General features: G+C 31.9%; 17 protein-coding genes and 6 non-coding genes across 26 annotated transcripts in view; 13 read left to right on the top strand and 10 right to left on the bottom strand.

Moving 5' to 3' along the window:
- Window positions 1-8670, bottom strand: part of LOC123890955 (topless-related protein 3-like) — a 9218-nt gene extending 548 nt beyond the window's left edge. The window contains exons 1-25 of the mRNA XM_045940712.1: window positions 8334-8670; window positions 8088-8182; window positions 6972-7151; window positions 6750-6863; window positions 6335-6493; window positions 5798-5981; window positions 5570-5699; window positions 5161-5276; window positions 4938-5070; window positions 4736-4845; window positions 4539-4608; window positions 4396-4469; window positions 4231-4326; window positions 4058-4150; window positions 3281-3408; window positions 2947-3181; window positions 2697-2864; window positions 2528-2611; window positions 1773-1925; window positions 1570-1680; window positions 1277-1456; window positions 1063-1191; window positions 875-970; window positions 397-579; window positions 128-303 (exon numbers count right to left, since the gene is read on the bottom strand). Coding sequence (XP_045796668.1) covers window positions 128-303; window positions 397-579; window positions 875-970; window positions 1063-1191; window positions 1277-1456; window positions 1570-1680; window positions 1773-1925; window positions 2528-2611; window positions 2697-2864; window positions 2947-3181; window positions 3281-3408; window positions 4058-4150; window positions 4231-4326; window positions 4396-4469; window positions 4539-4608; window positions 4736-4845; window positions 4938-5070; window positions 5161-5276; window positions 5570-5699; window positions 5798-5981; window positions 6335-6493; window positions 6750-6863; window positions 6972-7151; window positions 8088-8167 — 3182 coding nt within the window. The 5' untranslated portion in view covers window positions 8168-8182; window positions 8334-8670. The remainder of the gene's footprint in view (window positions 1-127; window positions 304-396; window positions 580-874; window positions 971-1062; window positions 1192-1276; window positions 1457-1569; window positions 1681-1772; window positions 1926-2527; window positions 2612-2696; window positions 2865-2946; window positions 3182-3280; window positions 3409-4057; window positions 4151-4230; window positions 4327-4395; window positions 4470-4538; window positions 4609-4735; window positions 4846-4937; window positions 5071-5160; window positions 5277-5569; window positions 5700-5797; window positions 5982-6334; window positions 6494-6749; window positions 6864-6971; window positions 7152-8087; window positions 8183-8333) is intronic.
- Window positions 8671-18346: 9676 nt separating this feature from the next.
- On the bottom strand, window positions 18347-22114 carry LOC123890954 (probable protein phosphatase 2C 34). The gene is made up of 6 exons (XM_045940711.1): window positions 21860-22114; window positions 20607-20917; window positions 19728-20060; window positions 19498-19615; window positions 19183-19406; window positions 18347-18717 (listed from the first exon to the last, which is right to left on the bottom strand). Exons 2-6 carry the CDS (start codon window positions 20847-20849, stop codon window positions 18508-18510), a joined length of 1128 nt encoding a protein of 375 aa, XP_045796667.1. The 5' UTR covers window positions 20850-20917; window positions 21860-22114; the 3' UTR covers window positions 18347-18507.
- A 9455-nt stretch (window positions 22115-31569) lies between these two features.
- Window positions 31570-35244, bottom strand: LOC123890952 (CST complex subunit TEN1). Of its 2 annotated transcripts, XM_045940709.1 has the most exons (5): window positions 35152-35244; window positions 35067-35092; window positions 34470-34610; window positions 32332-32485; window positions 31570-32153 (listed from the first exon to the last, which is right to left on the bottom strand). In XM_045940709.1, the coding sequence occupies exons 3-5, from the start codon at window positions 34571-34573 to the stop codon at window positions 32034-32036; spliced, it is 378 nt and encodes a 125-aa protein (XP_045796665.1). In that variant the 5' UTR covers window positions 34574-34610; window positions 35067-35092; window positions 35152-35244; the 3' UTR covers window positions 31570-32033. The 2 variants fall into 2 exon arrangements, with proteins under 2 accessions (XP_045796665.1, XP_045796666.1); XM_045940710.1 differs by lacking the exons at window positions 35067-35092; window positions 35152-35244 and adding an exon at window positions 33715-34106 and having other exon boundaries at window positions 34470-34598.
- A 7486-nt stretch (window positions 35245-42730) lies between these two features.
- LOC123890951 (F-box protein PP2-B15-like) lies at window positions 42731-45803 on the top strand. Its single transcript, XM_045940708.1, has 4 exons — window positions 42731-43183; window positions 43284-43408; window positions 44612-45166; window positions 45330-45803. Exons 1-3 carry the CDS (start codon window positions 42908-42910, stop codon window positions 45072-45074), a joined length of 864 nt encoding a protein of 287 aa, XP_045796664.1. The 5' UTR covers window positions 42731-42907; the 3' UTR covers window positions 45075-45166; window positions 45330-45803.
- A 580-nt stretch (window positions 45804-46383) lies between these two features.
- On the top strand, window positions 46384-49067 carry LOC123890950 (F-box protein PP2-B15-like). Its single transcript, XM_045940707.1, has 3 exons — window positions 46384-46705; window positions 47989-48107; window positions 48581-49067. Exons 1-3 carry the CDS (start codon window positions 46454-46456, stop codon window positions 48987-48989), a joined length of 780 nt encoding a protein of 259 aa, XP_045796663.1. The 5' UTR covers window positions 46384-46453; the 3' UTR covers window positions 48990-49067.
- Window positions 49068-53096: 4029 nt separating this feature from the next.
- On the top strand, window positions 53097-53191 carry LOC123893353. The gene has a single exon (XR_006803457.1). It is a non-coding gene; the product is annotated as a small nucleolar RNA snoR69Y (small nucleolar RNA).
- Window positions 53192-56961: 3770 nt separating this feature from the next.
- Window positions 56962-60574, top strand: LOC123890949 (F-box/LRR-repeat protein 3). 2 transcript variants are annotated; one of them, XM_045940706.1, is made up of 8 exons: window positions 57010-57202; window positions 57246-57937; window positions 58352-58477; window positions 58619-58723; window positions 58820-59219; window positions 59318-59447; window positions 59547-59841; window positions 59962-60574. In XM_045940706.1, the coding sequence occupies exons 1-8, from the start codon at window positions 57139-57141 to the stop codon at window positions 60205-60207; spliced, it is 2058 nt and encodes a 685-aa protein (XP_045796662.1). In that variant the 5' UTR covers window positions 57010-57138; the 3' UTR covers window positions 60208-60574. The 2 variants fall into 2 exon arrangements, with proteins under 2 accessions (XP_045796661.1, XP_045796662.1); XM_045940705.1 differs by having other exon boundaries at window positions 56962-57937.
- A 906-nt stretch (window positions 60575-61480) lies between these two features.
- On the top strand, window positions 61481-63655 carry LOC123890948 (putative pectinesterase/pectinesterase inhibitor 22). The gene is made up of 2 exons (XM_045940704.1): window positions 61481-62537; window positions 62677-63655. The coding sequence occupies exons 1-2, from the start codon at window positions 61568-61570 to the stop codon at window positions 63345-63347; spliced, it is 1641 nt and encodes a 546-aa protein (XP_045796660.1). The 5' UTR covers window positions 61481-61567; the 3' UTR covers window positions 63348-63655.
- A 728-nt stretch (window positions 63656-64383) lies between these two features.
- On the top strand, window positions 64384-67245 carry LOC123890947 (probable pectinesterase/pectinesterase inhibitor 21). Its single transcript, XM_045940703.1, has 3 exons — window positions 64384-64546; window positions 64727-65783; window positions 65876-67245. Exons 2-3 carry the CDS (start codon window positions 64757-64759, stop codon window positions 66601-66603), a joined length of 1755 nt encoding a protein of 584 aa, XP_045796659.1. The 5' UTR covers window positions 64384-64546; window positions 64727-64756; the 3' UTR covers window positions 66604-67245.
- A 1979-nt stretch (window positions 67246-69224) lies between these two features.
- Window positions 69225-71357, top strand: LOC123890946 (NKAP family protein UM04995). The gene is made up of 6 exons (XM_045940701.1): window positions 69225-69524; window positions 69975-70053; window positions 70129-70191; window positions 70737-70781; window positions 70868-70924; window positions 71009-71357. Exons 1-6 carry the CDS (start codon window positions 69310-69312, stop codon window positions 71099-71101), a joined length of 552 nt encoding a protein of 183 aa, XP_045796657.1. The 5' UTR covers window positions 69225-69309; the 3' UTR covers window positions 71102-71357.
- Window positions 71358-76162: 4805 nt separating this feature from the next.
- On the top strand, window positions 76163-77912 carry LOC123890945 (epoxide hydrolase A-like). The gene is made up of 3 exons (XM_045940700.1): window positions 76163-76883; window positions 77014-77255; window positions 77597-77912. The coding sequence occupies exons 1-3, from the start codon at window positions 76413-76415 to the stop codon at window positions 77841-77843; spliced, it is 960 nt and encodes a 319-aa protein (XP_045796656.1). The 5' UTR covers window positions 76163-76412; the 3' UTR covers window positions 77844-77912.
- Window positions 77913-79071: 1159 nt separating this feature from the next.
- On the top strand, window positions 79072-81292 carry LOC123890944 (epoxide hydrolase A-like). The gene is made up of 3 exons (XM_045940699.1): window positions 79072-79699; window positions 80311-80552; window positions 80849-81292. Exons 1-3 carry the CDS (start codon window positions 79229-79231, stop codon window positions 81093-81095), a joined length of 960 nt encoding a protein of 319 aa, XP_045796655.1. The 5' UTR covers window positions 79072-79228; the 3' UTR covers window positions 81096-81292.
- Window positions 81293-91329: 10037 nt separating this feature from the next.
- LOC123889038 lies at window positions 91330-95971 on the top strand. The gene is made up of 6 exons (XM_045938211.1): window positions 91330-91903; window positions 92469-92713; window positions 92949-93192; window positions 94030-94500; window positions 95061-95305; window positions 95428-95971. The coding sequence occupies exons 1-6, from the start codon at window positions 91433-91435 to the stop codon at window positions 95672-95674; spliced, it is 1923 nt and encodes a 640-aa protein (XP_045794167.1). The 5' UTR covers window positions 91330-91432; the 3' UTR covers window positions 95675-95971.
- A 109-nt stretch (window positions 95972-96080) lies between these two features.
- On the top strand, window positions 96081-102986 carry LOC123889037 (bifunctional epoxide hydrolase 2-like). Its single transcript, XM_045938210.1, has 7 exons — window positions 96081-98258; window positions 98446-98687; window positions 98979-99218; window positions 99328-99359; window positions 100232-100800; window positions 102058-102302; window positions 102653-102986. Exons 1-7 carry the CDS (start codon window positions 97788-97790, stop codon window positions 102897-102899), a joined length of 2046 nt encoding a protein of 681 aa, XP_045794166.1. The 5' UTR covers window positions 96081-97787; the 3' UTR covers window positions 102900-102986.
- Window positions 102987-104993: 2007 nt separating this feature from the next.
- LOC123889036 (epoxide hydrolase A-like) lies at window positions 104994-116107 on the top strand. The gene is given in 7 exon segments (XM_045938209.1): window positions 104994-105671; window positions 112937-113181; window positions 113470-113713; window positions 114652-114837; window positions 114839-114995; window positions 115046-115292; window positions 115399-116107. Coding segments are annotated over 7 exon segments (1797 nt in total). The 5' UTR covers window positions 104994-105200; the 3' UTR covers window positions 115646-116107.
- Window positions 115992-118179, bottom strand: LOC123890942 (60S ribosomal protein L18-like). Its single transcript, XM_045940698.1, has 5 exons — window positions 118098-118179; window positions 117906-117995; window positions 116785-116913; window positions 116490-116672; window positions 115992-116291 (listed from the first exon to the last, which is right to left on the bottom strand). Exons 1-5 carry the CDS (start codon window positions 118098-118100, stop codon window positions 116133-116135), a joined length of 564 nt encoding a protein of 187 aa, XP_045796654.1. The 5' UTR covers window positions 118101-118179; the 3' UTR covers window positions 115992-116132.
- Window positions 117012-117095, bottom strand: LOC123893359. Its single transcript, XR_006803462.1, has one exon. It is a non-coding gene; the product is annotated as a small nucleolar RNA snoR53Y (small nucleolar RNA).
- On the bottom strand, window positions 117297-117392 carry LOC123893352. The gene has a single exon (XR_006803456.1). It is a non-coding gene; the product is annotated as a small nucleolar RNA snoR69Y (small nucleolar RNA).
- Window positions 117480-117575, bottom strand: LOC123893351. Its single transcript, XR_006803455.1, has one exon. It is a non-coding gene; the product is annotated as a small nucleolar RNA snoR69Y (small nucleolar RNA).
- On the bottom strand, window positions 117724-117816 carry LOC123893350. Its single transcript, XR_006803454.1, has one exon. It is a non-coding gene; the product is annotated as a small nucleolar RNA snoR69Y (small nucleolar RNA).
- Window positions 118180-119753: 1574 nt separating the features above from the next.
- LOC123893360 lies at window positions 119754-119825 on the bottom strand. The gene has a single exon (XR_006803463.1). It is a non-coding gene; the product is annotated as a small nucleolar RNA snoR53Y (small nucleolar RNA).
- A 1012-nt stretch (window positions 119826-120837) lies between these two features.
- Window positions 120838-124335, top strand: LOC123890941 (serine/threonine-protein phosphatase PP1). Its single transcript, XM_045940697.1, has 4 exons — window positions 120838-121373; window positions 122223-122782; window positions 123656-123847; window positions 123939-124335. Exons 1-4 carry the CDS (start codon window positions 121184-121186, stop codon window positions 123954-123956), a joined length of 960 nt encoding a protein of 319 aa, XP_045796653.1. The 5' UTR covers window positions 120838-121183; the 3' UTR covers window positions 123957-124335.
- Window positions 124336-128799: 4464 nt separating this feature from the next.
- Window positions 128800-131068, bottom strand: LOC123890940 (dormancy-associated protein homolog 3-like). Of its 2 annotated transcripts, none has more exons than XM_045940696.1 (3): window positions 130624-131068; window positions 130047-130205; window positions 128800-129247 (listed from the first exon to the last, which is right to left on the bottom strand). In XM_045940696.1, the coding sequence occupies exons 1-3, from the start codon at window positions 130736-130738 to the stop codon at window positions 129147-129149; spliced, it is 375 nt and encodes a 124-aa protein (XP_045796652.1). In that variant the 5' UTR covers window positions 130739-131068; the 3' UTR covers window positions 128800-129146. The 2 variants fall into 2 exon arrangements, with proteins under 2 accessions (XP_045796652.1, XP_045796651.1); XM_045940695.1 differs by having other exon boundaries at window positions 130042-130205; window positions 130624-130826.
- Window positions 131069-140765: the final 9697 nt, after the last annotated feature.

Raw genomic sequence — 140765 nt, 5'->3', positions numbered from 1 at the left:
TCGAACAAATGAATTTTTCCAAATCATGCAATGAAATTAAAATTTCACACTGCATCCTTCATTATGTGTTTAATATTCGATACAATAAAACTAAAAATTGGGTCCAGTCCATTACTCTGAAACCTACCCGTTTAAAGTCGCCGGTGTGAAGTATGTCGATGGTGCAATGCGACATCTAAGTTTCAAGCTGTCAGCATCAAAGACCCCGGTGTTGCCATCGCAAAATGTAGCATAAATTAACTGACTGTTGCAAGAATAAGCTGCATATGATATGGGAGCAGGCAGAACATCTTGTGGAACCCACTGCAACAATTAATGTATAAAGATAGATCAATTTAAGGTTTATCAGCAACCAGCAGCCACATCAGTAAATACTAGCTAAAAGTATAATTTTACCTGTCTAATGCGTTCCATCTTAGAGGCATCATATATTGCCAACTGAGTCTCATGGGCAACCAATAACCGGAGTTGGTCTGAATGGAACTGCACTCGTGTTTCACCAACAGGAGCCTTCCCCGCAGGTAGTTGTATAGGAACTGCTTTTCTTTTCTCCCATGAATCAATACTCCACACGCAAAGCTGTCCGGAAATTATTTCGGTTGAGTAAATGGTTTTTGAAATGTACATTGTATGCTTAGAAACTCAAAATGAAAATGGTACTGAACAACACATCAAGTATCGGCACCTTCCAGAAAATATAAGCAAGGCTATTTTGTTATCTTTTATACCACATGAAGCAAAACTGGTGACAGATAACTAACAGAGATCTCCAAAATAAATTATTAATGTTGCGATCTAAATGATATGCATAAGAGGTTTCCCATGTCATTCAATCATTCTCAATCTAACATGAAAGAACAGTTAAAAGACATACATGAGCATCAGCACCAGATGAAACCAGGATGCCAAGATTGGTTGAAAAAGCTAAACCAGAAATTCGCTTTTGGTGACCCTTCAATTTTGTTTTCACCTAGAAGACATGCCACGAAAAGAGGAGATTATTAAAAAATAATAGTTTAAATCTTAAAATGATGGAAGTAAACAATTGAAGATAATAATCACCTCATCTACTCTAACATTATAAATGTGAATAGTTGAATCCTCCATCCCAATGGCTATGATGTTGTTATCCTGAGGGTGGAAAGCCAGATATGTAGAGGCAGGAGGTGGTGGCATGAATGTTGTCATTACCTATAAGGAATTAAACTATAAGTTACCAGTAAACTTAGCAGCTGAATTAAATATGATTATCCCAGTTGTGTCCTTCAACACATACCTTGAATGTCATCATGTTAAATAAAGAAATCTTTCCACCACATGCAGACATAACATACGAGTCATTCTTCGAGAGTGCAATACAAGGAACCGCTTCTTCAAGGTTGACACCCGAGACATCATTGGTCATAAGAAGACCACTGTTGGGTTGCCAGTGGGTTGGAACAACACTGGCGGTCGCCTAAAATAATATACACTTCAGAATTTTGTTATCTATTGAAAGGGGAAGAAGTAATAAAAATAAGCTTTAAAGAAAAAGGACTAGAGAAATATATAAGCAAATATTAACTTTACCTTCCCACTAGGATTCTGATCATTACGAGACCACTTCCACAGCTTCTGAACACCATTTGAACCAAGTGCCAAAAGACCAGCCCCAGAATTTGTATATAAAAGCCGAACGACCTATATATGCTCCAGTGTTATAGAAGTTCACATAACACAGTTTGTAATAGAAAATGGCTTGCTCATTGTCACATAATCAACAGTCAACAAACCTTGCTGGAAGTATCTGTGTTGTCAGGCATGGTAACTAACCGACAGTGGACAGGATCCACAATTTCAGACAGCTGCCATGATTTAGTTCTATCCATTACATCTTCTACTGTCCTAGGTTTCTCCACACTTCTACCCGTAGGATCAACACCATTCTTCATTGAAAATAGCAAAACCAATCAATGTGTTGTAAACAAGTTAACTATGTTATTCAAAGAAGCCAGTAATATGAAAACTATCAAGTATATCCTAGAAGAGAGATGGGGCCAGAAGAGAGTTATTGATTGACCGGTAGTATCATGGGAAAGCAGGATTGTGTTAGAGAGGGGAATTTAGGAGAAGGAAATGAGAGAGGATCATGCATTTTGCTACTGAGTGTCAGGCAGAGAAGTTCTCTGTGAAGTAGCATGTGGCTCTTGTTTGAGAGAGCTCAAATACCTCCTTTTTCTCTTGAATTAAAAAATATTACTTGGTTCCCTATAATCCACAAAGAAATGCAGGCATCAAGTAACATATCCTAAAGATGTTCCTCCATAGTAAAAAAGGGCACAGCATAGTGGAATTAGGCATGCCAGAAGAATAAAAATATCAGGCAAGTTCGATTAGTTTAACTTAATTGTGTACGATCACAGGAGAAAAGGTGAAACATTAAACATATCTCATAGACTTGTAGCACTTAAATATGCCTTTGCAATTGTGAAGTTATAACTGGTATATGATAGTCACGAATACTGAATTTACAGGAAACAGTTCATACAAGAATTTGAGAAGGCCTCGCAGGGGAACTCCTTTCCACTTTACAGCTGACAGGACTAACATTAACAGCAGAAGAGCCAGATACCTAAATAATACACATAATAAACTATTAATTCATGTTTAGATCCAAATATCTAGAACCAAGGAAAAGTAATCAACTATATCACAACCTTGTTTGCAGCAGATTCAATGGGAGTCCTCAATGCTTCAAATGCTGGAGTTTCAGATGTTCTTAGGGATCTAAGACCACCAGCATTAGCGAGAATTTTGAATCCATTATCTGCAGTACTAACAGCAAGAAGATTTCCATCCTTATTGAATCTCAAGTGTGGAAGTCCCTGAATAAATACATACAATCATATGAGAGAAGTCTCGTGAAGTGTAAGTTATGTTCCAGAATACTTAAAACACTCAAGCCACCTGTAGACCACCCTCTGCATCAATGGTTGTTAGAAGATTAATGTTGTCCATGTCCCAAAACTTTATTTGGCCGTCTTCACCAGCAGCCAAAAAGCGATTTTGGGTTGTGTCAAACTGCACTACACCAGCAGATTTCTTTCTGAACCCATTGTATGTTCTCTTAATGGCTCCTTCACTTTCATTCCATTCAACAAGGAATGACTCTCCATCTTTACTCGTCCCACAAGAAAATAATCTAATGAAATAGGGGAGAAAAAAAAAGAAGGCATGTTAATCCAGTTTTTCATTTAATACATCACATTATCTGATAATTATCCTCATTAAAATCTCTTACCTAGTTCCATCAGCACTGTAAAGCATTGTAGTACACCAGTGACCGGGGGCATCATAGTCAACCCTAGAACCCATATTATCATATAACCATGCTTTTATCTTACCATCAATGGCAGTTGAAAATATGAACTGCAAAGTTTCAATAACAAATTATTAATGAAAGAATTGGAATGGTGGAATGAAAAGACGGTGCTAGAAAGATAGGAAAGCAATAAAACCAGAAGTTTCAATCTTTCTTGATTGCTAGGAGCATTTTTTATATGATCTGTTTTTTTCTGTACCAAGATTCTGGATTTTCTTTGCTTCCAAATTCCACCCCCTACCCACAAAACCTAAAATGCTAGATGGTTGTGTACAACAAAATTGCATGTAGGACATGCAGACAAATTGAGACATCATAAAATATGTGGGAGGATGTAGTAGTAATCCTATAAGCAGTTATATGATTGTGCCTGCTCAAGTAGGATTAATAGTGGGTGAGTGTATACTTAAACTATGGAGTGCTGGCTTCAAAGTCACGGATGAGAAACAACTGATCCTAAAGACTTAAATTATGAGCAATTGCCCCCTGCACCTTTCTAGTGACTGCACCGAATTAAAGATATTTTTATACCTTCACAATTTAAGCACAACCCACTGAGCAGATGGCTAAAGTTGTATAAACAATCTACCAATTTATAATCTACGGGAAGCTGCATGATTCCTAACAGAATGTGTGTGTGTGTGTGTGTGTGTGTGTGTGTGTGTGTGTGTGTGTGTGTGTGTGTCTTCTTCATACCTGAATGTTCTCCTTGTGATGAGGACAGATAGAATATACTGGAGCCTCATGCCCTTCAAAGTTAAATAGTCTTCGTCCCGTTAAATCCCACACCTGTTAAGAGTTTCTTCGTCAGAAAAAAATAGACAACTTATTTGCATAATCCAAAATGGCAATTAGCAGATCTTGTGCACCTTTATCAACTTATCGTCACCACAAGTCACAATACAGAGTTGTTTATTTGGATGAGCAAATGCCAAGTCATTCACAGCACCAATGTGGGCATCAATCTGCACCAAGAAATAAATGTTAATCAAACTGCAATTACAACATCAGTTACCTTTACAAGAGTAACTCACCTCCATACGCTGGGCAAGCTCATTTGATCCATTGTAGGCATATATGTGAATCAAATGTTTAGTAAATGCAACACCTGCAACAAAGCAATCAGTTAGATATTGAGTCTGACAGCTTCAAAATATGTTTTAAATACATCACATACCCACAAAACTTCCATCATGGCTCCATGTGACACGGCGGACAGAAATAGGTGTATCTTTGACCATAGCTGCCTGTGAAATTAAATTCTCAATTATAAGATTACAATGGTTTTCAATTCTCAAGAAACAAAGATCACATAGTATTATCGAAAGAAAATATTGCACAGCATGAAAACTCGTTAATAAATGAAATTCAAACCTGAAATGGTAATGAGCATGCTGATATGTCCCATATCTTGAATGGTTTTGAGACCAACCTTTCTCGCAACCCAAGTTCCCAAAGTGAAATCTCACCATTGTTAGAACCAACTGCTCAATGGAAAAATGCAGTCATATAATACTTGTCAGGATTTTATTAGTAATGAAACATTATACATGAACACAAAAATTATAGGAAATACCAAGTAGTAAGGTTTGGTGAGAAGGATGAAAATCCATGCTTGTCACAGAGGATCCTTGATGCAAAGACATAGCTACTGTTCTTGGAAGATCATCCAGCGACCAAGAGGCTTGTCGAGCTGAAGGATAAGAAACCTACAATAATAGAAACGATGAGTCGGACAATTTATTCGCGAAAAGAAATCCAATATAATCATATCCTAAACCGAATATTAATGATATTACCTCCTCCACAGAAGGAGCAGGCCGGAGCCTTTTCATTAGCTGTTCATGATCAGCACTCTGATACTCAACCATGCCAGGAGTTGTTGAAGGTGTTCTTGGACGCTTCAAGATAGACACTGTTAAATAAATGGCAGGAACACAAATCATTACACCCTCTTCCACTGTGAGGTTATTGAATATGTAAAATACTAAGCAAAACTTCAGAACATGCTATCCTGCTCACTTGATCTAAAAAATACAATTTCAACTGCTAGGACACTAGTTACCATAGTTTTGTTCAAATGAAGATAAACAAGTGAAAATTGTAGGATGTGTAGAATAAAATTTTGTGGGACTTAAGATGCGAGTTATTTGGAAGGTAATCACATTTTCTCAAGATAAAAGGACAATAAGTGAACCAAATTTTAACCTTGATTCTGTGGGACAGGTATGGTTGATGCTGTGACAACAGCTGCTTGGACAGATGATGAAACTGAGGCATTGGCCATCCAACCAGCCAAAGCATTAGCATTAGCAGTTGCTGCGGCAGGTGGAAAGGGCTGTAGAAAATATATGGAAACAAAATATTCATTAATCAACATGATAAATTAGAATTATAAGTGTAAGGACCAATTTTTTGAAATGCAAGGTATCATACACCATGAGCTCCCATTCCAAGTGAAGTAGTATAGGCAGCAGGTTTTGCAACAGCAGCAACTGGAAGATTGACAGGTGTTGGTGCTAGAGGACCATTGGAAGGTGAACACGAGTGATCAATAAATAAAGTTTTTATATCTGGGTTTGGCCTTGGGTTTTTGCAAAGCTGGTGTTGCCAGTTCAAACTGTATTAACAAAAGGTGGAGAAGGATTAATAGTAGAAAATGCAAGGCACAACACACTAAAATCCAAAAATCCAAAAATATAAATACATGAAAAATTTGGCCAAACTTTCAAATTCTTATCACTAACCAATTAATTTAATCAACAATCCATTTTATGTAAGGAGCTCATGCAAAACTCAAAGAGATATAATATTTGTATGTATGAAGAAGAGAAAAGCCATGGAAAGAGAAACCAATTAACTGCAAAGCTATTAATTAGAAAACACGGTAAACTCTAATGAATTGTGTGGGTGGGCCGAAAATAGGTTGAAATTTTTAACCTGCACATTTATCTACTATTATAGCAGCTATACCTTTGATTGATTAATGTTCGCAATCTTGACGACTTGAGAGTAGGGAAGATGAGCTTATCGCGGAATAGAGGATTTGCCTCTATGAGCTTTTTTAGCTCTAACAGCATAATCCCTCGAGCAGTTTTGGTGTCACCATACTTGGACAGCTGCTCGTTCTCCCTGACATAATGAACAAGAAAAGCTTTTCAGTCTTAATAAATCTGGTAAGTCTACTGGTCATAAAAGGCACATAACACAATTAGATAAACTTAGTACTTCACAATCTCTACCCTAATATCGTTTTATGAGTCGTGAATGAATGTTCAAGAATATTATTATATTAATTAATGTTTGAATCAGACTAGACTGAATTTGTTTTTCTCATCAACCTAACAGAAGATAAGATACAACAAGGGTTATGTATTCAACATATTACCTGAAATTAGTAAGAGTTAACAGCTGAGTTATTTCTTTGTATAGTTCCTCATTGAAGGTGGAGAATACTTTCAAATCACCCACTAATATCTCAACCGCCTTTGCCTTGTCTTGCCTAAAATTTAAAAACATCAAAGACAAAGCAACATATTAAGTACTTTAATAAACACAGATACAACTAGAAAAATCCAAAAAGGATTAAGAATTGTAAGTAATATTATACCTATCAAGTGCTTCCAGATATTTCTGTTTCCTGATTTCAAAGAATATTTTCATGGAGTATCTATTATCATCAACTTTGGTAAACCCAGCTAAATACTTCTCGACTTCTTCCCATTCACCTGCCTGTACTTTTTCCTCAAAGTATTTCATATTGAAGAAAAACCCAGATTCTTTCTCAAGCCTGCAAGGTAAACAAGCATTATAAAGAAATAAACAAGCAGTAATGATAAAGTACAAAATGGGAAACATTTGGCACAGAAAGAGACAGTTTCCATTAATTTTATGATCTTATATATTACGATTTCTAGCTCTAAGTGATGGAATCGTGAATCTCAGCCTTTCTGGACATAAGAAAATGGCTTGTTACGCTTAAAATATATACACGACAAAAAAGTGCTATTACACGCGCTGCACTCGACAAAAAAGTACTATTTCACGCGCTGCACTCAACAAAAAAGTACAGCTTTCATATTCAACAGCAATTAATTTCTTTCCACATTTTAGCAAACCAAATTGAACAACAGTCAAGTAATAAAGGCAAAATATGTCCGATATACCCTCCTTGTGTACGGAAACCCTGTAATCTGGCAGGATGGTTAAATCTTGATACAGAGTTCAATAATCATTAGACTGTGATTTTGATACGCGGAAGTATTTATCTATTAATGCACGTTTGTATTTTTCCGCAATCTCCGGCTCATCTTGTGCTTGGATTTCGCGCTTCAATATATATTTTGTCATTCAAAAAAGATTACCATAATTCAGTGCCATGCATCTATTCCAATCATGACCCATTTTTCCATATACAAATAAATCAACTTAAAATTAACACAAAAATCTGAAGAAAAAAAAATCATTCCCCTCATGATCATTAATCCAGTTTCCAATACAATTCAAAATCCAGAACAAGCTGAAAACCACAACTACTACACAAATAGATTAGCCAATTGCCAATTACCAACAACCCCTTTCAAATGTTGATCTATATAACAAAAACAATAATAATCAATTAACAATAAAAATCATGATAATTTTTTAAAAAATATAAACTTTGAACACAAAAATTAAAATTTGCACAAGAAAAACACAACAAAAAAAAAAGGCCATGAAGAATTACTTGTGCACCGACTCTTTGAACTTCTCTTCCTCCAGAAATTGGAGTATCAGAAACACCAATTCTCTGCTCAAGGAGGTCATGGCGAGTCCTCAAATCTGAAACACAAAATTAACATAGATCTCTTAACACCGATCTTCAATTTCATACACAAAACCAAAAAAAATAAAAAATTAAGCCAAATGAAAACAGTGCAGAAATTGAATTGAATGAACTATAGATAAATTAGGGATGAAACATGCAACTTACAAAGTCTGAAACTTGAAAATCTTAGAGGATTATTAGTACACAAGCTCTGAATTTTAGAAAATCTAGGGTTTTAAAGACTGCGGATAAGAGAGAGAGAGAGAGAGAGAGAGAGAGAGAGAGAGAGAGAGAGAGAGAGAGAGTCCGTTTCTCGCTATGTTCGATGCATTTTTGTACACAGAGAGAGGGTCTTTCATTTTCTACTGACCTATCAGAGATAAGTAGAATAGGTTATTTGATAAGTGAAGTTGGTTATTAAGATAAGCTATCTGTTTATGAGTGATAAGTGATAAGTTAAACAGCGGAGAGTTTTGCGGATTCGAAACTAGTTATAAAATCTAGTGAATATTCGGAACACACGTCCACTCGAACCGCTATCTTTTCTCTACCGTCGCTTTCCTTTTTCAAACCATGTAATTATTAGTTTTTTTTAATGATAAAAAAAATTCGTTGTTAAAATGTGGGTCTCTGACTCTAATTTAACTAGGGTTTTAGGTTCGATTTTTGACTTCGGCATTTAATAGTGTTGAAATTTTAGGGATAATTTTTTATCTATTTGGATCGAGAGATTAATCTCTGTAATTGCACAAAGAGATATTTCGTTTATGCAAAAAAAAAAAAAAAAACTCCATTTAAAAACTACCTTTTAGGTGATTGTGATTCATTTAATGGATTGTTCTCTTCCGAGAATAGATCATCTCCGGTAATTGAGAGGAGCAATTGAATCTGCGCCTTTCATTTATTTTTTAAAATTAAAATTGCATATATTAAAATAAAGGGTGCGGTTGAGATTAAACTGGAGGGAGTAATGTACTGCAGGAAATATGTTCTCGTTCTCTTCCAACAAATATTTTTTCATAAACAATGGTCAGGGATCAGACTCGTGATTAAATAGTTAGGGGTTTAAGTATTTACCACTTGTGTCACGCTGATAATTAAACACTTTGTATGTTTAGTTTAATTTCGTACTCCATCTGCTCCAAAATATAAACAAAAATTTATCAACAAAAGCAAATATATATTTTTGTGTAAAATTTAATATTAAATACAATAGCTCTTGTTGAGAGTGAAAAATTAATATTTTGAACACTTTCTTCTCTTTTTTTTTTCTTTTTTCTCTCTTTTTTTGAACAAATGAACACTTTCTTTAGGCACTATGTATCACTCAATCTTTAATTAATTGAAATAAGTGTGAATCTCTCACATAAAATGGGGAGGGGTTTGTCTCCGGTCACTTTTTCTATAAGTGAAATCATGATCATCCATGTGTACAATGAACAGTAACTTATATTATAAAACAATTATATTAAGGGTGGATAATAGCACTGCACTCCCTGCGGTGAATTTTGCACGGGAGATAATCTTTTCCCCATAAAATGATAACATTCACATGTGTTTCATTCCGTTAAAAAGCAAGTATTAAAAAGTGTTAAAAAGAGAGGATTATAGGACTCCCTTTTTTTTGGTGAATTATAGGACTCCCCTTTAATCTATAAAAAGATCACAAAAGTTTTAAATTTTGTCTTAAAAAATTGTATTCACTTTTATTTTTATTTATATTTACATTTTATAAACAACTATTTTGAGAACTAAAAATATCAATTAAAAAATATTCAAAATAGAAGTTATTCTTGCAAATCGCAACATTAAGAAGCAATTAAATTATCATTAAAAATTTATTGTTATTATTTTATAGGGGATAAAAAAGCATATTTAAGTTATGTAAAAAAAACATATTTCCTTCGACCTTTTTTATAAACAAATATTTCAATTTACATACTTATTAAAAAGTTATTTTTTTGTCTTGATTTTACATAAAAGTTCTATTAAAATTATTAAAATAAACTTATTATAATATATTAATTTTTTGCATTGAGACTCTACAATCATCTTAAAAAGTAGAACAATTAATGAGGGTAATTTTGAAAAAATAACATTAAATAAAATTTATTTTGATAACTTTTGCTTATATTTCAAACCAAAATTTTTTGTTAACTTTTGCTTATAAATAAGATCGAATGAACCACCGTCTTTATTTAAGTGATAATTTATGAAGTCTTTATATATACAGACACATAAGTTCTCGCGAGAAATTAGGATTTTTGATATCTACGAGGATGTGAAAAGCACGCGCTTGCTTGCAGCATTGATTATGGGGACCACATTGTACTAGTAGTTTTGTTTGTTTTTTTTTTTTCTAAGTATAGTTATGTGTTGTTGTCCTTGTTAATATGAGCCATCTCTTTCGTGTTAATGTATTTAGCCAGTACTGTAGTACAGTTGTCGTGGTAGAATGCTAAAAAAAGCCATCTCACGAGATTCAAACAACACTTTGTTTACAAACTCAGCAAGTACCACACATGTCACATGTGTACTCAAAATTAAGAACATCTCCAATGATGTAGTACCTATTAGGTACTCATGGTACTTATTATTAGGTACTATCATTGGAGCACAACACATTTTAGTACCTAATAGGTACCACTTCTAATATAAGAACTCTCTCTCTTCTTTTTATGGGACCCACTTTATTTAATATATTAAAAAAAATTAATTTGGCAATATTATTTTAAATTAAATTTCAAATTTTAATGATGTGGAGTTATTGATGGGACCAATTTTAGAACTTTTTAAGAAATGCTCCATTGGAGAGGTTGAGTACCTATTAGGTATTATTATTAAAAAAATAATAAATTGATGATGTGTCTATGTGGGACCATTTAAGTACTCAAAAATGGAATGTTCCATTGTGGATGCTCTAAATATAGCAAGTATCAACTTCTTTAAATCAAACTCGGTTATTATTAAATTGTCGATATTATTAAATTAAATATTTTTAAATTTAACTAATAGTTAGTTAATTTAGTAGTGATTGACATTGAATTTGGTATGAAAAGTCACAGTTTAATTCACACAATTGCGAGCTGGAGGAAGTTGAAACCATTTGATACTAGAACTTATCCTCGAACCAGATTAAGCGATCCAATAAGTTGAATACTCACGGTGAAAAAAAAAATTAAAGATTAAAATCAAAATTTCTATAATTTTTATAAAAAAAGTAAAATTAAAATGGGAATTAATAACATTGACATTGATCATATTTTTTGACTAAAATTGTCTTATGATTTGAATAATATTTTTAAAATTATAAAGTTAAATTTTTATTATGTACCAAAAAAAAAAGTTAAATTTTTATTGCCAAACTAATACCTCTTGAAAATAAAATAAAGTGAAATCTTTGAAAGAATTAAAAATTAAAAAATATTTTTATAAGAACCAAAAGCAAAACTATACTTTTGGTAACAATGTACTCCCTCCGTACCACAATATATGTCGCTTTGACATTTTTACTTATATTAAGAAAGATAATTAATGTTGTATGAAAAATAGAGATTATGAGTTGATTTACAAAATTGTCCTTCATTTATGGTATGGAAAAAATAAATTGAAGAATTGAAAGAAGAGAGAGTAATAAATAATTAAGGGTATAATAGGAAAAATAACATTAAATGCTTCATTGATAATATAAAGCGACATATATTATGGTATAAATCTTTTCATGAAAGTGACATATATTGTGTTACGGATGGAGTACTTAGTAATGAGATGTTACAAAATTAATATATGAGAAATTGATAGATATTGATCTCTTTCGTTGTATTTTTAATGGAATCATGGTTGAACGAGACGGTTTTGCTTTTAATCTTGCGGTGATTTATAAATGTATGTCATAGTTATGTTCACATTGTTGCGTCATTGGACACAATATATCTAGTTGTATATATGGTTGCAAAAACCTTCAGAGACTTTGGATGTTACTGAACGCGGCAAAAATATCATTAACATAAAAAATGAAACATCCAAGGCTACGCTCCAACATGTAGCCAAGAAGAAAGATGTGTCTGGAACTTCTACTATTGACCCGATCCAAATTGACATTACGCAATCAGTTATGTTATGGCACAACATGATGATAAAGATGTTGACAACCATTTAGAAACTGAACCGAAGGCTCTCGCCAATATTCATATTCAGCCTGCGAAGGAACAGACACCACTGAAGGCTCAAAAACCAGTCGCGCGCGACGAACATTGTTATGGTTGTCAACAAGGACAGCTCGATAACATATGTCAAAGCTTCGACTTCCTTTAGTATTGATTTGCATAATTTTGGAGATGAGATTTTGCCGGGGATATGCATATGCAGGAAGTTGTCATTGAGGAGATTGCTAATAATAATGATGAGAACAACTTGGCCAATGAAAACCATGAGTTAGATAATTGTGCAGTTCCGAAAACCCAACTGACCAATTAAGGACGAGGACTTTGATCATGATGTGCAGCATGACATTCAAGTGCTGAAGCAAGTTTGGTCGGATATAAGGCCTGTTTGTTTGAGATTTAAAAATAGATTTTTTTAGTAAAAAATCTGAAACAAACAGGAGGAGCAACAATCGTATACTCCGTTCATGTCCAAAGGGAAAAAAAGAAGAATAAAAGAGTCGCGAGAAGTGCAGGCCAGCAATATGACACATGTTCTTCAAAGGATGCACCAGCCCATATGTCATTATGAAGTTCCTCTTCTGGAACATTTGTGGGTTTGGTAACCCCGATTCTAGAGTAGTTTTGAATAACTTTCGTGGAACTCAATTTCACATTTTTGGGTAAAGTCTAGTCCCCTTGTACATATATATATTTTTTTTATTTTTTTTATTTTGGGCCATAGGTATAGGATAGATTTGTTTAGGGGCGCCAACATAGGCTCCGTTTGGTAAAAAAAAGCTATAAGCTAGCTGATAGCTGAAAAGCTAGCTTATAGCTGATAAGCTAGCTTATAGCTGATAGCTGATGGCTGATAGCTTATAGCTGAAAAGCTAGCTTATTAAAATTGTAGTGTTTGGTAAATTTAGCTGTTATAAATATAAAATGACCAAAAAGCAACTTGAGTACCCAACCTATAAAATTGGGCTACTTGACCCATTCTAATTGTCATAAATATAGTGGTTTAAAGTATCACTTTTATGATTTTTAATTATAGCAATATCACTTTTAATAATTGCAAATTGAACCCATTTTGAAGCATTTGATTTGCACATTATCCCATGAGTCAATGCTTATACTTACGAGAAGGAATTCACACGGTTCCTTTACAACACTGCTTTCAAAACACAAATTGGCATTTGTCAAAAAAAAAATATATATAAAAACACACAAATTGGCATAGTAGTAGTAATTAAGGACACAGGTTTTTTTTACTAAGTTTTGCTTCTCTTTTTCTTCATTTCATTTAACCTTCACCCAAAACCAAAAATAAGGGGTTTGAGTAGTACGTTATAAGTCTGGGTTCGATCTACAACTCATTGTAAACAAAAAAAAAACCAAAAATAAGCAAGGCAAAGTTTATTTCCATGCTTTTATTTATTTTAAAACTTTTTTTATTTTAATAAGAGATTAATGTGTATACACTTGTGGTGTAAAAAATTTAAATTTTACACATGTATTTATAGGTTTTTTTTTTTAAGTTGTTATATATATTTTTTTGTTTGATACTTTATGATTTTTATTGAATTACTATTTTTTATCGTAGTTTATGTTATGATATTTATGCTAGATTCCCTTTTAAATTATTTTCCCCCCTATTTTTATGTTTTGTATTTTTTTTTCTTCTTATTTTTATGTTTTGTATCTTTTTTATTTAATTTTTAGAGGTAAAATTACATTTAAGGCATGAGGTTTGAAAAATGATTAAGTCCCCCGCTTTAAAAAACGATGATGATTAAGTTCACGGGGCTACAAATATTGTGGATCCTCTGACTCTCAGTATTTGTAGATGGTTGTCTCTTGTCCTGTGCCGGTGGGGAATCCGCTCCCGTCTTTGCTTGCGTCTTATGGCCTGTCCTTTAGGCACCTTTTGAAGGAAAGGAGCGTGACAACGTACAAACTTCCCTTTACTCCATATGCATTCTCATCGGTTGCAGTTGCAGGGTTTGGTGGCCAGGATTTAGCCTGGCTTCGCCAAAAAGCATAATCTCTATAAGGCCGGCTCGCGATGCGTCTCTCTCGTAGTAGGGTTCCAAACCTCGCCTCACTCTTGTGACATGTGTTGTTTCCCTTTCTTCACTCCCAGGTAAAGGGTGAGTCTTATGCGTCCGTTTTTTGATCGCGGTCTCACGCACTAATCCCTACAGGTGCCTTAGTAGGCCGACCATCCTACCTAAATCAATCATCATATCGATATTCCTAGACATAGTATTTTGTGTGTGAACTGCCTCATTAAAAACCTTACTAGGAAAATCCAGTGGAATAAAACCATAGTGAAGGAAAAAAGAGTGCAGAACATATTTATATCTCCCCTTGATAAATACAAATATATCTAAGAAGAAAAATGTCAAATAATCTCCAATATTAGTTGCTCCAAAGCTTTGATGATTGGTGATGATGTGTTGACAATCTTATATCTTCGTTATTAATTATATTCTTCTTCAAATTAGCAGTGTTTGTGATATGATCTTCATGTTGAATTGTAGCAAAAACCCTTTATAAGAAAAATCACAACCCCTTGTATCACGCAATGTATATTAATTCAAATTAATTAAATAATATTTAACTATTTCTAAATATAAAAATTAAATTGATAATTTATTTTAATATATTTTCAGTAGATATAATAATTTTAAATTTTATAATCAAATATATATTGTGCAGACTTGACCGGAGTTTTCTCAATTGTCGGATTGAGGACAGGGGAATTTATTGTAGGACAATCGGAGCTCAAAGCTACTTCAAGCAACGTGGCGCTCAAAAATTTAGATTTTTTTTACAAAAGATGAATTTAATATGAATTTTTAAGTACAAAAAAACTTAAAATTTATAATTAATTCAACCCTTGTTAAAAAATATTAAACTTTTGTGAGAGATTTCTATAATTATACTGAATATTGCCGTAGAAAAAATCTAAATTTTAAATGATACATATGAGTTGATTTAAAAACACAGACAAAAAATTAAAATGAAAAATATTTGAGGATCAAAACTTGTTGAAAAAGATTTTATAATGGACTAAAACTGTGTACAAAATATTTTATATGGATTAAAAATGCAGTAAAAATTAAGTAAGGACTAACTGATAAGTGTCTCATTTTGCAGGAACTAAAAATATATTTAACCTTAATAAAAAAATTATATTCTATTGTATTTTTATTTTTACCTCTATCTTCTACCACATCTTTATCATATCTGACGATCAAAGAGAACTAAGTGACTAAATAAATAAAAAAAAAAAGAAAAATCATGAGACTAAGTGACCAAATACAAAAGAGAACACAAAATAATTATAGTTGTAGAAGTTTGTGTGGTCACTGTTATAAAAATATCACACATTTTTACATTACAAGTAGCCAATATCGACCGTTAATTAAAAATAGAACAGTTCAAAATTTAAAATTCAGTTTTACATTGTAAAACAATCTCAACCATCATTTAAAAATCGGATGACTGAGATACATTACAGCGTATTACATTGATTGCGGCGAATCAAATTGAGTGAGAAAAGACCAATTTTACAAATTTGGATTTCATTAATCTATAAAATAATTTATCAATATGTTTTTTGGTTAAGTAGTCTAGTGGCTAAAAATTCCACTCTTAAGTGGATAAGTGGGATGACCGAAATTCGAACTCCGACTCCCTGCATATATAATTCAATGCCCTACTAACTGAGCTAAGATCACAGAACATAATAATTTATGAATATTTGATGCAACTGTTCATCACAAAATTTTCCCTTAAATTTTCACAAAATAAAGTTGACTAATTCGATAAGCAAAATAAAATGAATTTTGTTATTGAAAAATTATATCAAATGTTTAAAAAAAAAAAGCAACAACAATATATTTAAAATGTAGAAAATATTTATTTGAAAAAAGAAGTGGTGGTGCTCACTGCCTTCCTTTCTATTATCGTTTTGGTCAAAGTGCTAGAAAAAAACAATTCCTACAAATCAAAATTGACTTGGAAATGAAAGACTACAATTAATATATTTGGGGTAAATGTGCAATTATAAAAACCTGGCATCTAATAATAACAATATCAAACAAAGACTCATAAATATTTCTACCTTTGACAACTAGGATGGGTAGAGTAGCCCAATTCTTATGGATGGGTAGTTAAGAATTTGCCATAATTTAATTTCCAAAAAAACAAAAAATATAACTTTTTTATGCAAAAAAAATAATAAAAATTAATGTTTATCAATGTTGTTCCTCTTCGTTCCTCGCTGGTCGTTTTGCCGTCTCCTCTGCACCACATCAACTCATATTTTGCATCGTTCTCCTCCCTCTGCATCACATCAACAATGGCGTTGTTCCAATCAGCCCATAACGTGGGAGGAGACAATGCCAATTAATAGAGTAAATTGCATTTGTGAATTATAATAAATGCAAAATAATCCTGCATAACAACCACTTATCATCGTTTATGAATCAATTTGCACTTAACAACACAATTTAGATTCTTCTCTCCATTGCAGAAGCTACAATTTTTTTTGTCTTGAAAGATCTATCTAAAAATCCAACTGTTACCTGACTACAATTTAATCACAGTCAGAGCTTATAAAGCACCAAATCATTATACAATCAAAAGCAATAGAAATATAGGATTATCACTGATACTAAAATATTGGAGCCAAATGTTTTTTTATTTCAACAACAAAGAGTCCTAGAATTGAGTATTTAGCCTAACTCTTCATTACAAAACCGGTTTGTAAGGTGAGGATTGCCTCTAGGATATAAACACTTATTCAGTCCATCTCGCAACCGATGTGTGACTTCTTAACAAAGTGAAATCAATATTATTAAATAAAAAGGCATAAGGGATGCCTATAACAATCAGAGTTTACAAAGAGAACATAATGCTACTCACCTTATCTAAAATAAAAAATATATGAGAAATTAGGAAATTTGTTAACTCGATAAATTAAGTATGAAATGTTTTTTGTTTTAAAGGATAAATTAAGAACAAGCTTCAATCAAAATCCCATATTTATTATATGAAATATCATGGAAACTTATGCATAAAAAGTACGTGCTTACAAAAAATAAAATGAAATAAGTGATAAATTAATAAAAAAAAATACATAAATAGTTTTTTTTAAAAATATTAAACTGTCTTTTTAAATGACAATTAAATAGAAAATAAATATATATGCAGGGATCGGGGTTCGAACCTCGGTCATATCACGTATCCACCTTATGAATGAAATTTCTAGCCACTAAACTACTTAACTAAAAAAAATAGAAAATAAAAGTTTTCCTATATAAAAAATAGAAAATAAAAGTATCTGGTATATGTATTGTATGGAAAGCTATTATTATTATTAGGACAAAACATTGTACTTGGATAAGTAATGTGTAGCCAAATTATCCAATCTTAATATGCATGTGAACAAAATTGCTCAATCTTAAATACATCAAGTTAAATATTTTAACCTTTTCACCAAAAAATAATAAAAATTTAACCTAAAACGTAATATGAAAAATTATCCTTTTTTTTTAACAAAATAAAAAAATATATATTTTATAACTAAATCATGCATTAGCCTACTAAATTTTTTGTGATTCCCATAATAAACCAAACAAGAAGGGCCTCTCTTTTGAACCCAATGATTTTTTTAACCTTTCGATTTTCAGGGGAAAGTTTCAGATAATTTGGAGTCCAATTAGGAAGTAAGTAAAATTTTGCAAAAAATTATTTCACTCAATAATTAAACTCGAATTTTTCTAAATAATTCATTATTTGGTGGAGTTAATTAATCATTTAAGTTCAATCACTTGATTTGAATCAAATGATACATAAATATCTATATCTATATACTTTAACAAAAGTATGATTCTTAGAAAGTTCAGGTGTTAGCTGATGATTATAGAGATGTTTATTTTTCTCTCGTATAATTTTGTTGTAGTTTCTTTTTTCAGGCTGTGTCCCACAGTATTCCAAAAAATAAAATACAATGTATAATAATGAAATAAAAAGATGATAGAAAAATAAGAGGACATTGCAATTGCTTTTATCATTCTAGCTACCTTAATGGACCAAGCAAAGTTACATCAACCCAATATCATCAAACAGGGCTTTTCTAGCCCATCATTTTAGAAATTTTCTCATCCCACTCGCCTACTCCCTTAGCGCGTAATTGGGCTAACTTGGTCAGAGGAAAGAGAAGAAGAGTGAAAAAAGAGACAAATTGCTGAAATATCATCAATGGCAATGCCCCTCCTCTTGCGTTTCCATGCATGCACTGCACATTCCACCAAACGTTTAGCTGATTTTGCTTTATCTGCTGTTGAAGATATAATATCTACTGCTTCTTGGTTAGAGATCACATCCCAAACCTGCATGACAAACAAAATTCAACAATAAATTTAAGAGTTAAATATATGTTTAATTCTTATAAATTCACAACTTTATAAACTTTAGTCTTTATAAAAAATTCCTGCAAATTTAAAAATTGTTGTTTTAAGTCTCTAAATTTAATCATATGTGACCCAGTAAAATCACGCCACATGGTCTAATAAACTAACGACAAAGACTAAAAGCAACAATTTTTAAATTTGTAGAGACTGAATCCAAACAGAAAAACTTAGAAGACTAAAAAAAAATTTATTATAATGATTTATGTATATGTTGTCCGGTTCAACTATGGTTAGTTGAACTGATCAAACCAATTCAATCATGATCCAAACGTCTCACCAGTTCGATCTTCCGTCCGATTTTTAAAACGTTGATTTTAAATTTAACTAGTAAGATGTTACTATCTCTATTTGGATCAAAATAAATTTATAGGACAGGACACTTACCCCATCAGAAGCAAGCACAACAAACTGATCATTACTGCTTATATTCCTCTGAGTTACCTCAGGCACTGAAATAAGACCATATTGTTTAATACAATAATCTCCAAAAGCCCTTGACATGGCAAGTCCTGGAGACTCAACATCTGGTAACCATACCCTATGCACACCAGGTTCATCTTCTAAACAGAACACACGCCCTTGACACTGAGTTATTCTCTCTGCCTCTTCTGAAAATATGCTATTATAGTATAATCAGAAACCAATATATATTAAGATATAATTAGAGATGAAATAGAAGACAGAAATACGAGTACTAACGAGGTAAATTTGGCTTGAAATCGATCGTTAGCTGAACTGCAACTAAACTTCCATCGTCTGAAGTTGTAGCTAATACTGCACGAGAATCGCCAACATTTGCTATGAAAACTGTTTCACCCTGCAGACAATTTATATAAACACATATTCAGGTCATCTCGTAATCGATGTGAGACTTCTTAACAATTTCTGTGTGTTGCACAGATTCCCAAAAGTTGTTTCTCTCTATTTACCTGTCTAACAATTGAGAGGGCAGTTGTTCCGCTGTAAAAGGAGTCAAACTTTCGACAATGCTCAAGTTCTTGATCGATGGAAGCACAAGTTTTCAAGTAAGAGTGTTTCCAAATATTGAATCTTTGTTGTTTGTTGTCTGCAGCTGCTTTTACTTGATCAATATCTTTTACATTATCATCAAGTGATGAAGATTGTGCAGCAAGTGTTTCTTGCCAATTGCATAGCAAAGATCTTGGCATTGACTCTCTTACTCTTTTGGCCACAAAATGACCCCATGGACCATGTCCATCAAATATCCCACAAAATATCATGTCCTCTTGGCATCCAAATTCCTATAATTATATCATCATTAGGACCACAATGATGCATATGGTTAACCACCATTCTTTAATTTTATATGAAAGTCAACTTTTGATACCTCAAATTATTTTTTTCGTTTCATTTTAGTCATAAATTACAAACGTTAGACACTTTAATTCTTTCTATAAGTTTTCTATTTAAGTCCGCCAAATGTTTCCTTCTTCTTATTGAGCCAGTTGCCTAATCACCAAAATGTAACGCCACGTAGGAAACATTCAACGGACTCAAATAAAAAACCGATAGAAATGACCAAAGTGTCGAACATTTGTAACTTGAAGTGGAAAAAAACTTAAGGGACTAAAGTAAAACCTAAAGGCACCAAAACCGTAATAAGTACATGTTTGGATAGAGATTGAGTTTGGCAGAATCACGACCATGATTTTGACAAAAACTACACTTTAAAACTTCAACAAACTCACCGTGTCACTATGATTTTGTCAAATCGTTGTGATTCCAAACAACCCTTTAAACAATAACAAGAAAAGTTTATGATTGTAGTATTTAATTTTTATGCATACCTCCCACACCATGCAACAATCTTGGTTGGTTCCTTTCTGGCCTCTTTTGGAGAAAACTGAGGCAAAATTGTTTGAACCATCAACATTAACCGTGCCAGAGCTACATAAAATCAAATCATTTTTCTTAGCTTCTTTAGCCATTTCTTCAACAGCTTCTCTCCTTTCACATCTCACAGAATTTCTTCCTTTCTTTAGTGAAAATGATCTTGCTAAACCATTGAACATAGAAGAAAAATGCCCCATCAACACCTCAATTTTGTGATTTACTCTCTCCTTAATGTGTCTATATTATATAGTACTTAATACTTAATCTGTGCATAATGAAAATAGATTAAAGATTAGCACAAACATATATAGAAGAGAAAGAGGAGCAGGTAAGAAATTCTTAAACAGCACATAAGAAAGAATCATATTAATATTTTTATTTATTGGTGACTTTGTTCTGAAATAATTATGACATGTTAAGCAAGTTGAGAATGGCGTGACTTAACATGAAGACAATTTCTGACTCACAAGACTCAGAATCTCAGAATTTAAAATCATAAAATCAAATTTTGAACTTGAAAAAGTTAATGAAAAAACTTTGGAGAATATTCATTCATGTGCTGAATTCCATGAATTCACTGTCTAGACTCTAGAGGAATGAATATTAAAAATTAACATATGGATCAAAGTGAAAAAGTACTATTATGCAATAAAAGGTACTTGTTTAAATCAAGTTGCAAGAAATGAAATTAAAAGATTAATCTTTGTTGATATATATTATGTCCCATTAATTCTTGTCCACACATTTGGCTCAAAAGAACAAAAGGGTGGTCCATATAATACTCTTCTTGAAGAATAATCTTAAGAAAAAATGGATCAAAGGATTCAACTACTCAAACTCAAATTGTTTATTGTTTCTTCTTGGATTCATGTAAAAGAGAAACTTAATATTCTCTTGAACATCTTGAAGAAAAAAAATTGCATAAAAAATCATAATATTGCATCACAATTCACATATGTGAAATATATAATTTTTCTTGCCTTTCAAAAAAAAAAAAAAGTTGCATAATTGACTTAAATTCTACACAAATTAACATAATGATGAAAGAAGAGAAAACAGTTCAATTCCTCACCAATTCATCCAAGTAAGAACAGGACACAAACATGAAACATCTAAAGAAGAAAAAAATTAAATTGGAAAAATTAAATTTTGTTATTTTTGTTATTTGATCAAAAGAAGAAAATTATGGAGTGGATAAGCAAAAGACCTTAGAAAAAGTGAATCTGATGAGAGAGTAACTGTTGTTGAGATTTCTGGAACAGGAATGTGTGTCGACAAGATGAGCTGAGGATTCGAGAAAGAAAAGGTGTAAAAGGATATTTAACACAAAAATCCATTTATGAAGACTTTTGTTTTGTTTTGGTTTCTACTATTTGCTTGATCCTATTTCTCTATGGCCTACGGAGAAGGAAACAAAGACATAATTGTTTCTAATTTTTTTCTTTATTTTTGTATCTTATAATCACTGATCAATAATTATTACAAGCAAACAATATATACCAGCTAAACACAAGACAATTAAATGAGAAGACGCGAGTCTCTTCTAACTTAATTAAAGTATTGATTTGATTTCTGGTTTTGACCTTAAAATTTTTAGAGAGAATTTTTCATCTATTTTGATCTCACGAAATTCAAAAAATTAATCTTTACAATTACGCGCAATGTATATCTGATTTTATAGACACGCCAACTCATTGCAATGTTATTTTGTATGTAATAAAAAAATATAAATATCTTGTATATGTATAACGATCTCTATCAAATCTGTTTGTCATAGTCAAGTTTCTTGGCTCAAAAAGGGTTACGTGGCTTTCTTTTGTTTTTGTTTTTACTATAAGAGGGAATCAACACTGTTACAATTACAATGGTTGATCAACCTAACAAGTTATTATGTGTATATGGTTAAAGTAATATGTTCCCTTATTTTCTTAAAATTTACCCAACTGAATTTGTTACCTGAACAGTCAAACTTAGTTGAATTTGTTTTGTGAAGACAATTAAGTTGTTGTTATTTAGCTTTCTTTTTTGGAATATGGTAGACTTATAATTTCTCATCTCTCAAATCGTAGAGTCTAACACATATTTATCTGCTGTTTGATTTTGTATTAAAGACTCCAAACTTAAATTTAATTTCAATAAAATTCTATCATGATTTTATAGAAGTTACAAAATTAACTTAATACTTTTTTTTACAGTTTCGTTGAATTAAACTTATACTTAAACAAGAAAAAAAAATTAACATTAATTTAAGATGATTTTGAGTAAACATTAAGAACTAATAAGCATGTTGGAATCATTGTGGTGAATTATTTGTCTTAATATAGACATAGATATATGAAAAATCAATATTAAATATTATTTTTACATAAATATCTTCTCTTTTTTTTGTTGGTGAAATCCATAAATATCTTCTGTCTGTCTTCAGGTTTTATTATATACTTTTTCTTTAATCAAATTATGCAATGCATTAAAAAAAAAATGCAGTTCACATGTGTTTGTTGTTTTTCTTACCACAATACATGTATTTAGGGAATTTCAGAGTTGGCCATGTGTTTTTTTCCTCGAGTATATATAGGAAGTTAGGCAATTCGAGTTTTTTTTTAAAAAAATAAAATACCAAACTTCATTAAAAAATATCAAAATCCAAACTGACATTTCTTCATTTAATTATATGGTCCAAATATATGGCCACCCTTTTTATTATAAAAAAATATATGGCTACCCGAATAATAGGAATCTTTCTATTATTTTATTTATCATTTTGTTTAATAAATCTAATTATTAATTATTCTGTACAAATTTGACCATTTTTGTAACATTTATATTATTGGCATTGCTTATCTTATATCTTACAGATTTTCAGACATTATTGTGTCTTTTTTTTTTCTTACACGAGCATTATTGTGTCTATTGGTGAGTCAAAATCTTTTTATAAAATCCGATACAAAAATTAAAATAAAAATGTTCAACAGGAAAATGACCTTACCTCACAAATTATTAAAGGTGTAATTTTGATTAATTAAAGATTTATTAAAGGTGTAATTGTCACTATAAAGATATTTTCAGGACATCAATAAAAGGGTCCATTTTTTTTATAAACAGTTTAAAGTTACTCAAATATGTATGAAAACTCGAATATGGGCACAAATTTATCATGATGCAAGGTACAAAGTTTTTATCCTGTTAGCAATGACTAATCTTTGTCAAATAACATGCATTTGATGTATATAAAATGGATTATTTCCACCCAATCTAAATTTGTCGATATGCAGAAACTGGAAATCGAACTTTTCATCGTCTACTTTTTTTTTTTGACGTATCATCGTCTACTTAAGACTCTTACCTTTTAAATCAATTTGTTGTTAATATGTCGATGATAACTTAATTAAGTTTGCTAAATTTTTTGCACTCGTCATGGAACGCCCTCTTAGATGAGCAACACCGTCCAAAACTTTTATTTACCATTATCTTCTTATTGATCAACAAAAATCAACTTATAAAAAAATATAAAATGTAGTTGGTAAGGGAATAAAATAAATTTATGTCTACGTTATCAAAAAAATATTTAATGTCTGCTAAACCAAATCATCATTGTTGAATGGAATATATAATTTCAAATTAATACAAGGGAATATAATTAATATTTTATTGAGTTTGAGTCATATTGATGATTGCAAAGGCAACAGAAAAATCTTCAGCAACTTCTATAGTAGCCACCATAACATAAAAATATAGTACTTTCAAAATTTGGTCAAAAGAATAAAAGGGTAGTGTTCATAGATAAATTTTGAGATTTAAAATTATTCAATAAAATCTTTTTGGTCTTGAAATTTGAATAGAGGTTGATACAGTGCTCCTGGCTCTTTTTTTCCCTGTCATCTATCGAAATTAGTTGGAACTTGGATTTGGATTTCCGATTTGAGAGCAAATGGTATCAAGCAATATATTTAAGGAATGGATATACCAACTTTTAGGACTTGCATTAGGTGTATTAGGGGATGCATATTTGTTGTATGAGTTTTTCGCACAGTTTTCACACAATTCTGAATTATGATCGTTGATCGTTATTAGACGGTTCAGATCAACGCAGTTATAAAATTACTTAAATCAATCTTGATCGTAAAGTTTAGAATGGACGGCTGTAATGTAAAACAACGTGAAAACTGTAAAAAACAAACTTGAGGAAATTTGTATTTTTAGGTACAAATTCACGCAGTTTCACACTATAACGAATTTCGACTATCAATATAATATTCAATTACTCTGAATATATAGTATAGATTTTAAAAGTTTCACATATATATTATGAGATCCCAACTGTTTATTTTAGATTGAAATGGTCAAATTCGATTAGCATCAAATTAAAATCCAAACAATTTTCCTCAGGAGCATAACTCATTAGTATGGATATTATATTTTTTTTATACAAGGATGAGATTTAAACCCGGAATCTCTCCTTTATTCACCTCAAGAGAAGAATTTTTAGCCATTAGGTCACATGACAAAAAAAATCCAAACAATTATTGTCATGACTTGCCATTTTATGACACATATTTACTTGGATGAAATAAAAATTATTATTAATTAATAAAGTGTAACTAATAACAATAATAAGTTTTCTTAAAAAAAAATAACAATAATAAGTTGCTAAGGAAAAAAAACTAATGACAATAATACAATCCCTAATAAATATAAACTCTATATCTAAAGGAGTAAAGGTCACAATGTCTAATTTTTAATACTGAGCTGATTCATGAACAAATAAATACTTGGAATCTACTAATCCATCTCAACTATGGTTATGTTTATGTTTCAAAGTTCCATGCATGAACAAAAAAGGCTTAAACCCCGCAAAAAATCCAAAAAGAAAATACTAACCAGTGCTATTAATTAGAAAGAAAAAAAATTATCCTTCACCTCTAAAGGCTCTTATTTCATAATTGATGTAAATATATAAATTTTTATATTAATTCATAAGTTTTCATTAATAAAAATTGTATTTATATAAGTTATTTTTTCATAAACTAACTTGAAAAACTTATAATAGTACATAAAAACTTATTTATTTATATAAGTTTCGCATAAACTCAAAAATAAGTCAATACAAATAGATCATATATAAAATATAGACCATAAATATAAACATCTACGTGTATTTCACAAAAGAAATTTTTTATAATATAAGTTTGTTTCCAAATTATTAATAGATACTTTATTGTTTCTTTTCAAAAATAAAATAAAGTATTCACACAAAAACTACCATCTTTTAAATTTATGCGTAATTACAGTTTTGATCTTCATATTTTCACCATTTTGTATAATCGGTTCTCTTATTTTAAAATTTGATAGCTTTTGTCCCTCCAACACATATTTAATCTAAAATATGGTGATACATGTTTTTAAATTAACTTTATTAAGAATTTTTCTTACGACACATATTTTCTCTTCATCATATTATATATCGTGTCGTTTAAAACATATACATTGTTAATTTATAATTAAAAATTATAATATGAAAACTAAAACTACAATTAAACTTTAAATTTATCATCATGTTTAACCCTAAAAATAGTAATATTAATATGTATAATGTATCTAAATAAATAAAAATGTTACGTACATTCCTTCACATATATATTTTCAATTTTAAAAGAAGAATGAGGGGTGTGGAATGTTGTGTTGTGATTAAGAGGATTGTGAGGAAATAGTATCTATAGAAGTGGTGGGGCAACTATAAAATCTATATCCGCCCACGGATTAGGCACTCATCTTAAAAACAAATCTTGCTGTGTGACCTTTTGCAAAAGGTAAACCAATTAATTAGACAACAAAAGTTAGTAACATTTCCTTACTAAATTATTATTAATTTATTACCATATTGAAAATGAAAACTACCCTTTGCTTCAAATCCAACTCATTTCCTTTGGTGACAAAAGATAGCCAGGAGCTCTGTATCAGCTTCTACTAAAACAATGTGTTTGATTTGACTCTCAATGACTCAATTCATCAATTTTCCATTTTAATTTTAAAATACCATTAACCTATTTGGGGTTGGTCGAGTGGTGTTGGCTTGGGCCCTTGAAGTATGTTCCTCTCAAGGTGCAAGTAGGCGGTGGAATTGGTCCCCTTGGATTAGTCGGTCCTAAGACCGGATACCAAGTTTTCAGAAAAAAAATAATTTAAAATACCATTTGAATTTTAGAATTTTGAGTTGGCTATACTTCAATAATATAAAATTAATTTATAAGTTGAGAATTATGTATATATATTATGACTATGAACTAATTATACACAACTATTTTTTATTTATATGTATATATTTAAGTCATTGTACATTTAATGTAAGATTCTTAATCGTTGATTTTACCTGATTGATAAGGATTCAACTAGATTTTACAAATATTTGAGTTCAAATTCAATTAATGATAATAACTTTTCTACATCTTGATACTTTATTCGGCTCCGCCGCTCTTGTGGTCTTGAAATTCAACCATCTAAATTTTTTTTTTTTGAAAAAAAATGCAATAATCTGAATTTACTCACGTGTGCTCCATCTTGAAGTCACTTTTTCTTTTTGGCTGGACCGCACAGATTAGGGAGGCACCTTTTTTTAGTTAAAAACTTTCCTAACCTAGCTATAATAGTTACTAGACTAGAAATGGAATTACTGTTATTTTCCTCGTGCAATATACCACCAATGTCAAAGTTACTCCATATGGTTTACCTTCTTTTACTTTATATTATTAGGGTTTGTTTTATTTTATAAGGTAAGCAAAAAGACAAACAAGAAATTTCAAGAAGAAACATACTACTAAATTAAAGCAACTTTAACAAACCAACAAGACTGACATTGTGTATGTAGGGCAGGTCCAATATGTGAATCCTAGGCAAAAACAAATCTACAAATTAAGCATGTGATTAGGAATTTTCAAGTATGAATTTGAAATTTGTAGCTAACAATTTAACAAGGAAAGTGACCCTACTCACTCATTTATTGGATTGGACCGAATATGTGGTGGTGCTAGATACGTAAGTTTTTTTAATATTACTTACCTTACCCCCTCATAAAGGGTAAGTGATCAGTAATGGGGCCACACGTGTTAATTTGGAACTGTGGAAAGTACTACAGTGACTCAAGTGGCTGGTTCAGGTCTCATAGATCATGGTCCATAGGGGTGGACAAAACCCGAAAGCCCAGCCCAAACCGCCCAAAACCATTGAAAATAACCGAACCGGGTCGGGTTCATATACAAAACGGGTTCAAAATGTCCAAAACTCGGTTTCTTGTGGATTGGGGTGGTCGGGTTCGGTTTGGTTTTTCCAATCCATGGGTAACCGAACCGACCCATCATTGGTTCTTTTCAAGTTTCAACAGCATATTGTACACTAGAAGGCTAGAAAATAGTTTTTAATGATGATGTCATGTGTCTACTGATAAACATCTCGTGACTTACACCACATCAATACTGCAACTTTATATTTATTACTCTTTTTATTTACTAGCATTTTGAGAATACAAATCAATGCTTTCTATACTAAACACCATTTTTCTTCTTCTCTCTCTATGTCAAATTAAATTCATACAGAGGGTTGGTTCTTTCATTTTTAACCCTTTGTTTTCTACTCTTGAATGTAAAAAATCTTGTCTTTTACTTTTTGCTTTTTTTTTTTTTTTTTTTTTATGAATTCTCTTCCTTCACATATTGAAACTACCTTCTTATACTTGCTTGTTTCTCTTCTATCAGATCTATTTCCACTTCAAACGCCTTAAATCATGCTTAAATTTGTTTATATCCATCTCTTTTGCACTGGATCTGTGTTGTTTCTGTCTTTCTATACTGGTTTTTTTCTTTCCATATTGAAAATAAAATGTTGTTCTATTTGATAATTTTTCAGGATTTTTTTCTTTGCAAGATCTATTTTTTATGTGTTTATGGAATTTTTTTATTACACGATCTATTTTTTGTTTGAAACCGTTTGAATCTATCCGTTCAACCCGCGACCCGCTGGACCCGAACCCGCTTAACCCGAGGTCCAAAATTGGTTCGATATGGGCTGCTCTTCTCCATCCGTGGATTGGGCCGGTTTGAGGTTTTGGGCCCATACCGACCCAAACCGGCCCGTTGTCCACCCCTAATGGTCCATATCAATTCAAGAGACCTATTACTATTTTTAGTTTAGAAAATGCCAACAAGTGTTTAAGCGTTAAGGACACTACTACATACAAAAGTAATTTATAAATGAATTTTTATTGAATAGTTATTTTCACCACCTGTTTAATTTAGTTTGGAATATCATCAAGTAGTTTCAATCTCCTTCCAAAAAATTTAACTTCAATTATCACTGAATCAACCGATAATTATCAACCGACAATTATTAATACATTAAGTTGTGTAAAAAAAAGGTATACAGTAAGTGCATCCAATTACTCAATCCTTTAGATCCTAACGTATCAGTGAATAGTGATGCTATCCACCACTAGGCACTTGCTTTAAATTTATCCCAAAGATAGCACAACAAGGGATTCTAGTTATTTTTGACCGGAGAAATATGGACCATTAATATTTGGTCTCAATTTGATCACACTCACATAGTTGAGAAAAAAGTATAAAAAAAGAAAATTAAATAATATGTATATTTTTGTACCAAAAAAAAAAAATAATATGTATATTTTATTATGTGTGTGTGACTAAATGGTGACCAAGACCATACAAGTATTTCTCTTTTTGAAAGAGCGTTTGTTGACATGAGAAATTCTATGCCCGGGCACAAACTCAAATAAATTTTGTTTAGGCACACAAACAACAAAATTTAAAAATTAAAGAAAAAATTATTAAAGTGATATTCATTGATGTGATCATTTTATTTTTCTTTAAATATTTTTAATTTATGTGAGTGTGCCTAAAATATGCCTATATATTTTGTGCCCATGTAAGAATGTCTCTTGTTGACATATATATGTACTGTGTATGTAGGTATATGACCCCATATCGGGCAGATATATGGTGAATCTGGGTCAACAGTCAACACCCTCCATGTCGGTAGAATCTCTATGCATGACTTACAATATTTATCTAATCTTTTATTTCATTTTTTACAATTATATATATTCTAATTATGCGACTTAGAAATCCCTATAAAAAAACTTTGAATTTAATCGAGATATCAATGGAATATGTGAATCCTATATAACATCAATTTTGTAGTTGAGTGGGGTAAAATCTTGGGTCATAAATCGGTATGGGATGAGTTATCCAAATCCAATCACCCTGCAATTTCAGCTCAATCTCCACCAAAGTTTCTTTCATCGTTTAAGCATGACATGAGTACGTTATCCCATACATGCTCCATACGTAGGAAAAGAAGGGGGCCAAAGCATCATCATTGATTCACTCATTCACACTTTTGGATCTTGCACTAGTATGTTATACTAGGAACTTGCATAGATAAATAGAACATGCGCAATAGATCTACTTTTTCATTATTTTTTATATATATTTGAAATGTACTAATGTAATTAGCAATAAGAATTTAATAGGAGTTATCACCAAAAAAAAAAAAAAGAATTTAATAGGAGTAGTGTGAAAACTAATCAGATTTTCATCATGATGTTAGCAATTTGGGAAAGGGATGCAAAACTCCATACTTCAATATAATGAGAGAGAAACTTCACATATTCACTAAAACTTTAAGATAAAGTAGAATTAATCACTCACACTTGAATTCAACAATCTTCTTATCAAGTGAGTTCTCACCTCCTATAGTTTTATCTAAACACATGGATCTCACTCACACTTCCACACCAAGTCGAATCATATACCACTTGTTGAACCGCGGTTCAATCCGATTTAATCTAATTCTAAGAATCGACGGCACATGAACCAACTAACAAATTGACTGATTTCCAGTTCAATTGGTTTAACTGCCCGCCTAATTCTAAAAATAATGCTTCAACCATTCCAAATCATGTCAATTCAGATAATAAAACCATACAAGAAAACTCTTTCTATGCCTATTTTTCATTTCACTTCAATAGCGTAGCGGGAATATTTGCAACATAAAATAGAACCAACATTCATGTGTGGGTCGGTGCTGCAAGCAACACCGGAAATGCATGTAATGCTGTTTTTTTTTTTCTTCTTAATTACTCAATGGTAGGTTGTTTGTCTCTTGTTATTGATGGCCAGCCACACATTTATTCACGAGTCACTTGTTTAATGGTGGCCATATATTTACTTACCTGCGAATTGCAACTATGTAAAGTGAATGTTTTAATTTCCTTTGTTTGTTGGCTCTTTTCCATAACAAAAATTGTCCTATTTGTAATCATTTAGTTTCAAGTTGATGTGAGACCTCCACTATGTATGTCCATTACCAAAGCCAGAGGATAATGCTCCCTCTCCTCTCCCTTAGCTCAAAATTTACCATGAATTAAAACCCAATAAGAGCCATACAAATGATTCTTGTACCATTAATTAACACTAACTTGTGGAAAGGTAGACTCCACATAGTTTGACCAAGATATTGACTTTAGTTTTATGTTTAGAGGAGTGGTGTAGTATTTATTACTATGCTCGATTAGCACTAATGATATGTACAAATTGTCAAGGGTGTGCTTAATGAAGATCAAAACCAAATCACTATGTGGAATGATATGTGGGACATGAAAAACCAACAAATATTCCATCATTACAATCTAGAAATACATCGTAATATATAATTCATTGCGTTCAACAACAATTATATTTCTACCTCCATATTTCTGAATAAGTGGTGGACCATAATAATGTGATAAACTTTGTATGTTTAGTAGTAGTTGTACTTAACCTTTTCAAGCACTACATTCTACAGCTACCACAAATCACGGGACCTACACCAAGTCAACAATAGGCTGATATTTCTACAAACAAATGGAAATATGTTATGTGGACATCTTAGCATCCAAATGCTATAAAGATGTTGAAATAATGTTGATGCACCACCATACAGAAAGAGACTGCTAATTCTAAAGCATATTAAAATTCAAAATCAGAGTGACCTTAAGTTTGTCATATAGCCTCACATGAAAAATTAAATGACCCCGTGAAGCATGCACAGCTTAATCCAACTCACCTAAAACAGCCACACCCTTAATTTGATGTCATCATGTCCTATTTGCAGCCAAAAGAAAGAATATAAAGAAATGAAATGTCACCATGAAGTTTGTAACTTGTAAAGATTCTGTTTACATGAGAAATACTGTACATTGCAACATCACGCCGTTGTCTAAAGAAGCTTATGCTTTCGGTGTCTCTATGAAAACATTAATGGAGCAACCTTCCATCATTTAATATTATGAGAAAAATATGATGCCTTGTTGTGTACAAAATAACCTTGCAAAGTTAAGTTGCTGAGTTATTCAAATGATTGGCTTGAAACTGTCTCAAAAGCAGCAACGACTGATGATAAAGATTGAGATCAATCCCGTCAACATTTCTACCAACACGTGCCTGCAAAATTGCCTAACAAAAAAACAAAGAACACTGTGCTCAATTATCTTCTCATTCACTGAATCACACCTTACCGCATGCACCAGATGTGGGTGAATAAGTGTTTATAAAGTATATCATTAATCCAAATGTGTTTGCAAGAGAAAATCGGGAAGGCTAAGGCTTTAACCAAACCTTGACAAGCACATACCTTATTATCAGATTGGATAAGGAGTTCACCAATGAATTGATAGACAGAGCCAACTTGAAACTTAAGGTCCTTCAGCTGCTCAATACTAACTCTTAGAATGTCACTACCATCAATAACTGTTGCTAGGCCTGTCTCTAAAGAGTATTCCTGTAACCTGTGGGAGGCATTACACATGTTATTCAATGATACTTCATAATCACCATTGGCAACAGCACCATCAAAATATATACTCCTTTTGTCCCTTATTATAAGACCCTCTAACAAAATTTAATTACAGGTATTAAGAAAAACAGTTGTAGTGATAAATTTGTCAAAAACATGTATTACTTTTCCACATTTACCCTCTAGAGTTATTGATATCATAAGAGAAAAATAATTTACCTTTCCCAATGGTAAATTAACTAGGGGCGTTTTATAAAGAAATTATTAATGCATGTGGAATTTTGAAAAGGGTCATAAATTAAGGGACACGGAATTTAAAAGTGGATCATATAAAAATGGACAGAGGGAGTATAATACAACAATATTGTCCGCCAAATGCAACCATACAGTAGCGTGTCAATTGAATGAAAATAGATAATTAGATATAACATTCAAATATCAGTACAATTTGCATGGACCATTTCAATTACCAGTAAATATCTTCTACGGTTAATTATTCTCCGTCTCCTAGTTTTACCAATTTCAGTTTGGATCCCCATAGTTTCAGTTGAAGATCAGAATAATGTCGTGTGCAATTAATTGTCATATCAGTTAAAGACTAAACTTGACTTAAGTCAACCAGAAAAGTAACTAGGGGTCTTAACTCTTAACTGAATCCATTTGAAATCTACAGGGGCAATAAGAACTGTAATTTTTTTTAATTCATTTGTAATAAGAACTGGAAGGACCAAAATTGAAGTTTGGCGAATCTAGAAAAATCAGAAATGTAGTTAGGCATATCTAATATGTTGGTAAAACACAGGTACTATGTAGCCATGGGGAGGTAGGAGTAGAAGTGTTAGGTTGATACATCATCCACGAATGCGGAGATGAAGTACTCTCACACAATGGTTAGTACAATACATACAACAAACTCAATGACAAACTTAAAGTAAATTACAATAAAGATCTTGTGTTCAGGTTTGATAGCTGAAAACCGATACACAGATGTTAATTAATGAGCTAAATAGAACCATCTACAAGGTCTGGATAATGACAAGAATGCATTTTATTGTACACTGTGGATGTGTTATATAATATTGTTATCTTCTGGTAGAGCACATATTGTTATTCTTAGAATTAAAACATACTAAATGAAAATCAAAGGAGAACTACATTCAATCAAAAAAGAATTTGCAGGAAAATATTGTTATCTTCTGGTAGAGCACATATGTTTCTTACACTGAAACTTCTCTCCAATTCTTTAGTAAGTTTGGAACCTCTAAGATTAAGGGCTTTATAGACCTGAGATATACAAAGTATGCCCACTTCTCTCCTATCTGCATGATGACTGACCCTAAACTGCATTCAAACTGCCATCATCATGCCATAAATGTCAATATTTGTTCCCTCTATACATCCATAACATAACCAAATGGCAATTTCTGCCATTCTCACCCGGTCACACAGCTAAGATGCCATTGATAATCCCTCCATATCCACATAACCCTTATTACTAGAAGTATGATAGACTCATACTTTGTAGGATTTTAAGAGGCTATTACCTTCTATTTGAACTTATATTTATAATTCTCAATTATCTTTGTTTATTCCCGATTTTAGCAGAATTGGTCCTGAAATGAAAAATAATACAAACAATTTGGTAAAATCTGCAGAGTTTTGGAGGCAAAAATGCTCAGAATTGAAGTGCAAAGGTGTGCACAGCAATATGTAGTAGGACCTTCCATAAAAGTCCTTAAAACTCTTGACACATAACCAGACCTGAGGATGGAATTACCTACATCCATCAAGTATTACAAATCACACATTCATTCATTCATTTTCAGCAACTACAACGCAAAGACAGTTACTTTCCACATAATTTCAGATATCTGTCTATCCATGAACATCTATTCTATCTATTTTCACTATGAGGGTGAAACTTGAAGCCAAAAGAAAAGTCATGAATACGTCAGAATTAGAATGCAAGCACTCACGTTCCAATTATTCTGAGTGATTTTCCTTGCTTGAAAAAAGGAGACGATGGGCGCAAATCTTGTAAAGTAACTAATGCACTGGATTTTGCTTCAAATAATGCCATCAGACTTCACTTGCTACTCAAAAAATTCCAATCCTACCTGCAATTTGGGGTAACAAATGAAATTTCACACACAATGCAATGAATGCATGAATTCGTGTTAATGGCAAGTTATGCTACTCAACTCAAACTCTTGTCACAAATGAAAAGTACTTATCCATAGTTTCAACAATTTCCTGGTCAATTAATCAGGGTCTGTTTGGAGTGCGGCTTATTAGAGCTTATCTATTGACTGTTTCAATGAGCTTATGAAAACAGCTTATGACATATCTAAGTTGTTTTCAGCTTATTTCCATAAACCCTGGATAGCTTATGAAAACAACGTATAGACTATATGAAAACAGTTTAACTGTAATTTATTTCTGTTATATAAATAGCTTATCTCTAAGCACTTATACTATAAGTTATTATGTTATATAAGCGATTAATTAGTATTGTTGAACTACGAAGCATGTTAAAAAGAGTGTTTCAGTGTTTATAACAAACAGAAGAAAACCTGAAGAAGGAAAGAAGCCTAGACAGGTGAATTGACGTTGAGGCCAATGTATACGACCGCCGCGAGGGAGTTGTGGCGGTAACAGTGCCGGCAGCGGCGGTGGAGGGAGAGGTCTCTGAGCTGAGGTTTCTCGTTTTGACGTCAGTTTCCGAAAGGTATGGGAAGGTCTTTAACTTGTACGACGACGTTTAGGGTGATACAAAAGGAAACAAAATATGAACCGTCGGATGCATCGACGTCGTTTTGGTATTTTTATTTTAATAATATAATTTTTTTAAACAAAGAAAATAAATAAAGAAAATAATTTTTTAACAAACTTTACTTACCTTCAAACTCTGGGTTACCAGAGCTTTAGAGGGTTAATAAAAATAAAAAATAAAAAAATTTATCACTTGAACTAATTTGTTGTTAATAAAAAAATAAAATTATATAATTTGACATTAATTCCAAACACATATTCATTATTATTTTTTAATTTCCAACATAATGTGTAACTTTTTTTTAGGAAAAAAAAAATCATATTCATTCATTTGAATTGATAGAATACATAATATAACCAGATATTCAACATCACTAAAAACGTAAGGGATGAATCTGCAAACATACTTACGGCATCCGAGTTAATAGCATATAACGGCAAAATGTCTACTATAAATAATATGATAAAATTAAAGTGATAGGAATATCTATGCGTCCGGATCTGCAACGTTGATGTCAAAATCATTGATTAAATTTGTAATTGACTGAAACCGATGTTTCAATATGAATCAAACGAACACCGCAACAATACAGAAAATCAAATAGCGCTGCATAAGACGACATACAACGCAACGCCGCACTCAAGATAAAATCATGAAAAACAAACACAAAAGAAAAACTTAATATATGTGAAAATCACTTTTTTGTGTTAAAAGAAGAAAATAAAAGATGTAGAGGGGGTGATTAAAAGAAAAGAAAATCACCCCTCTCCTATAAACAAAAGAGAAAAGAGCTTAGAAAGAAAGGAGAATTTTTTCTCCAAAGAAAACCTAGAGATGGTTTCTCTCCCGACCCCCCTCATTTCTTTTCTACCCCCTGAATTTCCATTTTTGCCCTTGGGGGGTACTTCGGTTTATACGAACCGAATTTTTTTGTCATGCTAAAAAAATTCGGTTTATATAAACCGAAATATTGTGTTCCAATTTTTTTTCCAGCTTTCCTGCATAAATTCTGCATGAGACCCTCAACTTCCACAATTTATTTGAAATACTAAACGATGTCCGATTTGAGTAAACGAACACTCGTTGGAAAGCTTAGGGTGTCAAGAATACAAATATAATTTTTGTTTTGAGGGTTAACTATCCAATTGGTTCAATTTGACCAAATAATGAGTACTGGTACAGAAACAGAGCATAAACTTTTCACAAACTTGTAGGTAGATTTTCTCATACTATACTTAATGAAATTTAACAATTCCGGTTTCAATCTTGTAGTAAAATTTGTCTTCTTTACACTGGATCAAAAATCATTAGCATACGACTTATATTCAGAGAGATATGATAAATTTACCACAGGTATCTCTACAACATTTTATAGAAACTTTGCTCAAACTTGTAGGTAGATTTTCTCATACTATACTTAATGAAATTTAATAATTCCGGTGTCAATCTTGTAGTAAATTTTGTCTTCTTTACACTGGATTAAAAATCATTAGCATACGACCTATATTCAGAGAGATATGCTAAATTTACCACAGGTAGCTCTACACGAATTTTCACATAAATTTTCCTTCTTTTTGGGGGGTATATGTTATTTCGGTTTATATAAACCGAATTTTTTTTCCATGTTTAAAAACTTCGGTTTATATAAACCGAAGTTTGTTGGCAAAAAATTTTCATACCGCAAGGGGCAAAATGGGATTTTTGGGGGGTAGAAAAGAAATGAGGGGGGTCGGGAGAGAAAACTTCAAACCTAGATACTGTGTAGCTTTTTTAAAAACATGAAGTGGGTAAAGTTTGGCCCATGGAAAATCTCAAATTTAGTGGGATGTAATCATTAGATTTATGGATTGGGTTACTTTTGCCGTCTATGATTTTCTTAAATATTGTTCACTACTTAAGTAGCCGACGACATTTTTTCTTAAAATTTGTCATTTTATAACATCCACTACTTAAGCAGTGAATGAATAAAAATAGGGCGCGTGATAAACATGTAGGGTGACAAAAGTAATTCCCTTTATGGACAATTGTTTGACTCAAAAGACACTCGTGGATAATTGGAAAGTCCTCAATAAATGTTGGTGTTTCCTTCATGGAGAAATTATCCGACCAAATACAATAAAAATTGCTCTTTTAGTCTTCCGTATTGCTCTCCTATCTCTCAAAAGTTTGAAATTACTCTTTAATATTGCCATTCATCAGTTACAATCGAAATACACAAAGTTTTGGAAGATAACTTATGAAATTTACCAACATGGAAAATGTTTTCTTAAAAACATTTATGGATTTCGAAAGTTACAAACCGAACAGGAAGATTTCAGAACGTAACTTCTGAAGCAGTCTGATACCTGAATTTTCCTGACAATTGAAGTGTTATGCATTTTTATGTACAAATGAAGTAAAAAAAAAGTTATATGATATTATACTCAATATATTGTTCCCAACATATTGTGCCTTAAACATTTGAAAAATTCTCTTTAAATCTCTCAATAAATATGCTCTAAGATCCTACAAGGAGAAATTTTTCTTAGTTGAAAGTTTAGATACACCATGCTCTAAGATTATTGTATGAATTAGTATTGCAATAACAAATATATTCTCTTAGGTGGTAATTTTTATATGATAGTTAAATGCGATCTCTCACAATTTTAAAAGGAGAGAAAACACATAATATAAGTTTTAATCAAATAAATTTAAATAGTACGAGATCACATTCCACTTTCACATTAAAAATCATACTTGAAATAATTCTTGTACCAAAAAAAAATTGAAATAATTCATTTCCTGGTACATTAAATCATGATAAAAAGTCAAAATTAATCTGATGCATGCTGCTTATTAGTTATAAGTTGTAATAGAGAAAAAATATTAACAAGTGTCATAACGAAGCATGTTAAGAATCATAATCTCAAGATGATTTTTTTATCGTTTGTTACTAATGAACTTATGATGTAGCACACTTACACACCACACACACCATGTTACTATCGTTTAGCAAGTTTTTTTTTTGGAAAAGGCCAAGAAAACGTGAGCAAGTCAAGATACTTTTCAACGATCACACAAATTATGTTAATGTCTGCACAATCTATCACACAAATTAATTTGTGGTACAACGCCGACAAAATGTTTCTAATTAGTTCAAGAATCATGCTACAAGTGACCTAAGGCCCCTAAGTAAACATGCATAATATAAAAAATTTACATTGAAAATCATAAATTTTTTTTTTTTTACAAACATAAATTTATATCATTTCATTCAAAATTGAAGAAATAATCGCTCTAGCAAGCTTATATATGGGCAACAATATTCGCTTATCGCTTTATAAACTTCACCTCAAAGTTCAGAAGAGAACTAAATTTAGAGACATTGATATGAAGGCGATGAGTAACATCCAGGGGCGGCCTAGGCTCATGTGCGACATGGGCCGTGACACAAGGTCTCTTAAAAATGAGGGCCACAAAAAAAATTTATAGGGTAGTAGTATTAGTAAGTTAGGGGTGTAAAAATTAATTTTTTATGTTAGAAAATGTTGTAAGGGCAGTAAGGCCCAGCCCAACCCATTTTTTTAAGAAAAAAAAAGCAGACAAGAGAAGTCTATCTTCTTGCGTTTTGCGTTCTGTTTTGCGTTCTACTATTTTTTCTCAAAAACTCCATTAATTCACCACCATCAGGCGTGAGGCGTCGACCTGCCACCATCACCGGCGGCATTATCATCGGTTAACCTCCTTCCTTCTATTCTCAAAAACTCCATTAAAGTTGAAACAAAGGTAAAAACTAAATTTTACAATTAAGTTAGGGTTTCTAAAATTTGCAATGTAAAATCACAATTTTTCTATTTTAATTGTGTTTCTCAATTCTCATCATTCTTTTTCTCCCAAAGTTAATTACTGATAGAGATGTTCTTTTGTTTCTATAAAGTGGAGAGGAGATTCCTAGTTTCAACATGATAATGTTTTAATGTTTATTGTCCTATTTGGTTTGATAATGTGTTGTCTTATTTGGATTGTTTTAATTACTAATTACATTCTTTTACGTTCTTTTTTTACAAGAAAGACTTAACGGCTTAACATTGATAGCAATTGAGAATAATCTCTTGGATGACATACAATATGAAGACTCGATTGATGAATTTGCTTCAAAAAATGCAGCAAGAATGAGTCGATTTAAGTAGCGAGAATGTTTTTTTTATAAGCAAAGTAGCTATAATGTATTTTGTTGTTATTGTTATACTATGAATCTTTTTTATGTTAATTACAAAAATAATTATAATTTTATGTTATTTACAATTTAAATCAATGATAATTTTTTTATAAAAAAAAGTTACGTTTTTTTTTATTAAAAGTTAACTTTCATATTTCGTACTGAGTTTCCAAAAATTTGGGGATGCCACTGCACTGGTAATATCCATTATACTTTTAAGTTGAATTCAAAGATAACATATGTAAAACCTCTTTTCCCAACTTCCTTCGTAGCTTGTATAATGACCATTGCTTCATCTTCGATGATTGAATACTTTACTTAAATGGCTGGTACATAATTTTTTTTTTTTGACTAAATAAAAGATATTCATTCATTCAAATTGATAAGAGTACATCGATGCAATACAAATCAAAATCGCTAAAAACAAAAAGGATGAATCTGCGAACAAACTCACAACATCCGTGTTAATAGCATCAAACGGCATATTGCAAAAGCCTACATATTTGACTATATTGAAGTTTCCGGAACATTCATGTCGCCGGATCTGTAGCGTTGATGGTACAAAAGTCATTGATTGGATCTGCACTAGATCAACCTTAATCTTCAAACCTGAAACAAATGAACACCGCACAAAGACGGGACAACAATACTCCGCACTAAGACGGGACAACAATACTCCGCACTAAGACGGGACAACAATACTGAAAATCAAAACAAAGGATAAAATCGCAAAGATGAAAACAAAACTATAAGACTTAAACTATGTGAAAATCACTTATTTGTATTAAAAAGCAAGAAGAAAAAAATGTAAAGGGGTGATTTTAGGCCAAAAATTGACCTAAAACCACCCCTCTATGGATGAGAGAAGAAGAAGAAAATCAAAAAGAGTTTTAGGGCCGGCAACTAAAAGAAATGTACCACTGTGAAATATATCATTCGGCTGGTACATAATTTTTAAACTTTATAAAAGTTAAAGTCAAAATTTCTAATTCTTAAACATGCGTCATAAATTGTGTAAAAAAAAAATGCGTCATAAATGCTCTGTATAGAATTTTCGTTAGTTCAAAATACACAAACAAACAAACAAAACAACATAGAATAAAGATAGCAGCCATCATCATATTCATATCAATATTCCATATCTCTGACTACATATATAATACTATTACCAACACACAATATCCCGTAGTCTCTGTATGTTAAAATAAGTTATAAGTAAGTTGATAGCTGATAAATTAGCTGGTACCAAAAAAGTTAGCTAATTAAAATTAAAGTGTTTGGTAAAATTAATTTTTTAAATGATTGATAAATATAAAAAGACATAAAAGAACATATTTATATGTAGTGGGTAGTTTTTTATTTTATAAAAAATAATAAAATTAAATTAAAAGTTAAAAATAAAAAACACCGTAAAAAGCTATAAGCTATAAGCTCAAATGTTACTTGAAATAACATCTCAAAAAAAGTTATAAGCTCGTGCGAAAAACTTTTTACCAAACACTTTTATTTTTTCAAACAAACTTATAAACTAGTCCAATAAACTATAAGCTAACTTATTGGACTTACCACACACGCACGTAATAAACACAAACAAATACTCCTAATTGCATGTGTTATATAAGATTGGTTGAAAAATTAGTTCATTTTAATTGAATTAAAATATAATAAAAAAACGTCAAGGCACTATTCTGCGGCAAGAAGAGTGCAAGTTGTGTCCGCAAACGCAGTTTGATTCCACTCGCACGAATTGACCACAGCCAATTGAAAAGTCCCATGGTTTACTTTCTGCAAGTTATTAACTAGGAAGGAATCAATGTGTTTATATTCAACGTATATAGATATTCACTTATTCAAGCACACCGTCTTCGGAATTTGATTTCGACTTTTAACTTTAGCAATTTTGCTACTAAGGATATCGTCCTTCCTAAAGCTCAATATATTTTGGCGAGTGTTCTTTTTGGAAAATTGTTCAAGACATAGAAGTTAGTTTTAACATAACCATAAGAGAAAAAATGGTTTTTGGATGTTTGAAAGCGGCACATACTCAAGAGTTTCTTCTCGCTATTCTCATTGATGGGTTAAGCCAACACATGTCTTCGGTTGAGTATCATACCATTCTTAGGTACCGCATCGACGCTTTTGAGGAGCATGCAGCGCATTGTAGGGATTTCTCTGGCTTCAAATACAAGCATGACCTGGTCAAAGATGTGCTTGTTGATATTTTTAGGGAATTTCTGTGAATAAAGAGGCACATGTGAACTATCGTCACTTCGCCTAGCGGATGTTCTGGTGTTTGGATGGGTAAGTGGGAATATCCCCACTTGTAGGACTAGGGGTTGGAGATTTTAGTGTAGGACAGACAACCCTCAAAGCTGCTTCAAGCAAAATGGTCAAACATGAGAAAACATGTTCTGACAATCAACACGTTTTTATATCGTTTGCATTTGACACTTTTGACTTTCTAGCACCAGATGCTATAAACCTTTTAAAAAGAGTTCAAAAAGTTATGTATAGTAATGTTGTGTCGCCTAGGACGATGAATATAGTTTTTCAAAAATTGTGTTTTACTATCCAAAAAGGTTCAGCGGTGCAGCTTGTTGTTCGTCTAACTTTTGTTCATATATATGTAATTATTATAATATATACTTTGGTGATTAATAGATTGATAGCTTATTCAATATTTAGAGTATTAGGAGTATTTAAAATAGTATGTTAAAAGAGATAAATATAAAAATATTTAGTCCTATATATATATATATATATGTTATAATTCCGATACTACTTTTTTTATTTTTGAAGATAATTCCAATACTACTTATATAGTAGTTTTTGTCTTTTTGACAACTACAAATATTTGTGTTTTTTATTTCTGAAAATATTAAAGAGTGTCTTTACTTCGGTTGTTAAAGTTGTACTAATAAATAATGTTAGAAGTTTCACGGTTAATTAGAGATATAAGATAGATAGTCTTTATAGGATGGTGTAAATCTTAACTTTTAAACTAACTTTTATGATTGAGTATATACCTCCCAAATTATAATACGGTATCAGAGCCTATCATAGTTTCATTTGTTGTTTGTAGAGACCTCTAATATTTAGGTCACCCGTTGTTCTTGAATCCACATTTCCACGTTCTAGCTTGTTCGGTCCTAGACGCGAGAAAATGTGTTAGAAGTCTCACACTGGCTAGAGATATGACATGGATAGTCTTTATAAGGATAGTGCAAACCTCGTCTGTTAAACATGCTTTTGCCTCCATATGCCCTTCCCAAGCCACCACATACCATATAATTAAGGATAATTAAAATTCAACCTCTAATTTAATACCACATTTGGAAAACCCTCTTAAATGCTTTTCTTCTCCCCTTCTCTTCTCTTAGCCTTAAAATACAATAGTACCAAACATCATCAAACAGAACAAGAACAAGAAACAACTCAATTTAATGAATCCAACTACATCAATACTTTCCTTACCAGAAGATTGTGTTTCTACAATCTTGTCACATACATCACCACAAGATGTATGTAGATTTTCATTGGTTTCAACCACTTTTGTCACAGTTTCAAACTCTAATTTAGTTTGGAAGACATTTTTGCCCTCTGATTATGAAGACATTGTCTCAAGAGCTGTGAATCAATTCTCTCTCAAATTCATTACTTCATACAAACAACTCTATCGTTTACTTTGTCGGTCACTTCTCATTGACGGTGGTAATAAGGTAATTAACCTTAATTATTACTTTTTTTAGTTTCTTACTATCATTTTATTACTCTGTTTTCTCATCATTTTACTCTGTTCTGTTTCTGTGATGAATATAGAGTTTCATGTTGGAAAAGTATTCGGGGAAGAAATCATATATGTTATCAGCAAGAGAGTTGTCAATAGCGTGGAGTATTGATCCAATGTTCTGGAGTTGGAAATCAGCACCTGAATCTGAATCAAGGTACTGTTACTTGTATTATTAGCCATCTTCAAGTCAACTCAACTTTACCTTCCAATGCCAATTATCTATAACTATATTTAACCAACAGTCAACTTTTTTAAAATGAAATAACTTGAGTCGGATAATTCTGATAGATTCATAAATAATGTTTATTTATTTTTAGAACTAAAAAGTTTAATTTTGATGTACAATGATGTGAGTGTATTTTTTAACGTTATTTCATGCTTAGGTTAGAGATCGAACACATAACATCGGTTAATGAGTGTACTATTTATTTATAGCGACAAACAAATGCAAATTATTTATTAAGGTGGATATATACCGGTACATTCTTTTGTACACATATTATGTGGATATGTATCTGTACATTTGTTGAGTGATTTGTTTACAAATTGTATTTATTAAGTTTTCTATATTAAATATTATTTATGGGCTAATCACAATCATCCACCTCGTTGAGGACTTGTCTCATGTGTATTGAAGTGTTCACCATTATTTTATATGTAATTATTAAAATGACTATGATCAAAGTCGATTAATTTTTTTACTAAAAATAAGTCAAAATATTTTAAATAATATTCTCTCTGGTTCTATGTATAAAAAAAAGTTAACTTTTTAGATTTGTTGTTGAATTAATGTATCTAGACAATAATATAGTCTAAATACATTCATTCTACAATAAATCTAAAAAGTGAAATGTTTCTTATACGATTATGATCAATTATAGCAGTATAAAAAAACTTACATTATCTTTGTGTATATCAATTAAACATGTTTAAAATAATCAAATGCTTGAAAGAAAAAAAAAGTTGAGGTCAAGTGGATGAGCTTCAGCCTTCAGTTATGAACAAATTGGGGGAATTTGAATTCCGACTTAGAAGAACCTTTGGTCAAAGATGTGACTTACCCTTTTACCCTGCGAATTGGAGGCTTACATCAAATTTTCTTAATTTTTTTATGTTACTATATTATAAAAATGTTTTAAATACAAAAAATATTTAATTTTAATTAAGAGAGGTGAAGCAGAGAATATAAAATTAAGTTTTTTAAGTACATCATTTTGTAAAAAATTATATATAAGAGGAACTCTTATGTGAGCACAAACACAAAAAAGTGTGTATTAATTAATATTATATGATATGATGGAAATTAAACAAAAAGAATCAATAATTTATTTATTAAAATAAATTTAATAATTTGCAGATTTTCAGAAGTGATTGAGATGAGGACAGTGAACTGGTTAGAAATAGAAGGCAAAATTACAACACAAATTCTAACACCAAACACAACATATGCAGCTTATCTCGTAATGAAAATCTCTCATCGAGCTTATGGACTTGACAATGCTCCTTCAGAAGTTTCAATTGTGATAGGAAACAAAGTAAAGAGAAGAAAAGCATATTTATGCTATAAAGATGAGAAAAAACGTAATATGGAGACTCTGTTTTATGGGAACAGAAGAAACAGAGTGGTTCAAGAGCAAGAAGATGGAGAGAATATTCAAGTACCGTGTAAGAGAGAAGATGGGTGGATGGAGATTGAGATTGGTGAGTTTTTCAGTGGTGAAGGTGATGAGGAGATTGAAATGAGTGTCATGGAAGTTGGTCATCAGTTGAAAGGAGGACTTGTTCTTGAAGGCATTGAAGTAAGACCCAAAAATACTTAATGTCGAGGGAGTAGGATTTACTGCAGTCAAGAAATGACACGATAAGATGCAGTGTATATAGTTTAGAGGAGAAGAACAAGGATATCTTTTTCGTCATTTTGGTTAAGATCAGGTGTATTTTTATGATTTTATCGGTTTAATATCTGATATGTGGCTTAATGGATCACACGATAATAAATTACTTTTTTTAAGGGAGTTACCATCACATTAGATGGCTACTTGGTGCATCATCCCTTTGCCCTATTTTTTTTAGAGGACGTGGTCAATATAAATTTGATTGTTCTCTTGGGTGCCTCTAAATCACAATGGTTGATTTATGGGCTATTCTTAATGGTTTTAAGTTGGTATGTAATCGGAGTTTTTGTGAAATTGGTATTGTGTCTAATTTAAACGGCCGCTAATAGCTAGTTGATGAGGTAATAGCTTATCAAGGCGATGATCGGTAGCTGATCCGAGAGGATGATCAGCCACACTGAGACTGAGACAAGACCCAGGCTCCTACGGAAGATGACACGTGACTTATTTTTTGTGGCTACCATACTAAACTTCTTTGTCTCTTTTTTATTTTATTTTTTTTACAAAAAAAATATCCTTGAATACAAGTATTCCATTGTACCAAATAAAATCTCATGCGAAATTTATTCCACAACACATTTTATTTTTGTTAATCTATCGTAATTAAAATCTTTTAACCGCAATAGAGATTCAAATGTGTATTTGTACTGCTTAATTATTAATTATTTTAGATCCACTACGAGTTTATGAGACTAGTCTTTGTATCAACAACAAAACATCTACTTTTTATAGCATCAGACTACCTCACAAAGAGCGAATTCACTATACGATTTCAACCATTGTATGAAATACATCGTTTTTTTTTTAATTAACTAATACATTGTGCATTTTAGAAAATAAATAATTTTTTTTTTTGTCTAAACACATCATTCCAAATAAATATTTTGGAAAGTGGAAACACTCCATGCATTTCCGAATCAATGATTTAGAATTATTTATCTGAATAGTAAAAAAGAAAAATGTCTTTATCTCTTATTAAATTAGAGTTTGACATAAGATGTAGACATTCTTGTGCAATTAAAGAATCAATGAATCATGTTCATCCTCTATTCCCTTCTAAAATTGCATATAATTTTGGATGTGCACATGATTTGTCTCAATGTTGACATCCTTATCATATTAAAAATAATATGTCGTCATACTAGCAATATGGACCCGTCACACAAACCATTTGTTTTTAATGTATAAAAGCATAACTTACCAATTGAGTTGCCAATATAGAAATCAAAGCACCTTCAAATATTTTAATATATTCTTTTCAAAATTTCAAAGTTTTCAACATTAGTGCAAAAAACAATTTTAATATGGAACTTCTGCCTGAAGATTGTTTTGCACACATTTTATCATTTACATCACCTATCGATGTGTGTAGAGTTTCTCTAATGTCTTCGGTTGTACAATCTATGGCAGATTCAGATAATGTGTGGGAGAAATTTTTGCCACATGATTATCATGGAATTATTTCTAGGCTAGTGGATCCCTCATTGTTGTGTACGTCAAAGAAAGAACTATTTGTCACGTTATGTAAACCGCAACCAATTGACGATGGTAACAAGGTAATTTTCTCATACATTAATACAATTTTTTTTAAAATGACAACATAGTGTTATCTTGTGTATCGATATAGCGCTATCACATTTTATCTATCAAGTAAACCCTTTTTTTTTGACATAATACTTTTTTAACCACTACTAACAAATATATTCTTTTTTTTTTTTTGAGTAAAACAAATGTATTTTTTCTAGAATATTAAATTTACTAAGAATATTCGTTATGTATAACAATGTGTGTAATTGTTCAAACCACGACAAATTGTGTTAAATTTTCTTATAATTGGAGATAATATATTTTTCTTTTGTCTAATAGTCTGGTGACTAAACCCACACATTTTAATTTTAGAGCAGTGAAAAATTTTAAACTCCGGCACCTTCAAGAATATTCTTAGTAGCTATCAATTTAACTAACTACTCTTATAGAACGAAATATTACATGTTTTAAATAACACACTTTAAATATTTGTTGAAATATATACCAGTCACATTAAATTCATGTAAGACTTACATACTTGTGAATCTCATTTAAGTTTCAACTAATAAAAATGTGTTCATATAAAAAATATGTATTATAAAACAATCTTCTTCTATCTCAAATTTAGTATAAACTTAAACTAGACTTAAATATTCTTAAAAAAAAATTATATTCTTCAAAAAAAATTAGATATGAAAAATTAGATATATTAGTATTATATTATCTTAATTTTACGAGTACCGGAGCATCACCAATATTATTTATATTTTATATAGCATCAGCATCAAACAGAACATGCAATTTAAATGCAATCATTGTTAACTTAATGTTGCTTGTGGATGCTCAGGCGGGGGAGCAAATATGAATTTACTAAATTTATATTAGTATGAATGAAATTACTAATATGAATCCAAATTCTTATTTGCTCTGTTGCTTGTGGATACACAAGCCACCGGTTAAGAATGTTTGTTTGTTTTGTATGTGCTTTTGAAGAAAAAAATTATAAATAAAGCCGATTATTCAAACATAAAAATTAATTTTAGTCATTGTTTTATGTAAATTGATACGTGAATGTAGCTATTTCATAAAACAGTGACCGCAATCGATCAAAATCTGATAATAACGGATTCAACAAAAGTTGAGCTTTTATTACCATGAAAAGATAGAATGCCAGTAAGGTAAGAAACATTTTGCTTTTGCAGCAACTTGCAACTTTTATTATTATTGATGCCTTGTAAAAAAATATAGAATGCTAATAACGCAACATTATGATGGTTGATTTGATTATAACTATACCGTGTGAATGAAACAGATGTTCTCAATTGAGAAAAGAACAGGAAAAATATGTTACTTGTTGAGTGCAAGGGAGCTTTCAATTACATTTGGAAACACCCCTCTCTATTGGTCCTGGAAACATGTTCAAGGCTCAAGGTTTGTTCATTTACTTGTACACAAAATTGAATTAATCAAATTTGTTCATTTACTTGTACACCACGCAATCTTAATACTTTTATATTTTTCTTCATAGAAATCTCATAATATACTTATCTTAGACCAAGTTGGTTAATCTTTGTTGAACTTATAAGGTTGATTTGATTAGAGCCCGTTTAAAATAACTATTTTTGAGTTTATAATAAAATATCTTATGCAAATAAATAAGTTTTTATGTCAATTCATAAATTTTCACTAACGTAAATTGTATCTTCATAAGCTGTTTTTTTTTTCATAAACTAACTTTAACAAGCTTATAAATAATACATAAAAGGTTATGAATTATACCTTGCAAGCTATTTATTTGCATAAAAACTTAATCCCACCCCATTTTAGTCCCTTATTTATTTGCACAAACTACCTTTTATTTTTAGTTACTAATCCCACCCCCTTATTTGGGATTTTGTATGTAGATTTGCAGAAGCTGCTGAACTTAGAACCATTTGCTGGCTAGAAATAAAGGGAAGCATAAACAGTGAAATGCTATCTCCAAAAACAATATATGGAGCATATCTAAAAGTAAAAATTGCTGATCGTGCTTATGGGTTAGACTCATTACCATCAGAGGTGTCTATAGAAGTTGGTAACTATAGATCACAAGAAAAAGTATACATACGTTCACACTGCAAAATAAATGAAAAAGCAACTTGTCACTGCAAATGTGAGCATGATGATGAATGGTTGGAGATTGAGTTAGGGAGTTTCTACACCGAATCAGTTCAAGTTCAAGAGGTTAGAATGTGTCTCAAGGAAGTCAAAGGTGTGCACTTGAAAGGTGGGCTAATTGTTGATGGAATTGAACTACGGCCCAAAATTTTGTAACACTTTTATACGATTATTTTTGAGAAATGATATTTATACAACCAATTTTGAATAACTTTTAAACAACTTTCTCTTTCATACTCTCATTATATTCTTACTCTCTCTACTCTTTTTTTTCTCTTTATTGGTTTTGCCCCAAAAGTAGAAGGAAAAAAAAGTTGTCCCAAAATTTGGTGTACAACAAATATCACTACTCTTATTTTTGGATAGACAACATTTAGAAAGTTAGGACTCTATTATGATTGTTATGAGGTTTTCCGTCTTGGTTTTCATGATTAAAACTTCTTTTATATCTTTTTTTTTTTGAACAAGCACTTGTTTTATATCTCATAACTCATCAATTGAGCTACTTATATAGGACGCTATTTTAAAAAACCAATACTTATAATTAGTTTTTATTAATTTTTGTTGATAGTGAACATCGAGCTTTAGAGATTAGTCAACTTCGTGTGTGTGTATATATATATATATATATATATATATTTTATACCGGTGTAACATTTGAGTAATGTTACACCGCTCAATAACGCTTTAACGAATACAAATTTTACAAAATCTACCGTTGGATTGAAAGCTTATATCGTATAGATCATCTATGTTGAATTGTATAAAAATCTAAAATCGTTTGATATGTTTTTGAGATAGATCAAGATTAACGGTATTCAATAAAAACGCATAAACCATTAATCTTCTTCGGTCTCAATAACATATCAAACGATTTTAGATTTTTGTAAAATTTAACATGGACGATCTATGCGATATAAGCTTTCAATCCAACGGTGGATTTTGTAAAATTTGTATTCGTTAAAGCGTTATTGAGCGGTGTAACATTACTAAAATGCTACACCGGTGTAATTTGATCCATCCTTATATATATATATATATATATATATATATATATATATATATATATATATATATATATATATATGGGGGCTGCTAACTTAGACCCAGTTGGGTCTAAGTTAGCAAGGTGCACCTTTTCAGTTGGACCAAAATACCCATTCTTTTTAATTAATTAACCAAATTACCATCAATGGACGCGGATCCAGTGTCGCGCGCGTACCGCAGTACCATGGTTACAGGCTGTTGATTTCCATCAGACAGCCAAGATCTGATCTCATCAAGACTGTCTGATCAATCAGTCAGTCCAGATCATCCGAATCCATCAGATTCCAGCGCGTGCACCACACTGGATTACACCCTGGAGAGAGAAGAATCTACTTTTAAAAGCAGGACACGTGTCGCTGTCTGATTGGCTGGGCGTGATTTTTTTCCATTTAATACTTTGAACTCAATTATTTCGTTGTAAATTAATTTTTTATTTATTTTTTTTATACCAAAATTCATAATTTTTTTTTCTCTACAAATAGAGACTTGGTTCGTTTGATTTGGACACAGAAAAAAAAACCCAATTTTTCACTACCTTAATCTCATTTTTCACTACCTTACATCAACTCACTGAAACCATTCTACCAGCAAAATTGTTTCAGATTACAACTCTCTGAAACCATTGTACCAGATAAATGGTTTCAGAAGCAAACACAATTAATAAATTACTCACTGAAACCATTCTACCAGTAAAATGGTTTCAGAATACAACTATGTGCAACCATTCTACAAGCTAAATGGTTTCAGAAGCAAATAACTAATAATCAACTTACTGAAACCATTCTACCAGCAAAATGGTTTCAGATTACAACTCTCTGAAACCATTGTACCAGATAAATGGTTTCAGAAGCAAACACAATTAATAAATTACTCATTGAAACCATTCTACCAGTAAAATGGTTTCAGAATATAACTATGTGCAACCATTCTACCAGTAAAATGGTTTCAGAAGCAAACATTAGTTTTTAATTACCGTTTTATCTCATTTAATTAACTAAAAATAGTTTCAGGTCTCCAAAAATTTCATAAAATATACCAAAAGTTCCAGAATATTATCTGCTATTTTCCTGGTATAATGGTTTCAGTGAGTTGGTTGAGTGGTGCGTGTTAAATTACAACACACAAGTAATGTATTTAGTAGACAAAAAATGAGATTAAGGTAGTGAAAAATTGCGTTTTTTTTTTCGGTGTCCAAATCAAACGAACCAAGTCTCTATTTGTAGACAAAAAAAAATTATGAATTTTGGTATAAAAATAAAAAAATAAAAAATTAATTTACAACGAAATAATTGAGTTCAAAGTATTAAATGAACAAAAATCACGCCCAGCCAACCATTGTGTGACACGTGTCCTACTTTTAAAAAGCAAATTTTTCTCTCTCCATGTTGTAATCCAGTGTGGCGCAGGCGCTGGAATCTGATGGATCAGGATGATCTGGGCTGTCTGCTTGATCAGACAGTCTGGATGAGATCAGATCTTGGCTGTCTGATGGAAATCAACGGTCTGTAACCATGGTCCTTCGATACGCGCGCGACACTGGATCTGCGTCTATTAATGGGTATTTTGGTTAATTAATTAAAAAGAATGGGTATTTTGGTCCAATTGAAAAGGTGCACCTTGCTAACTTAGACCTAACTAGGGTTTAAGTTAGAAAACCCCTATATATATATATATATATATATATATATATATATATATATATATTATGGTAACAAAATTAGTTGAAATTACAACGAGAGAGAGAGAGAGAGAGGGAGAGAGAGACCCTGCTTCTTCATATTCAGAGAAATTCTGTTTCTCTCTCCTCCAGCCAGCAAGCGACAGATGGAGAGAGGCTTCTTTAGATTCAGAAGATTTCTCTTTTTCCTTCCTCCAACCATGGGAATTCGGAACCTTAACATAATTTTTTAATCCAAAGATCTTCTACTCTCCCCACGGAGAACTAGGTTAGGGTTTACTGCGTTGAATTGAATTATATATATACTACTCTGTCCCAAAATATAAGGGAAAATTGGTCAAAGAAAGTTGATGTATTTGGTTAAAAATTTGGACTAGATACATTAACTTTAGTTGACCAATTTTCCCTTATATTTTGGGACGGAGGGAGTATGAGATATGAGATGAGATGAGAGTCTCACAACCTCTATTTTTTAGTGGGGCAACTCTTATATGGACACAACTCCAAATCAAATGTATTTAGGCACACATAGATGAGAACAATTTAAAGATAAAATAATGTAGTTACATAATTTAATACGAAGTAATTCTTTTATTTTTAATGTTTTTTTAATTTTTTTTCAATTTATGGACATGCATTTATACGGAAATAATTCAGTTGAAAAGAGATAATTCATTCTATCCTACAAATTTTTTTGACAGAGATTAGTCAACTTCATACATATATTATGATAAACAAACAAAATACGGTGGTGGCCGGTGGGAAGCGCCACCGAAACACCAGTTGATGTGGAGTCATCTGGATATAAGAGAAGTCACATGACATGAACTATATATATAGGCTCTGTTTGGTAAAAAATAGCGGATAGATAATAAGGTAACCTATAGCGGATAACTTATAAGCTAGCTTTTAGCCTATAGCGAATAGGCTAACTGATTGAATTTATAGTGTTTGGTTAAATTAGCGATTAAACTAGCTTATAAGTATCGAATGACATAAAAAATATATGTTTAATTAAGATTTAATTTTTTCAACTAAGATGATAGGGGTAAAATTGGAAGAAAAAATGATAAGCTTTAAGTCATAAGCTCATAAGCTACTTGAAATAGCGTTCGAAAAATAAGCTAGTAAAATAAGCTATAAATTCTTCTTTAAAAATTGTTACCAAACAGAACTTTGTGAAAAAAAAAAAAAAACTTTTATTTAAACAATTTGGGCCAAAAAAGATTTATGGGCCTTTTGTTCAGCTGAAAACCCATATATCCTATGTAACCCTAGCAATACAGTGTTGCTGCCTCTCTTTAAATACTCGTTTGCACACGGCAGCCACCATTAGTATGCTTTTCCATTTGATCAATGGATAACTTTAATCAAGGAAATTACGGTGCCTACAAAGAATTGAGATCGATAGATATGATTTTTTTGTCTTTCTTGATTCACTGTGGTTTTCTTGATTAAATAAATCCATTGGTTCATGATTTTTTTTGCTGTATGTTTAGTTTCTTGTTTAGAATTCTCTGATCTAATTTTATGTTTTTTCTTATTGCTATGATGATAATGTGTATCCCAGCTCATTATGAGACTTTTTTGTAAGGTCTGGGAATTGAATTTTCCACATCTATCTGAGCTTTCATCCACAGACAAATTCACTTTCTTGATTTGTATTTGTTTTTTTTCCCCTTATATTTTAAACTACTTTTCCGTATACTTTCAAAATAAATAAAATAAAACATCACTGTTTTCACAAGATTTGGGCACATTCACCAAATTCACAAAATTAAGAATCCAAAAAAGGTAGAAAGAAAAAAAAAACTAATTAAATAGTACTGTTATTATTATGTTTAATAGGGTGTCTAAATTTTATCCCAGAAAATTAAGAATCTAAAAAAGTAGAAAAAAAACTAATTGAATAGGATTGTACTGTTATTATGTTTATTAGGGTGTCTAGATTTTGTTTTTGTTTTTTGGTGGAGAGGGTGTCTAAATTTTTATCCCAGAATTTTGTGGCAACTAAAGTATTTTCTTGTCTTAAAAAAAAAACTAAAGTATTTTCTTTATATATCTATCTAAATTAATACAAGTTTCGTATTATAAAGAAGACAGTACACTAGACTGCATAGTTTCTGTTCAACTTTCATTCACCAGAAACGTCACTGGACAGGAATGGATTTTGTGAAGTTGAATTTTTGGTGCAGTCATTTTATAACCGTTCGATCACGTTCGATCACGTTCGGACGGTTTAAATAAATACAGTTAATAAATACAATTTTAAATTATAATCGTTCGATCTTGATCGGATGTCTACAAACAGCCTGACTGCATGAATCACTAAAAAAAACGAAGTCATGGAATCTAGGTCCCACCGGACAACTTACTGTGTATTTTTGTGGGAGTTATTCGTGGGAATTCATTTAAAATATTTTTGCTGGTGTCACTTAAAATTAGAGTCACAATTTTATTATGCCCACTATTTATGTAATTTATTTTGGAGAAAGAATCCGTTTGATATTAATTGTTATTATTGTACACCGTGTTCTATTTTCTGTCTATTTTCTGTCTGATCCGTTCAGTTTCTTTAATTTGATAGATTATATTTAATCATTTAACTCCAATTTTTAAGCACTGATTTGGTAATTCTCTGGTCATTATTGTTATAGAACTTAAATGAGGAAATTGTGGTTTGATTTATTTTGATAGAGATATACGGTTTGTTTTCTATTATCTTCTTAACAACACCACCAATGAAAAAACCGTCAAAGAAAAACAAAAACAAAACTCTAATAGAACATATGCAAAGCTTTAATCGAAATCACCGACGTAAATTCTACTAATGGGTAACATTGATTGAATTTTTGTGCAAGAAAAACACTTCCCTCACACATTCAAAATTGATAAATAATGTTGTTTTTTTTTTTTTTTTTGATCGATTATAAATAATGTTGGTTTTAATTCTTAGTTTTTTATATCCAATCGGTGACATTTTCATTAAATAATTCTTATAGAGCTTGAAATTGATCTGAGCATGAATGTGGCAATCAAAGAAATCTGCATCTTAATTAAAATTATATCTTTCTTATTTTAAGCAATAATTGTGTGTTTTATGGAACAAATTTGATTATTAAGTGAATAAACATAAACATTTGAATTAAATAAATTAATGGATGTGATTTTGATGACAATTTCCCAAGTGCATGATGGAGGGCTTGTAATTAGGATAAGACTTTCAGAAATTTGTTAGTACTTAAGGGCCAAATACATGTAAAGAAGCCATATGGCAAAATTTATTTTAAATCTCACTCACTTTAAAAAATTATTGGCCGCCCTATATAAAATATATAGATTACTCCATTTAAATTTTATAATTTCATTTTTAATTATTAATAATTTTCGTAATTATAGAATTAATTAAAGAAAAATTATATAAAAAAATACCCCATATAAGAGTGATAAAAATTAGAAGAAAAAATAATGAAAGATAATACAAAATATATATATATATATATATATATATATATATATATATATATATATATATATATATATATTGGTTTATATATGTTCAAAAAAAAGAAATGAAAGAAAATAAAATACAAAAGTATATATGAAAAAAAATGAAAAAAAAAAAACGAGAGACCAAGAAAATAATTAAAGTTGATGGTGTTACTTGTCTAAAATTAAAGTTATAACTTGTGGAATTTGTAGTTTTTCTAAAAATAATGAAAAAAATTATGTGATTATTTAAAATTCATTTATTTTATAAATAATTATAAATGTGACATGGGTTAAAATTTGTTAGCATTTTGTATTCTAATATATATATTTATTGTCACATGATATACATGATTCTAAAATTTATATTTAATACACGAAGAATGAGGGAGAATGAATTCTTTTGAAAAAAATATTGGTAGGCATGTATATAGCACGTGTTCTTGTTGATGATTGACATGGATGATCCTAATAGTCATCATATTTAATACATGAGAAGTAAGGAACGCCATATTGTGTATGATTTGTCTAATATTCAAAATTGACAAATTTTGTTTAAATTTAATGATACATTAATTGATTTTATTTTTTCTTTAAATAAAATTCTTAACACTTAAATTTCTAAATTAAAATTAATATTCTCAATTTTAGATCACTAAAGTCTCCTTCTCGTATTGGAGGGATATGACGACATCTTAAATTCCTATCAAATTTTCAAAGCATGCTACTTGGTTCGTATGTCTCTAGTGACAAACATGATATTTGGTTGGCTTGCATGCCTCTTTTTCTATTTTGATTGTATCTATGTTTTTTCCACTACTATGTGGTGCCTTATATGGATTGTCGGACTGATGACTTTTAAGAAGAAGGTTGAAGTAACCTCACCGATGAAACCCGAGGAAAATACCATTGGATTTGATCAATGATTCATACCCCAAATTTAGTTAACCCGTTGGTGGGGGCCACTAAAACTCATTCGTAATTACATGCAATAACTCTTAATTCCCGATGTTTTTTCCACTTTCTCTTTCCCAAATCTCTTGATAGCCCAAATTCTTTCTAGATTTGGACCATCTCCAATTCTTTCTTTCATGTTGGTCATGTTGTAGTGTTTTTTTTTTTTTGCTTTTTGTGGTTTATCAACTATTGGATTAAAAAAAGGAGAGATGACGGAACCGAAAAGCATGAGAGGATCTATTTCCTTTTTTTTTCTTTTCAAAAATAAAAAAGAATACATATAGACGTGTAAATACATGATCATTTGTTATATTAATCAAATTCTTCATTGTTTTGATAAAGTCACATTAGAATAGGTATATGCGTCTTAATGCATAATTATTTGTTATATATTAATCAAATTCTTCACTATCATGATAATTATAATAACATAATTTTAACCAAAATAGCATCAATTCACATGTTATATATTGAATGTTTGTGTCACATGTAGATACTCTTAAAGAGTTTAATTGATATGCACCGACGGTGTAAAATAATTTTGCACAATCATCCAATAAACAATCATTATTTTGCCATGTCATATCAAGAAAGTGGGGTGAAGTGGGGTGATGTGGCGGAAAACTTGGTATTGGTTGACAGTGTAAAATTATTTTACACCGTCGGTGCATATCAATTAAATTCTTTGTTAAAAGTAAAGATGGAAACATTTAATCCATCTTAGTTTAGTTGGCAAAACATTTAGTTTAAGCAAAAAAAATAATATTTATTTGTCATTTTCATTTCCTTGTCACATCCCTATACTTAGGAAAAAATAAAATAAAAGGGCATTTAAGGTAATTTAAAAAGGTTAGTTATTACTGTCAAAAAAAAAAAAAGGTTAGTTATTGTTTACTATTTGAAAACAAACAAAAACAGAACGTACTATATATATGAACAAGACAGAACAAAGGGTACAACTAAATAGGATATGACCGTAGTACCCGTACGTACACGATGATAGTGAAAGTGAAACAAACACCACTTTGAATTTCAACATTCATATTTCTAATTTTATATTCTCTTCAATTCATATCATATTGTATTTTTCTTTGACTCAGTTTTCATTCATTTCGCAGAACAAACACAAAAACAATGAACCCAACGAAACCTCGTTGCAATTTCAATTCTCCATCACTGTTTCGTTCTCTCACCAAACATCTTCTTCTTCACCTTCTTCTCTTATTCCTCTTCGTTCCTACCTAAATCAACACAAATACAAAACATTAATATTCTGTTTTTTATTTTTATTTATTTATTTATTGAATTAATGTTGTCTGAATCTGTGTTCTGTCTCTTGACAGAAGATTTACTTATACGAATTCTCGACAGAGTTAACTCAGATCGGAAATCGTTACGGTTAGTATGCAAGGAGTTTCATCGGGTTGAATCAACGACCCGGAAAACAATTCGGATCCTCCGGATTGAGTTTTTGCTCGGTTTACTTCAAAAGTATTGCAACATTGAATCACTTGATCTTTCAGTATGTCCACGGATCGACGATGGAGCAGTATCGGTTTTACTGAGTCATGGATCGGTGAATTGGACTCGACGAATTAAGAGATTAGTACTGAGTCGGGCTACCGGGTTAGGATATGTTGGGTTAGAGATGTTGATTCGGGCTTGTCCGTTATTAGAGGCAGTTGATGTGTCTCATTGTTGCGGTTATGGTGATAGAGAAGCTTCTGCACTATCATGCGCCGTGAGGTTGAGGGAATTGAATATGGATAAGTGTTTAGGGGTTACTGATATTGGTTTGGCAAAAATTGCTGTTGGGTGTAGTAAGTTGGAGAGTTTGAGTTTGAAATGGTGTTTGGAGATTTCTGATCTTGGGATTGATCTTCTTTCTAAGAAGTGTTTGGAGTTGAAATTTCTTGATGTGTCATATCTCAAGGTTTGTTAACTCATATTACCATAATATTTTCAATTGAATTCAGCTCCTCTGAAGTGAACAATTTGTTTTACTTGAACATACATTGATGAATAAATCATTTGATAATATTATATTATATATACAAAGTAATGCATAGTAATGTTGTGTCGCCTAGGTCAATGAATGTAGTTTTTCAAAGTTTAGGTTTTGCTATACAGAAAGGTTTAGCGGCGCAGTTTGTTGTCCGTTTACCTTTTGTTCATGTGTAATTATCTTATATATAATATATATTTAGAATTTTATGATTCTTCAACATAAAATTGTACATATATAACAGATCATGGTTAGTTGGAATATCAACTCTCGATTTTTTCACTTTACGTGTAGAGGAGTCGAATTCATATTTGAAATGATTTTGACATCTTATATCATTAGGTAACAAGTGAATCTTTGCGATCAATAGCTTCTCTGTTAAAGCTTGAGGTTTTCATTATGGTGGGATGCTATTTAGTGGATGATGTGGGATTGCGGTTCCTTGAAAAAGGATGTCCACTACTTAAGGTGATTTTTTATTCTTTAAGATGTAAATAAACTGTGACGACAACAATTACTTCAAAATTAATAAAGTTCGATCAAGGAAGTTTTGCGGAGTTGGTACATGAACACAGATGTCTTAGCAAGTTTCCTTTTAATGTGTTGCAGGCAATTGATGTATCAAGGTGCAACTGTGTTAGCCCGTCTGGCTTATTATCTGTAATTAGTGGACATGAGGGTCTCGAGCAGATGGATGCAAGATACTGCCTCTCGGTGAGTTTGTATCTAAAATGTTGGTGTATATATTTGATTCCATATCCCATTTTACTATGATAAGTATGATACTAATACCTCAGGCATTTTCTGCAGGAGCTTTCAGCACCTCTTATTAATGGTTTGAAGAATTTAAATCACTTGAACATAATTCGAATTAATGGTGTTCGAGTTTCTGACTTTATCCTCCAGATCATTGGCACCAATTGCAAATCTTTAGTGGAACTTGGTTTAAGCAAATGTATTGGGGTGACCAACATGGGAATTATGCAGGTAGTATCTGGCTGTGGCAATTTGAAGACACTTGATTTGACTTGTTGTCGTTCCATCACTGATGTGGCCATCTCTACTATAGCGAACTCTTGTCCAAACCTTGCATGTCTGAAGTTAGAATCTTGTGATATGGTTACTGAGGTTGGTCTGTATCAGCTTGGATTAAGTTGCTTGATGCTCGAAGAGCTTGACCTTACTGATTGCTCTGGCGTGAATGACATAGGTAACTATTGAAGTTTTATCCATATATTGTGTATCAGTATTCTACAACATTGCTGATTGTTCTGATTAATTTATCTCCAATATTCCATCTTTGTGCAGCACTCAAATATATTTCAAGATGCTCAGAACTTGTAAGGTTGAAGTTAGGATTATGCACAAACATATCAGATATAGGATTGGCACACATTGCTTGTAACTGCACAAAGTTGACCGAACTTGACCTCTATCGGTAATTGAACTTTAGTCAATGTGGCTAAATATTTTTTATTCAACAAAATTGTAGACAAAGTGGTAAGCCTGTTTTGTTCATTCTGTTTTCTTATTACAGCTGTGTACGTATAGGAGATGATGGGCTAGCAGCACTCGCAACTGGATGCAACAAGTTGACGATGCTCAACCTATCATATTGCAATAGAATGACAGACACAGGGTTGAAGTGTATCAGCAATCTCGGTGAACTCTCTGATCTTGAGTTGCGTGCAATTCCAAACATCACAAGCATTGGTATAAAAGCAGTTGCAATCAATTGCAAGAGATTGGCTAACTTAGATTTGAAACATTGTGAAAAAATTAATGATTCCGGTTTTTGGGCCCTTGCTTTTTATGCACAAAACCTACTGCAGGTCAGTGGTATCAACTTTACTCAATTACTTCCTCTAAAGCAAATTTCTAATGATTCCATAAATGTTATGTTAGCAAAAGGAGTTCAAGTTCTAACTCAACATAGCTATGATGACGTGCAGATAAATATGAGCTACTGTAATGTATCAGATCATGTGTTGTGCCTGCTTATGAGTAACCTGAAACGCCTACAAGATGCCAAACTGGTGCATCTTACTAATGTCACCGTACAAGGATTGGAGCTTGCCCTTAGATCTTGCTGTGGTCGGATTAAAAAGGTTAAACTGCAGAGTTCTCTCAGGTTTTCGATATCCTCAGAAATACTTGAAACATTTAATGCACGAGGATGCAAGATCAGATGGGATTAGCTACACTATTGGTGAATTCGGAAGTGAGAGTGTGTCACTTAGTTGTCAATTAAGTTAGTCAACACGTTAGTTAAGCTGTTTTAGTTAGTTACACTAATGCCAAGTTAGTTAGATCGATTGTTACTGTTTTTGAGCTTAATATATAGATGAGCGAGCTAACAAGATTAAATTTTAACTTGAAAAAATTGAAGAAGCTTACGCAGCTTAGCTCATTTATGTAGAGCCAAAAACAACAATAAGTAACTCCTACTAAGCATTTGTGCAACTAACTTAATTGAAATATTATACTTGCTTTTCTTTGAAGGAATGCTGCTTCATTGCGCTGATATATTCGATTATAATTTAAATTTTTCCAGCACTTTTTCCCCTTGAGTTCTATTATATCCTTGTAAGATGTACTACTCCGTCCCAAAATATAAGCAAAAGGAGGTCAACAAAAGTGAATGTATCTGGACTAAATTTTAAACCAAATACATCAACTTTCTTTGACCAATTTTTGCTTATATTTTGGGACGGAGGGAGTATACATATACTATTTGGAGACAGTGATCCTTTTTCCGCCTCGAATTCTCTCTTTTTATATGCTTACTGTATTATCCAATATCCATCATATTTTTCATTCTCTTTTTCTTTTCGCTTCATTTTGTATTTTATTCATTAATCAACGAAATTGGCCAAACTTAAATAATGGGAATTTAAAGACAATATACCCAGACAAATTAATTTGATATCCACGTGTAATTGAAGCTGAATTTCACTGCTAAAAAGGAACTAAATTACTTGGCGAAAATATGCTAGGAACGCGAAAGCAACTTGGAACCTGATCCAACTTGAGGTTTCTGTGACTACCAAGCAAAGAATACTAGTAGGGTGGATTTAAGATTCATAGGTCTTCATTTCTCTATTTTGCTTAATGATTAAGGAAAAAACAAAGGTGCAGTCTGATTAGTGGTTAGGACCTTTAGAGGGAAAACGCTGTTTTTTAAGGTAATTTAACAGTTTGACATATGGTTGAGTTTTGATAGAAAAAGCCACAGCCTTAATTATACCTTTGATCAAAATGTCATCTAAAGTAAGAAGCTGTTTGTGCATCACATTGAAGACGAAGTAGGAATCATTGTTGTTGAGCCGTGATGAAACCAACAAGCTCATCTTTGGAATATCATGCTAAGCCTCCAACAAAAGAAAGCATCAGAATAACTTGAAACTTTTGTTCAGAGAAAAAGCATAAAGGAATGTGAATATTTAAACTCAAAAGAAAATCCCTTAACCTGCATGTTTATAAATAATTAAAAGTTCTTTGAAAGACCATAAGTAAATTTTTTTGTCTGTCTTTCTGGTTTTCTGTCACAACCAAAAGATGGCCTTGTTTGTAAATTTCCTTTTCATCATTCTCATCCTTTTACCATCATTTGATAAGGTTCTCTCATTCCCAGATGAAATTCCCTCAGAAATTCAAACTCAAGACATGCAAGCTTTGATTGCACAAGCCTGCATGAATATTGAAAACCAAAACTCATGCCTCGCAAACATTCATAACGAGCTAACAAGAACTGGCCCTCCAAGCCCAACTTCTGTCATTAATGCTGCACTCAGAACCACGATCAATGAAGCCCTAGGTGCTATCAACAACATGACAAAGATCAGTACATTTTCTGTTAATAACCGCGAGCAACTTGCCATAGAAGATTGCAAGGAGCTCGTTGATTTCTCTGTGTCAGAGCTTGCATGGTCATTAGGGGAGATGAGGAGAATTCGAGCTGGCGACAGAACCGCGCAATATGAGGGAAACCTTGAAGCTTGGCTAAGTGCGGCGCTTAGCAACCAAGACACATGCATTGAAGGCTTTGAAGGTACTGATAGACGTCTCGAGAGTTATATTAGTGGAAGCTTAACACAAGTCACTCAGCTTATCAGCAATGTTCTGTCTTTGTACACTCAACTTCATAGCTTACCCTTTCGTCCTCGGAGGAACACTACTACCCTGCACGAAACACGTGCTAATGAAAGCTGGGAGTTTCCTGAATGGATGACCGAGGCTGATCAAGAGCTCCTTAAATCTAAATCACACGGTATGGTTGCAGACGCGGTCGTTGCATTGGATGGGAGTGGTCACTACCGTACAATCAACGAAGCTATTAATGCAGCTCCGAGTCATAGCAATAGGAGACATGTGATCTATGTGAAGAAAGGACTATATAAGGAGAATGTAGATATGAAGAAGAAGATGACCAACATCATGATCGTTGGTGATGGTATTGGCCAAACCATTGTCACAAGCAATCGCAATTTCATGCAAGGATGGACTACTTTTCGAACGGCGACGTTTGGTGAGTAAATTTTATTAATTTATGTTTATTAAAAAAACAGTACCATATATAATCAATGCCTTATACCTCTTGTTAAGGGTGTTAGAGAATGAAATTATATATACAAAATTCCCTGATAATTTGAAATGTTAATATGTAGCTGTATCTGGGAAGGGTTTCATTGCGAGGGACATGACATTCCGGAACACAGCTGGACCAGTAAACCATCAAGCTGTGGCACTCCGTGTGGATTCAGACCAATCTGCATTCTTTAGGTGTAGCATAGAAGGACACCAAGACACGCTTTACGCACACTCGCTAAGGCAATTCTACCGTGAATGCGAAATATATGGTACCATAGACTTCATTTTTGGCAATGGAGCTGCTGTGCTACAAAATTGCAAGATATACACAAGAGTTCCACTTCCATTACAAAAGGTTACAATCACAGCTCAAGGTAGGAAAAGTCCACATCAAAGCACAGGGTTTACAATCCAAGATAGCTATGTTTTGGCTTCACAACCTACATATTTGGGAAGGCCATGGAAGGAATATTCTAGAACAGTTTACATTAACACATACATGAGCGGAATGGTTCAACCTCGAGGGTGGCTCGAGTGGCTCGGAAACTTTGCACTGGACACTTTGTGGTACGGCGAATACAGGAATTATGGACCTGGTGCATCACTTGTAGGCAGGGTTAAATGGCCTGGTTATCATGTCATTAAAGATGCTTCTACTGCCGGGTATTTTACGGTTCAGCGGTTCCTTAATGGCGGTTCATGGTTGCCTAAAACAGGTGTCAAGTTCACTGCAGGCTTGAGCAATTGAGTTTTCAAGCCAATTGATTAATATACTATTTTATATTTATTATTGATCCTACTTATTACTATATGTAAACCATATACTAATAAGTTTACTGCCTCACTTTTTAGATGAATAATTGTACTATTTTCTTAGATTGATTGTAGGTGTTTAGGAATAAATTGTGTTTGTTTTGTGTAGAATGTAATCTAATTAAATTTGTGAGTGCAGATAAAGTGTATGGATAGAGAGGGATTGTCTATTATACTACCCCCTCTTTGTTGTACAATTTACACATTTATTGTCATACATACACTATTATGGTTTTTCCCTCTTGTCTTGGCTCTTCAAAAATAAATTTTGGCTAATGATTGTTTCAGTTAAATTCGAATTCATGTTCTCCTGAACGATTCATCATTAATTAAAATATATTGATATCAAATACGTATCCTTTGGTTTTGTATATTTTTAAAATGAGAGCTGCTATTCGAACAACTTTTTCTCAGACAACATATAGACAACATACACCTCATGAGTTTGTGCACGCGCAGCCCAAGACATGTGAGAAAATGTTAAAAAATGTATAGTTGTTGTATTTTTGTCTAAATTTGTTATTCAAATATCTTTTCTCTTTTAAAATATGTCTAAAGTTTGGAAAATAAAAACCAGGAGAAAAACTGAAATAAAAGCATACTGTGTCAAAATAATGCTCTAAATTAAAAAATATATATAATTTGGTCTTCATTTAGCAATAATTTGTTATTAGTTTTTAAACTAAAACACTAGTTAATCCAGGTCCACATGAGAATAAGCTAATGAATGATACTATTACTAACCAAGAGATAAATTTAGGCAATTGACTTGATTAAGCGTAAAACAAGGTCTTCCAATTAATTAGCTAAACCCAAATTACCAACAACAAAACAAAAACATTGCTAAATATAGGTTGGTTTTTCTGTGTCCCTTCATTTTATAGAAAGAAAAATATTAACCTCTCCACTTTGTTAGCTCTTAACTCTAAGCCTCACATTTTTTAACTGACATAACAAACTTTGAAATCTTTCTAATATAAATAAACAAATTCACATACATTTCATAATATCATTGCATACACAGATAGAATCATAGAATAAACACTCTCTTTGAAGGACTTTGAAGGAGGATAGCACCACCTGAATAAGTCCTTCAATTTATTACTCATCCAACAGCTCCTTTTTTCACAACAAGTAAGTAACTCACATCTCTTCTATTTGTAAAATATAAATTGTATTGATAATAATAATAATGTTGTTTCCATCGAGCGATATAACAAGGTTGTTATATCGTAGATGAAAACAACTAAATTTTAATTATTGTTGTAATAACTAATTTGTAACTAACTTTTACATTTCTGATATACATTGAAGGTGTTGATTGGGAGCTTCTAAATAATAAAAATGGGAGATAATAAGAGAATAGCCATCATTGGCGTTTCTACCTTCTTATTAGTAGCTATGGTTGTTGCCGTTACAGTTAGTATCGGCAACAAAAATGAAACAGTAGACAATTCAAAAGATTCACATGTATCTTCATCAGTAAAAGCTGTTAAAACTCTCTGTGCACCAACAGAATACCAAAAAGAATGCGAGGATAGTCTGACACAAAATGCCGGAAACATAACCGATCCAAGAGAACTCATCAAAATCGCCTTCAACATAACCATCACAAAAATCGGTGAAGGACTTGAAAAAACTCAGCTCCTTCATGAAGTTGAAAATGATCCAAGAACCAAAGATGCACTTGACACATGTAAACAACTGATGCATCTTTCGACCGAAGAATTCAAAAGGTCGTTAGATAGGTTCAGTAACTTTGATCTTAATAGTCTTGACAGAGTCCTGACTAGTTTGAAAGTATGGTTAAGTGGTGCCATTACATACCAAGAAACTTGTTTGGATGCTTTTGAGAATACTACAACCGATGCTGGTCATAAAATGCAAGAGATTTTGCAAACCGCGATGCATATGAGTAGTAACGGTCTTGCCATCATTAACGAACTTTCCAAGACATTCGCAGACATGAAACAACCTGCAGGTCATCGTCGTCTTTTGAAGGAAAATGTTTATGAAGAAGTGGATGCTTTTGGTCATATTGGTAATTTTGAACTTCCTGATTGGGTTGAGGATCGTGCTGGTGTTAGGAAACTACTTAAAATGACTGGAAGAAAACTTTCAGCTCATGTTGTAGTTGCTAAGGATGGAACTGGAAATTTCACCTCAATCAATGAAGCTCTTAAAACTGTTCCCAAGAAAAACTTAAGGCCATATGTTATTTACATCAAGGAGGGTGTTTATAATGAATATGTTGAAGTTGAGAGAAACATGACTCATGTTGTTTTCATCGGTGATGGTGGTAGAAAATCGCGCATTACTGGCAACAAAAACTTTATTGATGGAGTTGGTACCTACAGAACCGCCACCGTTGGTAAGTGTATCTCTTTAATTTAACTATCTTTCTTAATATATACGCGTAATTTCTTTGATCGAATTTTGCTTATACTTTGATTGTGCTTGCAGCTATTCTTGGAGATTTCTTTGTTGGCATTGGTATCGGTTTTGAAAACTCTGCCGGAGCACACAAGCATCAAGCAGTTGCCTTGAGAGTCCAAGCTGACAGATCAATCTTCTACAAATGCAGAATGGATGGTTACCAAGATACACTTTACGCACACACCATGCGTCAATTCTATCGCGATTGTGTTATCACAGGTACCATTGATTTCGTCTTTGGTGATTCCGTTGCTGTTCTCCAAAACTGCACTTTCGTTGTCCGAAAGCCATTGGAAAATCAACAATGCATTGTGACTGCACAAGGTAGGAAGGAAAAAACTCAACCATCAGGATTAATCATCCAAGGAGGTTCAATTGTGTCAGATCCTAAATACTATCCAGTTAGGTTCGACAACAAAGCTTATCTCGCTCGTCCATGGAAGAATTTCTCAAGAACTATCTTCATGGATACATACATTGGTGATTTGATTACACCTGATGGTTATATGCCATGGCAAACACTAGAAGGTATCACAGGAACTGATACATGTTACTATGCTGAATACAATAACCGTGGTCCTGGTTCCGATGTTTCCAAGCGCGTTAAATGGGAAGGTGTTAAGACTATTACTTCACAAGGAGCAGCTGGTTTCCAACCAACAGCATTCTTCCATGGAGATGATTGGATTAGGGTTACAAGAGTTCCTTATTATCCAGGAGGTGCAGGAGCTTCTCATAAAACACCAACTCATTGAAATTAATTTATTTATTCTTTTTCTTTCACAAGAGAGTGAATGTGTGTGAGCGCGCGTGCATGTTGCAATAAGTGCTAAATATTAATGTTTGTATTGCAGTGCAAGTTCTGTCTGTGTTTTGTTTTTCTATTTAATTTAATTACTTATTGGTTTTTGAAAGTGCTATGATGTAATGTCAATTTCAGACAATTCACAAACTGCAGGTGATTTTGATTATATTCTCTTGCAGATTGTTGTATAGATTTGAAATTACATAACTATAAAGTTTCTTCTTTCACGATTTACGCCAATGTTTATGCATATATTAGACAAATGTTTGTCATATATAATTAAGCCTTGTTAGTCAATAATAACTAGGTAGTTGAACTTGAATGCAAAGCAACTTACAAAACACACAATACTTTGTTTTGAGCTAAAATATGGTTAAAATCCAAACAATTAGAGTTAATATATAGAAAATTTGTGACCATAATATTGCAGAATTCACAATATCAATCATGTGGTCTTTTTTCTTTATCAATCAGAATTAGAACTAAAAGGAAAAAAAACATAATAGAGCAAAGAGCAAAATTCTAAGCTGCAAAACTTCTGTAGCATTAGCTAATTATTAATCCAAAGTATACTTTATTTTTATTCGATATTGTATGAGAACTTGTTACATTGAAGGATATTTTGAGAATAATAGTATTAAATAAGATAAAATTATTTAGATTTTGTTTATATTTATGACCATAAAATAAAACCTTTTTTTTATATATATTTGAGACTTGTTGGAGTCTAAGTACCTCTCCCAAGTACCAACCATTATTTGAACTTTAGTTTGTCACGTTGTGAGAGTCTAACATGTATTTTACTCTATGATTTATTTTTGAGTTAAACTGTGTTTAAAATCCAAACAATTAGAGTTAATAGAAGAATTGTGATCATAATTATTGCAATTGCAGAATTCAAAATATTGCAATTGTGACCATAATAGAAAAATTCTAAGGTGCAAAACTTCCACACAACCATTAAAAAAAGGAATTTTGGTTACAATATACATTTTAATTAGTTTTGACATGAGACTATAACTTTGATTTTCCATGTACGAGTTTGTTGGTTACAGGTGGATGTTTTCCCAAATTGTCATCGTCTGCACACTAATCATTAATGCAGAGTCTCTCAAATTATGCAGGGGAAGTATACTGTATACAATATACATAACTTTACAATGGGTGTTTCTTTATTTATTATTGCACTTTATTCTGGTCTATAATTAAGATTGTTTAACATTTAATATTTTTTAATTTTTTTTTTTGGTTACTATAGAGTCGGTGACCAGACCAGTTTGTTATGACATTTATTTATAGGTACAAATTAGTCCATTTGTTATAACGAACTGGGAACTAGTTTGTCATAATATAAAAATGTTATTGACTAATTTAAATTTTATTTTTATCAAAGATTGAACTGTCCCGTAAGAAATTTATGAAAGATTAAAATGAATCTTCATTCTTTAATTATTTAAAAAGCTACGAGAGCTCTTTTGTTTTAACTATGTAGAGTATGTAGAGTACTTGACGAGCTCCACATGAAAAACATCCAAAGAATAATGTCTTGACTTCGATTATTCATTTTCTTGTCGCCCCATCATATTATTTGTGATTGATAAAATTTACTTATTACGAAGCAACATCATTTTGTTGCTTACTTCCACAATATCCGAAGAACCTAACAAAGTCCTAACCATACTTATATACGAGTAACTTGGTGAATGCTAGGGCGAGGAGTTGATAGGTGACTCACTAGTGACGGAGTAAAAAAAAAAAACTTTTTTCAATCATTCAGATCAAATCAATAAATTTTCAACATAGAATTGCATGTGTTCCCACAATTTAACGCAATCTACCACCCGCCTCCTCATTCAAACGAACAACAAACATTCAGACCAACACCACAAACAACCACCGGCGACAAACAACCATCCACCAGCGACGGGCCAACACCACAAACAGTGACCGACGACAAACAATCAACCACCGGCGACGATCCCACACCAGAGAATGCGATTATTTTTCCCAAATCTAGATCCACGCGATTTTTTTCCTCAAATTTAGATCCACACGAAAACCACAAACCACAATCCGGTATGTATACTTTGGATTTGATTGAGCTTAATAATCATTTGTACTTTGTCTGATATGTAAAGATTTGTCCGAAATAATTCCCGAGCCTATCTGCATCATTCTTGTTTTGTTTAATACTTTAATTACTTGGTTTAAAGTTATTTCGTTAATATTAGTGTTTGCTTCTTTGTTTTTCATTGGTACATTAAGGTTGGTCACAAGCTTGTTTTGAAATAATCTGTTTTTGCTTTGATACAAATATATTTGTGCATCAAAACGTATGAATATATGTATCGAAACATTTTAGTAAAAAATAAAATAAATATTTATTATGTAATTAATCTAGAAAAATGAAATTCACTTATAAAATATTACGATGAGAGTATATACGTAGTGAAAAATGATTAGGTTTAAAACTATAATGTAAGAAAATTAAACTTATTTTTTAGTAAATAAATAAAACTTCTTTTAATTCAATAAATAATCAAAAGGCCAGTTAAAAAAGAAAAGAAAGGATTAATCCACGCGCTTGACTTAATATAGAAGAAAGAGATTAGTGTAACAGATTTCCCAATCCGTGGCAAAACCTCGCTCCCAAATCATGGCGGCATCGTCTCTCTCTTCTTCTTCTTCTTCCGATTCTTCCTCTCACCGTCGCCGCCGTCACCACCGCAGTCGTCGAGACCGCGACAAGGACTCCCTTAAGATAAAAAAGAAATCTAAATCTCACTCCCACACAAAACGACGTCGCAAGCATCATCGCTACTCTTCCGATTCCGATTCTTATTCTTCATCCTCTCTCTCTGATCACTCCAGGTTCCAATTCAATTTCTCCTTATATACACAATTTTATTCAATTACAGATACAGATTAAATTCAATTTTCGATCCATGAATTTTTGTGTAAACACGTTCTCCATGATTTTCTTTGTATTTAGGTTACGTTTAAGGAATTATAATTGTAGAATTGAATAGCTGATTGGAACTTATCTTTGAATTTGTTTTTGATTAATTCATAATCGAAAAATTATAGTGTTTGTTTCTTCTTCACAATTCTGATTATATATTATTAGTTTTGGAATTGGAAATATAAAATGTTTAATGTTGATGATATCATTTTTCGATTAGTGATTACTTTTAAGTGTAGCTGAACGTTGACATGTGATATTCGTATTAAAAAGTTATGTTGTTATGCATTAATAATTTAATAGATGGATTAATATGGTTATGTCATAATACAATATTTGTTATTGTTATATTGGTTCAGAAGTGAGAGTTCTTCTGATAGTGAACATGAATCGTCTCATCGATCAAAGAAGCACAAAAAGAGTGACAAACCGAAGAAGGTGATTTGATGGTAACTACAATCTTTACTAGTTATAAACTTTTCAATTTATCTCACATCTTCGTTTTCCTGCTAGAATAAGGAAAAGGAGCGAAGTAGAAGTCATCGCCATAAGCGGCAGAAGCATAGCCTAAAAGAGGTAGGTTACTTTTTTCATACCTTGTTTTCCGCTGTTTTGTTTATAATAAAAAGTTTGGCATTCTTCATGTTTAAAGTTTCAACTCTGGTAGTAACTGAAATATCATCATCTTGTTTGTGAACTTGTTTGATATCATCACCTTGTTCGTAAACTTGAACCAACACACTCAGTGCTTATTGCTGGAACTTTTTCTTCATGGATATTCATCCATAATAAGATTCATCAACTTAAGACACCTGACACCTCTATAACATCATCTTCTATCCCTTGAATGGTCTTATGTTATTGTTCCTTTTCTCGTACTAAAATTGCATAATACAGAAAAGAAAAGAAAGAAAAAAAATCGCTGCAAATTTGCTGACTCCCACCTTTCAAATTCATGTATGTATGTTTAGTAGATTCCAGTCTGAGATGCTTATGATACTTCCTTCTTATTTTATGTTTTGGCTCTTTGAAATTGGAGCTGGATCTGTGACATGTCTGGGCGCTTGATTGGATGTTGTTTTTTGGTCGGGTTTTTTCCTGGTAATGGGAGTTTTATATAGAAGCAGAATGGTGAGAAGAGCAGCAGCCCTGTGCAGCTTTCCAAGGTATTTTTTTAATGATGTCTCAGAAACTCAATGCAAATACTTGCTTATATGGTTCTTCGTTTTGATTGTTTTTTGTACTCGGTCAGTTTTTAGGGCGCAACAAAGATGACGGTGTCCGTCGCAGTGCTGTATCTGGAAAGAAGGTATTAGTCGACTGTTATCTTTTTATTGGATCCTGTTTATTGCAGCCGCAATATTGAAAACTCATTCTTTTTGTTTCATTGTAGATTCTTCTCAAACTTGATAAAACAAAAGAAGACAAGGAGGCCGAGAGCAAGAGAAATGAACTGCTAAACTTTTTAAATGCTAGTTTTGATTAGCATTGATAAGGTATGGTTTTGTTAGAGGGTACAACAAAGTAAAGAACCAATTTTACTTTCTCGGGGTGCTTAATTATTTTGCTATTGTCAGAACCAAGCAATCTACCATTTAGTGGGGGTGGGGTGCAGTAAAACTGTGCTTACAACTGAAAAACTGCGATTGAGTTTGTTCAATGTATGGTTCATGAGCTTTGTAGAATGACAACCTTTTGACCCACAGGTCCATTGAAATCCAATCATTGTGTTATTGTGCCAATTTTTTTTAGTTTTCACTTCTATTGTTATTTTGGGCTGATGTGACTGAGTTGTCGGATTTGAATATGAATTACATATACATAAGGGTTTGATTGGTTGTTCTTTATTGTTTGCACATCATTTCTTTGTACCAAGACTAGGAGCCTTGTTGGAATGGAGCAACCTCTCCTTTCAGTACGTTTGCTTAGGCTAAAAATATTTTTCAGAGATAGTTGTAATACTACAAAATGATTAGGTTTTTCGGTGCGGGTTTGGGAGAGAGATAATGAATATGAGCTATGCTTTTAAAGCGTTGGCAAATTTTAACGAAAGTATAGAGGGTTTTGATCCTCATGGGCACATGACGCTTTGTTTCTATTGACTGTTGACTTATAATTTCTTTCGAAGATTAAAAAAGACCGATAAAGTCCACAAATTCTAGTTGGACTGATAAAATATGTTGAAATTGATGATCGGATGTTGTGACCGGGGTTTAAACTCTGGCTTCTCCATTTATATGTGAAATTTTAATATTTATTGTCATTTTGTTTATCTACCAAAGTGACTTGATACAAATAGTTTGAAACAACACAACAACAATACAGTTGGAACACTCCTCAGTCACATAGTGAACTAATTCTTATATGATTTATTGTCATTTTGTTTATCTACCAAAGTGACTTGATACAAATAGTTTGAAACAACACAACAACAATACAGTTGGAACACTCCTCAGTCACATAATGAACTAATTCTTATATGACTAATTCTTGGATTGCAATGCTCATAATAGAAATAGGATACTCTCCACTTCTCTCACCGTGACTAATTCTTGGATTCCAATGCTCATAACAGAAAAAAAATGATATTCTCCTGGAGAGTTTCATTTAGAGAGATAGAGTGATAGACACAAAAAATAGTAAGATTCACTTAAATGATTTTTGGGATTCATTTATGTCTATCTCTCTTCAAATAAACTTCTCCATTTCTTTTGAGAAATAGAGAGGATCAGGTTCATGACTCATTCGTAATGAACTAGATATATAGTGGCGGAACTAGGACATTATATATAGTGTTGAGTTTGAGAGGTAGCCTAGCGGATAGTTATTTATTTGAAGTGTTGAAAGTTGCACGTTTAACTCATCTCCTCCAATTTTGCATTGTTTTGTTTTTAAAATAATTTAATTTTAATATACAAAGGGGTTCAAACCAACGAGAAAGTCTTAGGTGATCACGTGACTATAAGGGATCCTTGGTCCCAACCAATTAAAAAGTGACAAAACACATTAAATCAATAAAAAAATAATTACTATTACATAGTATTATTATAATAGCAAAATACAATATAGAGTTACTAAAAAAGAGAGAAATAGAACAAATTAATTCTCACCAAGTTACTTTCCCAGAATTTTTTTTGTTTCCCGCCATTACATAGTAGTTAAAAATTGAGGATTGAACTTAGGATTTTTAGCACATCACTCGAACTCATCATTAATAGACCAAATTTAGTAATTTCACTCACCAGAATAAATTTATTGTTATTTTTTATAATAAAAATAATAAATACAACATTTTTTTTGTTTATATTTGAGCTCGGAGAGAATATTTTTATTAATAATGGTTTAATCGCACATTTGATCCTTTATGCTTATTTAAGGTTTTAAGTTGATCCCTTATATTTTAAAAGTTTTAAGTTGGTCCCTTATGTTTTAAAAGTTTAAAGTTGATTCTTGAAATTTCGAAAATTTGAATTAGTTAGTCCCTATTTAATCATCTTTATACTACTAACTAATTCAAATTTTAGAAACTTGAAGGACCAATTTAAAATTTTTAAAACATAAGAAACCAATTTGAAACAAAATAAACATAATGAACCAATTTAAAACCTAAAATAAATATAAGGGACTAAATGCACAATTAAACCAAGAATAAAATGTGGTACATAAAAAAACTGACAAAAAAAAATAAATATGGTCTTTCAAAAATATTGGTTTAGTCTTTTGTCAAATTTTTTATTGCCAAATTTCTCGCTCATTCTTTGTTAAAGTTGATTTATTTTATATGAATGTGTTGTCAGATTTTTATTGGTTGAGACCAAATATGTCTTCTTAGTCTAAAGACCATGTAAGAGTTTCTCGAGATGGAGTCATAAGCAAAACTAGGGGTGGACAACGGGCCGGTTTGGGTCGGTATGGGCCCAAAACCTCAAACCGGCCCAATTCACGGGTGGAGAAGAGCAACCCATATCGAAGCAATTTTGGACCTTGGATTAGGCGGGTTCGGGTCCAACGGGTTACGGGTTGAACGGATGGATTCAAGCGGTTTCAAACAAAAAATAAATCTTGTAAATAAAAAAATTCCAGAAACATCATAAAGATTAGATCTTGCAAAGAAAAAATCCAGAAAAAGAAAAAATACAGGATTTTTTACAAGAAAAGAAAAAGATGATAAAGGAGAAAGGAACAAGTTGATAAGTTCCATCAATGGTGGTTGTGAGATGCAGAATGATTCATTAATTGACGAGGAGCTCCAACAAGATGAAGTTACTACTCTTTCTTTCTTTTTTTGATGTTGTTGCTGTGTATACCATAGATTGGTGGTGGGTATCTAACATTTCAAAGATTTAAGATTTCATCTAGTTTCAAAATTTAGTAGGAGAAACATGCAATATATGGTCATTTGAAGAAAAGAAGAGAGATGATTGGTCTGATATGAATTAGAAGACTCATAGAGAGAAAATTAAACATGTGTTTGTTGTTGTGTTTGTATCAGGCAACGATGTGAAGAAAGAGAAACAAAACTGAGTAAAAAGCAAGTAAACAAATGGTATAAAGAAAGAGAAATAATGGTTAAAAAGAAAAAAAATTGTCATAGAAAACATTGATTTGTGTTCTCAGTGTTAATTAATAAATAATAGTAATAAATATAAAGTTGGTAGTGGAGTGGTGGTGTGTGTCTCGAGATGGTAGTCTCTAGACACTATGATATCACCAGTAAAAAAAAATTTACTTTCTCCTATAGGGTAGGTATACAGAGCACGTGTATTGACAAGAACAATACATGGGTTGGTTCGGTTACCCATGGATGGCGAAAATTAAACCGAACCCGATCGTTGCTATCCACATAAAACCGATTTTTTTTTTACTTTTGGACCCGTTTTGCATGTTGAACCCGACCCGTTTCGGGTTTTTAATCTCGGGTATAGCGGTTTCGTTTGGATTTTCGAGTCTTGTCCACCCCTAAGCAAAACATCACAATTTTTATTAGAAAAAAAAAAGTAAAACATGCAAGTGGGTGTGCCACGCATTCGGGAGCCGCTCGTTATACAACTTTTCGGGGATGTTAAGTATTTCCCTTTTTTAAATAGTCTTGTTACTAAAAATTTAAGGGAGACAAGTAGTATGTTCAGAGTTCGAATCTGACTCATACATATATAATGTGATGTTTTTATTAACTGAGTTAAACTCATCATAACAAATGTGAACCTTTATTTATTTTTATATTAGGAAATATTGGTCCAGAATTATTTTAGCGATCATTTATAGATGGTATTTTCGACTTCTACAGATACATTTCAACTATAGATTGACCGTCAATTATAGATGGTATTTTCGACCTTTATTAAGGTTTGAACCGTTATTTAATGTTATATTAGGAAATATTTGATCCACATGAATTATTTTAGCAATCATTTATAGATGGTATTTTCGACTTTTAACTGATAATTAACCGTCAATTATAGAAGGTATTTTCGACTTTTACAGATACATTTCAACTATAAACGGCTTTGGCTTTTAGATTTGTCCAAACCAACCATATGCGCACAATCTCTTATATTCTAAGCTTATTCCGATAAGCTAACCATAAACCTAATCATTTTTCCGCTCTTTTTATTGTAGTTTTATATTAAAAAAAATTAATGTGTCTACAGTGAGAATTGAACTCGCATCCTTTGCTTATAATAAAGTTTTTCAACCACTAGAGCATACGCTTCAATTGTTATTAAAGTTAAAAATCATAATATGTTAACCTAATGTTAAATGCATTTATAATCTTCTCCTATCTCTTATCTCTTATATTTTAAGTTTATTTCGATAAGCTAACCGTAAACCTAATCATTTTTACTCTCTTTTTATTGCAGTTTTAAATTTACAAAAAATTAAATTTGTCCACGGTGGGAATCAAACCCGCATCCTTGGCGCTTACAATAAAGTTTTTTTAAAATACTTTTTAATATTACAATTTTTTTGCTAAAATATTAGGTTTATTAGACTCATGCACTGCACGAGTCGAAGTTCTAGTAGATGAAAACATTTATGCTTGTGTTCTTGTCCTTTTCATATATGCTATTTATTTATTTTTTATAAATGAGTGTCAAGCGTCCTTGACACTCATTTATACAAAAAAAGGCCGCAATAGCTGACTAATATAATGATGTCACACTAAAACGATGAAATCACAAAGAGAAAAACTAAATATATATATATTAAAATCACTTATTTGAATGAAAATGAAAAGAAAAACAATATTTAAAGAGTAACTTTGAATCAAACTAAGGTTTAAGTAAAAAGAGAATGGGCGGCTGCTAGAATAAAAAAAATTTGAATCCGTCTTTATTGGATAATAATATTATAAATCCGTATGAGTGACATATACCGATAGAGTTATATGTTAGTATGATAGAATTGACCTATGTGTGGTTCTTATCCAACTTAATTGTGATCCTCACAATTGTGATCGGAAGAGAATTGGACTCACTTATGATAGAATTGACCTCTGAACCAACTTAATTAGATGATTCAATATGTCGGTCATCGCATCAAGGTCATAAACGCCGTGTTTCTTTTTTATAGGTTGGTCAAATTTCATAGTACTAAATTTCTATTTGTAACCAAAACAAATTTGGTTAGCAGGAGAAATTGACAAATGAGATTTACCGCCGCCGGTATAAATAAATGTTTCTTCCATCTGATAATAAATAATATGATTAATCATCGTTATAATAATAATTAAGCCACTCTATAAAACGAGCTTCCTCCAAAGCCTTTTTCTTCACACTTAATTAACCAGAAAGATCATGGAAGAAATAGAACACAGAACAGTGGAAGTGAATGGAATCAAAATGCATATTGCAGAAAAAGGAAACAAACAAGGACCAGTTGTTCTGTTCCTTCACGGCTTCCCTGAACTTTGGTACTCATGGCGCCACCAGATTCTTGCTCTCAGTTCCCTCGGTTACCGTGCCGTGGCACCGGATTTACGTGGCTTTGGTGACACTGATGCTCCATCTTCAGTAAGCAGTTATACAGGTTTTCATATTGTTGGTGACCTGGTTGCTCTTATAGACTTGCTTGGTGTTGATCAAGTTTTACTTGTTGCTCATGATTGGGGTGCTATCATTGGTTGGTATCTATGTTTGCTTCGTCCTGAAAGAATCAAAGCCTATGTTTGTCTCAGTGTTCCTTTGCTCCATAGAGACCCTAAAATCAAAACTCTTGATGCCATGCGTGCTGCTCATGGAGATGATTATTATATCTGCAGATTTCAGGTCTTCTTTCCATTTCTTTGCTACTAAGTACTTTTCTAGAATACAATCTTTTGATTTCAGAATTCTTTTTTTATGTAAAATGAATTGAGAAATTGATCTGAATGCATGTCATATTTGTTTTTTATCACAGGAAGACAAAATGGAGGCTGAGATGGCTGAAGTTGGCACTGAATATGCAATTAAAAATATGCTCACAAATCGCACAACTGGTGCACCAATACTTCCCAAGGGAGAGTATGGAACTGGACTCAACCCGAATATGCCAGACACTTTGCCTTCTTGGCTCACAGAAGATGACCTTGCTTATTTTGTCTCCAAATTTGAGAAAACTGGCTTCACTGGTGGATTGAACTACTATAGAAACTTAAACACGTAATCCTTTGATTCTCTATGGTGACTTATAATATTTTAACAGCATGATACCCACAATAATCAGTTCAAAATTCAAACTGGTTCTGAACCAGTTATACAGTGAATTGTAATTGTTTTTTGAAAGCGGTTCAGTTTAAAACTGAATTAAATGGTTCAGTTTAAAATATGGTTCAGTGCCGTTCCGTTTGAACTACAGTTTGGTTCAGTTAGCTGAATTTTTGAACACCCCTCTCCTACATGATACCCACAATAATCTATGTAGCAACATATTTTTTTATGTTAGTGGTTCATAGACACTGATCCCAATTCAAATGATAAATAAATTATTATTTGTATTGCAGAAATTGGGAACTCTTGGCACCATGGGATGGAGTGAAAATCAAGGTGCCTGTGAAATTCATTACTGGTGATTTAGACTCGGTATACACCTCGCTAAACTTGAAAGAGTATATCCATGGTGGAGGATTCAAGAAAGATGTGCCAAATTTGGAGGAAGTGATTGTGCAAAAAGGAGTGGCCCACTTCAATAATCAAGAAGTGGCAGAGGAAATTAGTAATCACATTTATGAATTCATTAAGAAATTTTGAGCTAATCTGCCAATGAAATAAATAATCAGCTGCTAAGTCTGTTTCTTGATTCTTGGTAGTTGCACTGCACTTGTTGCACTTTAGAACAATATGTTGTTCATTTAATTTTGGTTTTTGTCGAAGATACCAAGTAACTAGAACCGCTTGTAGAGAAGAGAGAAATTCGAAGTTCAATAATATTTATAGGGGCTAAATATATATTTTGATATATAGTTAATATTTTAAAATAATTGAAAAAACATACTAAATGATCATATTATACTTCAATTACAATTCCGTCATTTTTTTTTAAAATATTTTATATCTTTTTAATTTATTTAAAACAAAAAAGTAAGATTTCTCCTCCCTTCAAAAATCAACTAAGTATAAGTCATTGAATTTATAAACTCTTTATTTTGAAGCAAGCGTGCATTTCATTCGTAATAATAGTTTCAATATAATGTGAACAATAATCAAAGATTTGGGGACTAGCATTAAAATGAGCTGTCTGCATTGGTCCCCTTGGATTAGTCGGTCCTAAGGCCGGATACAAAGTTTTCAAAAAAAAAATAAAAATGAGTTGTCTGCACAAAATCATGAGCTACTCGATTTGTCTCCTAACATAACCGACGTTACAGTTTTGACTCATATTTAATAATCTACATTAAAGTAATGTCTAAGGCCAAAAAAAAAATCCTAATATATTAGCATATTATTGGTTTAATTCCCCTTTTATAATTCAATTTCTTGGCTCAATTTTTACATTTGTTGTATTGATTTTAGCATATGTTTTTTCTTCTAAAATAATATTAGTTTCTTTAAAAAAAAAAAGTGATTTATTTCCGCAATATCTCTTTTAATGATAATATTTTCTTTGACTAAATTGCATTTTTAGCTTCTGAGTTTCATAAATTTGTGATTTTGGCCGAATAATTTTTAAAATAGCCACTACGGGGCTAAAGATAACATGCCATAAATGTTATTTTAAAAATTACGGGACTAAAATTGTAAGTTTGTAAAATTTAGGGGGCTAAAAGTGCAATTTAACTTATTTCTTTTAAAGTAACACATGTTTTTTCAAGGGTCATGTTAATATGTGTTCTTGCCCTAAGGACACATGTTAAAATAGTGAAAATTTAACTTCTTTTTTTTGTTTAAAATTGAGCTGAAGATCAAACCCAAAACATCTACTTTGAATACATATATTATCCAAACTTCTCGCACCAAACCTAGTGACTTGATAATTTAACATAATGAAAGCTATTTAATGTTAACACACATTTAATAATTTTTTTTTTTAAAGGTCGGTCAAATGTCTAGTTGTTGGACAGCATTTTTTGGATATTACCAAATTTCTATATGTAACGAAAACAAATTTGATTAGCCGGAGAAATTGACAAAGTGGCATGGAAGGAATAGAGCACAGAACAGTAGAGGTAAATGGCATCAAAATGCATATTGCAGAAAAAGGAAACAAACAAGCACCAGTTGTTCTGTTCCTTCATGGCTTCCCTGAACTCTGGTACTCATGGCGCCACCAGATTGTTGCTCTCAGCTCCCTAGGCTACCGTGCCGTGGCACCAGATCTCCGTGGCTACGGAGACACTGATGCTCCGGCTTCGGTTAGTAGCTATACAGGTTTTCATATTGTTGGTGACATCGTTGCTCTAATTGATTCACTTGGTGTTGATCAAGTTTTTCTTGTTGCTCATGATTGGGGTGCTCTAATTGGTTGGTATCTTTGTATGTTTCGTCCTGAAAGAATCAAAGCATATGTTTGTCTCAGTGTTCCTCTGCTCCGTAGACACCCTAAAATCAAAACCGTTGATGCCATGCGTGCTGCTTATGGAGATGATTATTATATCTGTAGATTTCAGGTCTTCTTTCCACTACTATTATTTAGTACTTTTCCACTTTTGTATATGCTTTAATACGAACACCGACACGAACACGATCCTAGACATTAATTAGAGGAATTTGATAAAAACTTGTTGGGTCGGTCTATACAGAATAAAAACTCTAGCTTTAATTGGGTTGCTGCTAGTGGACGGTGAAATTTGTGTCTCTCGAATATTTAGTCTTAAAAAATGTCTATATCAGTTAATTAATACCTTAGTGTGCTTATTTGAAAAGGTAAATGCTAACGAGTGTTAATATGAATTAGTTATTATCTATACATACGACATGTATGAGATAAACTAATACAGTGCTTAATAATTAAATTGGGGGATTATTATTAAAAACTATGTTTGAGAGGTGTATGATGTGTTACTGATATATGGTACAGAGTTATGCAGGATTATGATGTTAGGTTACTGATATATATGGTACAGTGTATGACTTGTGACCTGGTTGGATTGGATCATCATATCATGAAGTCCCAAAATAATATTTTGATTCAGAATTCTCTGTTTACATAAAATGAACTGAGAAATTGGTGTGATGATAAATCTGTGAATGTCATATTTGTTTTTTATCCATGTCACAGGAAGGTAAAATGGAAGCTGAGATAGCTGAAGTTGGCACTGCCTATGCAGTGAAAAATATGCTCACACATCGCACAACTGGTCCTCCAATACTTCCCAAAGGAGAATATGGAACTGGATTCAACCCGAATATGTCTAACACTTTGCCTTCCTGGCTCACAGAAGATGATCTTGCATATTTTGTCTCCAAATTTGAGAAAACTGGCTTTACAGGAGGATTGAACTACTATAGAAACTTGAACATGTAATCCTTTGATTCTCAATACAACCTCATGGTGTTTTCATCAAATCTATATTGACGTTTCTTTTCGGAAGAATATTTTAACAGCACGACACCAACAATAATCTATGTAGCGACATATTTGATTGAACGCTTGTCTGCTATTTCTTACATGTTGATGTCTGACACGACACTAACACATGTTGTTATATTTAATCACTTGTGTATTTGTGTCAAGTGTTGTGTAGGATGTTTATGTTAGTGGTTCATATACAATGATCTCAATTCTAATGATAAATAAATTATTTCTTGTATTGCAGAAATTGGGAACTCATGGCACCATGGAATGGAGTGCAAATCAAGGTGCCTGTGAAATTCATTATCGGTGAGTTAGACCTGGTATACACCATGTTAAACATGAAAGAATATATCCATGATGGAGGATTCAAGGAAGATGTGCCAAATTTGGAGGAAGTGATTGTGCAAAAAGGAGTGGCTCACTTCAATAATCAAGAAGCGGCGGAGGAAATTAGTAATCACATTTATGAATTCATCAAGAAATTTTGAGCTAATCTACTAATGAAATAATCAGCTGCTAAGTCTATTTCTTGATTATTGGTACTTTAGAAAAATATATGGTTGATTTTATTTTGTTTTTTGTCGAAGTTACCTGGTAATTAGACTCATGTGTAGATAAGTGAAAAATCTGGAGTTTAATAACGTCCCTAAGGCTAAATATATATATAGTTAATGCTTTAAAATAATTGAAAAATATGATAAATGATCGTATTATACTTTTTTTATTAGAAAAATTTAGATTTGAAGGGATGATGTCCTTTTCCAAGATAGAGAATACATTATGGCTCTTAGAACACTAGTGAGACTCAAATCCGGAAACTTCCGGATCCAAGATCTATCTTTTTACCACCAGATCAACCCTTAAAGTTATCATATCATACTTCAATTACACTTCATTTTTTTAAAAATATTTTATAGTCTTTTTAAGTTAAAATAGAAAAGTAAGCCCCCTTCTCCCTTCAAAAATCAACTCACGGCATTGAGTTTATGAACTTTCATTTATATATTGTTCAAATTAAATTATTCTATCTAATATAGGAGTGTTCACGTATTGAGTTGTGTTAATCTGATTCAATCAAATTAAATTTGATTTTGAGTTAACAAAAATATTTGTATTTTTACGTCAAATCCAAATCAATTCAACTTCATGATAATAAATGAGTTAGTTTTACTTGGTTCAGTGGTAATTGGCGCTGAACTTGGTAGGGAGGACCACAGTTTGATCCCCGCAACTGCAATCGGGAGGAGGCTGAAACACTTGATGCCAGAACTGACCCACCGAACCAGATTAATCTGATGGTAAAAACTTTTTTAAGAAATTCTCAAAAAAATTAATTAAATGACATTTAATTTTATAATTTTTTTTATCATTTATACTAAATTTTACTACTATTTACATTTTTATCAATTCAATTTATTTCACACACTTCAACATTTAACACATGAAAATATTACTCCCTCCTTCCCAAATTATAAGGGAAAAAACAAAAATCACACTTATTAAGAAAATATAAAACATGATAATTTGAAATAATTTTTGTGTGTTTTTCTTGGAATAAGTTGCATAGGAAGATGTAAAAGCAATTTTTATTGGTTGTTGTTTATTGATAAAAGGGGAGAGAAAGAAAATTAAATGCAATTTGCATTAAATTTTATGAGATTAAAGGAAAAAACATTCTTAAAAATAGTTTTTTCCTTATAATTTGGAGGAAAAAAAAAACAATCTTTTCTACCATTAAATCAAACTTAAATGGATATTCTAATTTCTAAAAAAAAAAAAGAAAGAGGATATTCTAATGGTCTAATTGTCGATTCACTTAATCACCTCCACATATATTTATTTGATTTGATTAAAAAACCACTTCAACACATTTGTAAGTTCCGTCAAAAAATAAAAAACACACTTCCAATTTACAAGTTGTACATAATTTATTTGGCGAAGTTCTATTGTTGCAAGATGGGGTTTATCTTCTTGCTTTTCACGGTGGCGGTGATATGGCCAGGTAGGTCATACTGTTTTTTTTTTTTTTTTTTTTTTAAATTAATAGGTCATACCGAGTTGAGATCCTCTCCATTTCTTATGTTTTCCATTTCTTCCATTACCAAAGTTTTTAAATATTTTGGGGAGTATAAATGACATTTGGACCCACTTGATGTCACATTTTTGCATTTATATTCCCAAAACTATATAATAATGGAGGAAATGGAAAGAATTGGAAATGGAGAGGATCCTAACTCGGTCATACCGTTTTACTTGTGAAAAACATAAGGGCGGCAAAGGTACTATAGTAAAGCTTTTTCTGGTCTTTCTTCGCAATTTTGTATGCAATTTTAAAGAGGTTATGGTAAACAGTGTTCCGGAGCACTTGTTAAGAATACTAGAAAAGGAAATAAATAACAAAAGTAATGATGAGAGAATAATTTTATTCATTTTAAAATATTAAATGCACAATTTACGAGATAAAATTTCCATAATTATATCCTTAACCAGTGCCCCGAGGGCCCTTTTTAGTATTTTCCATTTTATAGAGAGAAAAATAGAGAAAGACGATGATGGGTATGTGTTGATGTGCAACTAGATTATTAGAAGAAAATAAATGCAAATGTACAGTGATGAGAAAATCGTACGAATGCAGTCTAACAGATAATTTGATCCTTGATACAATTATAAGAATTTTTTTTGCTGGGTTTTCCTTAAAGAAAAGTATTTTGGGGCCTAAATTTTGGACTTATTTTTATGGACTAGGACAATCGTCCTCTTTGCCCTACCTCGGATACGGTCCTAGGGAGAAGTGGAACATTTCTCTCACTTTCTCTCTTTGCTTTGTCTTTCATCGATGTTTCCTTCAACAAAACATACTACTTCCTCCGGTCCAATATATAATGATGTTTCTCTCTAAGCCTCCCATGTATCTTTTATATCCCAATATTCTCTCACCTTAATTCTCTCCATTTTTTTTTCACGCTTCTCTTTCTCCATTTGTTTCCATTCACTTCTTCTTTTTCCTTTCCCAGCATTCTTTCTCCCAACTAGAACTTTGACCCATATGGTGCATGAGTCTAATTAGGTGTAATATGTAATAATAAAAAATAAAATACAAAAATTCCAAGAGCGTTTTTAATAAGAGTAATATAGGGAATTTCATGGACTAATTATTCTATATTTGTTTATGTGCTTATTTTATATTTTATATATTTTTTAAATAATTCTGGAACCCCATCGTTTTGTTTACTTATTAAAAAAAATTGCTGATAACTAAAGGATAAAAAATTGATGATAATTAAAGGTTAAAAAAAAATTAAAGACATAATCAAGAACATAAACTTAAGTAGACATTCATAAATAAATAAAAATTGTGATTAATTTTGCCGTTCAAATTTATTGAAAATAGGGTTAACATATTAGGATTCCTAAATTCTTTCATAATTGAAGCACATGTTTTAGCGGTTGAAAGGTTTTATTGTAAGTAAGGGATGCAGGTTCGATGACAAATCTGTATTTTTTTAATATAAAGCTGCAATAAAAAGAAAGAGAAAATGAGAGGGGAAAAAATTTGGTTTAGGGTTAGCTTATGTTAGCAAGCTTATAATATAAGAGATTATCGATTTTTAATTGTTTAAATTGTGCAATGAAAATTGATGGTGCTTAATTGTCGTATGAAATCTTTCCTATGAAAGTTGATGGAGCTTAACACTTTGTGGACATAATTTAAATCACAATTGGTCTGCTAGTGCATATTGTATCAATTGATCATCTGTTAATATTAAATCTGCAATGTTAAAATCAAAATAATGAATGTGATTAGTGACATGACTATGGTTGTGTTTGGTTGTATTGCAAAAAAAAAATTGATTTAGCAGAGTTGAGTTTGATAATAACTTTCCAAATTACACGTGATAATAACTTTCCAAATCTCACATGATAATTATTCTCTAAATTTATGATCCGGTAGAAAAAAATATTGATCAGGAAAGACATACAAATATTTCGTGATGAATAATATAGTCAACAATAATTTTGGTATAATATACTTTTAAAATTGATGATGTTTATCAATTATTGCACATAATTTTAATCAAGATTGGTATACATGCCATATTTGTTGGAAATATTGCCTTACACTGAAGGGTTGTGGGTTCGAATCCTAGTCAAGACAAAATTGTATTATTTTTTAATAAAAATTGCAAGATAAAATGGAGGGAAAACAGGGAAAACAAATTAGGGTTTAGAGTTTGCTTGTGTATACAAGCTTATAATATAAAAGATATTCTTTCTCACTTCCAATTCTCCATTTTTTTCCCTGCACCTCTCTCTCCTTTCCCAGCATTCTTTCTCCTGGGAGTGTGCTACTCTTAAGGTCTGAGGTTCGATTCTCTCTAATGCTAATTTGGGCGGGCTAATTTAGCTTCTTAAAAAAAAAAAAAAGTTTTTTCTAGTTCAAATTCAGGGAAAATTCGGTTAACATAAACCGAATTTTTTTTTCAAGGCAAAAAAAATTTGGTTCGTAGCAAACTGAGTTTTTATTGAAGGGCAAAAAAGTAAATTCCAGGGGGAAAAGAACCATGGGGCCTAATGAGCAAACATCATATATAATAAACATGTCACTTTTTAGATTCATCGTGGAATTGATGTATCTAGACAATTATTATTGTCTAATACTCCCTCTGATCTTAAGAGAAAGTTTATTTTGATATATCGACACATTGATGATAATTTGAAAAGTGACATAATTGGATATAATTAAAAGTATCCGAGTCTTGTCATGTCAAATAAGTGTTCTCTTATCCAACACCGAAACATGTCTAATTTGAAGAGTGTTCGTCGGAAGAGAGACGGAGAAGAAAGTAGTAAGAGGATCCAAGAACACGTGTTTCATAAGGTTAATTTGTCAGTTTTCGAAAGGCATCTATGCAGAAAATAAAAGAAAGGTATCTATCTATCTATCTTGTAACGAAATTGAAATTGGTGAGCAGGAGAAGAAGTTGACAAAACGAGATTGCATTCATATGGATAAGGATTGGATTGGATTGGATTGTCTACAGTATACATCCGTGATTGCTATTTGTAACTATCTTCAAAAAAATTCTTCACACTTATTTGCTCTCAGTCTCAGACAAAAAGAAAAGAAAATATAGTACCTAAATCAAAAGAGGAAGTCTTATGATGGTTCTGTAATTCTAGTACAGAATGATTTACTGTGCATTCATTATAGGAAGTAATAACAAATATGTTTGGGTATATATAGCTGTCTTATTATGGGTCTGGATTAACCTTACTAGTTCCAATGCCTGTGCTAACGCACGGGAAACACCTTCTTGTAGTAATTTCGTACTGTAAATATACATATTGTCAAAATGTTATAGTAAATAAATATATCATTTAATATAGAATTTGTCGGGCAATTAAGATGTCAGTATCCGTGAAATTTGCCTTAATATTACACAATTCAAAAAAATATGCATTATATCTATGTAAATCAAAATATAATGCATAATCATACTACATAGCAACCTAATAGAAAACATTAAAAATTTGTCGAGTTGAACTTCCGAAAAAACAACATTGATAGTTGAACTTGGAAGTACCGACTTTTAATAACATTCTTTTCTGGTGTAGGTTTTTTTACCTAGTCTGAGTACCCGAGCTAATGCACGGGAAGCACCAAATTTTAGTAATTTTGTACATAATTTTTAATTTTCAAGTGCTATATAAATTTGTGATCAAATTAAATGGATAATTATATATTATGAAAACACATCCTGTCAAAATGTTGTCAAACGTTACATAAAATTATACAGCCTCCCGTGTGATTTTTTAGATATCTTTTATATTATAAGCTTGTATACACAAGCAAACTCTAAACCCTAATTTGTTTTCCCTGTTTTCCCTCCATTTTATCTTGCAATTTTTATTAAAAAATAATACAATTTTGTCTTGACTATGATTCGAACCCGCAACCTTTCAATGTAAGGCAATAATTCCAACCATTATGGCAAGTATATCAATTGTGATTAAAATTATGTGCAATAATTGATAAGCACCATCAATTTTAAAAGTATATTATATCAAAATTATTGTTGACTATATTATTCATCACGAAATATTTTTACGTCTTTCCTGATCAATGATTTTTTTTTCTACCGGATCATAAATTTAGAGAATAATTATCATGTGAGATTTAGAAAGTTATTATCACGTGTAATTTAGAAAGTTATTATCAAACTCAATTCTGCTAAATCAATTTTTTTTGCAATACAACCAAACACAACCATAGTCATGTCACTAATCACATTCATTATTTTGATTTTAACATTGCAGATTTAATATTAACCGATGATCAATTGATACATTATGCGCTAGCAGACCAATTGTGATTTAAATTATGTCCACAAAGTGTTAAGCTCCATCAACTTTCATAGGAAATATTTCATACGACAATTAAGCACCATCAATTTTCATTGCACAATTTAAACAATTAAAAACCGATAATCTCTTATATTATAAGCTTGCTAACATAAGCTAACCCTAAACCAAATTTTTTCCCCTCTCATTTTCTCTTTCTTTTTATTGCAGCTTTATATTAAAAAAAATACATATTTGTCATCGAACCTGTATCCCTTACTTACAATAAAACCTTTCAACCGCTAAAACATGTGCTTCAATTATGAAAGAATTTAGGAATCCTAATATGTTAACCCTGTTTTCAATAAATTTGAACGGCGGAATTAATCACGATTTTTATTTATTTATGGATGTCTACTTAAGTTTATGTTCTTGATTATGTCTTTAATTTTTTTTTAACCTTTAATTATCATCAATTTTTTAACCTTTAGTTATCAGCAATTTTTTTTTAATAAGTAAACAAAACGATGGGGTTCCAAAATTATTTAAAAAATATATAAAATATAAAATAAGCACATAAACAAATATAGAATAATTAGTCCATGAAATTCCTTATATTACTCTTATTGAAAATGCTCTTAGAATTTTTGTATTTTATTTTTTATTGTTACATATTACACTTAATTAGACCCATGCACCGCATGGGTCAAAGTTCTAGTATCATATAAATTTTATTCATTGTTATTATATAATTGTTAATATTTGAAAAACTATAGTCCCTATAAACCAACTAATTGATAACAATGAAATGGTATAATCTAAAGAGTTCAACCATCCACTCTTGCTTCTAGATGATCCACTAACAGAATTTGAATTGTTATGATTCTTCTTCACTCAGAGCATTGCAATAATGACAATATGAAACATTGCTTATGCAGTACCTGAAAAAATAAATACAAAGATCCAATATGTAAATTCAAATTTCAGTTAGACGCTTTTAAATCTAAGGCCAAAAGTTAGCTTTAAAGGTACCATCTTCCTAACTTCAACAATAGTGTATTGTGCTTCCATTACAAAAGTACTCTTGTATAGACATAATATTAATGCTCTCTGAATACTCACTTACAAAGGTAAAAATCAAAACTTAATCAAATCACTATACTTTTAATCTATGGTTTTGAAAAAAATAAGAAACATAAGAAATGCAGAGATAAAAAATCAATGAACTATTTCATCAAAGTACAAAACATGGGATTAGGAAATATTTAAAGACATAAGAAAATAGACTTACCATCCTGGAATTGGGAAATTATCAATATAAACATATACTTCAATTAAATTTGCTTGTGTATTAAAAAACTAATAACTAATTAAAAGGATGCAATAATATGACCAATGCCATAAGAAAGGGCTGTAGATAAATTCAACCATGAAAAAGTCTAGGCAAGCACAAAGGCCACATAAGCTACGATCTTTAAGTCCACAAAAGATTCATAAAAACCTAAGATTATTAATTTTTTAAAATCAGAGCATGAAATTAATTTACTGCAAACCACTGACACGACATTGACACATATTGTTATATTAAACCACACTTTATTTTTAAAAATTTATTATCGGTATCTATTTGTTATTGTGTCAAATCTTTGTTAGTGGTTCATAGGCTGTGATCCTAATTCTAATGATAAATAATTTTTTACTTGTATTGCAGAAATTGGGAACTCATGACTCCATGGAATGCAGTGAAAATCAAGGTGCCTGTGAAATTCATTACTGGTGAGTTAGACTTGGTGTACACCTCCCTAAACATGAAAGAGTATATTCATTGGGAAGATTCAAGGAAGACGTGCCAAATTTGGAGGAAGTGATTGTGCAAAAAGGAGTGGCTCACTTCAATAATCAAGAAACTGCTGAGGAAATTAGTAACCATATTTACGAATTCATCAAGAAATTTTGAGTTGATATGCTAATGAAAAATAATGAGCCGCTAAGTCTATTTCTTGATTCTTGGTGGTTTCATGTGTTGTTGTACTACTATTAGTATTTGCAACAATTGTTCACATGTACTATTCTATATCCATTGAATTTACAAACTGTTCGTTACCCAACTTTTTATATTTTAAATTGGTCAAAAAAAAAATTATATTTTTTTTTATATATGCAAAAGGGGTCAAAACCCAAAAGAAAAGAAACTATGACTCATAATATAAAAAAAAAAACCTTTTTATATTTTAAATAAGGATTATGTTAAACCGTGCACACGGTATACTTGTTAAACATACCAAAAATAGAAATCTTTATCTTTATTATATTAAAATTTAAGTTTAACAAACTCTTAACCCTAATTTTTCCCTCCTAATCATTCTCTTAACGACTAGCCCCCAACTACCACATCATTTATTACGAATACAAATTTAAATTTTAAATAACAATCGTTAGTTGGTTCAGTGATGATTGTTACTGACTCCCGAATCAGATTAAACTTGTGGTAAAAAGCTAAAAAAAAAAAAATTGAATTTCAAATACACATCTCTATTAAATATTAATGTTACAGTATGCATTGTCTGCCACTTTATTCTATTCCCTAAAATTAGTTATTCTCTCACCTTAATACTCTCCATTTTTTTTTTCACGCTTCTCTTTCTCCATTTGTTTCCATTCACTTCATCTTTCTACTTTCCCAGCATTCTTTCTCCCAATATTCTTTCTCACTTCCAATTCTCCATTTTTTTCCTGCACCTCTCTCTCCTTTCCCAGCATTCTTTCTCCTGATGTATACAACAACTTTTCTTAATTTATTTGTTTTAATATACATGTGTTCTAGATTATTGGCAAGCTTTATCACACATATAAAGAGTTGATGCATTTGTCATTGTATGCAGCCTAACTGGTTCATCTATCACAAAGTCTTCAGAGGCACCCCTTCTCCTTTGTTGTTTGCTCACAAATTTCATCTATTATCTCCTTCATCCCTCAAACTCGCATCTATATTTGCTAATCCTCAGAAATTTAGTCGTTTTTGTGGTCCCAATGATTGTGTTCTCTGAATTTTAGGGGTTGAATCTGATGCAATCAGAGGGAATTTGTAATTTTGATTGAGCATATAAAGATGCTGATGGTGTGGCTGATGTTCAAATTATGGATTGACCAATTCCTTCTTTCTTTAATTTATGGATCCAAATTATGTGCAATTAGAAAGATGTGCGTACATTACAGTCAATCATTTAAATTATTAGATAAAGATTAAACAGACTAAATTTTAAAATTAAATTTTATATTTAAAATTAACTAAAATCCAAACTTCAAATCTGAATTGCTCAATTCTAATGGTCACAAATCAACACGTGTTTCATATTTAAGGTTGATAAGTCTTCGTATTAAAGTTGATTTAACGTTGATAAGTTTTCGTATTAAATTTGAGGATGATGACTATTGAATAGTAGTAGGTCACTGCATTACTATTTACTACCATTTATTATGTCTTTTTCTCTATATAAGATTATTTTAAAAAAAAGAAAATGTTAAACAGTGCTCCCGAGACACTAGTTAAGGATACAAATATAGAAGTTTTATCTCGTAAAATGTGTATTCAATGTTTTAATGAAGTGAAAAGTTATTCTCTCTCATCATTAACTTTATCATTTATTTCCTTTTTTTAGTATGCTTAACTAGTGCCCCAGGGCACTGTTTAGCATGACCTTTAAAAAAATTATAAATATAATGTTTACGTGAATTTAACTAATTTGATAAGGATATTGCATATATTATTATGTAGAGTCAGGGTTCGAACCATGACTTTCTGTATATATAATACTCCCTCCGGTTCTTATTATAAGGAACACTTTAGAAGAAGAAAAATTGATCTTTTTTATAATAAACTTTGACCAATTTTCAAATGTTTTAAATGTTCAATTTCACTTATGTCATTATTTATTATGAGAGAGAATTTAAATATAAGTAAGTTAGTTGAAAAAGAGTAATTAAATAAGGGTATACATGAAATAAATTTAAATTTATAAAAGTATTAATTAAAATAACCATGTTAAATGTGTTTTCTTGTATATTTTTTAAAAGTGTTTCTTATAAAAAAGGACTCGAGAAAGTATAATATTCAGTCAATTGAATTAAGCTTACGGAAAACAAAAATACACTATAATTAGAATATGTTGGTAAGAAGTAGTAATTAATTCTTTTAAAAATTGAAAGAAACTTATAGAAAAGGGACAGTTTTTTTTTAATAAATAAATTCATATATTTAAGGACAGAAATTAAATTACGTATCGTAAACGAAATTGGTGATCGAGCGGGAGAAATTGATAGCCGAGATTGGATATTTTGTGCCGATGACAGTAGTAAATGCTTCATAGTGAAAGTACACTATATATAAAGAGCTTTCATTTCTTGATTTTCCACTATAAAGAGCTTCCAAAAATTTCTTTAACACTCAATTCTTCATCTAAAAAAAAAAAAAAAACTTTGAGAGATGGAGGGAATAGAGCACAGAACAGTGGAAGTTAATGGAATCAAAATGCATATTGCAGAAAAAGGAAACAAACAAGGACCAGTTGTTCTGTTCCTTCATGGCTGGCCTGAACTATGGTACTCGTGGCGCCACCAGATTATTGCTCTCAGTTCACTCGGTTACCATGCCGTGGCTCCGGATTTACGTGGCTATGGTGACACTGATGCTCCATCTTCAATAAGTAGTTATACAGGTTTTCATATTGTTGGTGACATCGTTGCTCTAATTGATTCACTTGGTGTAGATCAAGTTTTTCTTGTGGCTCATGATTGGGGTGCTATCATTGGTTGGTATCTATGTATGATTCGTCCTGAAAGAATCAAAGCATATGTTTGTCTCAGTGTTCCTTTTCTCCGTAGAAATCCTAAAATCAAGACTGTTGATGCCATGCGTGCTGCTTATGGAGATGATTACTATATCTGCAGATTTCAGGTCCTTTCCATTTCTTTATTATATGGCAGTAATTTTCCTCTTTTGTTTAAGCAATTTGTATTCGTTATAGTAGTATTATCATTTATTCACGGTGAACCACTTGGTGATCCACCGTAGCATAAGGCTAAAATAGTACCTAAATCAAAAGAGGAAGTCTTATGATGGTTCTGTAATTCTAGTACAGAATGATTTACTGTGCATTTCAGGTCCTTTCAAGATGTTCCCATTTCTTTAATTATTTCTTTAAACTGCACAAAATTGAATCGAATCGGATTGGTTTTTTTTTAATGGAAAATGCTAAATAGTGCCCCTGGGGTACTCTTTAAGCATCTTAAATAGTAAGTTTTTATTAAAATTTTATGAAAATATGTGAAGTCAACGCATTGAAAATCGAAATGTTTCACTTTTTGGATAAATTATTTCTTTAAAAGGAATGCTTAAAGAGTGCCCGGGGGCACCGTTTAACAAAACCCTTTTTTAATTTGTATTATAAACTGAACCGAACTACAAATAAGTTGTGATGATAGATCTGAATGTCATATTTTGATTTTGATCCGTGTCACAGGAGCCGGGCAAAATGGAAGCTGAGATGGCTGAAGTTGGCACTGCATATGTGCTGAAAAATATACTCACAACTCGTAAAACTGGTCCTCCAATACTTCCTAAGGGAGAGTTTGGAACTGGATTCAACCCGGATATGCCTGACACTTTGCCTTCTTGGCTCACAGAAGATGATCTTGCTTATTTTGTCTCCAAATTTGAAAAAACTAGCTTCACCGGAGGATTGAACTACTATAGAAACTTCAACCCGTAAGCTTTTTATTCTTAGTGTGGCCTGAGATTGTTTTCCACAAATCTATATTCACATTTCTTTTGGAAAAAATATTTTAACATCACAGTAATTTATGTAGTGTTAATATCCATCACTGACACAAACATTGACACGTATTGACACGTATGTGTTATTGTGTCGGATGTTTGTTAGTGGTTCGTAGACAACGACCCTAATTCTAATGATAAATTACTATTATTATTTGTATTGCAGAAATTGGGAACTCATGGCTCCATGGAATGGAGTGAAAATCAAGGTGCCTGTGAAATTCATTACTGGTGAGTTAGACATGGTGTACACCTCCCTAAACATGGAAGAGTATATCCATGGTGGAGGATTCAAGGAAGATGTCCCAAATTTGGCGGAAGTGATTGTGCAGAAAGGAGTGGCTCACTTCAATAATCTAGAAGCAGCAGAGGAAATTAGTAGTCATATTTACGAATTCATCAAGAAGTTCTGAATTGATCCGTCAATGAAATAATCATGTGCTAAATCTATTTCTTAATACTTGGTAGTTTCACGTGTTGTACTACTATTTACATCGGTTGTTCACTTGTACTACTGTCTAAATAATCCTTCCTCCGACTCATATATAAGCAAATATTATCTTTTTAGATTCATTAGAAAAAACAATGTATCTAGTCCAAATTATAGAGAAGATACATCTCTTTTTGAATCAATCTAAAAAATAATTTTTGTTTATATATGAGGTCGGAGGGAGTACTATTTATTATAATTATAAAAATAAATAAGCTTATTGTTTTTTAAGATTTATTGAATAATTAATTTATGTGATTTGGTTTATTAAATAAAAATGTTTAATTAAGATTAAATAATTATAAATAAAGAAAAAGAGTTAAGATTAAATGGGGAGGGGCTGAAAACACTTGATGTTAGAACTGATCACCGAATCAGATTAAATTGATGATGAAAGCAAAAAAAAATAATTATATTAAGGAAATTTTATGGTCATAACATGGTAATATCAATAAAAAAATTCACTTTTTTTTTTTGATAAGCAAAGATTTGTATTAATAAGGAGTACTCAAACCCATACAAAATTAAAAATAGATAACTTCTCATATACTATGAAGACAGTAGAGAGGATTATTATACCAGTTATAGTACAAATAATCTGCGTTGCGACCTGCTCTACCACTAAACCAAAGCCACGAAATGAATTTACCTTCGATCAAACCCCACATCGAAACATTGAAATCTCCCCGGTCAAAAAAACATCCTTGAAATTTCCACTTCTTCCAAACTTTCTTCAGCTGACAAAAAAGGGAGATAGATGGAGAAAATAGAACACAGAACAGTAGAAGTAAATGGCATCAAAATGCATGTAGCAGAAAAAGGAAACAAACAAGCACCAGTTGTTCTGTTCCTTCATGGCTTCCCTGAACTCTGGTACTCATGGCGCCACCAGATTGTTGCTCTCAGTTCCCTCGGTTACCGTGCCGTAGCTCCAGATCTACGTGGCTACGGCGACACTGATGCTCCATCTTCGATTAGTAGCTATACAATTTTTCATTTGGTGGGTGACCTCGTTGCTCTTATTGATTCACTTGGTGTTGAACAAGTTTTTCTTGTGGCTCATGATTGGGGTGCAAGCATTGGTTGGTATCTATGCATGTTTCGTCCTGAAAGAATCAAAGCATATGTTTGTCTCAGTGTTCCCTTTCTCCGTAGAAACCCTAAAATCAAAACCGTTGATGGTAGGCGTGCTGCTTATGGAGATGATTATTATATCTGCAGGTTTCAGGTACTTCACTAACACAGACACACGTTGACACTGATAATAATATGTTTTGTTAGTCTCAGCTCTAATATATTGACACAATGAAGAATTTTTTAATATAATTATTATAGTGATTCATACAATTCATAGTATATTAGTGACAGAAATCATCATTGATACAACCAATCATTAGTTGGTTAACCGGTGATTGGCGCTGAACATGGAAGGTATGACCATAGTTCGATCCCCGCAACTACGATCGGAGGGGCTAGAACCACTTGATGTCAGAACTGACCCTCTTGGCAACGTAAGCCATCAGTCGTCTGCACTTCAGATATAGCGATAATTAAAGCTCAATATGTATTGATTAATTGATTGGTTCTTAATAACTAAAATTAATAATAATTCCTAATATAATTGTTTAATTAATCTAGAACACTATACTAAAGACTGATGATAAGAATTTGAGTGGTGTTTGATGATGGTTGTTTACTCTTTATTTATGTGAAGTGAAGTGAGTTATTCCTGTAATGGTAGGTCTGAATATTATCATAGTGTTTTTTTTTCACTTTTCTTTATCACAGGAACCGGGCAAAATGGAAGCAGAGATAGCTGAGGTTGGCACTGCATATGTACTGAAAAATGTACTCACAACTCGCCAAACTGGTCCACCGATACTTCCGAAGGGGGAGTTTGGAATTGGGTTTAATCCAGATACCCCTGATAGGTTGCCCTCTTGGCTCACAGAAGATGATCTTGCTTATTTTGTCTCCAAATTTGAGAAGTCTGGCTTCACCGGAGGATTGAACTACTATAGAAACTTGAACATGTAATTTTCTGTTTCTCTATGCTGCTATGAATTGGTTTCCACATATGCTAACTAATGATTCTTTTTGGGGAAATATTTGTTCAAGCCCAATTCTTATGATAGTTAAACTACTTGCGTTGCAGAAATTGGGAGCTCACAGCACCATGGAGTGGCGTGAAAATTAAGGTGCCCGTGAAATTCATTACAGGTGATTTAGACATGGTATACACCTCCCCACACGTGAAGGAGTATGTCCATGGTGGAGGTTTCAAGGAAGATGTGCCCAATTTGGAGGAAGTGATTGTGCAAAAAGGAGTGGCTCACTTCAACAATCAAGAAGCGGCAGAGGAAATCAGTAATCACATTTACGAATTCATCAAGAAGTTCTGAGCTGAACCGCGAATGAAATAATCAGGCAAATGTTGTTCTCTGCTTCAGTTTTACTGCATTCACTTAATAACAGCTGTGTCACTAGATACTCTAGTTCAACCAGTAAGACACCTCTACATATATCTCTAAATACACATAGGTTTGTAATTGTATGCATATTTCTAGACCACCTGCATATATTACTCCAATGGATGTATGTATATACTTAAAATTGTATATTAATTGGTATGTTTTTTACCTTGAAAGTATTAGCATCAATAATAATCTTGAATAAGTTTAACTTTATTTTTTTGAAAATGAATAAGTTTTACTTTATGATCCCAAAATTAACATCTGAACATATTGAGCTCATGTGTTAGCCTGTGGAGTCTAAACTTCCTTGCCTGTTAGACTAATGGTTCATTAGGTTTTCCTTTTCAGTTTTCATACATCAATGAAAATACTACTATTTAAATATATATATTTTGAAAATGCTTTATCATGAATACAGTGTTAGTTATGTCAATTTGCTTCTATGCATTATAAAAGTATAAATGAAACAATAAAAGATTTGCACATGCACATTTCTGGATTGAAAAAAACTAAAGTTGTTTAATTTGTTATTTGGTCCACAAATCACCAAGTATATGTGACATGGTTAAGTGTCCTCGGAATTCTGACAGTGATTTATTTTCTGCGCTATAGCATACTGCGTCCACGTTACATTTTAACATTCCTTGCTGCGGTTTTGTCCATTTATCCCTTTCCTGACCTGTCATTGTTCTGTCATGGCTTGGCTTGCATCGTACTCGTAACCAGTCAGCTAACGCATGCTTAGCTCACCTGTTTATCTCATAGGTTGGTGGCGGTTGTGTCGCCACCACTACACTGTCCACAAAATCATGACAATTGAGGTTGTTCCAATTGAGTTCGGTTTTGTTAGATAATGATTTGCAATTTCCATTTTATTTTAGCTAATGCAAATTTTAATTTTTATGTCTATCTTTAACTTATACTATTCATCAATGAATGACGTATCACCATAGCAAAGCGTGGAAGGGTGGCCAATGAGTCTGTTTTTTTAAAAATATTGTCATTTTTTTATTGTTTTTACTTAGAAAATAGAAATTATATGAACTACAACCCTAAATCATTAAATTATTGCCGTTAATTATGTTTGTTGGAGAGTTTTTGTTATAATAAAAGCAGCGAAGACATCAAGCTCATGTAGTTAATGAACTCTTCTCTTTAGGACAATTTGTTATTCTTAGTAACAAGTTTATTTACCTTTTGACCGAACTTTTGAAGTTTTTATAAAGAAAAACTATGCATGAGTGTAGTAAAAATTGACTGAAAGTTTTTTTTTTTTTTTAGCTTATAAAAAATTGACTAGAAGTTAATTGTGGTACCACGTGTAAATCTCTCATGAAAACACCATGATTTACTGGGTCATGCTAAACAGTTCCTTCAGAGCAATGATTAAAGAAACAAAAGCAAATGTTTTGAGCAGAAAAAAAGTTCTTTTTTTAAAATTTCAAGGCATTAAATACACTGCTTTCAAGATTATATTACAATTTTTATTTTCTTATTAATCATTTGGAGGAACCTGTCTTTGATTCTCAGTAGAAACAAGTTTCACTTATCTCGTGCTCGAACTCTGAATTACTGGAGTCCATTCACCTGAGAACCATAAGGTTAATAATAATAAAAAAAATAAAACATTAAATATACTCCTTTCCATAGAGTGATATTTGGTCCTTTTGCTCAATTGTAGTTAGTTTGTTTATTTAAGATTTTGATAGGCTGTCTTGAGTTTGTACCTTTTCCATTTGGCTGTTATCCTGCATACCAGATTGCATACAGGCTTTTCTATATTGCTTGAGGCTTGGTGTCTTTTTAGTGGATCCCTTCCACATGTGTAGAATGCATTAACTCCTCCGAGCCACAATCACACTTACTCCAAACAGTCAACGACAACAAAGTATAAACAAATTCCTCTTCCTTAAAATTGCCGAATATACTACCTGTATTAATTAACAATATCTTCTCTCCGCATAGTATTTAAATACAACATTTATAGCACAATTTCATCCAAAACAAAGATTCACAACACCAAAGAGAATACTACAGTATTATGGAAGGAATCCAACACAGAACTGTGGAAGTTAATGGAATCAAAATGCATGTAGCAGAAAAAGGAAACAAACAAGGACCAGTTGTTTTGTTCCTTCACGGCTTCCCTGAACTCTGGTACTCATGGCGCCACCAAATTGCTGCTCTTGCCTCCCTAGGCTACCGTGCCGTGGCACCAGATCTCCGTGGCTATGGCGACACCGATGCTCCGGCTTCTGTTAGTAGCTATACAATCCTCCACTTGGTAGGTGATGTTGTTGCTCTAATTGACTCACTTGGTGTTGATCAAGTTTTTCTAGTGGCTCATGATTGGGGTGCTCTCATTGGTTGGTATGTTTGTTTGTTTCACCCTGAAAGAATCAAGGCTTATGTTTCTCTCAGTATTCCATTCTTACCTAGAAATCCTAAAGTGAAACCTGTTGATGGCATGCGAGCTTTGTATGGAGAAGATTATTATGTCTGCAGATTTCAGGTTCGTGTTCTCATGTTATTTATCAGATATAAACTTGGAGTATGACATGTGACCTGTTTGGATTGGATCGTCATATCATGCAACCCTAGTATAATATTTTGATTCAGAACTCTCTATGTAAAATGAACAGAGAAATTTTTGTGATGATAGATCTGAATGTCGTATTTGTTTTTTATCCATATCACAGGAAGACAAAATGGAATTTGAGATAGCTGAAGTTGGCATTGCATATGCAGTGAAAAATATGCCCACACATCGCCAAACTGGTCCTCCAATACTTCCCAAGGGAGAGTATGGAACTGGATTCAACCCAAATATGTCTAACACTTTGCCTTCCTGGCTCACAGAAGATGATCTTGCTTATTTTGTCTCCAAATTTGAGAAAACTGGCTTCACCGGAGGGTTGAACTACTATAGAAACTTGAATATGTAATCCTTTGATTCTATGTTGCCTCATAGTGTTTGCATCAAATCTATTTTGACGTTTCTTTTCGCGGGAATATTTTAACAGCATGATGCCAACAATAATCTATGTAGCGACATACTTGATTGAATGCATGCATGCATGTCTGCTATTTCATATGTATTGATGTCTGACACGAGACGACACTAACACATGTTATAATCACTTGTGTATTTGTGTCAAGTGTTGTGTCGGATAGTAGTTCATAGACAATGATCTCAATTCTAATGATAAATAAATTATTTCTTATATTGCAGAAATTGGGAACTCTTGGCACCATGGAATGAAATGAAAATTAAGGTGCCTGTGAAATTTATAACTGGAGAGTTAGACCTTGTATACACCATGCTAAACATGAAAGAATATATCCATGATGGAGGATTCAAGGAAGATGTGCCAAATTTGGAGGAAGTGAATGTGCAAAAAGGAGTGGCTCACTACAATAATCAAGAAGCGGCAGAGGAAATTAGTAATCACATTTACGAATTCATCAAGAAGTTCTGAGCTGAACCGCAATTCAAATAATCAGGCAAATGTTGTTCTCTGCTTCAATTTTACGGCATTCACTTAATAACAACAGCTGTGTCTGTGTCGCATAATTTCTAGACCACCTGCACATATTACTCCAGTGGATGTATGTATGCATATACTTAAACTTATATATTAATTGGTATGTTTTTTACCTTGAAAGTATTATCATCAATAATAATCTTGAATAAGTTTTACATTATGATCCCAAAATTAACATCTGAACATATTGAGCTCATGTGTTAGCCTGTAGAGTCTAAACTTCCTTGCCTGTTAGACTAATAGTTCATTAGTTTTTACTTTTCAGTTTTCATACATACATCAATGAAATTTTTTAAATATATGTATTTTGAAAATGATTTATCATGAATACTGTGTTAATTATACCAATTTGCTTCTATACACTATAAATGAAGCAATAAAAGATTTGCACATACACATTTATGGATCGAGTGGTTAATGAGCTCTCCTTATGACGAATTATTTGGGTGAACCTGAGTTCAATTCCTAACTTTCGATGCAACTAATTTTCAACTATCTAGTATTTCACAGTTCTTGATGAAACTACACGTGAACGTGATATCCCAAAACTTTATCCACATGTTTGCATAACTCTCCCTTAACATCCTTACTGGAATAGTTTCTCACATGTGTTATTTTTACATAAAACTTTATTTTACTAGGAATGTTAAGCGTATAAAACACTAAATAATATTCTTTTGATCAAAATTTGAAATTTTGATTCCTTATATCGTAAGAGTCCAACTGTCTCTGCTTGACTCAGGATTAAAATTAGCTAACTTTGTAATCTTAACAATCTTGTTCTGATGAATGAAATATTTAATACTCCATTAGCCATGAATATGGTGATAGTTAATTAATTAAATTAAATTAATCACAATTTGACTATAAGGGAAAATAAAGATATCCCCAAATCTCCACATGTGCTCACTCCTCTTAATTAAAAAATCGTTCAATTGAGTACTAGTTTTAACCATCTCTTCTCTCCTCTTAGTATTTAAATATCTCATTGGCTTCACTATTTCATTCACAACACAACACACCAAAAATAATACTATAATGGAAGGAATCGAACACAGAACAGTTGAGGTTAATGGAATCAAAATGCATGTCGCAGAAAAAGGAAACAAACAAGGACCAGTTGTTTTGTTCCTTCACGGCTTCCCTGAACTATGGTACTCATGGCGCCACCAGATTGCTGCTCTCGCCTCCCTAGGCTACCGTGCTGTGGCGCCAGATCTTCGTGGCTATGGTGACACCGAGGCTCCGGCTTCTGTTAGTAGCTATACAATCTTCCACTTGGTAGGTGATGTTGTTGCTCTAATTGACTCACTTGGTGTTGATCAAGTTTTTCTAGTGGCTCATGATTGGGGTGCTATCATTGGTTGGTATGTTTGTTTGTTTCGCCCCGAGAGAATCAAAGCTTATGTTTGTCTCAGTGTTCCATTCTTACCAAGAAATCCCAAAGTGAAACCTGTTGATGGCATGCGAGCTTTGTTCGGAGATGATTATTATATCTGCAGATTTCAGGTTCGTATATCTGGTCATTATGAATCAGATACATCAATTACATCGGTTATTCATTGAATTAAAAAAAAATCTTTACTTTACTGATATATGATATCAGAGTATTATCAATCATAAAGTCCAAATATTTTTGCACAAGTTTTAGTACTTTGAATCTGTCAAATGCATGACTTTGTTTTTTGACCAAGTTAAACGGATGATTTTAACTGCTCTTTTGACTTTTACCCTCTTCTCTTCCTATTTGTGGTTTTGCTGTTATTTGAGATTTTTAAAAGTTAGAGACTAGTTTTACTTTTACTCACTTAAAACATAGTGCTCCAGTACTATTTTAAGGGATGTGAAGAAAATTGAAACTGATAAAAATAATTGTTCTTGTGAAAGGAATATTAAGAACAATATGTGTCAATTGTCAAATAAAACATAGGTGTTGTAATTGTATGCAAATTCAAAGAATAAAATGCCACAATTTCTAAGATAAATTTTTTATATTTGGTTCTATACTATAGTACATGTGATTTAGCACTACCCTCAATTTTTTTATTAGAGATAAGTCAACAAAAATTAATATATTTAGTTCCCGTCTCTTATAAATAGGACCGAAAATAGTATTACACGCACAATTTTATGCTTATCATATTGACCCAAAAAAAGCAACAAGCCAACTACTTGTAGATATTGGTTCTTCCTTCCATAATCCTATTTCTAGTTTCAAAACGTGGTTTGTGTGTGTTTTCCAAAAATGGCGTTACTACAATATGCTTCTTAATTTGCATGTACTTTGATATTTGTCTGTTCCCCTACCAAACTTTGTTTTCCTTAAGACTTATCCCCATTTATTAGAAATAGACAGTATAGGCCAGATACAAATTTGTATCAGAGAATATACACATTCATATGGGATGTGTTTAAATCAAAATGCTAGATTTTAATTTTGTTTAAGTAAATAAAGATTTATATCCAAAAAAATAAAAGTAAATATAGATTGTTGTGTTGCCATGTCAAATTTGCAAATGCTTATAAATAATGATGATAGAATACAAAACTTTGGTTAGAGTAAAACAATGCATCTCATTGTTAGGCCGGACGTCATGTCTGGGGTTCGAATTTCGGTTCTTCACTTATGTGTGTGAGTTTATAATGATCTTGTCATTTCGTAACTTGAAAATAGAAACCCAATAACCCAAAAAATAGATACTTTTTTTTTAAAAAAAAAAAAATAGACACATTAAACAAGAGACTGAATTCCCATCTATATGACAGGAACCGGGAAAAATGGAAGCTGAATTTGCGAAAGGTAGCCCGGAATTGGTTATCAAGAGCATGCTTACAAGTCGGAGTTCTAAGCCACCAATTTTTCCCAAAGAAGGCTTGTTATCTCATCCTAGAGTTTCAAGTACAAAGGCCCTCCCTTCTTGGCTCTCACAGGAAGACATCACTTACTATGCTTCTAAATTTGAAAAGACAGGATTCACCGGTGCCTTAAACTTCTACAGAAATTTCAACTTGTAAGTCCCTATTTATTTTTGGTCACTTTACCAAATCCAAGCAAGGTTTGAACTCGGATCATGCAGGATTTGAAGCCTTTGTTTTCGACTAAGGCAAACATTTATAACTAATCTATCGTATTATATATTTATAACTAAATTAAATAAATATTGAGACTTGTAAGTTAAGCTCAAAACTTTGAGGCCTAAAACCCTTCAACTTTGACGGTTGATTCTTGAACCGGTCCTGCTCTTGTATTTCTATTTGGTCTTATATATGAATATGAATAGTTTAATTTTACTTTTATTACTTCAGATATTACGACTTACGACTATACGATTTTGATATAACATTTCAATCATGTTTACAGAAATTGGGAACTCACGGCAGCATGGACTGGAGCAAAAATTAAAGTACCTGTGAAATTCATCACAGGTGATTTGGATACGGTTTACACTTCTTTTGGTACAAAGCAATACATTGAGAGCGGTGGTTTCAAGAAAGATGTACCAAATTTGGAGGAAGTGGTTATACAAGAAGGTGTGGCTCACTTCAACAACCAAGAAGCTGCTGAGGAAATCAGCAATCATATTTATGATTTTATCAAGAAATTCTGATCTTATATATATATATCAACTCAGATTATGCTATTATATGGAAACTTGATCGTTTGGATGTCTAATGAACTTGAAATAATTCATTAATGTTTTCTTGCTTCAATTTACTTATCTTTTACTGAAAGATCAAAATTACATAAAGATGTTATCATGTAGTTTAGAGTCCCATTTAAATTTCAAAATATGCTTTGAGGAAAACTCATGAAAAGAAAATATTTTAGGAGAAAAGATAATCGCTTTATAGATCAAGCTTCAACAATGGATACCCCTTCAAAACACTTAAACCAATATGACCAACAACAACACATATCTACAACTTTTCGATTTTGACTGAAGTGTTGATGCCATCTATTGGTGGAAAAATTTCAACATCATGTTCAATTCAACAACAGTTGCTGAAAACGTACACATTACATCCTATGAACGTTAACAAATCCTAATATGCAACTATTATGAGAGGGATCAAATTTCCATCGGTGTAATAACGCCTTAACGAATATAAATTTTATAAAATTGACGGTTGAATTGAAAATTTATATCACATAGATTATTTATGTCAAAATTTTCAAATATGGATCAAAATTAATAGTATTAAATAAAATCATATAAACCGTTTGATATGTTATTGGCGACAAGGTCCAAAAGTTTTAAAGAAAAGATGAGAGAAAAATAAGTTGTGTGACCAAGACATAAATAATATTAAGTGATTGTTGTATGTCTTGAGTTATTAGTTATAATACCAATTGCATCAGGTAGCTGACTTGTGGCGGCGAAATATTTTTAAATTCAGTGTATTTACATGTCTCAGTCAAAAATTCGATAAATTTTTGTGTTCTCTATTTTTATATTTGTTTTTAATTTATTTTTGGAGATAGTCCTTTGTCTAATTTTTTTTTCTTCAACATGGCAATGGTAGTTGGGGGCAAAACAGTTTGAATCTATTGCACCAATCTGTTTAACTCGTTACGTATTTTAGTTGGGCTGAGTTAAAATTCTGAGGAAGCAGACTCAAACATAGCGTGGTAAGTTGACCCGTGAGTCAGTTTTTTTTTTAAAAAAATGTCTTATGTTTATCCTCGCACCGTTCCATTTTATAAGAATATTTTGACTAAATACATATATCTTGTTTTAACCGTATTTTTGTAAAAGTATATAAATATAAATATTACTCCTCCGTTTTTTTAAATTGTCCAGTTTCATCAGATTTAGAATTTAGCGTTTTTATATTAACCATTCATTTGGTGTTTTAAGGGTACGATTTGTCAATTATTCTTAACTTTTTCAATAAAATTAATTAATGCTATATATTTGGAAAACTAAAGTTTTTTTTTAATATTTTTGGTACATAGCATATTAAATTTTGTTTTTTTTTACACAATATATTAAATTTATTAGAAAGAGAAAGTGTGTGCAAAAAAAATAAGAATTTATTAGTTGATTAAAATTAGGGTATAACATTAAGATAAAGTGTAAAAATGCACTTTTTTAATTTAGTGTTACTATTCTAACTGAACACTTAAAAAAACGGAGGAAGTATCATATAAGATTGTGTTTGATTTGTTCCGATGACTATTTTCAAAATATCAATTTTTATAACTTTTACTAATAGACAATTAAAAATATCCATAATCACTTGACAAAAAAAATATTCATAATCAAAATTATGTATTGGCATACATGCAATACAATAATCAATGACTTTTTATATTTTGGATGGAAAGAATATCGTTTTTAATGAGAAATTATGTTAATTTCATTGCTAAATGTTGTTTTCCAATAATAAAAGCATCAAATCATGTGAATTCCAGATCACATTGTTTAGTCTTTTTCTTATTTAATTACTCCCTATTCACATATTGCTTTGACCATATTTTTTTTCTAATAAATATTAACATATAAGATGTTAGGTTCGTCTCGATGAGTATTTTTAAAATATCAATTTTTTTATAATTTTTACTATTATACAATTAAAATATTAGTCGTCAAAATTATACATTGACATGTCTCGGTGAACTGGCTCATTTTTGGGACAGAGGGAGTACAATTTGGCCATAGGCGAAAAATAGAGACAATCCCAAGTTCAAATCCCTTCCACATGTATCGTGTGTATGCATTAACTTCTCCAAACAGTCAACGACAACAAAGTATAAACAAACACATCTTCGTAAAATTCACCCGATTAAAGTACTACTTGTATTAATTAACCATCTCTTCTCTTACCTTAGTTGCATTTATTGCACAATTTTCATTCAAAACAACACATCACAAGATTCACAACACCAAAGAAAACACTAGAGCATCATGGAAGGAATAGAGCACAGAACAGTAGAAGTAAATGGCATCAAAATGCATATTGCAGAAAAAGGAAACAAAGAAGCACCAGTTGTTCTGTTCCTTCATGGCTTCCCTGAACTCTGGTACTCATGGCGTCACCAGATTGCTGCTCTCAGCTCCCTAGGCTACCGTGCCGTGGCGCCAGATCTCCGTGGCTACGGAGACACTGATGCTCCGGCTTCGGTTAGTAGCTATACAATCCTTCACTTGGTAGGTGATGTTGTTGCTCTAATTGACTCACTTGGTGTTGATCAAGTTTTTCTAGTGGCTCATGATTGGGGTGCTATCATTGGTTGGTATGTTTGTTTGTTTCGCCCTGAGAGAATCAAAGCTTATGTTTGTCTCAGTGTTCCATTCTTACCAAGAAATCCTAAAGTCAAACCTGTTGATGGCATGCGAGCTTTGTTTGGAGATGATTATTATATCTGCAGATTCCAGGTTTGTGTTCTCATGTACATTATGTAAATTCTAAAATGGATGATTTCATCAAGTGGTCCATGGTGGATCAGTCATGAATAACATTATAACAAATACGAATTTTATAAAATCTATCGTTTGATTGAAAGTTTATAATATCATTTATATCATCCATAAAATATTTAGAAAGATTGAATATCATTAGATATGTTATTGAGACCCATTAAGATTAACGGTTTATTAAATACCGTAAATTTTGATGAGTCTCAATAACATATCAAATAATTTTCAATTTTTCTAATTTTTTTTATGGATGATCTATATGATATAAATTTTCAATCTAACAATAAATTTTATAAAATTCGTATTCGGTAGATCAGTTGTCTATGGTGGACCACTTGTAAAGGTAGCCATCAGATATAATCGGTTACAAAGTTCTACTTCATCCGTACCAAATTATTAAAAATAAAAATTCACACTTATTACAAAAAATAGCAAAATATGTTTGGGAATAGCTAACATGTCTTCTTACCTGGGTACTTAAGTGGGTCTTACATGTACACATCACTCATTTATAATTTTTTTTAATAATAGTACATAATAAGTATTCAATCCCTCCAACCTAAAACATCTTCAAAAGTTCTAAATTGGTCTCACAAGTAGCACATTTATCCAATAACTCAACATCATTTTAAATGGGTCCCACAAAAATTATTTAGGTATTATGTCTTATTGTAGAACTAGTACCTATTAGGTACAATTAGGGGTGTGCATGGTTTGGAAACCACACCACACCACACTTAATTGATGGTTTTGGTTCTAAACCAAAACCATTTCAATAACAAACCGGTTATTTTTTAAAACTAATTTGGATTTGGTTATTAACCGGATCGAACCAATTTATAACCGGTTTGTAATAAAATTTAAGTTATTCACATGATCCAATTTTAAATAAGTTTTTTACTTAAACTAATTTTTTTTATTAGTTGATTAAAAAAAATAGATTTATTAATTATTTTAAAAACATAATTTTTCATTAATTTTATGATTGAATTGGTTTATAATCAACCCACAAAATATTTTTTTTAAACCCAAATTATTTTTTACTTAGCCGAAAACTTATTTTTTATATTGTTTTAAAAATATTTTTTATTATTTAAAAAAAGAGTAATTTTTAAATACAAAAAAAACTAATAAATAGGAAAAAAATTAAAATACTAAATTTTTGAAAAACTAAAAACATTAAAAACTGATTTTTTAATTATTTAAAAAAAAACTGAATTTTTTAATTATTTTTAAAAATTAAAAACATTAAAAACTGATTTTTTTAATTATTTTTAAAATAATTATTAAAAATCTGATTTTTAAAATAAAATAATATTAAAATAGTATGGGTGGTTGGTGGTGGCCGGCCGCCGGAGCACCACCACCGACCGCCGGAGCACCACCACCGGCCGTCGTGAAAGTTGCCGGAGGTCCGCCGGAAACCGCCGTCCGCCGCCGGAGCGCCGCCGCACCGGCTGCCGGTGGTCCGGCGTTGACCACCGGTTGACCACCGGTCCTCCACCCCTCTTTTAATTAATTATTTTATTATATAATAAAGAATTTTAAAAAATTGAAGATTGGGCCTGAATTAGCTATTGGGCCTAAATTTTCAAACCAATTCCAAACCAAATTACAAAATGTGGTTATGGTTTATAATTGGTGTTTTTTTATTGGAGTGGTGTGGTTTTTTTTTAAATGGATTTTGCAAACTAAAATTGGATATGGATTGGTTAGTAATTTGGTTAAGGATAACCAAATTTTTTGCACACCCCTAGGTACAATTTTGTTTTTGCTCCAATGGGAGTACTTATTAGGTACTAGTACTTAAAAATATAAGTACCACCATTGGAGATGGTTTAAGGCACTTGTTAGTGTACTATCAATTTTGCATTTCTTTTATTTAAAAGTCAACAATTGTTTTGTTCAATGTAAAATTACTATACTCCCTCCGGACATAATTATAAGCAAAAAACCACTTTTTAGGTTCATTGAAAAAGTAATGTATCTGGTCAATAATATAGACTGGATACATTATTTTTTCAATGAATCTAAAAAGTATTTTTTGTTTATAATTGTGTCTGGGCGGAGTATGAAGCATCTTGAACATGTGCACTTAGGCAAATGTTAGCATGACCCAATAAATTTTAGTAGAGATATAAAAATAAGGGTCTTGTTAACATGTGCATATATGACACATGATAAGATATCTTAATATAGAAATTTAACATTTAATGATACAAGACATTTAATGCTTGAAAAGTTAAAATGCACAAATTCTAAGGCATAATTTCTATTTTTACTACCTTAACATGTGCCATATATGCACATGTTAACATTCTCCTAAAAATAATTTTTATTAGTTAATTCGTTAATAAATTGTGATATAGGTAGTAGTAGTATTATTATTATTTTTGCACAAATTTCTGCTCCCTCCGGTTCAAAATAATTGTCACAGTTTGACCATGTGCACTATTCATATAAGCTACTTTGATCATATATTTTTATTAATGTATAAAGATAAATATTAGCATATGGGATCTTGTTAGATTTGTCTCAACGAGTACTATCAAAATATCAAATTTTCGGAATTTTTAATAATACACAACTAAAAATATTCATGATTAAAATTTTACATCAACAAATGTGTAGTAGTAAAATGTGACAATTATTTTGAGATAATTTATTCAAGGACAAAGACGGGAGAGAGAGAAATACATAAGATGAGAAGGTATTTCTCTTGTTTGAAATAAATGAGAGAAAGCCTAAAAAGAATGATTTTGTGTAGGACCCAAACCCTGACAGAAAACAGAAAACACACCAAATTGCTGTCTTTGTTTTTTTTCTTTTTTCTTTTTAAAGGATTAGGATTACTCGAATTTGCAACATTTAAAACATGACTCATTGAAGAAGTTCTAAACGGAGTTGAGAATTGAGCTCACATTGAGGGCCAATGCTAGGGTGGGAGACCATGACATGTCTCTCACCGGTGCACCATATGATATGTGGATTGGATTGAATGTGTACATGATATTATGGTGTACTGTCAGTATTATATTATTTATATTTTTTTGAAAAAAAAAAGTTTTAAATTTTTCTGGAAAAAAGTTTTCTATCTTTTTTTCGGGCACAAAATTTTCGATTTTTTCTTTTGGAAAAAAAGTTCCTGATTTTTGGGGGAAAAAATTTCGATTTCACATAAAAGCAATTCCAGAGTTTTTCTGGGAAAAAAATTTTCCGTTCTTTTTTCGGGAAAAAAGTTTCGGATATTTTTCAAAAAAAAAAAGTTTTTGTTTTTTTATGGAAAAAGTTCAGATTTTTCCCAAAAAAAGTTTCCGATTTTTTGGGAAAAATAGTTTCGAAATGTTCACCTAAAAATTATTGTCGATACAAAAAAGAGTAAAAAAATAGAAAATATTTGAAACTTTTTTTCCGAATAAAATATTGGATCTTTTTCAGAAAAAAAATCGGAAACTTTATTTTCGGAAAATATCCGAAACTTTTTTTTTTGAAAAAAGAACGAAAACTTTTTTGTTCAGCAAAGACTCCGGAATTGTTTTTTTCTAAAATCGAAACTTTTTTCCTTAAAAATTTGGAACTTTTTTTTCGAAAAAAAAAACCGAAATTTTTTTTCCAAAAAAAAATAGAAAAATTTTATCCGGAAAAATTGAAAACTTTTTTTTTCAAAAAAATTAATAAATAATATAATACTGACAGTACACCATAATATCATGTACACATTCAATCCAATCCACATATCATATGGTGCACCGGTGAGAGACATGTCATGGTCTCCCACCCTAGCATTGGCCCACATTGAGTTTAAAAGATTTCACATCATCAGTGAATTAACCCACCCTATATCTTTTTTTTTTTTTTTTGATCAAATTATGATGTTGTGATGTGGTTTGCATTTGTGGTGGGGTAGGGATATGACATATGGTAGTGTAGATGTATGGTGTGATGGCATTTCTGGACATGGGTCGTTCAAAAATGGATTGATGGACAAATATGGTGTGTACTCCCTACATAACCATCAGTATATATTTGTTGGGAAAAACCGACATAGAGAAAATAAAAAAACGCAATCAACAACACAAGAATATAACGTGGAAACTCCAAATCGGAGAAAAAACCACGGTCGTTGTCAAAACCGACAACCAGAGAATAAACACTATGTGAAAATTGTTACAACACATAGACTACCCTCAACCTTCCCTTGACCCCCAATACACCCACACTCTCCAAAGCAAATACCTAACTACATCTCTCAACCCTCTAATACAAGAGTACAAGAGAAAAACAAAAAAGTCAGATATAAGCTTAAAGTGCTACTGACTGGTGCAATTATAAACAAAGAACTTAGGTCCATTATATAACCTTGATTCCCTCATTGCTTCACCATTCTAAGCGATGTGGGACTTCTTCAATATAATTTCTTTGACCTTTTTTTTTCTTCATTAGCAATGTGGGACTTACATTGCAATCAACCCCAACAATCTCCACCTTGATTGTAATGGTCTTCAATCTTCATTGTCTATACCGACAATCATTATCTTATGCTTCCATTGTCTATACCGACAATCATTGTCTTCACCGACAATCATAATTCTCATTGTCTATACCGACAAATTAAATTATCATACTCCACCATAAAAAAGTACACTCCACTTGGAACTAAACCATCCCAAGAATTTCATTCACTTGGAACTAAACCATCCCAAGATTTTTCTTCACTTGGAACCAAGCCATCCCAAGAATTTCATCTCGAAACCTCGCTGACAATTTATGGTGCAACTTCCATGTTGGCTTTCTCTGGAAGTTCATCAGCCATCGAGATAACCGCGTACCTTGCATCAATGCCAACCAATGCCCGCACGCTATCATCACACACCTTGCATCCATGTCAAACGATGCCCATGTGCCACTTGAACAACTTCAAACTGTTTTGAAACCATCTTCAGGCCATTGTTAGGCTCCAACAATTCCAGTTTAGTTACATCACCTAGTAAACCTTGTTTCACTAGTCCAACTAAACTCATGTCACTAACAAGTACCCACCCGAAGATCCACAACTTAACCAAAACATGAGAATCACCACTAGTAACATGCATAACCAATAATAGTAGAACTATCTATGCATTAAAGTTAAAGAAAATATCTCACATCGTATTAAAAGAAACTCACACATACCTTGAACCTTACAAGCTTTCCCGTCTCCAAGATGAACAACTCCACCTTCAACTAGTTCTATGGATTCAAAAATATTTCTTCTTCAAACACATGTGATAGGAGCTTCCAAAGTCCATGAGTCAACACTCCATTGATTCCCAACTTCCACTAGCACCTCTGCATCCTCATAATAAGTTGTTGTTTCAGACGTAACCCGAGTATTCTTAGCACCGCCTCTCCAGACTGATGTTGAGTATTATTATCACCGCCTCTCCAGGCTGACCTTGTGTAACCCAGATTGCATCACCACATAGATTCTTCCATCAATTTTCTCTAGCCTAAACTTCACAACGGAACTCCCTCCTCCTGAATCAAACCAAGAGCTCTGATACCAGTTGTTGGGAAAAACCGGCATAGAGAAAATAAAAGAACGCAATCAACAACACAAGAATATAACGTGGAAACTCCAAATCGGAGAAAAAACCACGGTCGTTGTCAAAACCGACAACCAGAGAATAAACACTATGTGAAAATTGTTACAACACATAGACTACCCTCAACCTTCCCTTGGCCCCCAATACACCCACACTCTCCAAAGCAAATACCTAACTACATCTCTTAACCCTCTAATACAAGAGTACAAGAGAAAAACAAAAAAGTCAGATATAAGCTTAAAGTGCTACTGACTGGTGCAATTATAAACAAAGAACTTAGGTCCATTATATAACCTTGATTCCCTCATTGCTTCACCATTCTAAGCGATGTGAGACTTCTTCAATATAATTTCTTTGACCTTTTTTTTTCTTCATTAGCAATGTGGGACTTACATTGCAATCAACCCCAACAATATTGACTTGAGGGCCTAGGTGAATTGTCGTTGATTTGATCTCCAACTAGAACATGGTTGAAACAATTATTCCATTGTTGGATTTCATTAGCATATTTTGTGTAGAAATCAACTTTGTCTCCATGCATGTCAGCATCGTCGTATGTAGTCATATTTTGTGGTCTGTTGGCTCTATCAATTTTAGGGGGAAAAAAAAAATTCAAATTCGAGCTTAAAATAAATTCTACGCCTCTGAAATCAATTAATAAAGAATTTGCAATTCAGATTATTTGTCATCACCATTTAATCTTAAATGTGGCTCACTTGTTCTACTTCAACAGTTAGAGTGGTAATATTCGCGATGACATGTGCAAAACAGCGACGTGCAGCTTGCCGCGCAACCCATGCGAGAGCATTGATATGTTGCTGTTGCTAGTGTCTATATTAATTCTACCTCTTTAAAATTAATCTTATCTTCTTCTTCTTAAAAGTGGAACCAAACATACATGATTTAGATTAGTACTAGTATACACCCTTGAATGTTGAATTTTATTATAACCTTGATGTAATAACATTGACCCAGAAAGCACCTACTCTAGTTATTGCTTCTTCCAAAATTCTATTTCTAGTTTCAAAATGTGATTTCTGTGTTTTTTTTTTCTATAAATGGCGTTACCACAATATGCCTCTTTAAGTCCCAATTTGCCTGTTGCGTTGGATTTTGATATTTGAGTGTGGTCCATAAGTCCATTATATAAGGGCTGATTCTATATAGTACCAAATAGTAGTTCCAAGTACCAAACTTATTTTCCTTATTTATTTGAAATATTTGAAATAGTGTGGTCCATAAATGAAGATTGTTGTGATGCCTTGTCAAATTTGTAAATGCTTATATAAATAATGAGGATCCAATACAAAATTTTAGTTAGTGTATAACAATGCATCTTACTCGAAAAATGAAACCTAATGACCCAAGAAAATTGTACATTGAAAATGGATTTTGTGATTATAACAACCTCATGATTTGTTATTATCCGTTGATATTACTTACTTTACACTCTAAAGTGAATCACTCACTTTAAAGGAGACAGATTCATTGAAAATAGACACACATTAAACAAAAGAATGGGAAGGTTGATTTATATATTAGTAGTTGATCTAATAGATTAGTATTAGATATAAATGTTAGTTATGCTAGTTATGATATTATGCAATTCTGCATAATCTAGTGAAAATGATGTGACAGGAACCCGGGAAAACAGAAGCTGAATTTGCGAAAGGTAGTCCGGAATTGGTTATCAAGAGAATGCTTACAAGTCGGAGTCCTAAGCCACCAATTCTTCCCAAAGAAGGCTTGTTATCTCATCCCAATGTTTCAAGTACAAAGGCTCTCCCTTCTTGGCTCTCACAGGAAGACATCACTTACTATGCTTCTAAATTTGAAAAGTCAGGATTCACCGGTGGCCTTAACTACTACAGAAATCTCAACTTGTAAGTCCATAATTCTTTTGTCATTTTTCCAAATTAACTAGATGCCCCTTTGTCCATCATTCACGTACCATGTATACATGGTCAATCCAAGGTTCGAACCTGGGTCAGGGATGATATGAAACACTCAAATAAACTAATATTGAGTTGGACGAACAACTATATCTAATTTATTATATTTTATATATATATATATATATATATATATATATATATATATATACAAATTTAAATACCAGGCTATTACTAACATTAATAGTATATGCTAATGCTTATGTATTATGTTTACAGAAATTGGGAGCTCACAGCAGCATGGACAGGAGCAAAAATTAAAGTACCGGTGAAGTACATCATAGGTGATTTGGATATGGTTTACACTACTTTTGGTACAAAGCAATACATTGAGAGCGGTGGTTTCAAGAAAGATGTGCCAAATTTGGAGGAAGTGGTTATACAAGAAGGTGTGGCTCACTTCAACAACCAAGAAGCTGCTGAGGAAATCAGCAATCACATTTATGATTTTATCAAGAAATTCTGATCTTATATCAACTTGATTCTCAAGTAACTCTTCACTCTAGGAGTTTAGTTAAATTGTCTTCTAATAAATAGTAATTTACTGCAACAATTTGAAGTTACATTTGCGCGTCGCATTTGTTCCCTTGATTCTGTTATTATGAAAGCTTTGTTGTTTGGATGTGTAATGAACTTGATATAATTCATTTGTTATGTTTTCTTGCCTCAGTGGTCAAAATTGCATAAAGATACTATCATGTAGTAGTTTAGGTTCCCATTTAAAATATCACGTCAAAATATGCTCTGAAGAAAACTTATGGACAGAAAATAATTTACTTAAATTAGGAGATAAACTAACACATGCATAAAGTTTCTCGAGTAACTTATGAATTTGAATTTATGTCACATAATTGTATCTCATCAATTGGATGAAGATCAGATGACTAATTTTGAATTATGTTTTAAAATTGATTTGGGCCATTGACTTGGTCGTAATACAAGCTGTCTTGATCATCATCCATCAATTGAAATTTCTTATTAAGTGATTATGTGTCATGAAATTTAGATATAATAATTTCCCGTGAGCTTAACTCAGTTAGTACTACTTAGCAGGGAGGCAGTGGACGATCTATTTCATATTTGAAGACTAAAAGATATATTAAGAATATGTTTGTAATTTCGACATATTCATGAGGTTAACATAATACATTTGATGATCAATATAAGGAGTTACAAACATAAAAATGGTGATTTGTTTCATGGCATTGTTCCTCATTGTTTACTCATCTCGGTCACTTCTGGGTCCTACCTACCTAGCACCATCTGAAAATGACCTTTTGAAGCTTTTGTCCAATATATGGAAATTTTATACTTTTATTCAATGATCTTACAACACTTGGTCGATAGGATTTAGGATAACAATTATGAAAATAAAGTATGTTATAATAAGCATAAAAAACAAATGCAGATAACGAGTTATTTCTACTTTCTATGCCGTGGGCCGTGGCGCCAGATCTCTGTGGCAATGGCGACACCAAGGCTCCGGCTTCGATCAGTAGTTATACGATTTTTCACTTGGTGGGTGATGTCGTTGGTCTCATTGACTCACTTGGTGTAGATCAAGTCTTTCTTGTGGCTCATGATTGGGGGTGCCTTAATTGGTTGGTATCTTTGCTTGTTTCGTCCTGAACTAATCAAGGCTTATGTTTGTCTTAGTAGCCCCTTCCTCCGTAGAAATCCTAATAAAAGGATCGTTGATCACTTGCATGATTTTTATGGAGAGGACTACTATGTCTGCAGATTTCAGCAATACCAAACAAAACATACACATAATTTATTTTTCAATGTGTTTTATAGGAACCGGGCAAAATGGAAGCTGAGATGGCTGAGGTTGGAGCTGCATATGTGCTGAAGAATATCCTGAAAACTCGAAAAACTGGTCCTCCAATATTTCCAAAGGGAGAGTATGGAACTGGATTTAATCCAGATACTCCTGACACCTTGCCCTATTGGCTTACAAAAGATGATCTTACTTATTTTGTCACAAAATTTGAGAAAACAGGGTTCACTGGGGGATTAAACTACTACAGGAACATAGATTTGTGATTCTCTAATTTTTTGTGTTGCTTGGGATTGTTTTAAACAAATCTTAGAAATTATCTTTCTTTTTTCTAAAGATGGTTAATAAGTTGTAAGCATTATTTGCAGACTCTGGGTGCTCACAGCTCCATGGAACGGAGCAAAAACCTTGGTTCCAGTAAAATTCATTACAGGTGAGTTGGATATGGTGTACACGTCGCTAGGCATGAAAGAGTACATTCATGGTGGAGGTTTCAAGGAAGATGTGCCCAATTTGGAGGAAGTGATTGTGCAAAAAGGAGTAGCTCATTTCAACAATCAAGAAGCAGAAGAAGAAATTAGTAATCACATTTACGAATTCATCAAGAAGTTCTAATATGTTCCATTAATGTACAAATAATGCTGTTGTCTCCATCCACTTTGGTTTATTTTATACTTTTAGTATATGATGATGTATAATAGTTGTAATACTTATGAAACATCAATAAGGGGTTAATCTGGAAGTTAACTATCTGTTGTTGAAGAATGAAGATGAACAAAATTTTATTGAACTGAATTTGTTTCAAATCTGCTTAGGCTTTGATAGTTTGATTTGAAAGTACAAATAGATTATACCAAATGTTTGAATATATAAAAGAATTTCTTATGCCTAATGTCAATTTCACTAGAGTACATCAAATCAAATTTGAGTGGTAAATGCAAGGTGCACAACACTGTCCATATTACTGAATCTTTGTTAAGATAAATATAACAAACTGTATATTGATAAATCAAAAGTTGAATTTCAAGAGTATCAAAACTATTAAAAGACACTGAACAAAATTATCCACTCAAACCCTAGTTTATCAACAAAAAAAATCCACTCAAACCCTAAATCCTCTGCTGTTCCTCTTTCCTCTAGCCTTCTCAAATTTCCTTCCCGTCGCTCTTACATAAGGCTTGGTATGGCTGTGTGGCACACCAGGAGCACGACCAAAGTGTTTCACTGCTTCACGAGAATTCTTTGGGCCTCTTAGAAGAACCTGAAGTCAACAAATATTAATAAAGTTGTTAGTACCTCAATATAAAGCTACCATCACTTCACAAGAACTAATATTCAAAGAAAAATCAACGATAATTGAAGATTGTTAGTGCTTTTTTCCAATCATAATCACACAAAATGGAATAGTAAGACTATGAGAATCATTATAAAAACAGATGTATTGGTATCAAACTCATACCGTGTTCTGTCCAAGGGGAGCCCTAAGAGCAAGTTGATCAAATGTTAAGCATTCACCACCAGCTTTCTCTATTCTTGCACGTGCAGTCTCTGTAAACCTGAGTGCAGCTATTTTTATTGCTGGGACTTCATATACTCTGATATCATCAGTTACAGCACCAACGACAACACCAATTTTACCATCCTAATGGGAAAAAAAATCCAGAAGAAAATAAGATCAATATATAACTAATCAAACAAAACAATTAAATTTTTTAATATACACTAAGATTACTAAGAGGAAGAGAGCAATATACCTTCCCCTTCAAGTACTCGATCACCCTTGATAAAGAAATTGGAGGTCGGTTGACCTTGCTCATGAACAAGCGCTTGAGTATTACAGAATTGAAATTGCTGTCCGTCCTTCGATCAAGAAAGCGATATAGCTGATAGCATAGCAAATGAAATCAGAATCATTCCAACACAGAAAATAGTACAAATTAAACATAAAACCCAGTCAAAAACATTTGCAGAATGTAGAACTAGTTCCCTCAGTATAAATGGATATTAATAATAATCACGTATTGATTATCAGCATTAGCATGGTTAAAGTAACATCATAGGGAACCATGAGTTCTATATCAGCACCAAACACCTTTTCAAGAGGCCAAATCCACATGCATGTATATTACTATAAGAAAATCTTTGAAATCAACTGAAAAACAGACAATTTTTTAAACAAATAAATGCAAATGAAGTGTTTTAAGGAATTTTTAATGAAAAATTTCAAAAAATCATATAAGTGAGGGAGATGGTGTGTGAAATGAATTCAGAGACTCAGACAAATGTGTGTTGGAACTAGTTATATTCCCGGACCTTGCGGTCTCATAGAGCTGGGATAGCATTTATCATCATAGTCACATGAAATAAAATCACACATTATTGTTCATATTCATAAAATTCATACAATAAGTCAGTAAATGCAATGGATGGTTGAGAAATGAATTTAAATTTAAAGGCTCAGACAAATTTGTGTTGGAACTAATTTTATTCCCGGACCTTACAGTCTCATAGAGCTGGGATAGTATTTATCATCATAGCCACATAAATAAATAAATAAGAACACACATAAGGAGACTAAATTGAAAAAACTAAATCCACATGTATTCATGTGTTATAATATAAGTTTAATAGTATCAAACAAGAAAGGAGTGAGTATATAATATAAATTGTGAAATCACATATAACAAAAATTGATTGAGGCTCAGACAAATGTGTGTTGGAACTAATTATATTCCTGGACTTTACAGTCTCATAGAGCTGGGATCACATTTATCATCATCGTCAATTAAAATTAATATACACATTATGGATCTAGTTTTTCATATTCATATCATCACAATAACATAATTGATTTAATATAGAAATTGAAATGGACCTTGACGAGTAGCTTGAGGTAGATATCATTGGATTTTGGTGCTGTTCGTTTAGTTTTTTTGCTCTTACCACCAGCTTTTAGATCGATCCCCTACATACCAAATTCAAATGCAAATTCAATCAAATCTAAATACAAAGATATAAACAAAAACGCATTTCAAAGTGGATTCAGATTATAGATTATAGAAAGTACCATTGTAGCTTAGAGTTGTGGAGGAGCACACTGCTACTTCTAAATTGCAGCCGCGAATGCTCGTATTTAAAGGGTAACAAGAAAATGAAAGTTATTGTATTTCTAGGGTTTTCAGTTATGGATTTGGGCTTTATGATTTTCGTTTTGGGCTATGTAATTTAGTGAGCCCTGTATGTATGGAACTTTTCTCTTCCCACCCCCGGTGTTTCTTGTCTACCCCCATTTTTCTGTTTTTGCCCTTATATGAAAATTTTGGAACGCGTTTCCCGAATTTTTTCTAGTTCACATTCAGGAAAAATTTGGAAATCACATTCCTGAACTTCGGCACCTATGCCCCTGATGTTGTTGAATCTGAGATTCGTCAACTTTGCATCAACGCCAAACAAATTTTCCTCTCTCAGACAATTCTTCTTGAGCTTCGTGCTCCCATTCGCGTTTGCGGTTAGCTTCTTTTTTTTTTCTTTCCTTCCTAATTCTGGATCATTTACATAAATCAACTTTTCAGATTTCAGAGATTCATGTTTTACCTTATTGTTTTATTTTGAGGAGATATTGATTTGAAGCTATTATGAATGTAATAATTAAGGAGGTTATGATTTGATCTCTTCTGCTAACGATTTTTTCATTTTTTAAAAAAATTAATCACTAACATTTGTCTATAAAAAAAGGGAAAAGTCATGATTTTAGAAGTTAGAATATTGGTCAATTAAGGAAGATAATAACACTATAATATATGTTTTGTTTATTAAAAAAATTAGCGACGAAGCTTGTTGTCTGTTTATCTTTGATTCATATGTAATTATCATATAGTATTTATTAATTAAAATAGGAAGGCTTAGGCCACAAAAATAAAATGTTAAAATATATATAATGAAAACCAATGTTTTAAATTGCAATAGCAACGCTACTACGGAGCAAGGTTGTGGACGGTTTTTTCAAACCTTAACAAAATTATATAGAGAGAAAATGAGATATATTTACTAAAAGTCGATTCTTTTAATTGTAATATGAAAATTTTCTAATCATCTGTCATGTTTCAAAATTTGATGCATTTGTATTATTTTCCTCTATCTGCAATATTTTGCAGGAAAAAGATCTGATATTGTTCTGTGTTATTTATGGAAACCAAGTCATGTAATTGGCATTTTAAAGTTATATAATGCTGTTGTCGAGCCTATTTTTCTTTGTTCTTATTGTTGTGATTCTCTTGCAAGTGATATACATGGTCAATATCAGGGTATGGAAGATATTCACCGATTGCTTTAACTGTTTGCCGGTAGCTGCACTTATCGAATGACAGAATTTCTGTTTAAAAAAAATAAAATTAGAATACTCAAACTCAAACATGTCAAAGTCAAATATAAAAACTTACCAAAAAAATTCAAATATAATTAATTTTTTTGGATTAATTATATAAAAAAAAAACATTTGAATTGGTATGATGCATATTTAGTGCATGTTTGGATTGACGGTGAGATTGTCAGAATTACGGTGAATCACCATAAGTATTACAAAATTGAAATTGTTGTCCGTCCTTCTATCAAGGAAGCGATATAGCTGATAGCATAACAAATGAAATCTGAATCATTCAACACATAGAAAATAGTACAGATTAAATATAAAACCCAGTCAAAAGCATTTGCAGAATGTAGAACTAGTTCCCTCAGTATATATGATATTAATAAGGAACATCAGCATTAGCATGGTTAAAGTAACATCATAGGGAACCATGAGTTCTATATCAGCACCAAACACCTTTTCAAGAGACCAAATCCACATGCATGTATATTACTATAAGCAAAACTTTGAAATCAACTAAAATGGAGACAATTTTATAAAAAAAAAAATACAAATCAATTGTTTTAAGGAATTTTCAATAAAAAAATTCAAAAAATCATAAAGTGTGGAACAAATGTTCAATGTTATGGAAAAAGTAACTTTTACTTATAAATAAGTTCAAAAGAAGTATGAAACAATCAACGGTGTATAGACAAAGGTGTGGAAACTTAAACGGTACTGGGACTGTGGGAGCGAAACGACAGCGTAATCCGTGTGATTCCAACATCTGCTTTGACCAAAACATAAAAACCAAACCCAACCATTTGAGTACACGTGGAATAAGTGAGCTGAAAAGCGCGCTTATATTCTTACGCGCCATTTTGTTCCCACTTTCAGTTGAAGCTTTCAACTTTCAACCGAGTTTACTTGGCAATTGGCACTGAACCTTTGAATTCCACTAAAGAAAAAATTCACAAAACAACACAAACAAATAATAAGACAATACTATTAATTTATTAATTAATCTCATACCAATTACCAACCATTGATGCATGTAAGTATCTGAATATAGAAAAAAATTATTGTTGAAAAAAAATTAATTAATTCTATTTAACAAATTTTTAATAGAGTTTAATCATTATGATAAATTTATATTTTTTTTGGTAATGAAGCTAAAAAAATGGAAATAAAATTTTCATTTTCGTCTTTTATAAGAAGATCAAGAACGTCTTTTAGAGGAAAACTATGAGTCAAAAAGTCAATATTTTCTCTATTTGATCTATAATGTAACAAAAAGATGGACAATCAAACCTATTTCTCGATTCGATTGAAACCAAAAGAGATGAATAGGGTCTAAAATCAAATAACAAGAGATATATATATTATTAAAGAAATAAAATATATTTTTTTTATAATAAGTTAAGAACAATGGTATTTATTAACCTACTACATTTATTAATTTAATATAATTTTTCCAAAAATTAATCTAATCTAACCGGATGATGTGGAGGAGAAGAGAGATGAAGTTAGAATCGTCCAAATTGGAAATAGCCTCTGAATCAAACACAACATAACAACATTTAGAAAAAGAAAAAAAGAAAATCTCAACCTCTGTCTCTCTCTATCTATTTCTCTCTCTATTTCCATTATTATACAGTTGGTACATATTGTCCGTCCATCTATCCATATTTTCCCATTTCAACAACTCTTTTTTTCTTTTTTTATCTCATCAGATTTTGCTTCATTTAATTCACCACAAAAGCCATAACAACAACAATAATTGAAATTGAAATTGAAATTGAAGGAACATGGCAGCAATGGAAGGAGTTATGGATAAAGCGATATTGGATGATGTGATTAGAAGATTGTTAGAAGGAAAAGGAGGAAAACAGGTTCAGCTTTCTGAATCTGAGATTCGTCAACTTTGCATCAACGCTAGACAAATTTTCCTCTCTCAGCCAATTCTTCTTGAGCTTCGTGCTCCCATTCGCGTTTGCGGTTAGCTTCTTTTTTTCTTTTCTTTTCTTCCTAATTCTGGATCATTTACATAAATCAACGTTTCAGATTTCAGAGATTCATGTTTTACCTTAGCGTTTTATTTTGAGGAGATGTTGATTTGAAGCTATTATGAATGTAATAATTAAGGAGGTTATGATTTGATCTCTTCTGCTAACAATTTTTTCATTTTTTAAAAAAATTAATCACTAACATTTGTCTATAAAAAAAAAAAAAAAAGGAAAAGTCATGATTTTAGAAGTTAGAAATATTGGTCAATTAATTAGGGAAGATAATAACACTATAATATATGTTTTGTTTATTCAAAAAGATTATCAGAGCAGCTTGTTGTCCGTTTATATTTTACTCGGGTGTAATTTTCCTATATTTATTTATTAATTAATTAAAATAGGAAGGCTTAGGACACAAAAATATAATGTTAAAATATAGTATATAATGAAAACCAATGCTTTAAATTGCGCTGGCTGTTGAGAATTATGGTTATATATGTTTGATGCAATCATGATACTATTGTGGAGAACCTTGATATTGTGGCTATAATCGAGGTTGTGGACGGTTTTTTAAAATCTTAGCAAAATTATATAGAAAGAAAATGAGATATATTTACTAAAAGTCGATTCCTGTAATTGTAATATGAAATTTTTCTAATCATTTTCAAAATTTGATGCATTTGCATTATTTTCCTCTACCTGCAGTATTTTGCAGGAAAAAGATCTTATATTGTTCTGTGTTATTTGTGGAAATTAAGTAATGTGATTTGCATTTTAAAGTTAATCAATGTCGTTGTCGCGCCTATTTTTCCTTGTTCTTAATGTTGTGATTCTCTTGCAGGTGATATACATGGTCAGTATCAAGACTTATTGAGACTTTTTGAATATGGCGGCTACCCTCCAGCTGCAAACTACTTGTTTCTCGGTGATTATGTTGACAGAGGGAAGCAAAGTTTGGAGACAATATGCTTGCTTCTGGCCTACAAAATAAGATACCCGGACAGAGTTTATCTCTTAAGAGGAAACCATGAAGATGCAAAGATAAACCGAATATACGGTTTTTATGACGAATGTAAAAGGAGGTTCAATGTCAGGCTATGGAAGATATTCACCGATTGCTTTAACTGTTTGCCGGTAGCTGCACTTATCGATGACAAAATACTTTGTATGCATGGAGGACTCTCTCCCGAACTAGAAAATTTAGATCAGATAAGAGAGGTTACAAGGCCTACCGAAATCCCAGATAACGGTCTCTTGTGTGATCTGCTTTGGTCTGATCCTGATGCTAGTACTGAGGGTTGGGCAGATAGTGACCGAGGCGTTTCGTGTACTTTTGGGCCTGATGTTGTTGCAGATTTTTTGGATAAAAATGATCTTGATCTTATTTGCAGGGGTCATCAGGTAAACCTCTTCGTTCATATGAGCATATTGAACGAATCGGTACATGTTTTCCTTCATAATTGCCCTAAACCATCTAGCTACTTTTTACCTGGAAAATATAGTAGAATTAGTTGCAAATATTACACTCATTTATCCATTTCCATTATTACCTGGAAAATTTAGTCCATTTACAGTTTATGGACTTCTAGTAGAGGCAATTTTCGTAATAATCATTGAATCAATGTAATTCTGGGATTGAATTTGGAACAGTTGGGTGCATTTTTTTTAAGTTAAGAAGCATTATGAAGTACACTTTGCCAAAAGGAAGAAAATAGCCTTTTAGAACAAAGGTGCAAACTGAGACACATGTAAACAGCCTCTTAGCCTCATTGACATTGTATGTTTTGTTTTACAACAATTTTTTCACCAGTGATGCTATTTGTCACGAACAATCACATCACGAAGGTATCACAAATGAATGTAAAGCATTAGATCTTGGATTTTACAGTTACACTTATGCTATCGTCATGTTCTTGCGAGTAATATTTTCAGGACAAGTGGCATTTTCGTTTTTCACACTTCAATTTTTGTGTTCCTTATACATAATTGTTGTTTTCTTTCTCATCACATTTCTCGCTTTCTATTTCTTTCTTTCCTATATTGTTCTATACATGAAAGAAACTTAATTGATTTATTTTAAATGCATGTAACTGATATATATAGACTTTATTATTGACAAGCACAATGTGTCTAGACCAGACTTAGTCAAATTATACAGAAGCATTCATTCTATCCTACTCTTTTAATTCAATCTACCCCCCCTCTTTTTATGTTGCTTATCCAAACTTTTAATTAAGGTCTCATTTTCCTTTGTTAAAAAATATTTTCTCATAGGTTGTGGAGGATGGATATGAGTTTTTTGCTAAACGAAGGTTAGTCACAATATTCTCTGCCCCGAATTATGGTGGGGAATTTGACAACGCCGGTGCATTATTGAGCGTTGATGAATCTCTTGTATGTTCCTTTGAGATACTGAAACCCGCTGATAAAGAGGGAGGTAGTTCATCGAAAATGAATTTTAAGAAGGTAAATTTCAACAATCAACTGTTATAATTTTTCAGTCTTATATATTTGTATGCTTATGTATATTCATACATTGTTTCTAACTTTTTGGCAGCCCCCTGCATTGGGATAGATCTAGTCATTCGGCAACAATTTTCAGTTCAAATAGGAATCCAACTAACTCAGTTGAAATTGTCGAGTAGGAGTTTGACATGGGAGAGCCAAATATTTCTTTTCAAGCTGCAGATTGATAATCATATAATGGCTGAGACTATATTGTAAATTGAACTTCCCCATGCATCCTTTTGTGCTGAAGCAGTGATTATTGCTTTATGCACTAGTTCATTGCCTGTGTTTGGCAAATTAGTATGTAATTTATGAGTGCAAAGAGATTTCATGTTATCAAATCAGTAAATTTTTTATGTCCTTTATGTGAATGACTTCTAGGAATCATGTTAGAGACATGTTCTTGAGATTTTCCGTGTTGATATGGCATTGATAACTTAATCATATGACTCGTTGTCTCGAATTTTACATCAAATAATAACTTAATCATATAGAGAGACTTTATGATTGCAAAGGTCTTTGCCCGCTGGAGCCACCATCGAAGAACGCGAATTGCAATGTACACTACAGGCTACTTCGTTGCCAAGATTTGAGACACCTACTGTATGAATGATACATTATCATTTAATACAAAGAAACTCTGCCACAACCAATTAAACAAAAGAGAACAAAGCTAACTATCGAGTCTTTCAGTTTATTTGCATTGCATGATCTTAATTCTTACACTAAAATTGTCTCGTGAAAGAATCATTTGATTTTGTTCTTACATTAGTATGTCATGTTGTATACTCATTTCCTTGCTTGATGCAGAATATATGCTGCTGTCAAAAGAAGAATTAATGAGACTAGTGAAACTAGTGACACCAAATTGACTTGACGTTTCATCATTATCATTAAGTTGTGCCTATAATTTGTAAAATACAAGTTAATACTAGTATAGATATGGATATAAAAAGGAGAATGTTAACTTGTGCCCTTAAGGCACATGTTAAGGAAGCAAAAATAGAAATTATTAAATGCTAATTTGTGCATTTTGACTTTTGAAGCATTAAATTTCTTGTATCATTAAATGTTGAATTTCTATTTTGGTATATCTTAACATGTGCCCTAAGGGCACATGTTAACAAGACCCATATAAAAATGAATCATCATTCAAAACTTACTATCAATAAACCAAATTGACTTGAAGTTTCAACAGTTTTTTACTCAAAAGACAAAACCATTTAATCATTAAACATGTTTTTTTTATACAAAAGACAGAATCATTTAATCATTAAGTTTGCAAGTGTATGCATTATTAGAAATTTTTTCATCTCACTCACTCACTTTCTCTCCTACCCCCCTAGCAATTCGGAAAATGTTTTCCGAATTTTTTATAGTGTAAATTTTACACTAGAAAAACAGTTCTGAACGTATTTTCCGAATTTTTTGCGCGCTAGAGGAGTAGGCGAGATATGTGAGTGGTGGGATGAGAAAATTTCGCATTATTAAGGCAAGTATGTGCACTTTGTATTAGGCCCACAGGGTTGGGGGCAAAATTGTATTATCATGAAATTGTGGGTAGAATGGTAGATGTAGAATTGAGGTGGTGTGAGATAATAAAACATTTCATTTTGTAGGGTATGGAGTTAGGGTCAATGAGATTCAGATTTGACTATGGTGTCGATATGTTTGTAGTTGGATGAAGTTATGAAGGAGGTCTGGTGGTGCAGTGATGCTAGTCCCACACTCCTTCTCCACCTGGACAAATTGTTGGATAGATTCCCCATCAGTCCTGGACCACCCATTAACCCAATCCACAAGTTTAATTCAATGCATGTACCAAACAAGGTAAGTGGTGCATAGTGTACAAGTCTTCGATATTTTTATAACGAATACGAATTTTACAAAATTCATCGTTGGATAGAAAGTTTATATCGTTTAGATCATTCATAAATTTTTTAAATTTTTTTAAAAATCATTTGATATGTTATTGAGATCCATCAAAATTAACGGTATTCAATAAAAATCCATAAACCGTTAATTTTAACGGGTCTCAATAACATATCAAATGATTTTCAATTTTTTTTAAAAAATTTATGGATGATCTATATGATATAAACTTTCAATCAAACGGTAGATTTTGTAAAATTTGTATTCGTTATAGCGTTTTTAATGACTTGTGCATGGTGCACAACTTGAGTCACTTGTGCACCATAGACTTTACCACCAAACAATATTCATTATCAGTTTATTTATATCCAGTTTTCATATATAATAATAACTTACATAAAACTTTTTAAGTCTTGTATGAGGAATTCAATCGGTAGCTAGCGATAAAAATATTATTAAAGGGATCGAAGTTTAAATTAACAACTCTCAATTTCTACACACTTATAGTATGTGTGCGAGTTTAGTTACTAGACTATTAAACTGTTTTTGATGTATCTTTTTCCGTGTCCGCCCATGCTTTGTTGACCTGTCGCGTGGTAAAGTGAAGAGAGTATGAAAGAATATTAAACATAGCACAGCAGAAATATTCTAAATATGCGAAGTTTCCCTTGGATTTGATAAGAAGGAAATGAAGAATCAGAACGAAACGAAATGAGCTTCTTCCAATTATGTCTGGCAAATAAATTATAGTGCTCTGAAGCATGTGTGCTCCTAAAATGATAAAATACTTGTATCGAGTATGTACCAGTATCGGGTACTTATATGATACGCAACAATTTATAACCATTTTTATTTGGTTGCTTCGAGATAGTGGATACTACAAAAACGTATATGCATATAAAAAATCTCTTAAAATATTTTAATTTTTTGTATTATATTTCAATTATGTCTCTTACTTTTGATAAAAATAATAGAGACAATGAAAAAAAACTCCAAAATATTAGGATAATAATTCACTTAATTTTGTTATATTTTATATTAACGTATTCATACTTTAAATAAATCTCCAAAATTTATTACTAATAATTCACTATAAAATGTTATAGTGCTTGCTTCTTTTAGCCGAGTTGGAAACCTATGTATGCATAAATATATATTACCCCAACATCTTATAGTGCAATCAGCGTTTGTTTATTCTCTACCCAAAATGATAAAATTTGAACTATAAAGCAGATCTATCACAATTCCACTATCACTATTCAACAATGCAATCATGAAGATTATGTCCTCAATATTGTTTGCAGCTCTTAACAAATAGCATGAAGTTTATCGTTACAATTTATAAATACTAAGTAATTTTCGTATTTAATCAATACCAGTATATTTATTTTATTTTTTTGCATTCACCACCAGTTTAATATGGTCTAGAGGTCAGTTCTAGCATCAAATTGTTCTAACCCCTTTCAATCGCAGTTGCGGGAATCAAACTGTGGTCCTCCATATCAAATTCAGCATCAATCAACACTGAACCAAGTAATGATAAGGTAACAAAACTTATCATGTCTCTTGCCTCTTGGTCTATTATTGTTGATTGATTAAATGTGAAAAATAACACTTATCTTCCGACATGCATATTGAATAATTTTAGGCGGGCCGCCTATCTCAATATCTCATTATTAATTGTCTTTTCCTCTGAAGCCATCCCATGAAGACAAAAGTAATAATAGTTCTCAAATTGGACCACACACTAGAGAATGGAGTGTTATGGATTATATAAGGGCGGACACATCTTAAGCAACTATAAAAAATAGAAAAATTATATTGAAAAAAAGCTTAATATTTTGACTTTTATAAAGTTGAATACAAGGATTTCAACATTGCTCGATACATGTTAGCTTTCTCTTTATATATTTTGTCTAAAATATTTTGAAATTATTTATTCATTTCTCGTGCACGAAACTATATAGAGAAAACTTTTATTTTTTGTAAACTATCTCGAGATATGAGGTTGAATGATGTACATACTATGTTAAATCCTAAACCCTGACATCTTAATTATATGATGTTAAATGGTTAATTAGGGTGTTTTACATGTCTTTTCCCCTTTAAAAAAAGAAACATGGATGTCGTGCACATGTTAAATCCATGATGAACCTTTGGGAAAGTTTACATGTCGGTGGCTACTTGCTTCTTGCATATATGGAATATGATTGTACAATTCATAAAGGATTCTAAAGTTTTCTCAAGTAGATTCGCTAATTTACTCATTTGTATTTGGTTTGCAGAAATTGGTGAGAGTGAATTGAAATTAAAGTTTAATGTATCCACACATGCTTTAGAATTTATTCGTGAACCATCATCATATCTTCTTCATTTGCATCTTGTTCTAGTATATTCAATTGAAACTCTCAAGCCAATATGTGCATAGAACATTTTACTTCCACATTCATCATTTGTGAAAAGGTACGCAATTTCCTCCTAATCTCACTTGAATCTTGTGGTTTCATGCATCCTTTTTCTATTTATAATAATATATGCTTCAACTTTTTATTTCCACCCTCTGGTTCCTACTGGAAGAGGGCCATAGTAGTCCAGAATTCGGGGCGCGTTTTGACATCAAGTGGTTTCGGTCTCCTCCCAAATGTAGTTGCAGGGATCAAACTGTGATCCTCCTTACCAAATCCAGCATCAATCACCACTAAACCAACTAACATTTGGTATTATGCTTCAACTTTTCTTTGTTGAGTGTGAAACTATGCATTTATGATAGGGGTTACTTGCACTAAGCTTAAATGTTGATTTGGGTCGTGACAAAGTTGTTATCTATCAAAATCTGGTTACAGCAGTGACCCTTGATTAAGCATATGTAGCCATTTCTATATCTCAACTCCCAACTTCCCAAGTATCAAATTGAACTCTTTTATGCAAACACATACATGAAATCAGGTTTTATTCAAAAAGAGAAAACTCACATGGAAAAACAACACTCTAAATTAAAGGGTCTATATACACATGCATATTATAAGATACACCGTAAATTACCAAGAAATTAGGTTATTATTCAAGAAGAGAAAACTTACATACATGGAAAAACAACACAATAAATTAAAGGCTCGATTTACACATACATATTATAAGATACACCACTATCCTACCCCTTGGACTTCTTTACTTACAACTTAAAACCATTACATTGCTCACCTAATTAAGACTTAAATAAGCTAAATAAAACCAAACAGAGCGCAATGCCTAACGTGAACTGCAGCACAAAACTTCAATTCAACCCATACATTACAGGGATATACATGCACACAAATAAACTAAACAAAAATTATTACAACAAAGGCCAAAAGGTAACATCCTCAGCTATGTGGTAGCTCATTTCTCACTCATCGAAAGGAGAAGAAGGGTTTGATCTGTTTTGAACTCTCTTCTCATACGCATCCGATGTTGACCTTCTACGAAACCGAAAGGATTCTCTAGTTCCTGAAAAATAAACACACATCAATTCAAGTTCAATTTGTAATCATCGTCGTCATTAACCAATTTACAAATATCATCGTTCTCCTAACAATATCAATCCACTCTAAGTGGATATTTGAATTGATGGTAAGTTTGAAACTCTAAAATAACAACGCTGTAGCATTAACTCCATCAAACCCAACATGAATTTTTTTGGTTACAAGTACTCCCTCTGTTTCCAAATATAAGTAAAAATGAGTTAAATAAATTTGATAGATGTGGTTCAAAATTACAATCAAATACATTTATTTTTGTTGACCAACTTTTGCTGATAGGAGAGTACCGAGTACATATGTTACGGATAAAACAAGTGATCCTTGGACAAAATAAGTGTACCTAACCTTAGTTTGTGTACTAATTGACACTTGGGTTGAGTTAATCTTTTTTCTTTTGACTATGGGTTGAGTTAATCCTTAAATATGGCAATATAATTGTGACTTTGATATTCAATGTGCTACGTAAGTGGATAACCACACAAAATTAATAAAATTGTGCACGTCATTCTCACATTCGATAATATCATAACTGCTCCAACCAAAAATACAAACTAATTAACTTATCAACCAAGAAATATTAAAAGTAAAATTTAAAAGTTTGAAAGTTAGGCCATTCCACGAAAAAGACAAATATACCCTGCCCGAAATTTAGGAGCACCCTTTTACTTTACTGGTTTCTGGTAATTAGGAAACACTCAATTTTAACCGTCACATAAAACAGAGTAACTGTAATAATAATAAGTCAAAAAAGTGAATAACGACCTTACCAGAAAACGGAGACACCGGAGTAGTTGAACCGGCAGGAGAAGCCGGAGGCGATCCACTTTGGAATCCCGGCGGTTTCACGATCATGATACTACGTGTTACTCTCGTCACTTGCTCCGACGATTCCTCACCGTACGATCTTACGCTTCCGCTTTCCATTTCTGATCAAATCAATATCCTTAAACGTTAGATTAAAAACACCTTTAAGCGTTCCACATGCAAGAACACTACTCTAGAACTAGAATTTAACCACTTTTTTTTTTTTGTGCACAATCGTATAGATCATACGAATTAATTTCGATAATTTCGAAATTCAAGCTTTATTAGATTTTCTAAGGTTTCAGATCTGAAGCTAAAACACAAATCAATATTCAAAGTTTGAAGGTAAACGAGTATAAGTAGTAGTTTATAGTAGATTATAGTTACAATAATAATATTAATCAATAATAAAATTCAGTTGAATTTTAGCTAGTGATAATAGTTGTGGTTCTGGTTATTTGTGTAACGTAACGAACATCGCCGGAAAATTATATATGAGTAGTAATTATAATTAAGGTGGCAGAGTACACAGCGTCGTACCCTTGCCGGAGGCAGATCGGGCGGCGAAGGTGTTTTGCTTACGGAGTTTACCGAGACCGTTCTCCGGCCGAGGGCCGGCGACGGTATCGTCCCACAACTGGTCGAGAAGGCCCATATTAAGGATGAGGCGTATTTTAGCAGATGCGGCGTATCTGCGATCCCAATTACCAGATTCCGGTGTAAGAGATACTACTGAGGCCGATCCATGTCTTATTTAATGAAGGCTGGAGTTAAAGATCGAACAACTTTGTGGGGTCCAGAGGAATCTCAGCCGTTCGTTGTAATCTAAGTTGGGGCTGGTGATGTGGCCACTTGGATCTTTGTTCACGTTGAGATAAGGATGGGTTTGCACATGGGCTTAAACGACTTCGAAACTCCAAGTACTATTACTTTAGCATCTTAACTGTTTTTTGGTCTATTATTATAAGCTTAATATAGGTCTTTTTTTTGTAATCAAGTCTCATTAAGTAATATTAGTAGTCTAATACAGTAGTACTGCTTTTTTCTTTTACTCAACGAGTACAACTTTATTACAAAAATGTTTAGGCAGAATATTTGTAAATACTCTAACGAATAAGTCGGTGGTTTGATCGAGAGTATATCAGGTTTTAAGGTTTAGAGAATGTGTATTTTAACTTGACTCACGAGTTAGGTTTTTCGGGTGAAATTCAGGGTTACTCGGGTGAAAATCATAATTGGACAAATGTATATAGACAAATCATTATGATGTGATTATTATCACATAGTTCTGGATTGTGTTTAGCCATTTACGGACTCGCTTTAGTGCGCCTCTAGGGCATCTTCCAATCCATAGCATGGTCCATAGTGACCTATTTTCTTGGTGGATTGGGCTTGACATGGTCCATAATGTTTTTTTTTACAATAGTCCATAATGCATTATGCATATGAGTTATCACTTATATATTACTCAATATTTGTATTTTTTACTCAATGTATCATTTATAACTCGCACTTAGCACACCAACAACATTGTCATCATGTTGCTCTATATTTTAAACCGTGAAAAAGTCAATAACGATTGTGGTGAAAATTTAAACTAGCATATTCATGATTATATAAACTCGAAGTGGAGTTTTGCAAGTTTGAACTTTCACATACTTCAACATATCATATATCCACTTTCTTTATCATCTCAATTATCTTTATGAAATATTCTAAAAACAATTTTACTACAACGAAACAGGTTTTTTGGTCATTTAAAACTATTTTACTCAAAACTAACACTACTAATAAAGATAGAATAACTTGTGTGAAATTCAAATCCTTTAAAGTAGGCGTTCATTTTAAAGAGTAAAGCGAATAATATTATTCGTTAATTACAAATCAAATATATATTGGTAAATAAATATACCAAACCATGACTTTATTAAAATAACTTTTTTTTTTACAAAATTAAAATAACAATTTTAATTTTATTACATTTTAATAAATTTAGAGGATCAAATCCATTTATGTGATCTCATCTAGAGTTTTTAAAAGATATTATGCACCGTTAGAATAATTAGAGTTGGTAAAGCTCTTAAGTCTATAATATAACTCATTATGGTATAAAAAATTAACTTAAAAGTTCATAACTCGATTTATACGAATATTGTATTTTTTTTTTAAGAAGTTGAATTAGTTCATCCAAATTGACATCATAGAGAATCGTACTTGAGACCTTAAGAAAGACCACACTCTCAGGTCTCAAGCCAATACTATCGAACCAATTCAAATGGGTTAGAATATGAATATTGTATACGAATATTGTATTTCATATGTAAAGTTAGAATATGAATTCAAGATCTCCGATTTATGAACTTTAAGGGGTAAATTTCTAATTATAAAACTACTCGAAAAATATATAATTTTTAAATTAGAAATAATAAGAATTTATATATGAATATTGTATTTCATATGTAGAGTTAGAATATGAATTCAAGATCTCCGATTTATGAACTTTAAGAGGTAAATTTCTAACTATAAAACTAGGGACGGATTTCTAACTATAAAACCAAGACACGCCCCCCCCCCCCCCTCATTTACATACATATATATACATAATATATTATATGATACATATTAATTATATCATATATAATTAGTATATTTTAATTTATAATTATATTATATAAATAAGAATTTTATTTATTAGGATTATTAAAACTATAACCATTTAATTAAAAATTTAGTTGGTTTAAGTGGTAAGAGTTTCGAGTCCTTTAAGCAAGTGGTCAAAAGTTTGATATTTGGCTCTTATGTATGAACAAAATCCAATCGAGGGAAGAACTCATTTTTTGTGGCCACATATTCCCCCGATGTGATTAGTCAGTCATCGTTAAACTAACAAAGATGAGTTTCGTATAGTAAATATAACATGATAACAAAAAAATTACATGGACAATGTAACAAAAAATAATCTCTATAAATAAATTATTCATTTTTATTATCTACTATTTTTCGGCCCCCAATATGATAAGTTTCTGAATCTGTCCCTATATAAAACTACTCGAAAAATATATAACTTTAAAATAGAGTCTATATATGTAGTGTGTTGTTCAATATTAATGCCATCTCCTATGCAAGCTTTATATGAATTCTTATTATTTTCTTATGGAAGTTCATGTTACTTATTAGGCAGCCCAAAGGTGCTTCCAAAAGAAAAAGTTGGAGGTTGACACGTGATATCCCTTTCATATCACGTGACAAGTCGTTTTCTTACCCATCTGGATTAGTTTGAGGATACCCAGAACATATCCAAATCGACAATATAAGTCCTTCATTTTTCTAGTAATTACATAACTTGACATATAATCAACTGATCCCTTATCAAGCCTCCAAACACATCGTGATCAGTTTTTTGGTACAATACAACATGATCATTTTCATGATTTCATCACAAAAAATAAATAAATAAAAACAGCATTATTTTGAACAAAAAATATATAAATTTCAAGAATAAATGAGTTTAAATAAGTTGGTAGGAATATCGTATTATATATTCACAAGGAGATGTTCGATTACCAGACACTCTATTTATACAATTTTAAAGTGAAATTTTTAGCCACTAGACAATTTGACAAAAATAAATATCCATTCATTTTCCATGAACTCAATTTCATTTTACTTTTTTCATTGATTAAATTGGCAATCTAACTATTATAAACGACTATACCTTTCCGTCAAAACATAAAATAAACGACAATACTCATATTTTAAGGGAGTGATTACGCCGAGATTAAAATTCAAATTCTCCTTCACAATTTATTTTTAATTAAATTTATTAACCATTTTCTTTATAAGCAAAATAATATTATTAAAAAGAGTATAAGAGGTACTCTAACCCATATACAAAGAGAAAGATCCGGACCCAGCATCATAGCAAGATAAACTATCCACCTTCTATAAAGGGTTGCGGAGTTCCGCCAAATCATGTGCTCGAAAGTCGGACAAAAATCAATACTCCAAAGAGTCTACATGATTACAATCAAATATACAAAAATCATCAAAGTGTTTTGACAGTGATAAACCTGCTACCAAACAAAGGCACCCAAATTAGCATCATGCCACCCATACCATGTCAAACAAATGATAGCATCCTCCAAACCAAAACTAGTGCACGATGATAGTCCCACACTCCCACCAGATCAATAAATCAGTGCAAAATCAAAAGAAAGAAAACTGAAGACTCTAAAGAGGATTAATGCACCAATTATAGTACAAATAATTTGTTTTGCGACCTGCTCTACCACTAAATCAAAGTCACAAGATGAATTTAATAGAATCAACCATCGCAGAGTAGTCCATCGTCGCTCCTCTAAACAAGATATTATTCCTCATACGCCAAATTTATTAACCATTTAAATTCAACCACTTTAGATAATATGTAAAGATTTATACTATATTGAACGTTTGACCAACATGAGACACAAAGTTCGATTTTTGATAACGGCAGAGACCAATTTTTTTTTTTGGATTTTCCCTCGTCGATCGATTTTTAGTGGTGCTCCTATTTCTTATTCAATTTGTTTTTTTGAAAAATTTCTTAATATTTAACTAGACTAGACTATATGGCAGAGAGCCAGAGACCAATTTTGATAACGGAAAAAATAGAATTTTTTTTATACCATAAATAAAATGTAGAAATTATTCTTGATTATAAAAAAAATATAAGGAATAAAAACATATTTAACCTGGTGCTTTATGCATTTTAACCAAATCAATGAATTTTGTCTTATTTTAATTATCTTTCATCTATGCTTTGTTAGATAGGTTTTAATGGTAACCAACAAAAAAAATAGTTTTTAATGTCTCTCTTAGATTTAGCATAGTTTTCATAGGTTATACCTTTGGTAAGATTTACAACCTATGATCAGTTTCCCTTTTGTTTACTCGACCCTTGTTATCGAATAGTTAAAATACAAAGTTCAAAAAATACTACTCCATCCATTCATTTTTAAGCGTCGTTTGAGAATCATGTGTACTATTCATATTATCTACTTTGATCGTAGTTTTTTATTAATATATAAAAATAAATATTAGTACATTGGATGTTATTCGATTTTTCTCGATTAGTATTTTCAGAATATAAAATTTTCATTTTTTTTATAATAGATAATTAAATATATATTAGTGATCAAAGTTGTACATCAACATATATGCGCAGTGATCTAAAACGACACTTAAAAAAGAATGGAAGAATAGTAATGAGTTTGTTCAAGTAGCAAGAGATTGAGCTCTTAAGTATGTGATCAAGAATCAAATCTTTGACTCTTGGTCGATATTTTCAACAGAAATTAATTGTCGTATTTATAATATAGTAAAAGAAAAATACAAATTTAACAATAAGAAAAAGTTGAAATTGTTTTTAACGTCAAACCATATTGGTCGATATTTTTCAAACCTTGGTTTATATAAAAAAAATGACTCAATAATTAGTTACCTCTGATGCCTAGTCCTTTTCATGGCAAGTTTCATACTCGTTCAACCGTTGTCTGGTGTATATAATTCACTAATGTATATTACGTTAAACAAAGGCAACCAAATTTAATCAATTTTTTGTATTCTTTTTAATTATTTTCTTCATTGTCACTTCTCCGATAATGCTCTAAGATATTGACATTAGACATGGACATCTACCAATAAAGAAAGAGCCTCCTGGCAAAGTTTCTTTTACTTGTCAACTTATAATTTCTATGGTCTAGTTTGGATTGTTTGAAAAAGCATGCTCTAGTTTGAATTAATTCATACTAGTATTTATAAAAAAAAAATTATAGTTTCTCTTTCTCATGCGACAAAAATATTTCTAAGTTTGTTTTAATTTTGACAATTATGAACAAATTTTTATAAGGTTAGTAAAAAATTATGCAAAAAGTAAGATATATAAACTAAGCTATTTTCAGCTTATATAAATACAAAGAGCTATTATGTTTTTTTTTAAAAAATTATAATTATGATAACTGCATGTTTTAATCTTTTTTTTTTCTTTCAAAAAACATTTATGGATAAGTTAATTGAAAGAAAAGTTCTAAAATTCTTATGGATAAGTTAAATGTTCTGGAAAGCCTCATGGTCCAGCAATTTAGAACAGATATTCTGGCCACTAAATTTCTATTGACCCATCTTTTTGGTTCTATGAAATAAATACACAACTAATAATGCATGGTCATGAAATAGTATAACAAAGGAACCCGTGCGGTCTCTGTGCATGTTTTATGATCAATATGAATTGTCAACTACTACTAGTCTACTACTACAAACTAGTCTTATCTGCTTATCTTTGTCTTTTTATTTAATATTTTTGGCTCAATTATTTTTGGCTCGATTAGAAATAAGGAGACACTTGAAAATCTATTTAGCATGAGAGTATGGAGTATAACCCATTATAATGCTAGCAGCCACCACATCATTAAGGGCTTTTTGAAGCCACCGCGTCATCATTATTCAAAAGCTGAAGGACTTTTTTTACTTTACTTTGGTAACAGTGATTTTTCATGTCTCATATGATGTACATTAATCCCTCCGTCCCTAAATAATTGTGACATTTTACTACATATGCTAATATTTTGATCATTAATATTTGGAAAATGCTAAACAGTGCCCCGGGGGCACTGTTTAAGGATGTAAAAATAGTAATTTGGCATTGGAGTTTGTGCAGTCAACTCCTCAAAAATTTAAAAAGTATTCTTTCCTTAGTTGTGTATTATTAAAAGTTATGAAAAAAATGATATTTTGATAGTACTCATCGAGACAAATCTAACAAGATCTCATATGCTAATATTTATCTTTATACATTAATAAAAAAAATATGGTCAAAGTAGCTTGTATGAATAGTAAACACCAAATTAAACTTGCATAATTTCTAAAACACCAAATTAAGTTTTAAAAATTTAGCTGGAGAATATCAAACATTGTTAATTGAGTCAGATTTTAATATTATTTTTTATATTTGTCAACGAAGTGGTGTGTGAGTTTTAGTGGTACTTGCTACTTTATCTATAAGAAAAAAATGTATGCATTCGTAAGGCCTAGATCAATTGAGAAATGTCGATATTGCTAAGGTGGGAGACAATATAATTTCTTACAAAGGAAAAATAAAAAATACAAATGAAAGTGTATTAGCAAAAGTGGGGTGCGAAATTCGTTCCAAATTTAATTTCTACTCCTGATCACAAAGCCCAAAACTATCACTTGCTAAACAACTAAGGTAGCTTCATCAAAAAAAAAAAAAAACTAAGGCAGCCCAATACACCCGACCTAGAAATATCACGAATTTTTCTCTTTCCACCAGATATTTCTTTTTTACCCCCAAAATGCAAAAAATTTCAAAAAATATTTTTCGATTTTTTTTTGCATGTTTTGGAGGTAGAAAAGAAATGTGATGGACGGGAAGAAAAATTGTCAAATATCAATCACCTTCGGGCAGCCACGATCGTATACCAATCAAACCTCATGATAAGCGGTGAAATTTAAAAAATCACAATGAGACACATAATTTTGTAAAATGTAAAGTTTGTCAACGTCGAAGTGTTTCACTTGTTGGTTTATTGGTGATTGGTGCTAGACTTGGTAGAAAGGATCACAGTTCGATCCCCCGCAACTGTGATCAGGAGGGGGTTGAAACGACTTGAGCAAAAACTGACATTTGAACTAAATTAGGCGGTACAGTGGACTGAATACCGGTAGTAAAAACTATAAAAAATAAAATAAAATAAAGTAGATAATTCACTTTAATATATAAAGTGAGAGTAAAGTCAATAATTAAATACATACTAATACTAACATAAATCATGAATTTATTTATTTTGATAAAATAAAATCATGAGGTTTTTTTTTTTTTTTTGGTCAGGTAGCCTAGTGGCTTGAAATTCCACCTTTAAAGATGGATAAGTGGAGTGTCCAGGGTTCGAACCCTGGCTCCTGCATATAAAATGCTGATGTCCCAACCAATTGAGCTAAGCTCATGGGGACAAATCATGAGGTTTTTTTTTCCATTACTTTAACAACTCTTAATTTTATCACTTTATAATTTACATTATTTCATTATTAATCGGTGAGACATACTCTACCCCTTCATAATTTAGGGATATTTATTCATCAATCAATAAAAACAATCCACATAAGTTGAACTATTACTCAAAAGGCACAAAGATCCATCTCTATTTTTAAGAATGCTAGTGGAGTGATGTTAAGTGGAGGTCCAAATATGCTAATATGTGATGTTCATTATACAACCTTACCTAGTGATTATTATGAGTTTAATGTTAATGCAATAGAAAAAACGGATGTATATGAGGTATTGGTGGTGGTGTTGTGAGAGATGTTGATGATGTCATTTCATTACCAGAAGCTATAACTATCTGGAAGAGTTTGAAATTTGCAAAATTTTATAGCAAAATCAGATGTTTCAAATATGGTTATGAGTTATGACACTGAACAGTAGTCAACAATCTCTTCTTACTAGATACATTAATTTTATAATGAATTTAAAAAGTAAATTTTTTCTTATATATAGGACTGAATGGAGTATGTTGGTTATATTATTGAAAATTATATTAATTTAATGTTTAATTTCATACTTTATGGAATTATGCGTCTTTCCTCTCTAATCCTCCTTTTCATCGGTGATGACAATTTTAGCAAGTGTACTAAATTCGTCGTTAAGTAATAAAATTTATAAGATTCGTATCCACAGGGATTGTTCTTATTTTCAACTAGACAATTAAATTAAATTAGGATTAATAAATAAATTGCAAAGGGGGGTTTTCAGATTGATTTGTAGTAACAATGACAATAATTAAAATTGCAAGAAAATAGAAACGTAAACTTTTATGAGAGAAAGACGATTAGGAATTATTTTGAATCCTCTCTTTGTCCCTAACTGGTACTCTAGGTTCTAGCCCTCAACAATGAAATTCTTATAATTACGACAATATAACAAAATAGACCGAGTCCAATTCCTTGGCTCATCAATCTCGTTTATCTAATAAAGTACCCTAATTCCTTAGGCGAAACTAATATTATCAAAAGCTTTAACGAACGTTATATTCTTAATCATACCAACTAATTATTTATTCCTAAAGCAATTACGATTGGCAAACAATTAATCTAGTTCCAGTATAAACCCTAGGGTCAATAGTGATTTATAACTTAAAATCAATTCGAAAGTGATCAATTAACGAAAAGCAATAAACACAAGATTAACTGAATAAATATAAGTTTTCATTTAATAAACTAGAACACGTAGTTACATGGCTCAGATAGTTTAAAAAAGAATCATCTATAATTCCTAATCTGATGAAATTAGTTACTCATAATAATAATTGACATAACAAAAGAGTTAAGAAAATTATACATGAATAACCGATGAATTGCTTCGACGGCGAAACCCTGCGTTTTTCTTCTCTTTGCTGCTCGTCCTTTTTTTCCCTCTCAGGAAGTGATGCGTGATTCTCCTCTGGTTTCTCCCAAGTCTGCGTTTCTTCCCCCTTTCTAGGTTAAAGAGAGCTGCTTTTTATATCCTCCAAAGAGGGATAAATCGTTCCACTAATGAAGGCATCCAGCCTGTAGCATTGTGACACATCATCAAAGAATAAAAAACAAATTGCACGTGTCACTATGGCACACGTCATTATCATGTAATGAAATTCAAATCGCGCCACTATAGAACTTGTACAGTGCTGCGAAAAATACAGGAAGTGCAGGCTTAATTGAGCTTCAAAACTTGTATCTTTCTAAGTCTTTTTTTTTCTCCTTTAGTCTTTAGGCTTCAAACTCTTTCACATGTTAATTTCTTCATAAATTCTTCTCTTTGACTATGCAATTCTACTAAAAACTAACTAAAATACTTAAAATAATAATAAAAAATACTCAAATGACCGAATGTCATCACAACCCCAAACTTAAACTGTTACTTGTCCTCAAGTGACATGCCTGTCAAAACAAAACTGTCAGGGAATTAACAAATTAATTTGAATGATAAAAATCTCATAAACCTTTTTCTCTTCATCCGGCAATAGAACTACCGGTGTTAACTTCCGTGATCCTGCTCAATCAACACTTTGACTTCCAAGACTTGAATCAAATTTGGTCCGATGATCGTTCCACACAATGTACAAGGTTCAACCTTATCTCTCACTCACTAATTCACTCAATTTTTGATAGGGTATTCACTCCATCAACATGCAAATGTTATTTTACCATAAGCTTGAAAAAATTCTAAATGTCAATCAAGGTAAATACATCGCACACATTTTTGAGGTCTTGAGGGTTATAACTTGGCTTGGGTAAACGGTGGGATAATTTTGGAAAAAGTAGGCTAAATTGGAGTTAGATATCCACTACTATTCCTTGTTGAAGCATTACCATTATCGGGGCTCAATTCATTGTTAATAAGGTACTTAGAGAACTTATTTTTCAATTTTTTTTCTCTTTTTTTTTGAAGATGCCACTATTTTTCATGATTAATGGCTCTTTATTTTTTGAAGAAAACTCAATTATTTTGGTGAGTCTCTTGTTATTATTATCATTAATTTTTTTTTTTTTTTTGTTCTCTAGTACCCCTACCCCAAACTTAAGATGTTGCTAATTCCAAAAGCAACCCCAAACTTAAAATGATGCCATGACAAGAAAATTTAAAGCTT

This window comes from Trifolium pratense, linkage group LG6, assembly GCF_020283565.1.
Source record: "Trifolium pratense cultivar HEN17-A07 linkage group LG6, ARS_RC_1.1, whole genome shotgun sequence".
NCBI classification, from domain to species: domain Eukaryota; kingdom Viridiplantae; phylum Streptophyta; class Magnoliopsida; order Fabales; family Fabaceae; genus Trifolium; species Trifolium pratense.
Note: the sequence above shows the minus strand (reverse complement) of the source record. Positions and strands in the feature narration are given on the sequence as shown.

What these genes read in the sequence shown, in the direction of transcription:
- LOC123890949 (XM_045940706.1), top strand. Translation starts at nt 57,139, where the DNA reads ATGAACCCAACGAAACCTCGTTGCAATTTCAATTCTCCATCACTGTTT. An exon ending in GTTTCGTTCTCTCACCAAAC is followed by an intron (nt 57,203 to 57,245) that starts ATCTTCTTCTTC and finishes CTTCGTTCCTAC; the next exon opens with CTAAATCAACACAAATACAA. An exon ending in ATGCAAGATACTGCCTCTCG is followed by an intron (nt 58,724 to 58,819) that starts GTGAGTTTGTAT and finishes CATTTTCTGCAG; the next exon opens with GAGCTTTCAGCACCTCTTAT.
- LOC123890952 (XM_045940709.1), bottom strand. Translation starts at nt 34,573, where the DNA reads ATGGCATTATTTGAAGCAAAATCCAGTGCATTAGTTACTTTACAAGAT. An exon ending in TCACTCAGAATAATTGGAAC is followed by an intron (nt 32,486 to 34,469) that starts GTGAGTGCTTGC and finishes TGCCTCCCACAG; the next exon opens with GTTACAGGAATACTCTTTAG. An exon ending in TTATCCAATCTGATAATAAG is followed by an intron (nt 32,154 to 32,331) that starts GTATGTGCTTGT and finishes TTTTTTTGTTAG; the next exon opens with GCAATTTTGCAGGCACGTGT.
- LOC123890954 (XM_045940711.1), bottom strand. Translation starts at nt 20,849, where the DNA reads ATGGGGCATTTTTCTTCTATGTTCAATGGTTTAGCAAGATCATTTTCA. An exon ending in CCCTCTCAATTGTTAGACAG is followed by an intron (nt 19,616 to 19,727) that starts GTAAATAGAGAG and finishes AATTGTCTGCAG; the next exon opens with GGTGAAACAGTTTTCATAGC. An exon ending in TTTCAAGCCAAATTTACCTC is followed by an intron (nt 19,407 to 19,497) that starts GTTAGTACTCGT and finishes GCATATTTTCAG; the next exon opens with AAGAGGCAGAGAGAATAACT.
- LOC123889037 (XM_045938210.1), top strand. Translation starts at nt 97,788, where the DNA reads ATGGAAGGAATCCAACACAGAACTGTGGAAGTTAATGGAATCAAAATG. An exon ending in TACTATAGAAACTTGAATAT is followed by an intron (nt 98,688 to 98,978) that starts GTAATCCTTTGA and finishes CTTATATTGCAG; the next exon opens with AAATTGGGAACTCTTGGCAC. An exon ending in ATTATATCTGCAGATTTCAG is followed by an intron (nt 100,801 to 102,057) that starts GTTCGTATATCT and finishes TCTATATGACAG; the next exon opens with GAACCGGGAAAAATGGAAGC.
- LOC123890946 (XM_045940701.1), top strand. Translation starts at nt 69,310, where the DNA reads ATGGCGGCATCGTCTCTCTCTTCTTCTTCTTCTTCCGATTCTTCCTCT. An exon ending in AGAGTGACAAACCGAAGAAG is followed by an intron (nt 70,054 to 70,128) that starts GTGATTTGATGG and finishes TTTTCCTGCTAG; the next exon opens with AATAAGGAAAAGGAGCGAAG. An exon ending in GCCCTGTGCAGCTTTCCAAG is followed by an intron (nt 70,782 to 70,867) that starts GTATTTTTTTAA and finishes GTACTCGGTCAG; the next exon opens with TTTTTAGGGCGCAACAAAGA.
- LOC123890950 (XM_045940707.1), top strand. Translation starts at nt 46,454, where the DNA reads ATGGAACTTCTGCCTGAAGATTGTTTTGCACACATTTTATCATTTACA. An exon ending in CAATTGACGATGGTAACAAG is followed by an intron (nt 46,706 to 47,988) that starts GTAATTTTCTCA and finishes TGAATGAAACAG; the next exon opens with ATGTTCTCAATTGAGAAAAG. An exon ending in AAACATGTTCAAGGCTCAAG is followed by an intron (nt 48,108 to 48,580) that starts GTTTGTTCATTT and finishes TTTTGTATGTAG; the next exon opens with ATTTGCAGAAGCTGCTGAAC.
- LOC123890942 (XM_045940698.1), bottom strand. An exon ending in ACCTCAAGCTACTCGTCAAG is followed by an intron (nt 116,914 to 117,905) that starts GTCCATTTCAAT and finishes CTATGCTATCAG; the next exon opens with CTATATCGCTTTCTTGATCG. An exon ending in CTCCCCTTGGACAGAACACG is followed by an intron (nt 116,292 to 116,489) that starts GTATGAGTTTGA and finishes TGTTGACTTCAG; the next exon opens with GTTCTTCTAAGAGGCCCAAA.
- LOC123890947 (XM_045940703.1), top strand. Translation starts at nt 64,757, where the DNA reads ATGGGAGATAATAAGAGAATAGCCATCATTGGCGTTTCTACCTTCTTA. An exon ending in CTACAGAACCGCCACCGTTG is followed by an intron (nt 65,784 to 65,875) that starts GTAAGTGTATCT and finishes TTGTGCTTGCAG; the next exon opens with CTATTCTTGGAGATTTCTTT.
- LOC123890948 (XM_045940704.1), top strand. Translation starts at nt 61,568, where the DNA reads ATGGCCTTGTTTGTAAATTTCCTTTTCATCATTCTCATCCTTTTACCA. An exon ending in TTTTCGAACGGCGACGTTTG is followed by an intron (nt 62,538 to 62,676) that starts GTGAGTAAATTT and finishes GTTAATATGTAG; the next exon opens with CTGTATCTGGGAAGGGTTTC.
- LOC123890940 (XM_045940695.1), bottom strand. Translation starts at nt 130,738, where the DNA reads ATGGGCCTTCTCGACCAGTTGTGGGACGATACCGTCGCCGGCCCTCGG. An exon ending in CCGATCTGCCTCCGGCAAGG is followed by an intron (nt 130,206 to 130,623) that starts GTACGACGCTGT and finishes TGATTTGATCAG; the next exon opens with AAATGGAAAGCGGAAGCGTA. An exon ending in TGTCTCCGTTTTCTGGTAAG is followed by an intron (nt 129,248 to 130,041) that starts GTCGTTATTCAC and finishes TTTATTTTTCAG; the next exon opens with GAACTAGAGAATCCTTTCGG.
- LOC123889038 (XM_045938211.1), top strand. Translation starts at nt 91,433, where the DNA reads ATGGAGGGAATAGAGCACAGAACAGTGGAAGTTAATGGAATCAAAATG. An exon ending in ACGAATTCATCAAGAAGTTC is followed by an intron (nt 93,193 to 94,029) that starts TGAATTGATCCG and finishes AAAGGGAGATAG; the next exon opens with ATGGAGAAAATAGAACACAG. An exon ending in TACTATAGAAACTTGAACAT is followed by an intron (nt 95,306 to 95,427) that starts GTAATTTTCTGT and finishes CTTGCGTTGCAG; the next exon opens with AAATTGGGAGCTCACAGCAC.
- LOC123890941 (XM_045940697.1), top strand. Translation starts at nt 121,184, where the DNA reads ATGGCAGCAATGGAAGGAGTTATGGATAAAGCGATATTGGATGATGTG. An exon ending in TGCTCCCATTCGCGTTTGCG is followed by an intron (nt 121,374 to 122,222) that starts GTTAGCTTCTTT and finishes ATTCTCTTGCAG; the next exon opens with GTGATATACATGGTCAGTAT. An exon ending in TTATTTGCAGGGGTCATCAG is followed by an intron (nt 122,783 to 123,655) that starts GTAAACCTCTTC and finishes ATTTTCTCATAG; the next exon opens with GTTGTGGAGGATGGATATGA.
- LOC123890944 (XM_045940699.1), top strand. Translation starts at nt 79,229, where the DNA reads ATGGAAGGAATAGAGCACAGAACAGTAGAGGTAAATGGCATCAAAATG. An exon ending in ATTATATCTGTAGATTTCAG is followed by an intron (nt 79,700 to 80,310) that starts GTCTTCTTTCCA and finishes TCCATGTCACAG; the next exon opens with GAAGGTAAAATGGAAGCTGA. An exon ending in TACTATAGAAACTTGAACAT is followed by an intron (nt 80,553 to 80,848) that starts GTAATCCTTTGA and finishes CTTGTATTGCAG; the next exon opens with AAATTGGGAACTCATGGCAC.
- LOC123890951 (XM_045940708.1), top strand. Translation starts at nt 42,908, where the DNA reads ATGAATCCAACTACATCAATACTTTCCTTACCAGAAGATTGTGTTTCT. An exon ending in TCATTGACGGTGGTAATAAG is followed by an intron (nt 43,184 to 43,283) that starts GTAATTAACCTT and finishes TGATGAATATAG; the next exon opens with AGTTTCATGTTGGAAAAGTA. An exon ending in GCACCTGAATCTGAATCAAG is followed by an intron (nt 43,409 to 44,611) that starts GTACTGTTACTT and finishes AATAATTTGCAG; the next exon opens with ATTTTCAGAAGTGATTGAGA.
- LOC123890945 (XM_045940700.1), top strand. Translation starts at nt 76,413, where the DNA reads ATGGAAGAAATAGAACACAGAACAGTGGAAGTGAATGGAATCAAAATG. An exon ending in ATTATATCTGCAGATTTCAG is followed by an intron (nt 76,884 to 77,013) that starts GTCTTCTTTCCA and finishes TTTTTATCACAG; the next exon opens with GAAGACAAAATGGAGGCTGA. An exon ending in TACTATAGAAACTTAAACAC is followed by an intron (nt 77,256 to 77,596) that starts GTAATCCTTTGA and finishes TTTGTATTGCAG; the next exon opens with AAATTGGGAACTCTTGGCAC.